This window comes from Eleutherodactylus coqui, chromosome 6, assembly GCF_035609145.1.
Source record: "Eleutherodactylus coqui strain aEleCoq1 chromosome 6, aEleCoq1.hap1, whole genome shotgun sequence".
NCBI classification, from domain to species: domain Eukaryota; kingdom Metazoa; phylum Chordata; class Amphibia; order Anura; family Eleutherodactylidae; genus Eleutherodactylus; species Eleutherodactylus coqui.
In genome coordinates this window covers 152,379,882-152,524,060 of record NC_089842.1, presented here as the reverse complement: position 1 = coordinate 152,524,060, position 144,179 = coordinate 152,379,882, and the positions used below count along the sequence as shown (strand labels likewise).

Here is a 144,179-nt window from a genome sequence, read left to right as displayed (position 1 = left end):
CCGGGAATATGCCCTTTGAGAACCCAGCCTTAAGATGTTGTAATTTTAGCAAAGAAAGAATTGAAAACCATACAAGGGATGGACAAAAATATGGAAACACAGTACGAAATGCATGTCTTAAAATCAGTCTCTACATGTCTTATTGAAATATGATTTATACTCCCATGTAACTTAAGTGGAGGTACTATGACACAGATGCTTCCGGGCACAAGTGAACATCTGCTCAAGCAACGAGGTTCCATTGGTCAGGGGTTTGAGCCACTCAGCTGCTGTTAAACCAACTGGTTCCCTAAACCACCCAGAGCAGATAAGGTAAATACAAATTTGGTAGGAAAGCTCTCAGCCAAGCAGGGGTAAAAAGGACAGCTCAGTGCTAATGGTTAAAATCCCATGCATTTTGTATGGCATTTCCATATTTTTGTCCACCCGCTGTACTTCCGTCATGGACATGTAATTGAAGCACTAGGACTTTTAGTTACAGCTGGGGTTAGCAGAGTGATGGTTGTGTCAAGCAACACCTGATAAAGCCCAAATTTTTAGCTTTGCTACAAGGCCCTTTGTCCTGTAAATTTATAGACCGTTAATTGAATTGTTACTCGATACTGAGTCTGTTGGTTATATGGGCATCCAATGGATGAGTTCTGTAAACTGAAGTTTATGTATACATCGAGTCCTCAGACTGGACATATGAATGTGAGAATGCAAGAACATACGCAGAAAAGCTTCAAATCCCAGCTCAAGCATCATTTGTAGAAGGCACATTATCCATTTAGGCTAGGGCTACATGCCAACATGGGCCAAGGCAGGGGTCGCATGGCCAGGGATCCCGTTGCAGACCTGCAACTTCACACTCGTGATAACATGATCTCATTGGCTCCAGTGAGGTTGGATTTTATTTTTGCGATCTGTGGGTCACATTCACACCAACTTGGGAGTCGCACAGTGACCCCAATGTCTTCAACGAAGGCACGAGGCTGCAGGGCTGCACAGCGATCTTTAGTTGTGCAAACCCTGTTGCAACCGAAATCACACATATAGTCCTAGCCTAAGCTGAGCCTTAGAGACAAGAGGTGCAAACAAAAGATAAGAGCATGCCCTATTACAACCATCCCTAAAGAAATTAGTGTGTGACGGTATGTGTGGGGTATGCTCCATCTCCCCTCTAACCACTACGCTGGCATCTTTTGACTACCTGCCTTAAATATCCTCAATTGCGGGGCCAAGGTTTAATCAATAGTTACTATTCTGACCTAGGTTATGGATTCATTACTTCTTTATTAACAATCACGTTTGCATACTTTGCTTGCTTGCCTATGGGTCTGTATTGCTGCTACCTTGGTCCTAGCTGACAGCTACATTTTATATATATAATAATCATATATTTGATTGCTTATTACTTATTTACACCCAATGTCTCTTATTTGTGTACTGTTTTAAATGCTTTGTATACATTTTGAAATTAGTATGTCAGTAAACGTTTGTTATATTATACTGTACATCTACAGTTTTCAAGTTTCTTTGTTTTTATGCACTTTTGCCTCTTGTTGTATTGCACTGAGATCACCATTGTTCTGTGGACTGCAAAAAAGTGACGCTATTACCAGTCAGGGCACAATATGGGCACTGTTTGGCATAATTATTTCTAGGGGAACTGACACTTATTTTCAGGGGTACTGTCTGTATGGCAATATTTTTCGGTGGGCAATTGTAACTATAAAAACATTATTTCTAAAGCACAGGCACAAAATCAGGATCAGGGTAGTAGCAGGGTGAAGAGTTTGAGTAGGATGGGAAAAGTTTGGTGGGATGCTTAAAAAAAACAAAACAAAAAAAAACAAAAAACTGAGGACTAAAGATGTCTGGGCAGCAAACTCTGCATAGACAAGTCATGGCTGAAAGAAGTCATCATGGTGGTCTGTACAAGATGAAAAAAGACAGGAAAAGTGAACACCACCATTCAGAGAGGTCGTCACCTGTGAGCCACTGGATTTAACTGTAATTACTTATATAGTCTGTAGAATGCCTGTGTAGAACTGTTATCTAATACTATGGAGTAGTAATATTGGTCTTTGTATAAGCACTATGATTAGGATGCACCTCTGCAGTTGTAAACATGCATTACCCAAGTGGGGTCTCGCTTGAGCCTCAAATGTCTTTCTCCCAAACCAACACCCCACCTATATTGAATCACTATTTACACCTCTGTATTTGAAGGAATTGTCCAATGAAAATATTGTTTATAGTTAAATCCAGCCCATAATTCTAGACATTTTTGTATTTACACTTATTAAAAAAATGTTTATATCCCCATATATTCGAGGACTAATATTAGAATAGCGCCACCTGCTGTCTGTATTGTGTCTACCTCAGTACATATGCCATCTGCTCAGTGTTGCTCTTCTCTCTGCTCCACTGGATATTTGTGGAGAGATCCCTAGTGTGGCAAGCGGCTGCTTCTCTGATGGCAGAAAAGATGTCGAGCAAGTGATAAGAGACAGCTTTACTGAGGCGATATGAGCACCTTGGAACACTTACGCTGCCTTCACACATTGCAAAATGCCGCAGTGGCTAAATCCTCACCTAAATGGTGCCGATTTGACTGCGTTTTTACTTGCAGATCAGCTGCAAAAATTATCCTCTTCTATGTTAAGGGCTCCTGCACACGGGGCGAATTTGCACTTGTTTTTGCATGCACAAAAACACAGACAACAGAACCCATTGATTTCAATGGCTTCCCTCACATTTCGTGTTTTTGTGTGCAGATCTCAGTCGTGAAAAAAAAAATATGCGACATGTTCGATTTTTGTGTGCATTCGCGCACCTGAGGCTCAATAGCAGTCTATGGGGTTGCGCAAACGCACACCCTGTCCGCATGAAATCACACGTGTATCTGCACGATTTTGCAGTGTTAATTGCGGAGATGGTTCAAAACCAGCGCAGGTATGTCCTGCACCGATGTGAAAAGGCCTGTCGGCGCAAAAAATAAAAAAGTACACGCTCACAAGAACACGTGAGCGCTCCATTCAGAGCGCAATCACGTCATGCTCTCGCGAGCGTGAAAACATCCCGCCTGCAAGCAGAAGCTGTAAGAGTCGAATTCCACAGTATAAACAGGCATGCTGCGGATTTAGGATCTGCCACGTTTCTTTTTTAAGCGCTGCAGATTAATTGCAGAAAATTTCTGCACCATGTGAAGATTTTTTAAAACGTTCTTCGCAAGGCTTGTACTGTAAATGCTGCAGAATTTCCACAGCAACTCTGCAGCGTTTACTGGATGTCTGAAGGCAGCCTTTGGATATAGTCACATGTAACTAATTTGCTGCAGATTTTGCTTACCTTTAGTGCCTCCATCACATTATTATTTCTGCATGCCATAAAAATAAAGTAAAAAAAACGAAAAAAAACAAAATGGCAGAATTTTCGCCAATTTCAAAAAACATTAATAAAAGTTATCAAATACTCGTACATTATATGTACCCAAAGGTTTTGCCATAGAAAAGCCCTCATTGACGGGAAATTTAAAAAGCTACAGCTCTAAGAATACGACAACGAAAAAAAAAAAATGAAAAATCGGTTGGTCATTAAGACCTAAAATGGGCCAGTCATTTGATTGGGCCCTGTGCCACTGCCCAAAGCCAGACTCATACATGTTTACCCAAGTTCTGTGTGCACATTTGTAAGGACTGCTGTGGTTGGTATAAAAGATCATCCCATTTAGGGTCCTTTTATGGTGCTTATTGGTAAGTCCTAGAGGTCAGACCCCTACTAAACAAACATTGATGATGACCCATCCTAGTGATAGAACCCCTTTAATTCTATCCCAAAATGATCACAGGACTGGAATTTCATGCTTGAATTTTATTCATTTATATATATATCAAAATGCACTGATCTACCCATACCATGTACTCCATAAGCGCATTTGTCTTTATTGAACTACTGTAAGAAAACTCAGTGCAAACATTCTAAATGCTGAAATCTTCTACGACTATCCCAAAAAAATAAGAAAAGGGAAAAATAATGTTATTAATATCATCAAGCAGTAAGTCACCCCAATTAATAACACAGCAATGATACAATGTGTAAACCTCTTTAACACCACGCAATAAATACCTGTTTGTGATAGATATGAACCTGCCAGTTACCCAGAGTAGATCTTTGGTGAAATGATATAGCATGAAAAACATATATGGGAAGGTAATACCATTCAGCCCAACCAAACATGCTAAACGGACATTTTTTTTTATTTTTCCAGGAATGGCACCACTCCTGTCCATGTGGTTGTGACTAATATTGCAGCCCATTTAAGTGAATACAGACTAAAATTATTTTTACTTTTATCTAATGTTTATTATTTCTAACTTCTGGTCACTTGTCATCTATTCCTCACTAAATGGTCATAAGAAAGGAATCTGCAGGGGATCTTTAAAGGATCGTCTGTTTAGAAAATGCATTGTCAAATAGCACTTTAAAAAGAATCTATCATCACTTTTGCCCCCTTCCCCCAAACATCGCTATATAGGTGAAACGGTAAGCAGGTTAAACATACCTATGTTGCCAATCTACGCATCCTATGACAAAAGGGACCACTTGAGTGGCCACTCAAAAGCAAAGTGGAGAGGAGGGGGAAGGGGGGATGTGGAAGCATTTACAGCTGAGTATCCAGGACAGTTGAATGCCCATTGGACATTAAGCATCTAATTGGCATGCGATGTGTGAAGTATTGAAACTTTTTTTTCTCAGCTATGCTCCCACGTAAATCAGCAACACAGGCATATTTCATCTGCTTACTGCAACACCTATATAGTGGTGCTAGTGGTTTGGGGGACCAACAAAAGATGACAGATTCTCTTTAGTATAGAAGGTACTTCATCTATTACAAATAGATGGAAACAAAAAAAAAAATAAAACAGCTTACCACCACAGGATTGAATCACTCCTCATGTGGATTAGGAGGTGCAGGGAAAAACAAACACGCATTCGGGCGGCAAACCAACAGATCACAGGAAAAGCAGGACTTACAGCACGCTCATAAATAAAACGTAGCATTTATTGTATCTTCTAAAAGGCAACGCAGTGGGAAGCAGAGGATAAAAACAGGAACGCTTACATGTTTCAAGCCATGTATAAGTAATCCTGGTTCTTAGTCATAGCCTAGAAGATGCAATAAAAACTAGCTCATCTATTAGGCAGCTCAAACAGTGTCACTCACTCAGCAGACATGCATTACATGGACAGCTGATTCACGTCATTGGCAACCGTAAAATCTTTCATTTTTCCTACAGAGGCACTGTAGGGAAACTGAACACTTGCCTGTGTGTTCTGCAGCGATTTAGCTGATCACTGGGGATCCCAGCAGCAGGACAGTCTATGATCTTGCTTATAGTTGGGGGACCCTTCTAAACAAAAGGATTTTTGTTTGTTCTGTGCATGCATACATACAAATTTGGCACCACATAAACAGTATGCATTAAATATACTGTATATTATCCACCCTTGTACTTTTCTCGATTTTAGTTATACAAATGAAGATAAGCCATATTTAGATAGGAAAAGGTTTGCCCAAAATTAAAGGACACCAAAGTTACAGAAAACTCTTCAAAAGTGAGAAATCAATGGGGGCATCCACCTCAAACCCACGAATGTTATCTTTATAGGACATCTCAGAATTTAGGTGGAATTCCCCTTCAAGGAGCATTCCTAGTTATTGATATCCAAATTGGCAGAACAAAAATAACATAGAAAAATTATAAAACAAAAACTTCAGACTATTCTTTGTATCCAAATATATTTTCTTTGTATCTGTAGAAAAAGAAAGATGTAATTGTCTATAAAATGAATCTGGAGAAACGTCCGTATTATCAATATATTGGCGCAAAACAGAACAGTAGAGCAGAGTGGATGTAGTTAGATTCATGTCCTCCATTGATTGGGACAGATTTCTCTTTGGCATCTGTTGTACAGTGTCGTTCGGTGGCCGGGATTCATGTGCTATTTATGAGGAATTTCTCTTCAATTCTGGGAAATCTAAAAAGAAAAAGACAAGTCAATATAAAGTTACAAAAACTTTTAAACTGCCACATATATTAACCCCTTCCATCCCCATGATGTAAGGGTACGTCATGGGAGCAGGGTACTTCCCGCAAAATGACGTACCCTTACGTCATAGGGATAGCGTGAGATCATGACAGATCTCGCACTATCCGGCAGCAAGAGCCAGCTGTCACTGATAACCGACCTCCCGCTGTTAACCCCTTCCTTGCCGCGATCTAAGTAGATCGCGGCAGGGAAAGGGTTCACAGAGGGAGCGCGCTCCCTCTGTGACCTCAGCCGGCTCTCACGATGTTATCGCAAAGAGCCCGGCTGGTTGCCATGGCAACAGGATGCCAGATACCCGCGGCCCTTATTGCCATTGCCTATGATCGCAAGTGATAAGGCATTGCGGGAGAGAAGTCCTGCAATGCCTTATCACAGCGATCATCGGTGGTATGGTGTAAGTCCCCCAGAGGGACACAAATAGTGTAAAAAAAAATAAAAAATCAAAGTAATGTACAAAAAATAAAAATGTAAAAAAAAAGGTAAACACCCTTTTTATGCTTTTTCCCATATTAGCATAAAGAACATTTTTTAAAAATCCCACATATTTGGTATTGTTGTGTCTGTAAAGACCCATACAATAAATCGAACACGCTTTTTATCCTGCACAGCAAAAAGCTTTAAAAAAAATGCTAAAAAAACTGAGGCAAAATGCTAATTTATTGCATTTTTTGGGGGGGAAAAAAGGAATTTAAAAAAACGCATGTACCCCAAAATGGTACCAATAAAAGCTACAGCTCGTCTCACAAAAAATAAGCACTCACAGAGCTCAGTCCATGGAAAAATAAAGTTATAGGACTTGAAATGCAGCGATTTAGAAAAAAAAAAAAAATTAAAAAAAAAGGGTTTTTATTGCAGAAAAGTGGAAAAACCTAAAAAAAAAATATATAAGAATTTTGGTATCGTTGTAATCGTACCGGCCTGCAAAAAATCTATGGCACAATTGATCTCCCTGTTATCATAAAAAAAAAAAATAAAATTATAAAGGTTGTACAATATAGTCAATGTAACCAAAAATGGCACCAATAAAAACTACAGTTCGCCACGCAAAAAACAAGCCCTTATACGGCCGCGTCGACAGAAAAATAAAAAAGTTGAAAAATGAAGATAAAAATCTACCAAAAATCGTTTGGTCCTCAACGCCAAAATAGGCCATGTCATTAAGGGGTTAAATATGGGCAGTTCACAATGCAATGCCTGGGCTTTAGAAAGTGGAAATTCACCAATGATTAAAAATATTGATCCACCGAATAATCTAGCATCTTTCTAACTTCTCAGTTTCAAAGAAAAATCTCCTGTTAAAATCTTGGAAAAAAATTAACAAACTGATGCAGAAAGATTGTATTTGGCCGCCTGCAGACAGCCGGGTTGGAGAATTCTCGCAGCGGGACCCGACCGAAGCCCCTGCAGGGACCAGCGTGGCGCTCACCTCTCCTGTGGCTCCGCCTCTTTGATGTGACGGCTGCCGCCCAGCTGGCGCATGCGCAGAGCGGATCCGTGGGCTGGGAGTGACATATTTTTGTGTGGGCCTCTGCGAGACCCGCACAGAAATAGAACCTGCCGCGATTTGTTTTCCACGTGAGATTTCATGCAGACAAATCGCGGCCGTCTGCCTAGGATTGCGTTTTCTAACGCAATCCTATGGCAGAGTCCACGGGCGGAAATTCTGCGAGAAATACCGCCACGAAATTTCTGCCCGTGTGCAGGGGGCCCAAGTCTTAGAATTCACACCTAACATTGAGGCGCTCTGGGCATTTTAGGAGAGTCCACACATCGTGGTTATATCAATATTTTTGCCGATCTTTTTGTTAGTTTGTGAGCAAAAAAAAAAAGTAAATGTGTGCATTCACCCTTATGAGGTAATGAAATCAACTGTTAAGTAGTTTTTGGACTTTAAGGCTGGGGTCACGCATGTTGTATTCTCGAGTGAAAACTCGTGGCTTCGCCGCAGCAAAAGAAATCGCTAGATTTCCGCCGGAAAAGCGCACTTAGCCACAGGTTTTGGAGCGGCTTCGCCGCATGCTTTTTCTGTAGCTGCTGGCTCTCCCATTGAGGGAATCCGCACCGCAGTCCCGGCTTCACAGCGATGGATTCGCCGCCCTGTGTGGACAAGATTTTTGGCAAATTCCATGGCAAACCCGCCCCGTGTGAATCCAGGCTTAGATGCAAAAAAATTTTGCCAAAAAGTCCAACGTCAGACATTCCTGACTGCTTTTTTAATGATCCGGCAGGGCGTTCATAAAGCACTCTACCTGACCACTTAGTTGCTTGCCAGTAAACTGGTCTGATTATATGAGTGGCTGTAGGAAGCTGGACACATCCACTCCGATGTCCTGGCAGCCTCCTCTGCACTGTCTGCTGACCTGTGTAATCGCACATAGTTTGCAGGGAGGATTATCTTGTCTGTCAGCTTTCACTGCTTTTCCAGGCTGATTTATTGCATGGCAGGGTCACCCGTGCACGGCGTGTGGCCCCATACATTGATAATTCCCTACCTGCAGCTCAGAAGACCCTCCCTTGATAACGCCAGACACAGGCAAACAAATGTGGTGCCTGATATCCATCTACTTAAGGCTAGTTTCACACGGCCAAGCACAATATCAGGCCATGAAATTCTGCTCATGTACAGGTGATGTCCCCCGTGGATGCAAGGCGTTGTGTCAAAAACGCCTCACATTGCTTCAGCACGGTTGTGAAAGCCGTGCCAGAGGAAAGGCAAGTGTTTCCCATTGCTTTCAATGGGAAGCCTCACATCAAATGAAGTACAATGTGTTTTTTCGCCCCCATTGGAAACAATGAGCAAGGCATTCCAAGGGAACACCCAAAGATAGAACATGCCGCGATTTTTTCCCGCACTGCGATGTGTGTGTGAAGAATGGAGTTATTTATTCGAGATTTGTTTGTCTCGCAATGCACGAATCTCGCACGATTTTCACAGCCGTGTGAAAGTGGTCTAAGACTTATGGCCCTTTTACACCAAAGGAGAGCCTCACAATTCTCATTTGCCCGAGCGAAGGAGCAGCCTGTGTAGAGAGGCAAATTATTATTGGGAATCATGAACTTCTTGATCAGCGTTTCACATTTCTATGTGAAACGCTGAACGATCGGTGTTTTAACGCAATAAGCCGACGATGATTTTGATGCCAGCTGATACTGAATGACGAATGAGAAGGGCACGATTCTCGTTCGTCGTTCAGTCATTAGCTCGCATTTATACTGAACAATTATCGTTCACTTTCGTTTATTTGAGCAATTTTTGAAATAATTGTTCTGTCTAAACGCACCAAAATCAGAGATTATCAGAACATTATCACCAACACCAGAGAGGATCAAGACCCAGCTCCTCCTATCTACTACATGTATGTATGTGCCCCCTTGTCTGCTATGTGAGGTTGGCATTTGAAGGCAGGTTATGGGCACATATCCTCCTTCTGCATTTCTTAACTTTCATGTAATATTTTGATGAGTAACTAATAAGTACAAAGGCAATCTAGATCATCTTACACAAGGTAATCACATCAGACCACCAGGAAAGTTTTAATTGGTAGGAATTTTTTTACTACTTTTCTGTTGTTCAAACCTGGGGTGCAGCCTATAGTCGGGTGTGTCCTATAGTCCGAAAAAGCCCCACAGTATTTTAGGTGTTAATTAGAGGTGTAAGGGGTTAAAACCGGACTTATTGGCTCTCATATGTGGTCGTATAATCCAGAGGAGCTGTCGCCTCTCATGCATGAGACATGTCTGTATTAATGAATACTTGTGTAGTATCCCAGAATGTCATGCTGGTGCCCTCCATAATTGTCATACACGTATTGTCTTTTGTGGATGCACTGTGCAAAGCTGTCATGTCTATTTTCTTTAGGTGTGTTGCACAGCTGCAGCGTCTGAAGGGTTAATTCCCTTAAAATCATTGCCTGTCAGCTCTGTCTGTATGCTGAATGTATCTATCCTACTGTGTCATGTGGTACAAGTGAGGATATAAAAAGAGAGTGTCTGAGAGCGGGAGTGGTTGTTAATAAAGATGAGCGAGCATACTCGGTAAGGCGATATACTCGAAAGAGCATCGCCTTTTTCGAGTACCTGCTGGCTCGTCCCTGAAGATTCGGGGGGCCGCAGGGGTTAGGGGCGGTGCGGGGCAGGGAGGAGAGAGAGAGATCCCTCTCTCTCTCCCTCCCGATACGCTCTGCAACCCCTGCCCCCGAATCTTCAGGGACGAGCCAGCAGGTACTCGAAAAAGGCGATGCTCTCTCGAGTATATCACCTTACCAAGTATGCTCGCTCATCTCTAGTTGTTAATGATCTTCCATCCACATATGCTGTTGCAGGATCCACAGTGATACAGGGAAGCACCTTCAGCTTCCCTGTATTGAAAATAGAGAAGAAGGAGAGGCTCCCTATGAGGAGCTGAGGATCTTCCCCCTTCCCTGATCTGCTGGAGAAACCGCAGGGGCGCAGGGAGACATCTCTGGTTTCCTTGCGTCCAATATGGAGGAGACGGAGAGACAGCCTAACTGTATGTGAAGTGCATGAGAGAACGAGCGAGTCACTAAAAGTCCATTACTAAGTGCACAACCCTTAACATCCTACTTCACACAAACCAGGTACCCGTTCACACTACAGGCATTATTTTTCCTGTGTGGCCATCCGCCAATAGGATCCCCACACAAAAGGTACGTGATTTTGACACCCACGCAAAGAATGTGTGGGGTGCATCAAGGCTAAGCCTTCTTCTAAGTAATTTTGTCTTGCAAGAGAGTATGTGAAGAGATTCCTGTCTGTTTACCTCCTCAGGAGTATATATAATGTCCAGGACCGGTGACATATAGATAACGTGGACTATTGTTCCTGTGTATTTTTCCTCCCAACCTCTGAGCTTTTGCCTGTAACTGCTGCTGTGAATCTACCTGTAATTACCTGCTTGCAACGTTTATTCAAGTAAAGTTTTGCCGGGCCTCAACCGATCCTGAGGACCCGTGGTACGATACACTTGTCAGTGTTTATTACTCGGCCGCATAGGATAACGGTGTGGGAACGGTGGCGTCACGACGTGATATACATATAGACTTCCATAAATACTTCCCCGTTTTACCACTCGGTTACACCGTGATAAGGACTACCCCTCCACAACATTTATATTCTCTATAGAATAAAAATTCTGGAGTACCTTTTCTTCGAACTCTATGTCATTCCTATTGTCATGCAAATATAAGAATACACTAGCAACTGGACATTACTATTAACTTTATCAATGGTGTGCCTATATACTATGACTCCTTCAGCAGTGATTGTACAGGGTGAGAGCGTCATAAGATAAGAAAGCTTTAGAGTCTCCAACTACTGTATCACCTTCAGTTCCAACAAACCACACCATGTGTACATATAGGTAGAATACACTCTCAACATATTTCAGCATAGAACAGCACACATTATCCTACAAGCAAAATACTTACTAGGTGGGTTTCTGGGGTATGGAGGCAGCCACTCAAACAGACAGCTTCATGGATATGAGCCTGGGTTAGGGTACGATCCAGGTGCTCCAGAAAAGGGAGCAGATGGCCCCCACTGACCAGGGGGCACAGTACCCCATGGTACAGATGATGCAGCACCAGGAGTTGAGAATGGACTGGAGCCTGGATATGGCAGATTTGGGTTTGTTGGATACTGGCCACCCTGCGATCCCCATGGATTAGAAGCCCAAGGACCACCCTGTCCAGGGCCTGACTGACCATACGGAGCAGGATAAGGTCCACCTGGTGAGGGACCTTGTCCTGGAGCACTTGGATATGGTTGACTCGGAGCTCCAGAAGGGTTAGGATAGGATCCTGGCATTCCAGAAGGCCCTGAAGGATAGTGGGCCGCAGGGTACTGCCCAGGTGCATTAGGATAAGGCCCAGTAGGTGCCCCTGGTTGTGGCCCAGTAGGAGCCCCTGCATAAGGCCCAGCAGGTTGTGAAGGGAATGGAGCATTGGGGGCCACAGGTTTCTGCCCTGCAGGAGCTCCTGGATATGGCCCTGAAGAGTATGGGGCATTTGGTTGTTGTCCACCAGGCGCTCCTGGATAGGGTCCAGTAGATCCTGCAGGGTATGGGGCATTTGGTGCACAAGGCTGTTGTCCAGGTGCAGCTCCTGGGTAAGATCCTGCAGGACCTGAGGGTGCACTTGGTGCTCCTGGCTGAGGCCCAGATGGATATGGCTGTGATGGTGCTCCTGGCTGAGGTCCAGAAGGATATGGATGCGATGGTGCTCCCGGCTGAGGCCCAGATGGATATGGATGTGATGGTGCTCCCGGCTGAGGCCCAGATGGATATGGCTGTGATGGTGCTCCTGGTTGAGGCCCAGATGGATATGGCTGTGAAGGTGCTCCTGGCTGAGGCCCAGATGGATATGGCTGTGATGGTGCAGCAGAAGGCTGAGATCCTCCACTAGGATATGATCCTCCTCCTTGGCCTTGTCCATAAGGGGTGAATCCAGGGGCAGAAGGAGCACTTGGATTTGTGCCCCAAGGGTTTGATGCAGGCCAGCTACCTGGTTTCTGGTTATCTTTTGGGTTGCTTACATTCTGAGATTTGGCTGGAGTTGTATCTGATAAGGCATCCGCCAGCTATCAAGAAAAAGTTGCAAGAGTTACATAAAGGGAACATCAAGTACACCATTACTACAGTCAACAGCTTCTCTGGTTGGCTATGGGTTTTCCTCTGGCCCTGTACCCAACACCAGCCCTCTCATTTTGGGCACAACTTGCAGACTCCCCACCAATTTTAATAGAATTGCTTTTAAAACAGCACACATTTTTTAAATTATTTTTGGGTTTGCGAAGATCATAACACAAAGCCAACTAATGTCTAGGTATATTTGTTCTACCAATGCCGCCAATTATTAGTATTTGCTGCAAAAACAAAACATCACTTACTGAAAATTCATCCGCTCCAGCCATTGTACTGAAAGACAAATAAAAAGTTGGTTAAAACCTATTTTTTTTTTATATTATTTTGGATATACAGTAGGGAATGAATGGAAAGATCTGACAATACAAACATGGAAAAATGTAACATAATGAAAAGAAAACCCCACTAAAAATAAGATGCGGATATAGAGCTTGAGCAATTTCTTCTAATGCTTAAGACAGAGTGCTTCCGGTTGTTATACCAGTACGACAGGGCACCCACGATGGATATCCATAGCACCCATCATTCACCAGGACTGTTCCATCCTTCCTTCTGAGATGTGGTAAACAAGGTTCTATAGCAGAGCAGTAGAATCTCTTGAATAGCTAAACATCCTCCAATTAGGCCTAATGCCCATGGCCGGGTCGCATTCCGACTGCGAAATATCGCAGTGGAATCAGACCCGGCGCCCCCCAGAGTCCCCCAAGTGTCTTAGCCGGCGTAGTGCAGGGCATTACGCGCCAGCGCTGGGCTGTGACGTGGACTCCGGCGATCCGCTGTGAGCACTGCAGGAGTAAGTATCGCAGAACGGAATAATAGAACATGCTGCGATTCTCCGCTGCGAGCGGAAAATTGCAGTTGATTTCCGCTCGTGGGCAGGGGAGAATCGTTTAACATAGCATGTCTATGGACAGACATTGCCGCGGAATTCGCGGTGGGTATCTGGCCGCGAATTCCGCAGCGATAATCCATCCGTGAGCATTTGGCCTTAATTTGATAATGTGTCAACAAAGATGACAACCCTCTGGGCAAGACAGATGCGCCTTATACCTAGGGCAGGACCTAAGGGGTTGTGAATAACAGAAACTCTCTCTTTCCCATTGTCCACTCAGCCCATGCTCTGGACATAACAAAATGTGATTGTTCTCAGTAAGAGAAACCAAGTAATCTTGTAGATATGATACCTTTTAATGGCTAACAAAAATACATGATGTTATAGTGAGCTTTTGAACCTACGAAGGGTTCTTCATCAGGCTATTGGATCACATTTTGCTCTACTGGCTAATAGGGTACTAAAATGTTCGCTTTACCTACTTGAAATAATAGTTACATTCCTTTAAGAATTTTTTTGCTTCTAGGCAGTATAAGCAACATTTTTTTTTTTAAAGATTCAATGTCTAAACTGACATTTGGGATAATATGGTATGTGCCTCAATGACACTAAACCCTTGTGCAGACTACTAGCATTTTCTCCTTGGCTTACATCATTTTTCCTACCACCTCATCTGTGCCCAGCCCAAAAAAGTTCCCTCTTTCATCAGCTGTTTGCAATCGTGAGTAATTGTTGACAGGTTTGGGTGAAGTTCTGTAAAATATATACTATTCAGAAGTCTGTACAAATGATCTAATTATAAACGCAGTGATGTCAAAAACAGAAAGCATTTATTATATCGGACTAAGCATGTGGAAGCTACTTTTTTGGTAGGCACTATAGCTTGAAGCTCCTGGGTCCCAATGCAAACTCTTTAAAAGATCCATATTCCTGTTTGCCTCTCACATGCCAGAGAGGCCTTTGGGTCCCTCAGGCACCAGGCTAAGAGTGCAACTGCTAGCCCCGCACCTCCTATAGCTACATTCCTGGGTGGTACATTTCGGGGGGTGGTCACAGCGCTTAGCCAATCAAAGGCAGCGCTTCAGGAGGCGGGGATTTTCAATTCCCAGCCAGAAGAAGAGCAGAAGAAGAGTGCCAGGACCTGCAAGCAGACGCGCCAGAGATGACAGCGCTGCTAAGGTGATTTATTCTACATTTTTATTTTTCTAGTTATTGATTATTTTCAGGAGAAGGGGGCTTATATTTCAAGCCTCCGCCTCACCCCACCCCATCCCCGAAAATCCTTGTCACAATCCTCACTCATTTACTTCAATGGGGCTGGCGCTGCTGCTGCCGGCCCCATCGGAAACAATTATATGCAATGAATATATGCAAGTGTGAATGGATTAATGAAAATCTATGTACTTTGACTCCATTCATTGCGTATTATGTGCGAGTAGTATGCAATTAAATTTTGGCCGTGGGTGCCAGGCCCAAAAGAGTGAAAATGTGATGGTGGCTCAGTGTAGAGCAGGGGTCCCCAACTCCAGTCCTCAGGGACCACCAACAGGTCATGTTTTCAGTATATCCTAAGGTAAGAACACCTGTGCAATGTCTGAGGCACCGACAATAATTACATCACCTGTGCAATACTGAGGAAATCCTGAAAACATGACCTGTTGGCGGTCCCTGAGGACTGGAGTTGGGGAACACTGGTGTAGAGCACTGTTGCCTTGCAGCACTGGGGTTCAAATTCAACCAAGGACAACATCTGTAAGGAGTTAGTATGTTTTCCCAGTGTTTACGTTGGTTTCAGTCCACACTCCAAAAACATACAGATAGGGGACTATAGATTGTAAGCCCCAATGGGGACACAACCCATCAAGTGATAAGGTGCTGCATAATATGTATGTGCTATATAAAATGTTAAGACCTTTATATAGCACATACATATTATAATTTGTTGCATGACCTCTGACCCATGATTGTGGGAAAATTTGAATAGATCATTATATTGTGATATCTATATGCACAACTGAGAAAAAATCTGGTACAGATTTAAAACATGCCGCGGAAACTCTATAACCAATAAAAGGTTATCTAACTTAAAAGCTCATTAAGGCGATTTCTATTAGGACCTACAAGAGATTGTACTCCATTTTAAGGCCCATTTAGACACAACGTTTATTGCTCAAAATTCGCTCAAAGTCGGCTTTTGAGTGATAACAGTTGCGTCCAAATGCGCGGACATTGTGCAGTTTTCGTGCACAATTCGTTCCTCGCTCAATTCTAGTTTTCTTGAATTGAGCGATGAACTCTTATCAGCGGTGCAAGCTATTATCACAGTCGGCAGCGCTGATAAGATTCTTTCAGCTCGTGTCCCGCTGGTAGTTCACAGCAGGATGCGAGCTGTAAGCGCGGAGAACAATACAGCTGTTTGCCTATGCAGAACAGCTGTATTGTTCACCGAAGTGATAGCGGCGGTGTCCCGCTCCGCCTGCATAGCTCTTTAGTAGCTTCTATAGACTATGCAAAGATGATCGCTCAAAACTTCACTTAAACTATCGTTTGAGCGATCACCTGTCAGTGTAAAATGGGTCTTAGCAGTAGGCACTCAACAGGTTATATTAATCAATATAAGTGGCCGATATCAAGTCATGATAATCCGAATACAACCGGTATCACTAGTGGGAGGCACTGAGCAAATACTGTCAATAGGATGCTATGAAATATTGATTAGTGTGGTTCTGACTGTTGGGACCCCCACTGATCCACTTCCAGAGATTGGACCTACATCGACTAGCAGGTGAGCTGGGTCTAACAGATATTTAGGTGGACGGTAGCCTATATAATATCACATTTGACTCTCCCTGTATTATCTACAAACAGCAAGTGGTCATAATATATAACAACCTTGTAATTATAGCACAGGCGTCTGCAAACATTTGTCTCTCTAAGCAAAGCATACATGCAAATCCAACAAAACATTGCCTTATTATTAAACCAACAGTAGAACTCTCAGCTGAGCAATTATATTACTGAGAGTACTTACTCTCCCAAGTAGATTGTAAGGGGCCATTTACATTGTTCTGTGTATGGCCCCCGGTTTAATCTGAATCCATGAAGACAGGATTCAGACAAAACCAAAACCTTAGCAGATCACATTATTCTCTCTGGCACAAATGACAGAAACAAATGCAAATCTTATAGGTTGCCCTTTGAGCAATGAAAGGCTATGATCCCTTCCCGGAATCCCCTGAAAATGGGATTCAGATGGAACCCAAGAAAGTACACAGACAACATGTCAACATAAAGCCAATGGGACATTTAGGAACAGGAGCCACATGGGATCTGGGCTTTAAATGGTTAATATGGTTGTTTTTTTTCATCTAATAAGAGGGTGCCTGTGTAACTCACCTATGATGAGAGGTCATTTCAGAATCTGCGGGGGAATCCTTGAGTGCTTAAACAGAACATCTGGAAAATCAGGTGACAGCGCTAGATTGGCTGTCCAGCAGCTGGCGGGAAGATCTGGAGCCCATAAGAAGGGGAGAAGCAGGACCCCAACATACAAAGGTGGATTGAAGACCGAATGTGTCTCACTGCAAAGGAGGACCTCCTCAGGCAGCTGATCATCCACGCTGAAGAAGCTGGTAGAGAATAGCTGAAGCGGTGCCTGGCGGCTCCTCACTTCCCTTTGGCATCTGCTGCGGTGCTTTACTGCAGACAGTACGGGGACGTCGGTAACCCTGGACAGGATGACCTCTGCACCAGATGTGCCAGAAAGAGAGCCAGGAGGGAACTGAGGCGCCACTCCCCAACCACCGTTGCCCACAAGAAGCAAAGTGGATCACATGAGGGAGCCGCTCCCATAAACAACGCAGGGACAAATGCTGCGGCAGCAGGAACGGGTGAAGACCCCAAGGATGGCGAGATCCCCGGCGGTCAGAGTCAAGTCTCTGTCCGCTAGCAATGCAATTTCTTCCCCTGTACCTAGTAATAGTCACCTGGATATTGCAGATTTGTACAGTGTTTTATTAACCCTTTCTAGCCTGCTGCAAGGTAATGCAGAGAGTGGGGCTAGGTAATCAGCCAGTACATATACTGACTCTGGGCTGTCAGCCTGGGAGACGGTTTCTATTAGACCCAGTTTAGAGACGGTGCAGTTGTTGGTCAGGTGTGTATGAAGGAGGCGCTGACGTGTGAGCTGTCCCCTCTGAGTGTTCATCTCCCTCAGAGTTTACAGGAAAAGATATGGGGAGGTGAATTTGTGGAACTGCTGGACTTATTGCCGTCAGCAAAAGAGTTTAAAACAAAGTCCAATAGAAAAGTTAATGACAATGAGGACGAGCGGAGGAGAGCTCCTGTGAAAGGTTTTAATCACCCACTACAGGCCTTTTGTATATTTGCTGTTTTGTTGGAACGTTCACAAGTCAGCGCTTCTGGGTTATTTCGACATAATTTTAGAAGCTTATCATATTTTGGCGGTCTTTCTTGGTATTCGTATGATCAATTGTTTTGCCAAAAATCAGCAGTTTATCCTAACGTGTTACTGCCCCCTTTTGCCAATTTTAGACCATCTCCACTGGGGGTTGTCCCCCAAAAAAGATACAAATAGTTTTCCTATTCTTCATCATTTTTCCTACCCCACAAATTTGTCACTCAGTGATGATAGATACTAATTTATCATCAGATGAATATACTTCTTTTGATTCAGCATTGGTTTTGTTAGGGCGCTCAGGTCAGAATGCCTTATTAGCCAAAGCTGATATCAGATCCGCTTTTCACCTTTTACTGGTGTGTCCTTCTGGCTATAAATTCTTTAAGTTTCCAGTGTGAAGGGAGGTTTTACTTTGATACCTGCCTCCGGCCAATTTCACATGGCCAAGAAACTTGTGTGAGATTTGTGTGTTGCAAGATTCACAAATCTCACGCGATACAAACCCCATTTGTTGACTACATGAGCAATGTTGTGGCATGTCCTGTCTTTTTGCGTTCCTCGGAAGCATCATCCATTGTTTTAAGTTAGGCAGTAAGACGCATTGCACGGCATTGAAAACAATGGGAAACACTTGCTGATCCTTTAACGTGCCTGAAAGCTGCAGTGGAGAATCGCTACTTCACAGAAGTACAAAACACCTTGTATCGGCATGAAAACGCCCGTTGGCATCATGAACTATTTGTCTGAATTTTTGGTTATTGGTCATCCAGATACTGCTAAAGTGTAAAATGGCCCTTGCTGGTTGCTCTAAGATTAGAGGCTCTTGTCACACAGCTATAATGGAGGAGATGACAGTTCATCCTCTCTGACTGTATAACTATGGAATGATCCAATAAAACGCTTGATGGCTGCTGAGAATTCAAAGACACCGTCATTGCAGTGTAGGTCCATATACTGCATGTCTAGGGAGCAGCAGACACAAATTGCTGTGAATTCGCTCTATGTTCCCTTCTTTAATACAGGATCACAGTTCTGATAAGTGAAGTGCATTAGAAGGGTTGTCCTACAATGACAATCCCTTTTCCATATTGCACAATTCAGGCATGTGTCCCAATGCTCTATAAGCGCAGCTCTAGGCCTACCGATACAATACAGAGTTAGTCGAGAGCTTCCCTAGTGACAGCTGACCACCAGGAGAGACAATAATCTGCTGATTGACTGAATGGATTTGTGAGTCAATCCTGTTAAGAAATTACCATTTAAGCAATTTCCTAGGCCATTACAATAGGGTTAACAAAGATGAAGCGTCAGTCAACTCAATATTTTAAATGGGGAGATGGAACAATATCTCTACAGTCAATTTCAGACCTTGTAACAATGACTGGAAATATAACCAGAAGCCAAAGTCTTCTCCAAAGAAAAAGGTAACCATATACAGACAGCTGTTTCGGGGTATTTGCCCCTTATCAGTGTACAGTAGGTTGCTGGCTGGGCTAGGTGGGAAGTTTATGAAGAAGGTTGGGAAGAGTATAGTTTTTCCTTAGGTAGAACACCCAGTTAAAGGAAATCTGTCACTAGCGGTAGTACAGGCTCACACAAGCGTAAGTTTACCACATATTAGACAATGAATGGAGTCAATGAAAATACAGTGATTTTCATTGACTAACTTAGACTTAATTTTTTTTTAAACTGTGTATAAGACGTGCTTTAAAAAAAAAAAGCGTAGCTTGTTACTATTTTACAGCGTATTACGCACGATAGAGCTATAGTGCTCTATATGGGAGCGTAATAAATGCTGTACATGCGCAATTACACTGCGTATGTGTGGTGTTTATACATAACACCGCTAAGAGACAGAGCGGGAGATTTTAAAAAAAAGGAACAAGTCCCACTGCGTGAGATACACTGTCATAAGCAATGCAAAAATCGCTGCCCTATGCAGCAATGGATTGCACACCGCCAGCTCGCAAAGTTGCAATACGCTGAGTTATATGCACAGCATTTACGCATACACCCATGTGAGCCGGCCCTTATGCATTTTAAACTGGCCCAACAGTGCTCCCTACCTAATTACATGAGTGCTGCACATATGTTTATTACAACAAGCAGATATTCTATTTTTGCAACAAATCACTTTCAATAACTTCTGCGGTATATGCAAATCAGCCTGTCTCGAGGCAGGCCGCTAGAGCCCCGCTATCTAGCCTTTCATCATGCCCCTTCACCATTACGGTGCCTCCCCTTGCTACTGACATTGTTTATCTTTTCCGTTTGGAGAGGACTCTGACTTTGACTGCCTGTACATGGCGGGTCAGATTCCCCATGTGGGATCCCGCAGCGGAATCCGACCCTGTGCCCGGCAGGTGACCCCGCCTACTTATCCGGAACCTTCTTTATCTGTACTGCAGATGGTCCGGCTGGTGCGCATGCGCACTTGATTTTGCCGTGCTGTTGCTAGGACATGACACGTATCCTGCAAAGTTTCGCAACGATGGTTGCGGAAGGACTGCGGGTCAGACAGCTTCCATTGACTTCAATGAAAGTGGTCTGCAATGAATTCGCCTAAAAATAGAGCACGCTTCGATTTTTTTTTCTCCGCGAGCTGAAAAAAAATATTGCGGTTGATTTCCGCTCGTGTGCAGGAAAAGCAAAAAAAATATGGTTTTCCATTGCATGCTCTGGGCGGCATTTGCTGTGTAATCCGGAGGGGGCGTCCGCTCCGGATTCCACAATGCAAATCCGCACGTGTGCAGGCGGCGTTAGGGTTATATTCCCAATCATTGTTACAAGGCTTGTTAAAATGTACGACACTGACTTGCAGGAATGCTGCCTTCCAATTAGGTGGCGCTGTAGAGGAATTGTACCATCTCTCTATTTGCATAAATTTCCCAGAGGAGCATGTGTGGCCTTATTAGTCTACACACACCTATTAGAAGCTCTCCGTAAGGAGAAACCATACTTTTCCTGACCTCAATATTCCAAGCACAGCAAAGTCAGAGGCATGACAAATTCTAGGGGAAGTTTACTGTATGTTCTCAGGGCTTTTCAAATCTTATACCTCAGGTTGGGGATAGGCGCAGCTACATGAGCTGAATGTGAAAGTATTACTGTAATACAGGCCAACAGGTTCAACCAGACCTGCCTGCTTCTAATCTGTGTTGTCACAACACTTCTTAACCCTTTCAACCCCCAGTATTACAAAAAGGTGGTCAATCTTAAAAGGTCCACAAATCAACTAAGTGACTGCAATTATCACACTCATGTTCTATTGCAGTGGGATATCAAGCCCAATGTAGTCATAGTCTAAATCAATGATTTTCAACATGTGCTTCTCCAACAGATGACAAACTACAATTCACAGCATCCGATTGAGGGAAAATAGAGCCCTTCAAGCCATAACTACTCAACATGACCGGATACCTGGTCACTCTGCCTCTCTATGGCCCTAACTCTACCAGCCATTCTGTTCGTCAAGAATAAAACCTAACCCAATCAGCTGTCAGTACATGCTGGGAGTTGTAGTTCTGCAACAGCCACAAACTAGGAAGTCAATGCCAGATACAACTATTTTACTACACACTAATACTGCCCACACAAGCAATGACCATGACAGAGAGGTACCAGGGTAAGTCTAGTACCTTGACTTGCCTTCCATCATCCAAATCTGTCTCTCCGGCTGATAGACAGTAGATATCAGTATCCAACTGTACGGCCAATAAAGTCATTAAAAGTCATTATTACTGGTAATAGTTACAATGTGAAAGGTTTCTCCATAAGTCATCGCTCTAATCAATAGGTGTGAACAGGAGTACTATTCACAGATTACTTATTGGTAAACACTTTTAGTAACTCACTGTCCCTTCAAGAAATATATAATCTTCCTATAGAGATTGCTTATACAATCTATTTAGGAAAGCCCTACATGTATGTATACAGCCCCACCAACCCTGGGGGGGTTGTGTAATAATTAAGGAATAAGTACTATTATGTTATGTAAGGCAGCAGCCCCATGTAAGCACAAGGACAGGCTGAAGACATTGTAACCTGCGATCACAGGACAGAGTGTACAAGTGGCTAGAATACCTCTAGGACAAGCAGGGTCTCCTGTGTTCTGCAGTGGAGTCTCAGCGCAGAAAGTTGAGAGGGTCCTCCCAGGAACAGGAAGCTGCTCTCATCACCCAGCCCAGGTTCAAAGGCTGAAAGTGTGTCACACCCAACACCCTCTAGTGGATCTGTGCTGAGAGGGGAAAGGCTTAGGATCCTGCTGACAACGCTGCTGCTGCAGCAGCTCCACAGCCACTATAGAATAGGACAGATTTACGCACAAAAGATTGTTTTTTCTTCAGTTGAAACCCTTAAAGAATGTTGCATCAGTCTGTTTATACGCATCACTTGCAGCCCTTCTCTAATAAGGGTCTTTTCACACATCACAGATCCTTACCGTCACTTTTAACCCCTTATTCACATTGCCTATTTTAGACCTAAAAACACAGCGATTTTTTGGGGGGATTTTCATAAGCCGTAACTTTTTAATTTTTCCAGTGACATGGCCATATAAGGGCAAGATCTAGTTATTAGTACTATTTTGGGGTACGTATAATGTATTCTTTAATTTTTTATTTTAAGAGGACAGGGAGAAAAAAAAGCATCAGTTCTGCTATTGTTTTGCTGCCCGAATGTAATGTCACCCATACACAATGTATTGTGTATGGACAGCATTGCATACGCTACCCATAGAGAACAATAGGGCTGTTACAAGTGTGATATGCAGTGAAATAGAGAATGCTGCAATCCATTTCATGCACGTATCTACATGCAATATACATACACTAATGTGAATGGATCCATGATAATCAGTGTACTTTCATTGACTCCATTCACCACGTATCCTTAGGCGTGCATTGTGGTGAAATCACGGTCATGCAAATAAGAGATTAGGGCAGGCTCACACGAAAGTAGTTTCATTGCACATTACACGTGCAAATGGAGTCAATGAATGTACATTGAGTTGTATTGATCCATTCACATTTGCGTATAAGAAGGAAACATGTTTTATTTTACCGCATATTACACGCAATAGAGTTCTATTGTTCTCTATGAGTGTGTAATAAACGCTGTACATAGGCAATTACATTGTGTACGTGCAGCGTTTATACACAACGTCGCTAAGTGTCTTTAAATAAAATGAAACACGTCAGACTGCGCATTACAGCGTGTGTGAGATACGCTGCCATATGCAGCAATACGTCAGCTCACACCGCAGTAAAACCACACATTCTTGGGAGCCTGGCTGGTAATGGCTCACATTAATGTGGTTGGTGCCTAAAAAACTGCACTACATCTAGAACTGGGTACCCCGGTTTTCACCTATTAGGCTGGGTTCACACAGGGCAGATTTGCTGCGGTTTTGCCGCGGATTGCCGTTGCATATCCGCACTGCGGCAAAACCGCTGTGTTTGCAGTGCAATGCAGCACAAATGAGATTTGCCAAAAAGCTGTTCTCATTCTTTGGTCTTTTCCGCAGCGATTTTTTTGTCCATAGACCTCTATGGACGCAGCCAAAACCGCACCATATACGCGACAAAAAGTTGAAAAGCGCTGCGGAAAAAAACGCACGCGGATTTTTCCGCACGGAAATCCGCAGCAAAATCCGCAACCCCAAATTAACCTTTGAAGCGGTTTTGCCGCAGAAGCAGTTCTTCTCCGGCAAAACCGCGGCAAATCTGCCCTGTGTGAACCCAGCCTTACACTTTAAAGTGGGATTTGGTCTTCGCTGCGGGGTCCCCAAGCCGTTACTCACAAAAGTAGTCTCAATTGTGTGGCAGCTGACACTAACATAAGACCAAGGTATTAACGCTATACTCACCTCAGATGAAGCCTGTTGCAAAAAAAGGATTACATTGTGAGCCAGTACTATGCTGTATATAAGCAACATGCATTACAATTACGTAGAGTTTGTAACTTCAATCTACTGGCCAACTATGCAGAATTTCCAACAAGGCCTTTAATTAAAGGGGTTGTCCCGCGCCGAAACGGGTTTTGTTTTTTTTTCAATAGGCCCCCCGTTCGGCGCGAGACAAACCCAATGCATGTGTTAAAAAAAAAAAAACGTTTAGTACTTACCCGAATCCCCGCGCTGCGGCGACTTCTTCCTTACCTTAGCAAGATGGCCGCCGGGATCTTCACCCACGATGCACCGCGGGTCTTCTCCCATGGTGCACTGTGGGCTCTGTGCGGTCCATTGCCGATTCCAGCCTCCTGATTGGCTGGAATCGGCACACGTGACAGGGCGGAGCTACGAGGACCAGCTCTCCGGCACGAGCGGCCCCATTCACCAGGGAGAAGACCGGACTGCGCAAGCGCGTCTAATCGGGCGATTAGACGCTGAAATTAGACGGCACCATGGAGACGAGGACGCCAGCAACGGAACAGGTAAGTGAATAACTTCTGTATGGCTCATATTTAATGCACGATGTACATTACAAAGTGCATTAATATGGCCATACAGAAGTGTATAACCCCACTTGCTTTCGCGGGACAACCCCTTTAAGGCTCCTTCCTTGGTCCCCTCCTCTTCTCTATCTACACAGCACCAATAGGACAAACCATCTGCTCATTTGGCCTCCTACATCACCTCTACGCTGATTACACCCAGTTATACACCTTCTCCTGTGACATCTCAGCACTATTCCTCTGAAACAAATAAAGACTTATTATTATCAATTTTAATTCTTTATCTAAACTGCTGGTCTGTTCGACACTATATCGCTCCCCATTGTGTGAACTACAAACATTCTGCTGTCTGTATAGAAATATACATCCCATTCCTCATCCCGCTAATACAAACTCCATTGAAATCCAAAAAAATTGCCAATCACGCGCCCCTCACTCAACTCTAGTTTCCATAGAGTCTGCGGCTTTTGGCGCTCCCTTGATTTCCCTTCTTGGTGCTAGGCCCCCCTCCCCGCCGACACATGCTCTCCCAAGGCTTCAAATTTCGGTCCAAATCTGGAACCAATTGGTTTCTTCAGCTTCCGTGAAGGTCCCAACCGTAGTCCTTCCGTTGAGATTTCTCTCCTCTATACTTGCAGATTTTGATTTTGGAATATGGGAGCCCTATTAAAAACATTGGTGATTTATGTAAAGATGGGGTCGTGATGGATTTCCCGACATTGAGTCAGCAATTTAAGTTTCCAAGCAGGTTAGGTTTTGCCCATCTGAGACTGCGATATGCCCTACAATCCTTGGATATACACAGGCCGGTGTTTCTTAATGGCAGCTTTCATATTTTTCTCCCTTCCACTGAATGTCTCCGGGGTTATTACCACATTCTATGACAATACCTTCTCTCAGGACACCTAGAGTAAGTCCGCACACATGACAATGTGGTAGATAGATCTTAAGGGACAATTCAGTTTGAAAGAGTGGAGGCGTGCCCTCTCCTGGACCAAGATGGTATTACATGTAGAGATGAGCGAGCATGCTCGTTCGAGTATTGAGGTGTTCGAGATACTCGTTACTCGAGACGAGCACCACGCGTTACTCAAGTCAATTACATTTCCTTCCCTGAAAGTTTTGTGCCATTTTCTGGCCAATAGACATGCAGGGAAGGCATTACAACTTCCTCCTGTGACGTTCCAGCCCTATCCCACCCCCCTGCAGTCAGTGGCTGGCGAGATCAAGAGACCGCCGAGTATTTAAAGCTTTCCAGCCCGCTGCTCGCCTCAGACACATGCTGGCAGAGATTAGGGAGGGTGCTGCTGCTATAGTTAGAGTGTTGGCGTCTTCAAGAACCCCAACGGTCCTTCTTAGGGCCACATCTGACTGTGTGCATTACTGTTGTGGCTGCTGGGAGCAGTTTTGCTATTTTTTTTTGTTTTCATCTTGGACTCTGCAGACTATTGCCTTCTCAGTCTGCAGCCAATTATACAGAGTATAGGGGCAGTATTGGTGAGGCAGGGACAGTGCTACTGTAGAATCCTGTCAACAAGTACCCCAAAAAAGCTCCTGTTTAGGGCTGTGACCGTGTGCATTACTGTTGTGGCTGCTAGGAGCAGTTTTGCACCAATTTTTTTTTTCATCTTGGGCTCTGCAGACTATTGCGTTCTCAGTCTGCAGCCAATTATACAGAGTATAGGGGAAGTATTGGTGAGGCAGGGACAGTGCTACTGTAGAATCCTGTCAACAAGTACCCCAAAAAAGCTCCTGTTTAGGGCTACCTGTGACCGTGTGCATTTAACTCCGTGGCTGCTGGCAGTTGTAGTACCTCACTATTGCACAGCTAGGCCTGCTTGCAGGCTTCTGTATTATTTTTTTCCTGGGTGCAGTTTGCGTAACATAAGCGCTGTTTCCCTCCAACTGCACGCCGATAATTCAAAATTTTTTTACACCGCTGTGTGTCTGCCGTCAACTGCACACACAGCGGACGGTGACAGCCCCCGATAGAGGGAAACTCAGATAGACGCTATATAGCCTGCATTGTATTTCCCAAAAATTAAAAAAAAAAGAAAAATACTTCTTACGGCTAGCTGTGACTGTCTGCATTTCACTGCATGGGTGCTGTCAGTTCAGGTGTATCACTATTGCATATTGCACAGCTAGGCCTGCTTGCAGGCTTCCGTATAATTTTTTCCTGGCTGCAGTTTGCGTTACATAAGCGCTGTCTCCCTCCAACTGCACACCAATAATTCAATAAAATTTTTTACACCATTCTGTGTCTGCTCTATTCGTAATCCACCATGCTGAGGGGTAGGGGTAGGGCTAGAGGACATGGACGTGGACGCGGGCGAGGATGCGGAGTTCCAAGTGAGGGTGTAGGCATAGGCCGAGTTCCTGGTCCAGGTGAATCACAGCCGCCTGCTGCAGGATTAGGAGAGAGGAAAGTTTCTGGGGTCCCCAGCTTCATATCACACTTTTGTTCTGTGGCTCCACTGTTGTCCATTAGCTGTTATTCGCATCTGAAGGTTTGATTTTGCCCATGGAGGCAAAATTCACGGTGGAGGGGCGGAACGCAGCCTGAACCTGGGCTCGCTAACGTGCTTCCCACACAGACTATAGCGGGTCCTGGTCATGCTGTCTTGGCCTTGTAATGCCACCTCCTGTAAACCCTCCCCCTCCTCCTCCTCCAACAATGAAAACATTCTTGGCAAATGGTTAAGCTTTGGTCCCTCTTGCGGCGGTCCAAGAATTTCACCTAAACCGGCACAATAGGAATGCACCCCCATCCTCCGTCCCTCTTAATCCTGGCCACAGTTCCGAAAAACAAATAAATACAACCGGTGTCGTATTCGATTATCCCTAGCTGAAGCATTCTGCCGACCGGTAGAGCAATTGCAGCTTCCATCTTGTTGGTGCAGATAATAATTACATATTGTTGTGTACAGCTGAGGTAGGAATAGAGCCGACTATAGAACACAGCATCCCTGCATGGCTGTATACAGAGTAGCACCAGGCACATATCCTTGGCGGAAGCAGGCCAGCTGAGATCCACATACTCCCGGACTGATTTTGGACTGATTGATGAGGCCTTTACTTGTGATCATCTTTGGTAATTCCTGACAAAGATGAGTGGTATAGCCAGAAACGTGCATTGCTAACACTTTGCAATGGTCAACAGAAAACATATGAATGAAGCCTTTCCATATTTCTGATTGAGATGAGGAGGAGTTCCGACTTTTAGTTCCCAGAATATCCTTTTCATTGCTATCAAATGCCCCTCTTGTCTCAGAAAATACTAGCTTTTCCACATAGCTGTTGTCGCTTCCACTTTTGTTCTGTGGCTTCACTGTTGTCCATTGGCTCTTATTCGCATCTGAAGGTTTGATTTTGCCCATGGAGGCAACATTCAAGGTGGAGGCACGGAACCGAGCCTGACCCTGGGCCCGCTAACGTGCTTCCCGCACAGACTATAGTGGGTCCTGGTCATGGTGTCTTGGCCTTGTAATACCACCTCCTCCTCCCGCTTGGGGTCAGGGGATCAGCAATGCGCATCATGTATTTTCTCTCGTGTTACCACAGTTATCGGAGAAACTTGTTTGGGCCAAAGGAGAGGAGAGTAACTGCATTAACGTTACAGGGGTCTGCCTATACTTCAGCTGCAGAAATATTACAAGGGTCTGCCAATACCGCAGCTACATAAATGTTTCTGGGTTCTGCGTATACTTCTGCAACTAAAATATTACTGGGGTCTGTCTATACTGTTACTACAGAAATGTACCTAACACTGGGCTCTGCCTATACTGTTGTAACGGAAATGTTACTGGGGTCTGTCTATAGTGTTACTACTGAAATGTTACTAATACTGGGCTCTGCCTATACTGCTGCTGCGGAAATGTTACTGGGCTCTGCCTATACTGCTGCTATGGAAATGTTACTGGGGTCTGTCTATACTGTAACTACAGAAATGTTACTGGGGTCTACCTAGACTTCTGCAACATAACTGTTAGTGGGGTCAGCTTATACCTTTGCTACAGGAATACTACAGGGGTCTGTGCATAGTATGGCTGCACTAGGTTTTCACATCTCGGTGTTCTACGTATCTGGCCCCCCCAAAAAACCCAGTATGACTAGGGCATGCAGTGTGGGCCGAAGCCCACCTGTATTTTATCTGCCGTTAGCTCAGCTGTCCAGGGCACTGCAATGGGATTTATTAATGTACCATCGGTGGTTTCCTGGGACCCACCCATGCTGTGGGTCCACACAGACTTCCCTAAGCGGAGTTGTACCTGCCTGTGACTATTAATTAAAAAAAAACAGTCTGACTGGGGCATGCAGTGTTGGCCAAAGCCCACCTGTATTTTATCTGACGTTAGCTCTGCTGTCCAGGGCACTGCAATGGGATTTATTTATGTACCGTCGGTGGGTTCCAGGGAGCCACCCATGCTGTGGGTGCACACAGACTTCCCATAGCGGAGTTGTACCTGCCTGTGACTATTAATTAAAAAACCCCAGTCTGACTGGGGCAGGCAGTGTGGGCCGAAGCCCACCTGTATTTTATCTGACGTTAGCTCAGCTGTGCGGGGCACTGCAATGGGATTTATTAATGTACCGTCGGTGGGTTCCAGGGAGCCACCCATGCTATGGGTGCACACAGAATTCCCATAGCGGAGTTGTACCTGCCTGTGACTATTAATAAAAAAAAACAGTCTGACTAGGGCATGCAGTGTTGGCCAAAGCCCACCTGTACTTTATCTGACGTTACCTCAGCTATCCAGGGGACGGCAATGGAATTTATTTATGTACCGTCTGTGGCTTCCTGGGACCCACCCATTCTGTGGGTCCACACAGACTTCCCATTGAGGAGTTGTACCTGCCTGTGACTATTAATTTTAAAAAAACAGTCTGACTCGGGCATGCAGTGTGGGCGGAAGCCCACCTGTATTTTATCTGCCGTTAGCTCAGCTGTCCGGGGCACTGCAATGGGATTTATGTACCGCCGGTGGGTTCCAGGGACCCACCCATGCTGTGGGTTCACACAGAATTCCCATAGCAGAGTTGTACCTGCCTGTGACTATTAATTGAAAAAAAAAAACAGTCTGACTAGGGCATGCAGTGTTGGCCGAAGCCCACCTGTACTTTATCTGATGTTACCTCAGCTATCCGGGGGACTGCAATGGGATTTATTTATGTACCGTCGGTGGGTTCCAGGGAGCCACCCATGCTGTGGGTGCACACAGAATTCCCATAGGGGAGTTGTACCTGCCTGTGACTATTAATTTTAAAAAACCCAGTCTGACTAGGGCATGCAGTGTTGGCTGAAGCCCACCTGTACTTTATCTCACGTTAGCTCAGCTATCCGGGGGACTGCAATGGGATTTATTAATGTACAGTTGGTGGCTTCCTGGGACCCACCCATGCTGTGGGTCCACAAAGACTTCCCATTGCGGAGTTGTACCTGCCTGTGACTATTAATTAAAAAACCCCAGTCTGACTCGGGCATGCAGTGTGGGCCGAAGCCCACCTGTATTTTATCTGACGTTAGCTCAGCTGTGCGGGGCACTGCAGTGGGATTTATTAATGTACCATCGGTGGCTTCCTGGGACCCACCCATGCTGTGGGTCCACACAGACTTCCCAGAGGGGAGTTGTACCTGCCTGTGACTATTAATTAAAAAAACCCAGTCTGACTCGGGCATGCAGTGTGGGCCGAAGCCCACCTGTACTTTATGTCACGTTAGCTCAGCTATCCGGGAGACTGCAATGGGATTTATTTATGTACCGTTGGTGGCTTCCTGGGACCCACCCATGCTGTGGGTCCACACAGACTTCCCATAGCGGAGTTGTACCTGCCTGTGACTATGCAAAAAGGCCAGACTGACTAGGGCATGGAGTGTGGGCCGAAGCCAACCTGTACTTTATCTCACGTTAGCTCAGCTATCGGGGGCACTGCATTGGGACAAACTACAGGAGCAATACAGCGCTAATGAGACGTTCACAGCTACGCTAGCATTGGAGTCAGCTGTAGGCCCGCAATTGCTGAGGGTTTGTGTAGAGGCCTATGTCCTGGGTGTAGTGAAAGTCCGCTTCCTGCCTACGATTGCTGAAGCTGTGGGCCAAGGCCTATGTCGTCAGCGCGGTGCAAGTCTGCCATGTTTGGCCGCTCTGATTTATTTATTGTTCATGTCTTGGGTTTCCTAGGACCCACCTATGCTGTTGGTGCAAACTTAGTTCCCATCGCGGTGTTTGACCTGTCTGGCACAAAGACACTGACTGACTTGGGTAGGGGGCAGAGTGCAGATGGCTTTCCCCTAGCGGTGTCGATTGAGCTATACGACACCTAGACAGAATGAATACTGTGTGGGCACATGGATTCCTCATAGCTATGTAACTCATGCCCACGTTTGCAGCTCCTGACGGAGGTGGCACAGGATTGGAATGTAGATCGAACGTCAATTTCTCATTGATTCTCTACAGCATTGTGGGCTATCGTCCACACTTTCAAAGAGGGTCGCTGCCTGGCCCTGCCAGCCCTCTGCAGTGTGTGCCTCCGGTTCCTCCTCATGGCAGACGCACTTAAATAAATAGACATGAGGGTGGTGTGGCTATGCGGCCAGCGTGTGGCATAAGGGCAGCTGAAGGCTGCGCAGGGACACTTTTGTGTGTGCTGCGGACGCAGGGTCGTGCGGGGGGGGGGGGGGTTGGGCAGCATGTAACCTAGGAGAAGAGGCAGCGGTGTGTCCCGCAGGCAGTGCTTGTGCTTGGTTGGAGGTAGTGTGGTGCTTAGCTAAGGTGTGCCTTGCTAATAAGGGTTTGTCCGAAGTAAAAATTGTAATGGGGGGGGGCTCACTCTTGCCGCTATTGTGGCTTAATAGTGGGACCTGGGAACCTAAGATGCAGCCCAGCATGTAGCCCCTCGCCTGCCCTATCCGTATCTGTGTCATTTCCATCACTTTCGTAGGTTTTGAAGATTTGCACAAATGAAAACCTTAGCGAGCATCGGCGATATACAAAAATGCTTGAGTCGCCCATTGACTTCAATGGGGTTCGTTACTCGAAACGAACCCTCGAGCATCGCGGAAAGCTCGACTCGAGCAATGAGCACCCGAGCATTTTGGTGCTCGCTCATCTCTAATTACATGGCATCGCCCACTGGGAATATTCTCAGAAGATGGGGAAGTGTCTAAATATGTCTGACGATGTCCACTATTATAACACTTAGGAGTCCTTTCTCCCATGACCATGCAAACTTGAAGCCTGTTATGTACTCTTTATACTAACTTGATTTTGATTGGTGTATCCGATGTTGGAATTGTACCTCTTTTTGTTCAAGTATAATCTCTTTGTAAGAAAAAAAAATTTCTTTAATAAAAATACAACTATTGAAAAGAAAAAACAAAACACAATGCTAGAATTGCGTTTTTTTGGTCACCAAGAAACAATTTTATAAAAGTAGATAAAATAGTTCATATGGGGCAGTGAGTTTTTACATAACATTAGCCAAATATACAATAAGTAATTATTCTCCCAATGTAGACCTTTATGTCAGGAATATTGTTAGGTGCACTGTTCAGAAACAATCTTTTTCTTTAGTGTCTGGCGGAAATGGGCGTCGTCCCATTTTCCCTGAGCTTATTTATTCTCATTCAGCACTCCTAGGGTTAACCCATTCCAATCCACTGTCTGACGTCTTAAGACATTAGGATTTAAGGCTGTACAGCTCCGATGTTGGAAGACGTCCGTCGGGGTTCTCTTACTGTATATTGCCATCCTCTCTGCTGTCGGAGCCTATCCAACGTGTCACCTCATGCAGTACTGGCTTTAGCCAGCATATAGCGCTGTTGTATAATGACAGAAAAAGAGTAAGCCTCCTAGGAAAACCAGGATAGAAATTGGACTAGAAAGGGTTAATGGTTTCTGGGTCTTTTGCTCAGCTGATGCACATTTTCTAATCACTGCTCTATATAGCCGCTCTGGGCCTTTCAGAACTTGCTGCAGTGTTGATATGACTTTAGTTTCCTTCACGTTCAGCCGCTACTTTTGCAGTTACATTGCTACCTGCTCGTGTTCTGTGTTCTTCATTCGTGTATCCAGCTGTCTGTCACACTTGTGAGTCTGCCTCTCTGTTCATTCCTGTCAGTTTGTACCTCCTTTGCTCCTGTTCGTTCCGTTTTTTTCTGTCGTTTATTTTATAAGTTCTCTGTCCCTGTTTAGTGGTAATATAATGAATAGGCATGAAACGAGGGACGGGTTCTGAACTTCTGATCAATCACTCCCTGTCTGTGAGTCTGCAGTTTCAGACTTCCTCCACTTTTTGGCTCTATCTTCGGAGCTGAACAATAAAAATACTGGAACTGCCGAATCCAACACGTTGCACCAAACAGACCCCATTGACTATAATGGGGTCCATCCAGCTCTCGGCATTCTGATCAGACTAAAAAGTGTAGCGTGATTCACTCTTTCATTTGGGATTTTCTGCTGGATCTGTGCCGGAGACTGCCAACGAAGCCTCTGATGCAGATGTGAATGGGGCCTTAGGGACCATTTAGACGCAATGATTATCGCTCACAAGCCATCTTTTGAGCGATAATCGTTGTGTGTAAATGTGTGCCCATCGTACACTTTTCGTGCAGCGGGATACTGCTGATAGTATTCTTTCAGCTGGCATCCCACTCGGACTTCTCAGCGGGATACCTCTGACAGCTACGAGAACAAAGCAACTGTTTGCAGATAACAGCGCTCCTGCTGTCCTCTGCATACAGCAGGAGCCTTCATTGTTCAAAACTGTCACTCAAAGTGACGTTTAACCCCTTAATGACATGGCCTATTTTGGCGTTGAGGACCAAACAATTTTTGGTATTTTTCATCTCCATTTTTCAACAGCCATAACTTTTTTATTTTTCCATTGACGCGGCTGTATAACGGCTTGTTGTTTGCATGGTGAACTGTAGTTTTTATTGGTACCATTTTTGGGTACATAGACTATATTGTAAAACTTTTATTTTTTTTTATGTTCGTAGGGAGAGAAAACGCATCAATTCTGCCATAGATTTTTTGCTTTTATTTTTATAGGGTTAATTATGCAGCATAAATGACAATACATTTTTTTTCTGCGGGATGGTACGGTTACAACGATACCAAAATTCTTATATTTTTTTTAGGTTTTTCCACAAGAAAAGCCCTTTTTTGGAAATTATTTTTTTTCTAAACTCATTGCATTCAAAGTCCTATTATTTTTTATTTTTCCATGGACGGAGCTCTGTGAGGGCTTATTTTTTGTGAGATGAGCTGTAGTTTTTATTGGTACCATTTTGGGGTACATACGTTTCTTTTGGTCACTTTTATTGCGTTTTTTGGGAGGCAAAATGCTAAAAATTAACATTTTGCCTCAGTTTTTAAGCGTTTTTTTAAAACGTTTTTTGCCGTGCAGGATAAAAAGCATGTTCAATTTATTGTACACATCGTTACGAACGCGTCAATACCAAATATGTGGGATTTTTTTAATGCTAATATAAGAAAAACCATTTAAAAAGGGTTTTTTAATGTTTTTTTTACATTTTTATTTTTTGTACTTTATTTTTCTCTTCTTTTTACACAATTTGTGTCCCTCTGAGCGACTTACACTGCAGGACTGAAGATCGCTACAATAAGGCATGGCAGGACTTCTCTCCTGCCATGCCTTATTGCTTACTATAGCGATCTTAGGCAATCGCAATACAGGACGCCGGTATCTGTCTCCTGTTGCCATAGCAACCAGCCAGGCTCTCGTGAGAATGGCTGGAGTCACAGAGGGAGCGCGGTGGTGGGTGTCACCATTACTACTGGGGGCAGGGGTGGGGTGGATGTCACTATCACTAATGGGGGCAGTGGGGGTGTCACTATCACTACTGGGAGCAGTCTCGGGGGGCGGGTGTCACCATTACCACTGGGGGCAGTGTCCGGGTGGGGGGGTGTCATTATCACTAGAGAGGCAGTGAGGGGTGTCACTATCACTACTGAGGGCAGTGTTAGGGTGAGGGGGCGTCACTATCTCTGCTAGTCTTGTTAGTTATTGTTTTAAGTGCAAATTAGATGTCTGTGCATTTTTGTGTGTTCATTTGTACATATATGTGCCTCATCCAGATCTATTTCATTATGCCTCAGAAAGAATCCTGAGAGGTCCGAAAGCTTTCAACAACATCATGTATTTTTGTTAGCCAATAAAAGGTATCATATCTATAAAATTACTTGGTTTCTCTTGCTGGGAACAATCACATTTGGCTCTACTAGCTAACATGGTACCAAACCTTTTTTTCAGGCCTCAGTTTGACGCATGTAATAACTATGTGTAAACTATGTATGGTTATTGTATCTCTACTGTAAGAACATCAAGCCCTAGGGGCAAAAACAAGTGGGTGTATACGCTAATTTGCTCGCCGCTGCAGAGCGTTGTTGTGCATAAACTGGGATTTTTTTTGGACCATTCAAAAAGCAGGAAAATAGGTCTTGCCCGATCTCTCCAGAACATAGTATTAGCTACATGCGAGAAGGATAGGGCAAGTCCTATCTTTTCTTGCACATATTGATGCACGAGAATACCGCTAGTGAAAACGAAACCATTGAAATCAATGGTTTCGTCCGATTATGCGGCCATAATTTTCACGGTCACATAATGGGGCTGAATCATGCCCATCTGTTTAAGCCCAAAGGCCCAGTGTGTTAAGCCCCATTTACACACAACGATTATTGCTCAAAATGTGCTCAATGTCTTTTGAGTGATAATTGTTGCGTGTAAATGCTACCATCGTTTGCTTTTCGTCCAAATGATCTTTTTTAGTTGAGTTTAAAATCCATTGTTTGGCCTAGCAGCTAATAACATTGTATTCACCTGCAGTCCCAAGGCAGAACAAATGGGCTGCATGCAGATAACAGACCACCTTCTGTTATTTGCATACAGCACATGGAGACTCATTTACATGCAAATTAAGCTAATAAGCTTGTAATGGGCATTAGTGCCAATTAGCAGTTTATGCAAAATGATCAGTCAAACTGTAATTCATTGAGGAAGGCTACTACGGCCGAAAAGTCTCTGTCTATGTGATGGGGCAATAAAAGTCTTTGTGCTATTCACATCCATGCATGCTGCCGGCTATTTCTTTTATTGGATTATATAGAGGATCTGTCAGCTCTCCAGACGTGTGTTTTAATGCCTAATTTAGACACGATTATCACTCAAAAGTCGCTCAAGACATCTTTTGAGCGATAATCGTTGTGTGCATTTACACGGCAATATGATCGCTCAAAATTCACTCAAACGGCAGTTTAAGTGACAGTTTTGAGCGCTCACTTTGCATAAGTGTGCAAATGAAGGCTCACGCTGTATGCAGAAGGCAAGTGGGACCAATATCTTCTGCATACAGCTGTTGTCTTCTTAGAACGCACAGCTGGCATACAGCTGAGTGCTCCGAGCAGGGTATGCAGAACACAGGCAACCCTGCAGTGATTTTTGGGGAACGGCTTTAAATATAAGCCCTTCCTTGAAAATCATCCATAGCATGTGTAAAAAATAAAAAAATATATACTCACCTCTCTGCCACAGGGTGAGGGGATGTCATTATCACTATTGGGGGCAGTGTTGTGGGGGGAGGGATGGGGGGGTGTTACCATTACTAGTGGGGGCAGTGTCAGGGTGGGGGGCGTCACTATCACTACTGGGGGCAGTGTCAGGGTGGGGGGCGTCACTATCACTACTGGGGGCAGTGTCGGGGTGGGGGGTGTCACTATCACTACTGGGGGCGGTGGGGGGTGTCACTATCACTACTGGGGGCAGTGGGGGGTGTCACTATCTCTATTGGGAGCAGTGTTGGGGGGCGGGTGTCACCATTACTACTGGGGGCAGTGTCTGGGTGGGGTTGTATCATTTGACTACCGGGGGCAGTGAGGGGTGTCACTATTGATCTGGATTATGGTTTTCTCCAGCAGGTTTCGGGGTATTTTGTAGCTTCCAAATTGTATAGTGTGCACACATCATCGAGCAGATCAGACACAAGCTATCAATCTCATATCCAAAATGGCTCTCTGGTCAGAAACACCCAGACAGCCCCTTTTATTGTAAAAACATACAATGGGCGTGCAACAGATTACATCAGTAACATATAGGATTCTCATTTGTCGGATCATATAGAATCCCCCCTCCTTCCTGCCCACCTTTTCACAAGTCCAATGTATAAGCAAGTCTTTGTCTTACAAACATGTGCTCGAACCTGAAACTGAAAGTAGATATCTCTTTGTTGAAGAAGATTCTGTGTGGGGGATGGGGAGGAATGGGAAAACACTCAGTATTGAATACAAGCAATAACATAACACTGTGATTTAACTCTTTCCTTATGCAGCAGAGTTCCACATTAGGCTGAAGTCACAAAACACACATAATACGTCTAGTTTAGTACAAATCGATAGACATTTTATACTAACTAATCATCATGTCTATCACACTATCACTACTGAAAGCAGTGTTGGGGTGAGAGGGTATCACTATCACTACTGGGGGCAGTTTTCGTGGGGAGGTGGTATTACCATTACTACTGGACTCATTGCCAGTTGTTTAGATGAACAACGTAGCAAACGAGTCAAGAAATGATTGTGTAATATTCTCCCCTATCATGCTCTAGAGTGTACTTACTCAAATCACCAAATACACCAATATCTACATCCTGAATACTGGCTAATATGTATGAACACGGTTGTATTTGGTAATTTGACCTCAGGACACAGCAAAGGCTGGCACTGCAAAAGGTATCGAAATAGGAGTGTTGCATTTGAATCAAGACCAGAAGTACAATATGTGATGAAAGTGATGCATAATACATTTGCACACTCCCAAATTTTATTGTTAACGACACCAATAACTCAGAAAAAATATTATATCAAAAACATTTAAAATCCCCATGACATATTAAAGACTCTAGATTATACTAGGAGGCTTAACACAGCACATAATGTCCATAATTTGACAATATAAATCATGTATGCCAATAGATGAATAAAAATAAAAAAGGGCAGATGACACAGAGTAAAGTGCAAAAAGTGCCTTAAAATAAGCATAACCCTTTGCTTGAGGCTGACTTGAAGAGGCGGAAACCCCTTACTCTCTCATGGTTTGGTAGGATTAATGTCCTGAAAATGGATTCCCTTCCTAAGTTCCTTTACCTGTTTCAAACTCTCCCGCTCAAAATGCCTAGATCTTAATTGTCCCGTATTCGTAGACTATCCCTGAATTTCGTATGGGAGTGGGGGCTCCAGGCCACGTTTGTAATACAGCGTACTAACTTGTCATAAAGAAGAGGGGGAGGGGGTTTACCAAACTTCTCCCTATATCACAAAGCATCTCTATGCAAATGCTTATTAGACATTTTTCACAGCCGCTCTTCCAAATTGTGGATGGAATTAGAACAAAACTGCACCTTTCCTGGCGCACAGTATCATTTGGCTCCCGCAAGGTGTTGGCCGTTGAGGTCTTGAAGCCTCACCTTTCCTGGGAGCTTCTTTGACATATGGAATGGCTTTGCTACTTGTCAAGAGACTGATTTTGAGACCTGGCCCCTTCACTCCCCTTGTAGGGAACCCTATTCTTCTGGCCTTGTTTGATGGATCTTCTCTACTGGTTAGGTTAGAAATTCCCTTTACCACGTGTAGGGGGATGTGATATCTAGCTCCGGCATACATCCGTTGCGAGAGCTGCTGAGGAGGGGATGTCCATTGACCAGGGTGTGGTTTCAATGCTTGCAAATTTGTCACTAGATATGCTCCCTTGGTCCCACCTCTAAATTATTATTCCCACTATCCCAATTCGAAAAACTAAGTGTGTCACCTATAAATCCAACAGTCGGAGTCTCCTTGATGTACCGTATGTTAATGGCAGAGGATGCAAGGCACGACATAGTGCCTTTCAAGAGGGGTTGGGAGAGAGAACTGGAAAGATGCTTCTCAGAGGAGTCCTGGGCTAAGGCTTTTACTTTTGCACATAAACTCTCAATTTCCTGTAAATTTCAAGAACTCAATTACAGGCTGCTGTCCCAATGATACAGAACACCTGTACGACTAGCTAGGTTATACCACCAAGTCTCCATATTTGGTGGTTATGTCCGTTCGCTTCCACCCTTTGGATGAAAATAAATATCCTACTTAACTCACTGTGCAAAGTGACAATCTACTCCCCAGAAATGGCCCATCTATGATCCCGAGTTCTGTTTCTACGATTAAAAATGGCCTACTGAGAGTCATTCTCCATTTTCCCCCACGAGATGGTTGTGGTTGGAGACCATAGAAAATATAATACATATGAAAGAACTTTTTTGTCAACCAGGACAACAAATACTCTAGCTTCTATTCTACCTGGGCTTCTTGGATTCTGTTTTGTTCCTCCCTGTGCCTAAACACTTGGCTCCTTAGTGGTGTATCTTCATAACTATTTTACATTATCAGGCTTCATGGTATGGGCTGATTTGCCACTGGGACTTCCCGGCTGTCATGCACACCTGAAATATCTCCACTTCTCCTCTGCCTAACTTTCTCCCCCTCCTCCCCATACCTTTTTATTTTCTTTCTTTTCTTTCCTCATAACCACTTAGTGACCAAGCCTGTTTGCGCGTTAATGACCAAGCCAAATTTAGGAAATCTGACAAGTGTTACTTTAATAACTGGAAAATGGCAACATGGTCCCTTTTCCTGGAGACGACAGAGTTCCAAGAGTTCTTGGAGTAGGCGAGCCAATATGGACACGAACCTAGGAGCGGGTGGGCGTCTTCCTTTGCAGGTATCTGCAGACATTCCCGTCATTCCTCGTATAGTGATATTATTTAGTCATGGTATGGGGGTGTTATCCAATCACAGCATGATAACATTATTTTATCACAGTATGGTGATATTAATTAGCCATGGTTTGGTGGAATTATCCAGTCACAGTATGATTGTATTATAAAGTCATGGTATGGCAGAGTCATCCAGTCATAATATAGTGATATGGTGACTCTATAGAGTCACATTATGATGGTATTATCCAGTCACACTATGGTAATATTATTTAGTCAGAGTATAGGAGTAGTATCCAGTCACATTATGATGATATTATTTAGTCATGGTATGGGGATGGTATCCGGTCAAAGTATTGTGGTATTATTTAGTCACGGCATAGCGGTGTTATCCAGTGATAATATGGCGATACTACACAGTATGGTGGTTTTATTTAATAACAGTATGCTGGTCTTATGCAGTCATAGTATACTCATATTTATTTGATGGTATGGTGCTGTGCCAAGAATGCTGATCTTTTGCACCAGTGCCCATGAACTTTTATCTACACCCCAGCCTCTTGATTTCCTCTAGCTAGGCTTTTTTACACCAGTTTAGAAACTCCCGGCGCCCACTGTTTCAGGCCTCATGTAAATGTTCCTCCATCCTTCTTCTCTCCCCCCTCCTTCCCCTCTTCTTTCTTAATATTTTTCTCTTTCATCTTTCTTTTCTACTTCTCCTTTCATATACAGACAGGCCATTATTAAATATATTACGTGTCGATTTTAGCCAATGTAGTTGCATATGGGCTGCAGGTATATCCGCGTCCATGGAGCACAATAGTCTCTATGTTGTGGATATCCGCGGTAAAATAATGTTCTGTTTTCTGCTAGTGGATTACGTCATGCCGAACCGCTATTGTGAGCGGAATTGGGTAATCCAATGCATTTGATTGATCCGCATATTGAAAGATCAAATGCTTGCGGAATCCACAATTCCTAGCTGGTCGTGTGAGACCGGTCTAAGGCCTCCTGTCCACGGCCGAGGCGGAATATCACTAGCGATATTCCGCTGCGGGGGAGGGGGGGGAGGAGGGAGCACTGACAGGTCTCCGAGATGAGCCTATTTAATAGATAGGCTCACGTTAGGTATGTAATTTCATCTCCCCTCACGGATACGATCCGTAAGGGGAGATGAAACTTTAACTTTTTAAACTTTTTTTTTAATACTTCTTAACTTTACATAATTACTGTTATCCAATGAATAATGGTGATCATGTCCCCGGTGACATTTCCCTGCACTCGGCTATCTCTGACAGAATGGAATTTGCTGGGATTTCCAGCCTTCTGTGGATGCATGCCACATCGGCGCATGCGCAGCAGCTCCGGGGAGGACGGACGAGAGTATTTTCAGCTACCCTCATGGATCCGATCCATGAGGGTAGCTGAAACAAACTTTTTTTGAATTTTTTTTCACTTTTCCGTGATCGTCGTTATCCATTGGATAGCGCGATCACTGGCACAGGGATTGGTCATCACGGTCCCTGGTGATATTTCCAGCCTCCCATCAACAGGAAATTTGAAAATTCCCAGGCCTCACGGCCTTCTGCACATGCAGCTGACGTAATGCCATCTGGCGCGCATGCGCAGAAGACCGGCGTCAAGACTGGAGGACCAGATCGCCGCGGGACATGGGGGGGAATATTTTCAGCTGGAGAGCTGAAAATTTAACTTTTTAAACTTTTTAATTTACATTCATGCAATCAGCGTAATCCATTGGATAGCGCCAATCGCGTGAGCAAGGGGGGGGCTTCCTGTGCTCCCCCCCTTGACAGATGCAGGATGTCGGCTACCTCCGGGAACCGACAGCATGGAGCGGTCATGTCCACAGCCTGTAGGGCTTTAATCCCCAGAGGAAACATGTTTTTAGAGCCCTGGGGAATAAAGCCCAGCAAAGCAGGACATAAAAACACTATATGGTGTTCACTAAGGGGTTAATCTTTTTTCCATACAAGTTTTGTGTCCTGTACCACTGGTTCATGGTGGGGGACCCTTTTTCTGGTTTTATATACAATGTATAAAAATATCAATGTGATATACAGATGCAAAATGTTGGTGGAATGTTAACATAAACTCCTACTTTCACAATATTTATTTGCTCATTACTGAATATGTATGTCACGTTTGTGCTCCTGGGACCTGTGGTTCTCTAGGTTTACAGGAGTACACTACTGCAGGTATGATTTCAATAGCTGAGGGCATGGAGTACTCCAGCCACCCAGTCACCACTGACCTATAAATACCAGCCCCTTTTTCTAGAGGGTGCTGGTCATTTACCCCTTTTGCTATTTTTTGCATTCCCTCACAAAAAAACTGGTGTTTGGAGCCATACATGTTCTGTTGGGGTGTTGCTTGCTTGCATGAGGTTCTGGGTGGGATTTCCTGTTTGTTGGTGTGAACAATGACATCTTCAGTGTCTGTGTAGGTGACCAGACATGAGGGCTGAACTGTTCTGCTCAGTTTCTGTGTTGTTTTTACCTTGTCTTGTGTTTCTGCCAGTTTCCATCTAGGATGAGCCAGGCCCCTAGGTTCCAGTGTTGGGTCATCCCTCTTGGGATAATCATCCCACTTGTAGGCAAGACTCCTGGGGTTACATTGTCTTGTTAGCACCCCAAAAAGTGCAAAAAACTGCTAGGAAAACCCTATTAAAAAATTACAGTACTGGTCTCCTCGTGGAGATGTAGCAAGGTTTAGCTTAACACCTAACGCATTAGGAAAATTAAATGTGCCACAGTTTATGTGCCCTTTTTATAGCTTTTCTTTCACTTTTTGTTTTTTGGCCACGTTTTCAGCTGAAAAAAACCAAAGAATACTCACCTAGCTGGTGTTGTCTGGGTCCCTCTGGAGCTCCAGGCAGGCTGCTGGGCACTTGTCATGGCCGACAAAGCATCTACTGTTAGTGACAGGGATTAAAATCCCCTCTGGAGAGCAGCGGCAGGGACCCAGACAACACCAGCTAGGTGAGTATTAATTTTTTTTCTGGTAGTGCAGCTAGCGCTTGCATTTAGCGCTGCCAAAAACATGGTACCAAGTTGTGCCACATTTTTAGCAGTGCTGAAACCGCTGCCCGTTCATTTCAATGGGCGACGAACAGCTGAAAACAGCCAAAGATAGAACATGCATTAGTTTCAAACCACAGCGTTTGGATGCTTGTGTGAACAGCTCCATTGAAATGAATGGGAGCATTGTATAGCGTTTAGTGCAGCGCTTAAAAGGCAGCGCTAAGCGCTGTACAAAAACTTCTCTGTGAGGGAGGCCTTAGGGCACTTGGAAAAAAATTATTTTATAAAATGTCAGAAAGATCTTAAAATTGTCCCACCCATGTAGTCCAGTAACACCTGAGAACAGGTAGAAACATATTTTAACTTGGAATTGCATAACTCTTAGCAAGAAGGAATTAACAGCGTAAACATGTAAACACCTCCTCTGTCCATCAGGGGTGCAATATTCTGGCTCCATCCAGTATACATGAAAAAAATTATTCCATAATGTTACTTTTTAGGATGATAAATTTGTATTTTGTAATAATTTTGTATCCATTATAATGACCCAACCTGCTGTATTTTTTGCTAATGATCTAACATATCTATATTATCACTGCCTGGAACCAAATTACAGCACATTCCTACTATTACAGACAGGACTGACATAAAGCATAATTAGTCCAGTCTCCTCAGCTGACAGAGGAAACATGGCTACATTTACCGCAGAAAGGTCTCCAAAGGTTGCGGTTTCCCAGGAAGGAAATTGTCATTGCATTACTTGATCCATAAAGATGATTACAATGGTAGCAAGTCAGGAAGCCGATAATCTAATTTATCATCTTAATGGAAGCACTTCATAAATAAGTAATCATGTAGGTTATTTATCTTCCTGTAAAATAATTGAAAGGGGGAAGAAAATATTCCTCAAAATTCCAGATTTACATAAAACAGACCGCAGGCTCTACTGTATGCCAGACATGAATCCTGACAACTGCCCGTGAGCTACTCAGTCTGACTTTATACAGCAAAATTCCACTGATCCGACATGTATTAGCATTGTCATGTACCTCTTTAGTCAAATCTGAATTAACCCCTTGAGTGGCAGGTTTCCCACCACCCTGTCGTGCCCACCAGGGCAGGTTTTTTAAAATGGTCTAATCATTGAATTTCAACTAGTTTTGCAGTTGCGTCTCAAGAGCCATAACTTTTTCATTTTTCCATTGACATGGCCATATAAGGGCTTGTTTTTTGCGGGACAAGTTGTGATTTTTTAAACCGGGGGGAGGAAAAAAAGAAATGGGGAAAAAAGAAAAAAGGGGCCATGTCATTAAGGGGTTAAATAATGTATTAACTTCCTTCTCTGGGTCATTACGACGCACATGGATACCACATGTGTGATTGTATTTTTGATTTTTTACAAAGTAAAGGGAGACAAGTGTTTTTTTAATTTTTTTAATAATTTTTTTACTTTTTTTTTTTTATTTTTTTAAAAATTTTTATTTTTTTTTGTCCCTTTAGGGGACTTCCACAGGGACCCATCAGGACCCCTGATCACATTCCAGGGGTCCGATGGTGACAGCCCTTTACATGCTGCAGTGACAGCCCTTTACATGCTGCAGTCACATAGACTGCAGCATGTAAAGGGTTAACACAGCAGAGATCGGAGGTTTTCTCTGATCTCTGCTGTAAGAGCAGGTACCTAGCTGTCCTCTGACAGCTAACAACCAGCTCTCCCTGCCACAGAGACCATCGGCTTGCTTCTGACAAGCCGATGGTCTCTATGGCAACCTGTAAACAAAGCAGGACATTGCCGACATGTCGGCAATATCTTCTGCTGGTTTTTCAAAGCCCTTGCTTTGATCTCTGAGGGTCTGTGCAGGCAGAGCACACTGTCACAGCTTGTGGCATTGTGCTCTGCAGCTCCCATAGTGATACATAGCCCGGAAATCTTCCGGGCTATGTTGCTATGAGCAGTGGAGCTCGTCACGGAACTTTTCCGGGCGTGCCACTCAAGGGGTTAATGGTGGGGATTGGACACTTGGTCATGATGCTCACGTTTTGGCCAGAGTGTAGAGCGGCTACAAAGAGTGTCTGTCACTTTGGAGGACCTATCCTGTTCTGCGTTGCACAGACAAATTAATGATATGAATGGGTACTGTTGTAATACTTAATTTTACCTGTGGTGGCACTGCAGGGGAATTGAACACTTTCTGTCAGCAAGGGGACACTGTGTGATCTGCATAATGCCAAGGGACCCTTTTAAGAAGTAGGGATAGTGCAAAGCAGAGAACGCATTAAAGTAATTTGTTGACCACAGTTTTTTGAGGTGCTGCTTTCTATAGGCTGGGTCGTAGTTAATACTGCGGCCCTATTGCTATGTGGATGGGCAATTAATTTCTTAATCAAAGGGGAAGATTCTGCCAACTAAGGAACGTTACTTTAAATCGCTGATGGAGAGTGCAAGAACTACATTTCCCACAATACCCCACTGCCAGTTACTGACTAGGATGCATTTACGATTATACAAACTGTCGTCGATACAGAATATGAAGGCACTGAGCATGTCTGACCAGTAACACAGCGGAGCCTACAGGTCCTAACCATTGGATACCAATGGAGAACCAAGCAGGGGGAAGACCACAGGGAAAGCAATATCTTTGCAGCTTTGTAAAACACGTCATAAATAATATTATGCTGTAAAATGACATGCTATCACCTTAATAAGCATATAACTTTTACTTTGAATCGCCAGAAAACCCTTTAAGGGCAGTTTCACATGGCCGAGAAAATCGGGTGAGATTTGTTCATTGCGAGACATACAAGTCGAATATGAACCCCCATTCTTTTGAATGGAGTCATAGTCATGAGCAATAAATCACTCACTTGTCAGGGTCGTCTGGTTTTTAGCTGAACTAAAAACCAAGTGACTATTGGTCCGTGTAAACAAGCAGTCCATGAATGACTGCCTGTTTGCATTGAATGGAGGTAGGCAGCTTGAGGAGATCTCCGGACCACTCCGCCTCCAGTTACAGAATGTCTATTACTCCTGTGTAAAGCACAGGAGCGATAACTCGTTTGGACAGTTGTTGGGCGCTTCTGTGCCTGACAGTTGTCAAGTCTAAACCCAGCTTACAGCTTGACGCGACTGATGCTGCCAACTACCAACCCATCTCTAATCTCCCCTTCATCTCCAAATTCCTAGAATGCCTGGTATAGTCCCGCCTTGTAAGCTACCTATCAGAGAACTCTCTTCTCGACCCCCTACAGTCCGGCTTCCGACCCCTACACTTGACAGAAACTGCCCTTACAAGGGTGTCAAACGACCTCCTGACAGCCAAATCGAGGGGTGATTACTCCCTACTGATCCTCCTCGACCTCTCCGCAGCATTCGATACTGTTGACCACAAACAACTCCTCAGTATGCTTCGCTCCATCGGCCTAAAGGACGCTGCTCTCTCCTGATTCTCCTCCTACCTATCTGACCACTCCTTCAGTGTCTTCTTTGCTGACTCTACCTCCCCTCCTCTTCCCCTTGCTATTGGGGTCCCCCAGGGATCGGTCCTCGGCTCCCTCCTTTTCTCTATCTACACAGCCCCTATTGGACAAACCAACAGGAGATTTGACCTCCAATACCACCTCTACGCTGATGACACCCAGTTATACAACTCTTCCCATGACATCTTTGAACTATTCCTCCAAAACATCACCAACTTTCTGTCTGCTGTCTCTAACACCATGCCCTCTTTCTACCTAAAACTAAACCTCTCTAAAACTGACCTACTGGTGTTCCCACCCTCCACTACCCGACCTCATCCTGACATCTCCATCTCAGTGTGTAGCACCATCATAATTCCCAGACAGTATGCCCGCTGCCTTGGGGTCATATTCGACGCCGATCTCTCCTTTACCCCCTACATCCAATCTCTAGACCGAACATGTCAGCTGCACCTCAAGAACATCGCAAGAATCCGCTCTTTTCTTACCGTGGACACGCTAAAAACGCTCACTGTTGCCCTCAACCAGTTCCGCCTCGATTATTGCAACTCGTTGCTGATCGGCCTCCCCCACGCCAGACTCTACCCCCTCTAATCCATCTTGAATGCGGCAACCAGGCTCATCTTCCTGTCCGTCCGCTACTCGGACACCTCTGCCCTGTCCCGGTCACTGCACTGGCTGCCCGTTAAATACAGAATTTAATTTAAATTGACTACCTTCATCCATAAAGCCCTCCACAGCACCACCCAACATTGCCTCCCTCATCTCAATCCATCACCCAGCCCGAGCTCTCCGCTCTGCTAACGAAACCAGACTGAGTGTCCCTTTAATTCGAACCTCTCATTCCCGCCTCCAAGACTTCTCCAGAGCAGCACCAGTCCTCTGGAACGCACTACCAAAGGCTATCTGGGCAATCCAGGACTTACAAAACTTCAGGCGTGCTATAAAAACGTACCTCTTCAGAAAGGCATACCATATCCCCTAAACCAAACCCCTCTGTACTCCGCCTGATAACATGCGCCCTGACCTATTGGCTGCAATCCCTGCTAGCCACCATCAATCGTCTGACCATTGTCTATGTGTACAGCATTCCACACTCTCCACCTCGCCATACTGTGCACATCTCCAGCCCCTTTACCTTCTGTATCACGGTCATCCCATTATTTGTAGTATGTAAGCTCGTTGGAGCAGGACCCTCACCCGTATTGTTTCCATTAATTGATTACTATGTAACCGTGGTTCCGTAATTTTTGTACTTTTGTCTTTCTGTATTCCCCCTGTCTATGTAAGCGCTGCGGAATATGTTGGTGCTATACAAATTAAGATTATTACCCACACACGGCCGAGGACGTTAACTAGCTGTGAAACCCGGCCCGATATACACTCGCGAACGTGCGATGTCCCCGTGGATGAGAGGCATTTTTCTGTCCAAAACACCTCCCATCACTTCTATGAGGCTGCAATCCTCCGGCACGGCAAGTATATCCCATGTTTACAATGGGAAACCTCGCACCGCACTCACGTGCACATTGCATGCCATGTGATGTGTTTTCCTGTCCCATTGAAAATAATGAGCGATGTGTTCTGAGGAACACACAAAGACAGAGCATTCAAAAGAATGGGGTTCATATTCACACAAGATTTGTGCAGTGTGAGAGTTTTCTGGGGTGCAACGTAGTTTTTCGCTAAAAATGACACTCACGATCCTGTGAATGGGCGAGAAAACGCTGGCTGTGATCATGGACAAAGGTCCATTCATGTCAATAAACAGCGTGGACGAGAAAACATAAAAACGCCTACGCTCGTGTGAAAGAGCACTTAGAGATCAATTAAGTGTGATCGGCTGACACTCCCTCTCCAAGCATCGAGGCCTGGGTATGTCTTCTACCTCTATACCCCACATAGCTGCAGGACATAGCCCCAAAAAGTAGTATACATAATCAAGTGTCCATGGCACTAATGAGCAAGGGTGGAAACTCATACCAACCATTTTTGATTATCTCATTTCACTGCTATAAGCTGAAATATGGTTGGTTCTATGATCACAGTATGTCACAACCTCTTGCATCATACTTCACTTGAATACATTCTTTCCTAGAAATACGCCAGGGATAATCCAGTCTCGTCTTCCCAGATAGGATGTCAGACAGAAATCAGATTTCCTGTATTGGACACAATCACTTAAATGTTCTAACAAAAGCCAACTTCTTAAAAGCCACAATAGTTGGGGTATAAATGAAGGAAATACTATTGAATTGTCCGCAGTCAATAAGTCCATTCCCTGAAAGCTTCCTCTCCACCTCCCCCAGGAAATTGTATTTGTAATGTTGATATTCCAGGATCGGGTTGTAGGAAATTCCCAGAACGTCTCTTGCATCTGTGTCACAACCTCTGCATTGAGCAATTTAGCATGTGAGACACTTGGCATGTAGACTGTCTGCATTTGTCACTGGAGGTCAAGGTAAATCCCACATTAGGCTCCGTTCACATATACGAATAGTGGGGTAGCAGGAGGATGTATAAACCTGCAGCAAAAAATGCTTTGACATATACATGATTTTGCAGTATTAGAATTGCCATTTGTGCATTGAAATCAATGGGAGACAATGTTGGATAACTTGCAAAAAAAATCCTAGTCGGAACGATGTGCTGTGGTGGCCAACAACAACCACCATAGTGTAAAAGTCACGATGAGCAAGTAGGATTTCAAAAATTCCCATTAACACCTTAAGGACATTGACTAGTTCGGGACTTACGGACGCAGTAATTTTTATTTACTTTTCTCCTCTGCAATAAGTTTTACATTTTTCTATCAAGGACTTGTGTTTGACGGGATGAGTTGTATTTTTAATGGCAAAATTTGGGGGTACATATCAAGTATGGTGTAACTTTTTGGGTAGACAGGATGAAAACATGGCAATTAAATAGTTTTTTGGTTCACTGTGCAGTATAAATCACATAATAGATTTATATTGCGGGTTGTTACAAGTAGACCAACATTCTCAGGAGGTTTTCTTTTAATAGACTTTTTCTACTTTTGAACAATAAATTGTAGGCTGTGGTGTAATATAGTCGCAAATTAGGGGCACTCCATATTTCCGCAATAAAATGGGACCTTTTTTTTTCACATTTTTGTGTTTTTCTCACAATTTTGGTAAAGTAGTATAAAATTAAGTAGCCTGAGGACTTTTCCACACGTCCGTATATTGGCCAGGTTTTCACGCCCAGATGATATACGATGTCCCTTTCTGCAGAGAAAGGAGGCGGTCTGGGAGCAGTGCACTGAGCTCACGCCCCCTCTTCACTGTTTGCAATGGGAGGGGTGGAACGGGGGCGGAGCTAAGTTCCACCCCTTCCAATTGCAAACAGTGGCGAGGGGCGGGGAGGGGGCGGGAGCTTAGTGCACTGCTCCTGGCCCCTCCCACTTCCTGCCCCTGCAGAGAGGGACAGCGTATATCGGCCAGGTGTGAAAACCTGGCCAATATACAGACGTCTGAATGAGCTCTTAGGTTTTATTTAGATGGCTGTAATTTTGGGCTGTGTGCTGTCCATGCATTCCACAGACAGCGCACTGGCCCCATTATAGCCTATGTCTGAGCGGTCCCATTGAAAACAAGGGGAGCGTTATGTCGTGGTAAAAAACGTGTGTGAGGGAGGCCTTAGACTAGAAGCTGGCAGACTCAAGTTGTCCATATATTACATGTGCTATCTGAACGGCCACCACGTAAGATTAACTATCTAGGCAGAAAAGTAAAAATCAGAGGTGACCTACGACAATCTCAATAGAGTGGTCTGTTTTCCACTGTATTTACTTGTATTCGGCTGATCATTGTCACTTCTACATGAATGTTCATAGCAGATAATTTAGATGCATAAAAAGGCTTTTAAAGGTTAAAGAAAAAACAAGCACAAACTTGTAGACGGCCTCACTGGAAAGACATTTGTGATGCGTCATATATGACATCCAGGACCAGGGTCTCATGGGTCATTCAACTCGGTCTATATTATTGGGTCACAGCTTCTAACACTTAGCAAAGCCGATGAGTCAGGAATGATTGCTCATAAGTGGAATTTGTGACCCTCACTAAAAAGGTCATTTCCTCCAGTTGAGGTCATAATGAAACAAAACAGCAGTGTAGACAATGAAACGGACTGTGGTGATCGGGCTTTGGGCTGCAAAAATACCTTAAAAGAATCCAGTATTTAAATGTCTTACTATAATAGATTTATTTCCAATCCTTACACATTACATTTAGGCCACATGCACACGGCCAAGTTGGATTCCAGATGCGGGATCCCGCACCAGAATCCAACCCAGAGCCCCAGCGGCGACCCCTGCGTACCTGTCATTTTTTCTCTTTATCTTTGCTACGGCTATGCTGGCCATTGCGCTGTTGCACATGCGCAGTACAGAGTAACCCACACCGTTGCGGATCCCATGACCCTTTTGCAGTGCTCACTGCGGAAGGGCTGCAGGACGGACGTCTTCCATTGACTTTAATGGAATATGTGCGTGCGAGGCCTGCACTAGAATAGAGCATGCTGCGATTGATCGCATTTGATTTCCGCTTGTGGGCAGGGAAAAGCGATTTTGCAGAGTATGCTATGGCAGGTATCTGCTGCGGAATCCAGGGGCGGATTCTGCACTGCAAATAGAGCCGTGTGCAGTGAGCCTTATATTGACCCAGAGGGTTGTTGTCTCCCCTTTCTGTCTTGGTTTAATATTCCCATTTATTGTTTTACAGACTTGCTAAAAAGTCATACATTGAGTTGAAGGAATGCTGACATCCAATAGGAGATGCTGCAGAGGTATTGTTCCATCTTCCTTATTTGCATTGATATTGAGCAAACACATCATCTACAGTGTGCCCATCTAGTGTGGTGGCCTCCCAACACCAGATGTCAGAGCAGTAGTGAAGGATTGGGTAGGTGGATTTCAGTATGCCTGATCCTTTTGTTCTCCTTGGAAGATAAACCACTGCCAGAGGTGTTTGGCAGCGTCTTACTCCCCCCCTCAGAACACATACACTCAGCTGAGCGTGTATGGGTCAGTCGGGAGGAATAGCCGTCTGCCAAATAACTATTTAATGATATAAACCATTATAACCACTGTGCTTACTTAACAGAGACATCTGGATGTGGTAAAGTGAAAAACAAAGATTTTCATCGATTTTAACATTTTAAAGGAATCTGATAAGTGAACAACCCCCCGCCCCCTGTATTCAGATCTTGAGTGTCCAACCGCTCGAGCACTATCAGTGTAGTCCAGTCACAAAGGCATTCTTCTGGGTATAAGGGGCGAACCTGGGTTCCTATGCTGGACTGAGGGCGTTATTATTTTTGTAAATTTTTTTTAGCCTATTCCCTGCCGCGTATTTTTTTCCAGTCTTTTAAACACCTTAAAAACATTAATTCAGTCTTGTAGCCCCTCTTCTTTTGGCATTGTACTATTGCTGAACAGGGTTGACCAGTCTTCTATAAATAAAATAAAATCATTGTATAATGATAGAAATGGTACAATGTAAGGGCTTATTCACACGTCCATATATCAGCCGGGTTTTCACACCCGGCCGATATACAGTGTCACTTTCTGCAGGAAGGGGGGAAAGGAGGTAGGCTGGGAGCAGTGCACTGAGCTACCGCACCCTGCCACTGTTTGCAATGGGAGGGGCGGGACAGAGGCGGAGCCAAGTTCCACCCCCGTTGTGCACCCTCCCATTGCAAATAGTTGTGTGGGGCGGAGAGGGGGCAGGAGCTCAGTGCGCTGCTCCCGGCCCGCTTCCTCCCCCTGCAAAAAGGGACACCGTATATCGGCCGGGCGTGAGAACCCGGCTGATATATTTACATGTGAATAAGCCCTAAAAGCCGTACTGGGTCTGAGTACAGTGAGCACAAAGCCTTAAGGGCTCATGCGCACGGGCGGATGGGGGCTGTGTATTACACATGTATTTTTCATGCGTTAATATGCACTACACACAGCAAATAAACATATGCATGCACATTTGCTGCATATGTTAAATCCCCATAGCCTATATTGGTGTGTATTGCACACATAATACACACCAAAATAGGACATGCTGCATTTTTTTATCACAAGCATATTATGCACATGAAAAAAATGCACGTGTGAGTGACCCTTTAGAAATTGGGCTTTAAGCACCACATATTACATGTGTGAAAAATACACGCGTGATAGGCAGACACATATGCCTATGTGAGTGAGCCCCTACAATGTGCAGATAAGGAAAACGTATAAAAACTTAGAGCTTATTCACACTAGCATTAACCCCTGTTAGGGATCTCCGTTACGCTGTTCCACTTTTGGAGCAGAGAAATGGAATTAAAGGGGGGTTATCCAGTTATAAACCAATGATGGCTTATCCTCAGGATAGGCTGTCAATAGATGGGTAGTAGTCTGTCATTTGGGAGCCTTGTCATTCAGCAGTTCTCTGGGCTGCTGTGCAGGAAACAGACAGCACCATTCTCACTGCAGTGGCCAGACTTTGTATTGTAGGCCATTCACGTCAACGGGACCCAGAGAGCAACTGATTGGTGGAGGTCCCAGGCAAAAAAAACCTAATATATTTACTATTGATGATCTTGAGGACTGGCTATCAATTGTTTGCAACTGGACAAGCCCTTTAAACATTTAGTTTCTTTTTTCTATTCATTTCAATGGGTTTTAAAAAAATAAAATAAAAATGGAATGGTTTGTTTGGATATGTTCCATTTTTAAAATTGAACAAAGAGTGCTACAAGACAGTACTTTCTTCCATTTGTTTTTGAAAGTCCATTGAAATCAGTGGGGAAAAAAAACAGAAACCTTTTTATTCAATCCTTATTTATGTTTTTCTGTTCCAAAAACAGAGGCGAGAGACAGAAATCCCTCGCGGGGCTTAACCCGCTGGTGTGAATGAGCTCTTAGTGCTAGGCAATTCTTCATTCTACCTGGAGTGTAGACTACAAATGATCACTGCAGAGGCGTAACTATAGAGGGTGCAGGGAATGCGGTTGCACTCGGGCCCAGGAGCCTTAGGGGGCCCATAAGGCCTCTCTTCTCCATATAGGGAGCCCAATACTATGAATAAAGCATTACAGTTGGGGGCCCTGTTACAGGTTTTGCATTGGGGCCCAGAAGCTTCAAGTTACACCTCTGGATCACTGTATTAGAGACTGGACATATGTCAGGCATTAGACACAATTGATAGTTATAGATCGTTCTATAGTCAAGCATCAGATTACCATAAACATTATTTATTTTGATCAGTTTCAAAAAACTACATATTATACACAAGTCTGTGTTAATGCAACAATGGAGCTCATGAACAAAAGACCAAAGTCAGCATTGACCCTAGGGTTTCCTGTAAGATACCAAGGTATCCGGGCACATACCAGGGCATTGTGGCCCTTATATTTCAGGCATCTGTGGCAACCCCAGCTCGTGGATCATACCAATGTTATCTTCAGCCATGTGTCCCTCACCATGACAGGTCACAAGTTTTATTTTGTCAGTGAATGTCCCTTTATCTTAGTGCTGGCTAGTGGCAGAAAAAGTGTAAACTTTGTATAAAGAAGCTGATGTGAGATTAGTGGCATTAGTTGCAGAGAATTATGGGAAGACTATAGGGTAATATAAAAAGGCATCTTTTGAGGGGAATCCACACTCTAGATGTTCCATAGACACAAAGTTACCAATTCAGTTATTGCTGGGAGTTATAGTCCATTGCACCAGCATTGGCTTACCTGACAATCCAGCCTAAAATGTGCTATTATTATTAAGAGGAGTTGTATAATTCATCCCCATCTTGCAAGATAACATGTAAAGTAGTTCACACTATTAGAATTGCTAGATTAGAGGAGTTTCACTGTATAAAAGAGAAATTGGAAATATGATAAAGGGAGTACTACTAAGGATATCAGCTGTTAATGGGGCCCAGCAGAAGTGGATCCCTACCTATTCTTAGGGCTCATGCCCATGAGCGTCGCAGGATACACCCGCGGATTTATGCCGCGTGAGTTTCACGATTAAAAACAAAAAAGTGCCTGCTTGTGATCACGGATTTCAGCGGTCTCCATCAATGCTATATTAACGGAGACCTCCCGCAGCATAAATCAGCAGCAAATAGAACATGATGCAAGTTAGAATAGGGTAGAATTTCGTATGTGAGCATTGGCAGGCAGAAAGCTATTAGGTTCAATAGAACCCAATAGCTGCGGATTTCTACAGCGGGAAACGCGGTAGAAATCCGTCCGTGGGCATTCACCCTTAAAGGACCAGTCACTGTGTATTCAGTAGATGTGGTTATCAGTAGAAGCTACCAAATACATAAACCTTTTCAAAAATCACTACTAAATGCTATTTCTTAGTGGTGTAGCTACGGGGGTGGAAAGGTTGCAGTTCTACACAGGCCCTGGTGCCTAAGATGCCAATATTAATATAAAGCATATGACAGTTTGGAGCCCCTGGTGACGAGAACATTGGGCCTTATTTGTTACAACTGTCCAAAAAAACCTGTTTTTGTTGCCCATAACAACCAAATCAGAGCTTAGTTTTATTTCTCAAGCTGCGCTATGGGCGACAAAGACAGCATTTCTTTTAAATAGTTTTGCCTCATAGTTTACATTTTTATCGACAAGGTGCTATGTGCATATAGAAAGGGGCGCTCCAGGAGTATAAAAATGTCACTGAAATACCTGAGCATGCTATCGTGCTTGTATGAAAGTGGGTACCCAATTGAAGATGCTAGGTGGGATAGGGGGTATCCAGATGTAACAACCATGGACAACCGATAGATTAATGGGACCAATCTCATTCTTTGCCCACCTTTCCCCCAGTCATGGTCCAACTGATGTGTAACAGACATATTATTAGGAAAATTAGTGCATGTTTATCCCATTATGGATTACACAGAAGTATTCCTTTTAATATGGCTTAATGACTCGGGTAGGTGATGGATTATCAGATGGTTAGGTGAAGTCTATAAAAAAATTCACAATCAAACATTTATAAAATTCGTGCAAAATCTGCATTGTATTGCAGTTTTTTTATAGGATTAGGAGAATTCTTAGGTTAATAAATGCAGAATTAAAGGAATTTCACTGTATATCAGATGTATATTTACACACACCTGGGACAGATTGCTCCCCATTGTGATCTTTCAGCTGTTGAAAAACTACAACTAATAGTATGCCGACAGCTGCAGTTTAGCAACAGTTGGAGGGTCATCTTGTAGACCCTAGCTGCTCTAAGAAAACCCCTTTATTTATAGACCTTTTGAAAAAGAGAGACCACAATGGTCACTATACCTACCTGTATGCATACAGCTGTACGCCAATACCCTGTGATACTGCCAAACAGGTAGATGCAAGGCCATAGGCATCAATTATCACCAAATCCCTCAGCACTGAGCTTGCATTAGCAAACAGAAGAGTATGTCATTAATTACATTTATGTGGAAATTCACTAATGTGGCATGTCAATAAATTAATAGAATACTGTAACTGCAAAAGGTTTAGGCGCAGTCAATTTAGAGAGCAGCATTAGACCCTTTATTGACCAATAGGTTAAAAAAAATGAGCTCTGAACTAAAAAATGCTGCAAAAAGTGGCAGAAATCTAAACCTGCTTTTTGCCACAGTTTATTTCATTTTCTGGATTTTGGAGAGCCAAAGATGCGCCAATTTAGTAAAAGGTGTACGGTTCTTAATGTAGTGCATTTTACTCTGATGCACTTTAGTTTAAGACTGGCCTGTGAAAGTTCAATCTTAATAAGTACCCCCCCCCCCTTCCAAAGTTAAAAGGGAGCCTCACACTTTTTAAACTTACCCAGTGTCCATTTATTGAGTCACCTCTGGAAATCAACGCTCCGCCTGTAAGCATGATTCTTTTCTTCATTCAGTATACACACACTCCCATAGAGAAGTAAGTGTGCAGGCATTGACTGAAAAGAGTCACGCTCCGAGACCAAAGCACAGACTTCCAGGGGTGACAGCAAGTCAATGGGGAGCCAGGTAAGTATGTCAGCTTAGATTATAGTGCTTATTGGACATGGCAAGTTCCTTTTAAATGATAAAAATCTGTCTGCCTTCAGCTGCCACAAGGGGGAGCTTAGGAGCTTACACGGCATATAGTTTTATTACTAAATTCAATGTATAAATGAATGCGTAAGCTCCCTCTAATGGTAAAGTTATAAATCTAACTCTATGGCTATGCAAAAGGTTTGGAGCTGCATATCAGAAAAATAAAGCACTAACCTCTATAAATATAACTTGTAATCCATTAGAATAATTTGGAAGCTAATGCCACATTAGTGACTCTCATCCCTGAAATACTAAAGCTTTGTGGCTAAGGAAGTGTTAAGACAGGTCACAAACTTTTTTGGGCACGTGAAATAGCAAAAAAACAAACAAAAAAACCCAATATTAATACATCCAGTTATCACTTATGATGCCTTTCTGGTATGTCAACCCGGCGGACACGCACTTTAGATTTGTAATGATATTCCTTTAGGTAAAGTTTCATGGAAGATGGAACTGGGAGGGCATCAATGCCATCGTAGTTTGTGGAGCTGCAAATAACAGTTCTCGATATGTGCTGGAGGGAAAAGGGGAATGTCCTGTGCAAAGGGCTGGAGAGAAGGGGTTCGAAGAACATACAGGAACTAGGGTCTTTGTAATGCTCCAACAAACATGTGATATTGGGTGCGTGGAACACGCATGGATCATGGGCATCGAAGCTAAAGTTATGATTCCACTGCTCAATCCTGGCATGGAGGGAACGGCTATAACGTCTGAAACTTACAGAAAACAAGTAATCTTCCTGTGCAGAGTCCCGTAGTAAAAATGTCCCTTCCGGCTTTCCTTCTAATAGGGCCTCTGCTGCATATCTATCCATAACTCCCCAGTAGCATGAGTTATTATTGATTTGGAACAAGTCTGGAACGAGACAATGGACATAATCTATCTGGGTGTGATATTTAGGTGGGGTTGCGGCCAGAAATATCTCATCATCTGGCTCCCATTTGGGTTTGTTCCTCTTTCGAGAACTTGCACAAATTGTGAGGACTTCATCGTCTGAGTCAATATCGCTGTCCTCTTTATTGCTCCTTAAGGCTTTGGTGGTGACTGATTCGACTGTGCCTATATTTACCTCACAAGACAGGACCTGTTCCTCAGACATACTGTCCTCCTCCCCATCAGCCATGGCAAGAAGTTCTACCTTAGGAGAGTCTTTAACCACATACTGAGTGTGTGGTTGGCTTACAGGAACAGTGTGTCGTTTAATAAAATGCCACCTGTAGGCCAGGTCCGATTTGGGAGGGAAGGGGCACTTGTCCAGCATCAATTCGCTTATGTGAATTTTCCTTTTGGAAGACAATACAGATTGGTGACGGCTGCTACACATCTTTATAGGAAAGCATTGACCTACAGCGTCTTGTAGCTTCTGCTTCAAAGACCGACCTAAGAGCTTTTGTCCACATGAGCGGTCTAGATCAAGTTCAATGGAGGAACAACTGTGTTTTATTTCTTGGCTCCTTGAGGATCCCTCTGCCTTGTCTGTATCACACACAGCGTCCCCATCAGCTAAGTGGCCGCTTTTATTTGACCAGGAAAGCTTCTTCCCACTCCAAACGTATCCATCTTTCCGGTCTGCACTGCGACTACGACTACTCTTTGGCCTGACATCAAGATCACCAAGCTTCTCCTCAATGTTTTCAGCCATGGTTCACGCCTGGAAGCTAGGGATGGTCACTCCGTTTCTGGATTCCAATAGAATCTGCATATTGAATAAAACAACATTTCTATAAGACCAGAAAATAACATTTTATTAGCATTTTTTTCTTATATAGTTTGTTATATAGTTCCTCGCCATTTTCAAGATCTTTGCTTACTATCAGTAAATTAACATTCTCATATACACTCAGAGGCAGCAAACCCATATATTCTTTTGAGCTGAGAAGTAGATATGATGGTATCCAGCCTAGACAATGCTGTGTGAGCTGAACACATCAGCAGCCACTGTACAAAGATCTCTGGATGTTTGCTACAATGTTCAGTCTGGAATCCAGGTTGTTACTTCACAGCCCATTGCCTAGACTGGATGCAACTGTATCCACTTTTCAGCTGACAAGACTAGAGGTGTTCAGTATTGCAGGGTTGAAGGTAAGCAAGAGAATTCTCACTCACCAAGAGCATACAGGGATCTTGAAAATAGCAAGGAATTGAAACACAGTATATTATGTTTTATAACTTATTTATACGTTTTTTTATTAACCTAAAATTGGGGAAAAAAACCTTTAAAATGGGCATTCTGAAAGTATTTAATTTTTTTCTATTGATTACAGAAACATCATCAATAGATGATCGGTGGGGACCTGGATCACCTTATTCCATGAGTTGTTGTCACTGCAATCAGCACAAGAAGCAGAAAGAGCTAACCATAGCTCTGTATCCCAGGTTGGTATAGCAGCTCCCACTGAATTCAAAGCAATACCAACATGGGACACTTTCAGCTTCCTATGCTGACCACTTTGACAGCGGCCCCAGGAATCAGCGGGTATCCAAGTGCGCAGGACCCCACCAATTATCTATTGATGACCTGTCTGTCATCATAAAAGAAAAAAAAAAGCCCAGAATACTCATTTCATTGTGCCAATAAACCATATCCCTTGTCAGGACAGTCACTCAAGAAAGACCCAGCAGAAGGACAGACATGGATATTAAGATTTTATATTTATATACAAATAACATTTATTAATTAGTATATACATCACTATAATAGTACCAATAGCATTTTGGCTAGGGCTACCTGTGCCTTGGGAGGCCTAAATGAGCTTACGTTCTTCTAAAACCTGCTCCAGGAGTCTGGATAAAAGGTTTTCCAGAAGACACATAGGGATGAGAAGCCTGATAGATAAACCCATTCTAGATCTCTGGGTTAATGTGTCTATAAAGGATCATGCACCCTTACAATCCAGTAAGGTTGACGATTGATCCTCTGTGATTTTTAAGCACTCTTTGGGTCATCAGGTAGGGAAAATTTTGCATGCTGGATTGTAATACTACTCAATGCATAGAAGGGGCACCCAACCACTTATAGAGGATGCCCTTAAACCAGTTCTACCCAATGTCTATTGTCCATAACCAATGATGTGCCCCGGGAGATATACCTTCATGATGGTGGTATCTCTGGCCTGTTATATTAGTAATAGCAATCAGCGAGGAAGCGTCTGTGCTAAAAGCGAACCACTAAATGATTCCACTCGGCACTTGCCCAGCTCCCAAACCTCCAGCATCCTTGCGGAAATGACTCACTGGTTATCCCATGGAGAAAGAACATTTTGTAAATTGAGTTTTATAGTTTTCCAACAATGTTTTGCATCATATAGGCTCCAGCACTAAAACAGACTGAGCACGTACAAAAACATTTGCAAACAAAAATTTGCATCTCACCTTAGAAAAGCTGCAATATGATAAATCAACCAAGTTACTGCACTAGTTAGGGACCGTTCACATATCACGTTGATTTAGTGAACGAATGCAGCATGTAAATAGCCTCTTATTCTCTGCATAACGTATCATACATGAGGATGATGTGTATATATTTTGGCTGTAATTTTTTCCCTGTTGCTAATGTACTTTAATTGTTATTCTTAGACCCAAGCTACTAAGCCCATCTAAGTCCTTTAATTGGTTGTGACATCAACAACCAGGACAGAGTAGATGGCAAGAATGGTTAGGAGATTTTGGACACAGACGTGACAGATGCCCCATCTCCCTCACGAAAAGAAGCGAATAGAGAAATATATATATAGGTGCAATGTCCCAGGTCACTTATATAGGAGTGTGCTTGTCGTAACATTGTTCCAAATTATATTAAAAGCAGCAGTTAAAGGGCCACTCTGGCAAACACACATTTTTCCATGTCTGCCCCGGTATTAGTGTCTAATGTCTCCACCGAAAGTATTAGTGGAAACATGGGTTGGCAGGGGTGAGTTCCAAGGAACACCCACAGCAGCTAATTGGCTGGCCAGACACACACCTTCACGTGTCCGCAGCATCCTGAGCGCTCTACTACTTTTGCTCCCCGCTTACTTAGCCCCTGTGAGGAGGAGGACATGTATCCGGTATTAGTTTAACTTAGTATTAGTCTCCATCGGAATTACGAGTGGAGACATGGGTTGGCCGGGCTGAGAGAAAGGGACCACTCCCTGCTGCTGATTGGCTGCCGGAGAAACACCTTCAGAGATCCCCGTCAGGCTGCCCTACATACACTGTAGAAGCCCGTATACTGTATCTCTGCACTGACAGTCCGCACGGCTCCGCTATTTCCTGCACTGCGCTGGGCTGGCTGTGGCGATCACTGTTTGCAGCGCTCGCCCACCCAGGCACACAGCCCCCGATGCCGCAGCCCGCACTCACCACTCCGTATCTCATTACCGCCGCTCTGCCACGTCCTACCACCCCGACGGCAGGGGGAGGGCAAGCTGGCGGCAACAAGGGGAACAAGATACAGAGAGGCCTGAGCGTGGTCCCAGGGGGCATGTATGCCGGGGTGCCAGTGCTGGAAACAGCTAGCGCCACAGATAGGCCGCCACGGTGCAGGGAATAGCAGAGCCACTGCCATACAGTGCAACCTCCCCTCCCATCTGATACTTATCAAGATGGTGAAATTCTTCACATTTATCCCATGATGCATCAGCACAGCATTAGCTAAGGCTATACCATTTTTGCCTGCAGGAGGGACAGTTTAGTTATCATCACCTTCTATATTCACCTAAATAAGCTACAGACCATAAGTCTACAGTCAGAAGGATGAGCTGTGATCTCCTCTATTAGAACTGTATGATCATCATCAACTGTGATAGGAGTGCCTGTGTCCCCTTCTAGACAGTTTTCTTGGTAGGGATCCATTAATGGCATCAGACAAACTGAGAATTATCTATTGGTAGTCATCTGTCTTACAAGTCCAGACAAGTACAAGCGAGACAAAAGAGAGGGGAAAAGGGCAGTGGAAAGAAGGGGGCAATGTTAAACACATTCTAATATATATAAGGCTTTATTTATTGACTTTTGCAATAAAACATGTAACAAACAAACGTGTTGGATAACAAAAAAGACCAATGTCAATCATAAATAAAGTGAACATGCTAGAAAAGTAGGGTATATAACACAGCTGATCACAAGAGAACTCTCTATACATCTGATGGTCAGACTTAATCGTATCCATGAATACTATCTAATTACACAAATACAACAGATAAAGCAGACGAGAAAAGAAGAAAAAAAACCCAAAAAAACTATGGTCGCCAGCAGCACCCCGCCCAACCCCATCTCACATTAACATGTACAGGTTTAGAATCCTCTTTTATGAGTTTATAACCAGGCTGACAAAACCTTTTTTGAATTTATCAGGGCATTTTCATGACATGTTGAGGATGTTGTAAAACGACAAAATTCTTATTGACCAGACATAGTCAATAGGATAATAACGGGGACCGGGGTGATTTCCAGTTTATTATGACTATCTTACCAGCGCAAGAAAGAGTAGCATGTCTGAGACATCCATTTTCTTTAATCCTCCAGGGGTCAAACAGACCCTATGAAGAAATGTGTATTGTCTAAGGACATCTGAACTCACCACGGATTGTAGGAAAGAGTCTGTTACTTCTTTCCAGAGATCATCGTTAAGGTCAGGTACATCTTCTTTCCACCTAGAAAAGACCCTATCGGAAGGTCTAAGCTCACTAGAGTGTAATATGTTATACATATGGGTCAGAAGTTTAGCTAGGTTTGGAGACCTGGAAAAGGTCTTCTAATCTGGAGGCATCTGGTGGTTTTCGGGGAAAACCAAAATTGTACTATAACTGCATGTCATACCTGCAGAAACTAAAAAAGGGTCATGTTAGAAAACCCAAAATGTGGACTGTAGCGACACAATAGGAGGGAAAAACTACAGAATCTGTAAGGAATTGTCCCAGGCACTTCAAGGCCCTATCAGTCCAGAACTTACATAACTACAGAGCGATTAACCCTTTCCAATCCACTGTCTGACGTCTGAAGACATTCTGATTGAAGGCTGTACATCTCCAATGTCGGAAGACGTCCGGCAGGGTTTTCTTACTGTAGATTACTGGCCGCTCTGTTGTCGGGTGCCTCTCCAGCATGTCCTATACCGCAGTACTGGCTCTAGCCAGCAGATGGTGCCATTGTATAATGGCAGAAAGAGAAAGACCCCTAGGAAACCCTGAATCCAAAATTGGATTGCAAAGGGTTAAAGACATGAGGCAAGTTATGGTGGTTGTGCTATAATGGAGTATGAGGAGAATAACTAAGAGCATCTGACCCCTAGTAAAGGGTTTGCAATTGACCGCAAATGAGCCACCACTCCAAAAGAAGAAAGAAAAACAAACAAAAAAACAACAACAACCAGATGCTGTTTGGAAAGGGGTTTTAAAACAGTTGAGAAAATTAGTCAAAATCTAACCACCAGTAGCATAGACCAGTTGGGCTGCTAAAAAGTAAGGCCGCCTGCACACGGGCGGATTTGCATTGTGGAATCCGGAGCGTGTGCCCCCCTCTGGATTCCGCAGCAAATGCTGCCCATAACATGCTATTAGAAAATGCAATTTTCGTCTACACGAAATTTCAATTGTGATTTTCCACTCGGGGAGGGAAGAAAAAGAAATTTATTAAATCGCAGCATGTTCTATTTTTGCACGGATTCTACGCAGACGGCTTCCATTGAAGTCAATGGAAGCCATCTAATCCGCAGCCCTTCCGCAATGTGATTGGTCGCAGATTCCACATCATTGGTTTGCGACGAAGCTGGAAAAGATAGAGTTTAAAAAAAAAAAAATTCTAAAAAATCTGTACTGTGCATGTCTAACGGCGAGTCGTGCGGACCATCCACAGTACAGATGAAGAAAAGAGAAAACAGGAATGCGCGGACACCACTACTGCCAGGGCCGGATTCCACATGGTGAATCCGCCTCGCCCCTTTGCGCAGGCGGCCTTAAATCTCAAATTAAGTGCAGCAAAGCTACCCATTTCTATGGGTGCTTGTAGGGTAGATGGACATAATCGTTGTAGCTTTCCTTGCAGATAAAAAGGAGCAAAGAAAGTTATAAACAAGAAAAATATGAAAGAGGTATAAGAATTTGACAAATATATAATCTTAAATATATTAAAGGGGTTGTCTGATTATTGGACAAACCCCTTTCAATTGCACTAACTGCATTAAAGCAAACTGAAGTATACTTATCTCTTCTCGCCTGCCAGGATCCAGTGCTGCAGCCAGCTGCAGTCCCGGTGATTGTATTTGTGACAGATGGTGTCAGAAGAAATCAGGTGACTGTTGCAGCGTCACGTTCCAGAACTCCTGGCATCATGGCACTCAGGTTGTGAGCACTGATGCGAGAAGAACGAGCAGTGATGCTGCAGCCTCTCATTGTCTGAAGTGATCACATGATTTCCTGGACAACCCCTTTAATTCTCATCAATAAGCTTTGTCTCTGTGGCAATTAATATAGGGTCCAAATTACACAGAGAAAATCCCTCCAAATATTAGGAAACTTGAACCCCCCCCAAAATTTAAATTGACTGATACACTGTAGGTCTACATTGAAGGGGAGCAAGACAGCATGGGGGTCTAGTAATGGGAATAAAACAGTTCATCCTTAAGCTGGAGAAAGAACCAAACCCAGCATTAAGTTCTAGTAGAGATACCAGAGAAGGACCGAGTCAACCAAATAAACTAATGTGTCGTCCGCATAAAGGGATATTTTTTTTCTAAAATGGAACCCCTGAGAATACCTTTAAGAAGTAGTGACTGACACATGGCTACTGCCAATGGCTGTATTACAAGAGCAAAAAGTAGAATAGATAACAGGCAATCCTGTCTAGTGCCACGTAAAGGAATGGAAAGTGATATATATCTGCATTAGTGCGCACCTTGAGAGGATAGGCATCATATAACAGCCTTACAAGCACATTCTAAAATTAACGATTTCCCGTACGTTTGCACCAATGAAGTCCCGAGACGAGCTGACAAAACACATTTTCTTGAATGGAGAGCAGTTTATGAATAACTTCCATTCATAAAACGTTCTTCTGCAGCAGTGGACATTATCTCTGATCCAGTCACGTATTTAATTCATCTTTTTGCTGATTTCATGCAAGAAAGAATGTGCAGGGAATGTCAATGAAGCTGCCTGATGAATGACGGGGTATGTGAATGTATGGATTTCTACATGATGTGGATTTATGGCTACAGTATATCTGGATTTATAGATTGTCTGCTTTTACAAGGCTTTCTTTGCTGATACATTTTCCAAAAATGAGCTAATCACTGGAGGCTATTCTGCGGTGCCTATCACAGACACCAGCGATTATTGGGTGGGGAAACTGGTGAAGGAGTCTTCATTTGCTGCAAAGAAGTTAACAATTACATGCTGTCCATTGAAGTGAATGTGCGACTGTGTAGTACAAGAATGAGCCAGGACTAGAGACAAGCAAGCACGCTCGTTTAAGGCTGATGCTCGAGCGAGCATCGGTTTTTTCGAGTAACTGATTACTCCTTCGAGCACCATGCGGGTGGGGGTGTGGAAGAGTGAGTAATCAATTACTCGAAAAAACCGATGCTCACTCGAGCATCAGCCTTAAACGAGCGTGCTCGCTCATCTCTAGCCAGGACCTATTCAAGAGACACTCTCTAAAGCCCCTGTAATACATATAGAAAGCGTTGCTCAGAGCGAACAAGATACCCACTGACAACGGATTTGCTGACATTCTGTAGGTACAGACATGGCAGATTGTTTTCTGCTGTAAATTAGGCAGTGGATTTTGCAACAAATCTACAGCTAAATCTACATGTGAAACGTGGATGTGGTACGGATTTTGTCCTTTAACATCGTAAAGAGTGAAATGTGCTGGGGACATACTGTTGACTTTAAAATCTGCAATCGCAGATCAATTTCCGTCTGAAAAATGGGTGCACCACGTGGATGAGATTCGTTCAGATTTCATCCACATGGTCTATACAGTAATCTGCTGTGCATTTTCTGTGCACAAATCTGCAGTAATTCTGCTACATGTGCATTTCCTCTTTTAGGGTATTTATAGGCACGCTTTTTGTTGTGGGTTTGACACAAATATGAAAAACCCTGCGGTGAAAACAACTCAAGGAAGCTCTATGCATGCTACACAAATAGTATACACCACATGTAGACATGAGCGAGTATACTTGCTAAGGCACATTACTCGAGCGAGTAGTGCCTTAGCCGAGTATCTCCCCGCTCGTCTGTAAAGATTCGGGGGCTGGCGCGGGTGACAGGTGAGTTGCGGCGGGGAGCGGGGGGAGAGATAGATCTCCCCCCGAATCTTTAGAGATGAGCGGGGAGATATACGGCTAAGGCACTACTCGCTCGAGTAATGTGCCTTAGCAAGTATACTCGCTCATCTCTAACCACATGCATGCCTCCTGAGATATAGTACTGTGTGACATAGAAATTCATAGAACACTCAATCACTTCAAAAATAAATGTACAAGTGATACCTTGGGGTGCGAGTGCCTCCGCTTGCGAGCTTTTTGACTTGCGAGCAATCTCTCTCCCAAATTTTTGACTTGATTTAAAGGCAAACACTTGGGTTACGAGCCTGCTTCCGCATTACAGCATTACTTTAATGGGGCCACCCATTAAATGCAATGGGCTGCCAGCAATCCCTGCAGTAATTTTCGGGGAAGTGCTTTAAATATAAGCCCTTCCCTGAAAATCATCCCGAGCTGTAGTAAAAAACAAACAAACAAAAAAAACCCCATATACTCACCTGTCCGCCGCTGCCGTGGCCCAGGCGCGTCTAGCCACCGCTTGTTTTCCCTGCACTGCTCTGAAGCTTTTCAGCAGACGGGGATATAAAATCCCCGCTTGCTAAAAGGGCTGCGTCTGATTGGCTGAGCGCTAAGCCAATCACAGGCAGCGCTCAGACATTCATTGAATGGCAGAATGAATTGAGCCGCGGACAGGTGAGTATATATTCTTTTTATTTTTTACTACAGCTAGGGATGATTTTTCAGGGAAAGGCTTATATTTAAAGCCCTTCCCCGAAAATCACTGCAGGGGTTGCCGGAAGCCAATTGCATTCAATGGGACAGCGGCATGCCCGAGAGCTTGCGATCCGGAACGGATTAATGGCTTTTCAATTATTATTATTATTAAACTCTTAACCCAAGGCACCACTGTACCACATAGTATACTTTTTTGTATATAGTTACTTTATTCAATAGTGAAGAAAAATAAAAGTAAGACAATGTTTACTGTCTGAATGCAAGCCAAATGACAAACTATCAGCACATATTAATCCCATTATGTGTCACCCTTCACCACAAACATAGTGTTCATGCATCCTAGTGTCTCTGGTAGATTGCCAAAACAGTCACTACTGGAAGAGAAGGATCTGAATGTCTGGATTTCAAACTGTCAGATAAACAATTAGGCACATGATTGATTGTCTAGCAGCCAATTATCTTCACATTCTAGTAAAATAACATGTTTGGTAAAACTGAATGTGTATGTTGTCAGTAAAACTTTAATTTGGGATAGCAGTGCAGGAGCAAGGCCTATAGAACACAGCTTTACAATTGCAAGAGCCAATTCATGAGTCACAGCCATGTACAGAAATGTTTTACATGTTCTTATACAACACATTCTAAAGACAGGAAGTCATGAACCATTGAATTCTGTGAGATGGCTTGGTTAAAGGGGTTCTCCGAGTTAAAGGGGTTGTCTCGTGGCAGCAAGTGGGGTTATGCACTTATGTATGGCCATATTAATGCACTTTGTAATATACATCGTGCATTAAATATGAGCCATACAGAAGTTATTCACTTACCTGCTCCGTTGCTAGCGTCCCCGTTGCCATGGTTCCGTCTAACTTCGGTGTCTTCTTGCTTTTTTTTAGACGCGCTTGCGCAGATGCATCTTCTCCCTTCGGCTGGTCTTGGAAGCATCGGCGTTTTGGCTCCGCCCCCTTTTCGCGTCATCGCGTAGCCCCGCCCCATGACGTGTGCCGGTTCCAGCCTCCTGATTGGCTGGAATCGGCACATGACGGGGGCGGAGCTACGCGATGACGCGAAAAGGGGGCGGAGCCAAAACGCCGATGCTTCCAAGACCAGCCGAAGGGAGGAGATGCATCTGCGCAAGCGCGTCTAAAAAAGCAAGAAGACACCGAAGTTAGACGGAACCATGGCAACGGGGACGCTAGCAACGGAGCAGGTAAGTGAATAACTTCTGTATGGCTCATATTTAATGCACGATGTATATTACAAAGTGCATTAATATGGCCATACAGAAGTGTATAGACCCATTTGCTTTCGCGAGACAACCCCTTTAAGGGAAACTCAAGTCAACCAGTTTGGCATTTTACTCACCTCTTCCCACTGCCCCACCGCAATGCCATTGCGGGAAAGTTGCGAATTCCGTGTCATCGCTAGGCCAGGATGCAGGGAAAGCAGAGGTTAAAATTTATTTTTTTAAATCTGTACTTCGCATTTCCGATGGCTTGCCATGCAGGCCATCCACAGTACAGAGAAGATGAAAGAAAAGCAGGCACATGCGGTTGCCGGCTGGGCACAGGGTCGGATTCTGCATGCGGAATCTGACCTGCCCGTGTGCAGGCGGTCTTACACTACTGGTCTCCTTATATGTTGAAGAGAGACCTTATGGGCCCTCTAGGGCCGGGTGCAAGCACACCCTCTGCACCCATTATGGTTATGCCTATGACTGAGGTCACTGCTGCGGAAAGTGAATGGCAGCAGTGGTCCCATCTTGGGTTGACACTTCAGTGGAGCCGGATTAACAAAGGCCAGCAGGGAACCCAGAAAGTGTTAGCATGGGAGTATCAAGATACCTTTACATGGGACAACTGTTGGGCATATACGTAGGCGACAGACAGTAATTCCAATGACCATCACTCCTGTGCGCACAGGAGCGATAGTCATTCAGTGAATGGAGGTGGAGCCCACTGGAGATCTCTTCCAACTGCCCACCTCCATGCACTGCAAACAGGCAGCTGTTCAAAGATGAAAACTCCTGTTTACACCGAAACATTCAGGCAATATTCAATCCGACTAACTTTTTACCCCTTTTGTTATTTTATAGCATTGTAAACAGTTGGTAAAAAAATTATGGCAATGGACAGCCCCTTTAAGTTAAAAAGTAGAGATGAGCGAGCACCCAAATGCTCGGGTCCGCGTTATTCGAGTCGAGCTTTTCGTAAAATTCGAGATCTCTACTCGAGTAACGAATTCTATTGGCTACAATGGGAGACTTGAGCATTTTTTGTATGTGGGATGCCGGGGTCCCAAGTTTTTTCTAGGGGTCTCTCTCTCTCTCGACGCGTTTCAAAAGACATTGCCTCTGTATGTCAATAATTTTTAATTCCGTATTTGCCTCCGTATTTTTTATTATGTTCTATTATGCAAATATTTATCTGTATATGGTAGAAAATACAAATACGGAAAAAACATAGCCTTCTAGATTCATATGAGGTCTGTATTCTAGTCCCCTCAACATGAACCGGATATGGAGAAAAAAATTTGCTAGTCTGAAAGCGGCCTTACCCTGCATCAGTGATGCCCCCAGCCATCTGCTGCCCTGAGAACCACAGTAACTTCAATAGAGCCTTGTTGTTCTTCCTTGCACAGGAGGTGTTTGGAAGTGCCATAGGCAGGATCCTTCGTCTTGTGAGTCGGAGGTCAGAATAAATCACCAATCAGAATGTCATAGTGTATGTTTGCAATACGCCACAACATTTTAAAATGGTATGATCCCTTTAAAGATGAACGTTATGATCATTTATACATATGAGAACATTTGTCCGAGGCCTCAAAAACCACAGCTGTGTAACGGATCCGTATTGTAAATGGACCTTAACATTCCAGGAAGCCTACGCAGTGCTCGTACAAATGTATATATTTTCGCTTTTGGCTCCAGTTTGATAACACTGAATTATTTATCAGTGACTTCCGCTGCCATTGCTGGTAAATGGCATAAAACCCTGCATCTGTAGTTCCTCAAGTGAACATTTAGTGGTCAATGCTTCCGTTCGGAGCTCAAAATAATCAAGTTTTATTTGCAAGGTTGTGCAGCCACTTTCATGTTCACTGCTAATAACAGAAGTCATACAGGAGGCAAATTCTAGCCGAGGCACGTCAAAGACCCCGCAGAGCCCCAAGAATAAATACCCCATACTTGCTGAATTACACAGGTTTACCGGGTGTTTGCATTAAAATTAAAACAGAAAAAAAAAAGGAGGGCACAATGACTGATGGTCATTTCTACATCAGATTATTTTATTTCATATGCATGCATGAAAAAAAAAGCTACTATCTGCACCAGCAGCAGTTAAAGGTCTGGTAAGATAAACCTGCAGTCAGTTTGGAAGAGAATACAGTATAAGACGCTTCAAAAGTCACTTTTAATTGTAAAACCTGACACATAGATGAACGGTATAATGATACTACATGAAAGAGTTAGCATTGCTGCTAATTCTAACCCAGAAAATCATCATTATTAACTAGGAATCATATTTAGAGTTTATTTTTATAGTAAATTAAAAGAAATAAATAATAAAAAAAAAAACATAATAAAAATTCAACATCACCTACACAAAAAAAAAAAAATTACAATAGGTAGTGTTTATTAATGAGGTAATCATAACAACCTAAAAAATATATACAATGTGTGCATTTCTAACTATGGTGGAAAGTTTAAAAGTTATACCACATATAAGAAGTATCTAAAATGGGACAAATCCAAATTAATTCTACATAAATTGATGGTATTGATTAGGACTATTATAAAAATAATTACCAGTAGATACTAAACGGAATTAAAAATCTTGCATTAAATGACCAGTCTATATAGGATATACATTGTACATGCAGGATGCAGGTTACATGTATGTAGAGTACAGTTCGGATCGGTCTGTACACATATTAGTTCAGTTCATATGTCCAGCCACAAGCAGGCACAAATCATCTGTAGTATACCATAATGTACAGTCCATTATACAGAACTAGAGCAGGCAGACCAGGGAACACACCTATGGTGTAAGAAGCAGCTTGCTACATTGTAGCATCCGTAGATCAGACCCTGTCCCCCTCCCCTTACCTTATATCTGGGCCCCAGCACTTAATCCAAGCTGTTACTATGTAGCCAGAAGAACAAAGGAATGGATATTTTTGCAACCAGACAGGGAGATAAAGCCACAGTTCACAGCCCAAGCAGCCATTTCCTGTACTCACAACTACATTACCCAGACTCAGGCAGCCCACAGCTCCCAGCATGCAATGCGACATGGGGCTTTCTTTTTAACCCTTTACTTCCTCATTTTTGCAACCGACTTTTTTGTGTGTTTTATTGTTTTTTTTGTGTTGGTTTATTATTAGACTTAAGTGATTAGATAGATAGATAGATAGATAGATAGATAGATAGATAGATAGATAGATAGATAGATAGATAGATAGATAGATAGATAGATAGATAGATAGATAGATAGATAGATAGATGGATTAGATTTATGAAAAAGAGGGTGGTTTCATGTATGGTGGAAATTTATCCACACATTTGTGCTAGAAAGTTGGTGGAAAAAATTACAAATTCTACCCCAAACTACATTTGTACAACACATTTGTAGCTTTTTACATCTTTCTCACTAGTTTTGTTAAAAATTGAGTGTATAGTAGCTTAGCAGGAGTTTGGCTTCTTATGACCCAACTCATTCACTATAACTTGTGCCAGAACCTGCCGGAAATTCTAGCGCAAATTTATGCAATCTCATAGCTATCATAGGTTTGCCTGGTATTAGTGTATCTTGACGCCACCGGAAGCTAGGGGTTTGACAGGAGCGTTCGTGGTGGAGTCAAGAAACACTAATACCCGACTGATGGAAAGATAGAGCAAAAATGGAAAGCTATATTATTAGATAGATAATTATGGAAGTGAAGCAGAGAAATTAAATTGTAAGCCCCCTATTGAGGACAGGAACTGATGTGAATGGTGACAGTTTCTGCACAGTGATGCAGAATATGTTATCGCTATAAAAGAGAAGGGAAATGAATTAACATGAATAGACATAAGATGGAAATATAGATGATGTACACTTTACAAAAGGTTTTGTCATCCAGCTTTCTCAGACACTTGAACAGATAATTTCCCTAGTTATGCAGTATATGGGAACAGCGATGCATCACTGCATGAGTAAACAGATTTGTCACTCAGAATTCTGGGAAAGCTGAGTGAGGGGCGCTGTAATGATGGCCATACTGGTTCTATTATAACTGGAGGGAAGAATCTATTGTTCCATTACTGGTTTTTATCTATTCCCTTTGGAAAATGGTAAATTTGAAAGAATGTTAAAAATCAGTGAATCATACTTTATGGAAAACTACCAGACTGTTTCACAATAACAAGGCTGCAGCTCCTGGTCTATGGCTTCCCTATTTCATATTTGCGGAACTGAGTAAGGCAATGTAATTGATTTAGCTCATATCACACGGCCATACAGAACCCTCGTAATATGCGGTAAGTATATGAATGTGTGAATTAGCACTAAGGCTGGTTTGACATGAGCGATGCGTATTTGCAGAATGAACGTTATATAAAATGTGTGTGATGTTGGGACAAGAAACTGGGCCCAATATTGCACTCATGAACCTGCGATTTACCCGCGGATGCGAGGCAATTTTTAGGCAAAAACGCCTTGCATCTGTGAAATTCTGATCCTCTTTGGTGAGTTTCACACGCGATAGAGGATTGAAGGATAGAGGATGGGAAACCCCGCATCGCACTCGCATGCACATCACACGGCATGCGAGAGCCATTCGATGCATTAAGGCCTCATGTCCACGGGGAAAATCAGGCCCGCTACGGATTCTCCATGGAGAATCCGTAGCGGGTCCCTCCTGCCCCGCGGACATGAGCGCTTAAAATAAGAATTAACTTACCCGCAGCGGACCGGGCAGATCTTCTCTTCTTCACGGCCGGATCTTCTTTCTTCAGCCGGCGGATGTGCTCGGCACGCCGGCTGCGTGCCGCGCATGCGCCGTGCACATCCGCCTGGCCGAAGAAAGAAGATCCGGCCGTGAAGAAGAGAAGAACTGCCCGGTCCGCTGCGGGTAAGTTATTCTTATTTTAGGTTTCCGGCGGATCCGGTCGGCTTCCATAGGCTTCAATAGAAGCCTGCGGGAGCCGTCCCCGTGGGAGACCCGCACGAAAATGGAGCATGTCACGTTTTTTTTCATGCTCCATTTTTTAAAAATTCCCTTTTATTGACCATCCGCAGGTATTTATCTACCTGCGGGTGGTCAATGCATCCCTATGGGGTGCGGATCCACATGCAGGTGATCCGCTGCGGATTTTAAATCCTATTTTGCCCGTGGACATGAGGCCTATTGAATTCAATGGACGATGCGTTCCGGGGAAGGCGAAGAGATAGAACATGCCACGATTTTTGTCCTGCACCGCATCGCTTGGGTGTTTATGACTACATTCAAAAGAATGGGGTTCATATTCGTGCAAGATTTCTGTGTCTCACAACACGCAAATCACGCGCAAGTTTCTCGGCCGTGTGAAAACGGCCTTAATCTAATGAGTTCAAGATGTGTTCTTTTTCCTTCACAATTACGTCGTGTTTCACAGATCTAGCGTATTGCACATGCATTTGTGCATCCCCATTAACTTCTATTGGGGCTTTTAATGCGCAGAAAAGCAGAGCCATTTTTCGATGGTGAATTGCACTGTGTGAACATACCCCAGCGCTGATGTGAACATACCCCAGCGCTGATGTGAACATGCCCCAGCGCTGATGTGAACAAGCCCTATGTTTCATTGCTCAGTAGACATGATTATGATATCAGTAGGACTGGACAGTATGGATGAGGATGTCCTGACCCTCCTCATGTCAAGGAAAGAAGGATCAGACATGTTGGATTTCAACATGCCCAATCCTTTGTTCGCTACTGAAAAGACATGTCCTCTTGGGCGAACAAAGTGAGTCTGTGCATGCAGGAGTTGGGATGAATGAGCACTAGATGCGATTGAGTGGTTTATACACAGCTCTACAGAGTATATCATACATGAAAGGCTTAGATACAGGATCAGCGGCTCACTGACCCCAGAAATTATTGTAGAGTTACATCGGGTAACAGAACATGATGGGAATTGAAGTGCCGGGTGTTTCTGTGTGACTGTATCACACATGACATACTTAGTTACATTGGCAACAAACTGTCTCTGGAAAGGACTGTGCAATGTTGGCCACATCGCAGCGGGTCAGATTCTGTGCATTCCCCTTCGTATCTGTTGGAATTTTTATAGACTTCTGAAGTGTTAGGGATTTTTTCCTGTAGGTTTCATATGGCTATAATCCAAGACTGGACTGATAATATCTGCAGCAAATTTTGCCAAACTACAACATTGCACCAAAATTTTGTGAGAATTGCAGAAAAAATAAGCTGAATTTAACAAATGAATGTACCCTATATGCTCCTTCCCTCTCTCCCCATCTATATGGTGTCAGTCTTCACTACAGCTGTGGCATTTTATTCAGAATTAGGACTCCTTCACATGAGCGTGTGCGTTTTTACAGTCGCCCGCATGAGGCATTTAATTGTGTGAATGAAGAGAAGATGCGATCAAGTCCCAAGCTTAATTTGCGTTTTCTCGTCGATTTACAAGGCCAGATGTGACGTTTCAGCGAAAAAATAAGCAGCAGCCCAGAAATCCCTCGCTCGGCATAAATCCTCGGAATGACTTCTAATGCCTAAATAGAGGCAGCTATTATCTTTTCCCAGCGTAAACTCCCTCCCCCTCCCTTTTTTTGCAGCTCCCATAGGAGTCTATGGGAGCTGCCAGCGTATATCGGTCGAAAGATAGAGCAATACCTAGCTTTTCCAACAGCATGTAATTTCGGTCACCGATTTTGGTCGCGTATGTGTTATTTTTTCCGGTGCAACATTTTTACACGACTACTAATCGGTCATCTGAACAATTACATTGGAAGCCAATGCTTCAGATGGTCGCAATTTTCGGCTGACGTAAAAACGCAGCTAAATAACCGAGTAAAAACGCTGGTGTGAATAAAGCCTCAGCTGTATATATCTATGTAAAATCAGTCTACTTGACTGCCTAGGTCCAGTCTGACTGTGAAAGGAAAGCCATGTGAGTAATTGTTAAATATCACCGGGTTTGAGTCAGCCCTCATGACTTTAATTGTGAAGAATTATGAGAAATAATGCAAAACGGATTCATGTGCTTCTTCATGTGGTCTAGTAAAGTGACAGCAGATGGGGCAGATCTACATCCGCTGGCTTTTTTTAAATGTCCTTTCAGGCTAAAACTTTTTTATTATGTATTCTACATGTATTTATACTCAAAAGTGTAGAGTTAATGGGGTTATCCGGGCAGAAAAACAAATTCTAAGGCAGCTCAGAGTGGTAGAGCAACCAACAGAAAAGAAATCATACTCACCTCATCCAATCTCCACCACTTCACCAGTGCCTGGACTGCATTTTACTTCTGGCTGCAGCAACAATGACATCCTGACAATGGGACATTGCAAAATTACCCCCTCAGGAAGCATGAGCGAAACGTGGGGCGGGTGCTGCTTCCTGCCCTGGGTAGTACATTTATACTCTGGGTGAAAGGAGCTCCCGTGAATGCACGCACAATTATGTCCCATGAATGGCGCGAGCTAAGAAGCTGAGCCTGTGCCATCCGCTGCACGAGCCCACTATGACTGACAGCTGGCCTGCCAATGCAACAGTTGGGATCGGTGTTCTCAGCAATCCTTGCTCTTAACCTCTTATATGCCGTGAACTATATTGATCATTTGGCTTATATAGCTATGTCAATGGAAAAATTAGTTCCAAAATAGGCCGCGTCATAAGGGGGTTAATATGCAGCCCTACGTAAGATCAGCTTATTACAACTACAGGATCGTACTATTGCTTGGCAAAATAGCACAAAAACATTTAGCTACTAAGAGCAAAGAATACCCCAGACACATGGGATAGATTTATGAAACGGACTAAAAGAAAAACTGTCTTCATTGCCCATAACAACTGATCATGGCGCACCTTTTATTTTGAAAATTGTGGCGCACCGTATTAGAAAATTGTGCAGATTTTCTGCAGTAGAAAATCTCCATCAAAACTGTGACAAAAATGGTGATGCTTCAATTAAAAGGGTGAAATTTGCTGAGGATCTACATCAAGAATCGCGTCAAACTCCGCACCGATGGTCAGATTCTGATGTGCTTTTTGTTTTTCCGCTGTGTAAAATCTGCAGTATTTGCCGCTATGCATGGCTGTAGCCTCAGGGCCGCCTGCAGACGGCCGGGTCGGATCCCACTGTGAAAATTCTCGCAGCGGGACTTGACCCGCGCCCCTGCAGGGAGCAGTGCGGCTCTCACCTTCTCCTGCGGCTCTGGCTATGTGATGTGCCGTCTGCCGCCCAGCTGGCGCATGCGCAAAGCAGACATGGGGAGCTGGGAGTGACATTTTTGTGCGGGGCTCTGTGAGATTTGTTTTCCGCGCGTGATTTCACGTGGACAAACCGCGGCCGTCTGCATAGGACTGCGTTTTATAATGCAATCCTATGCAGGTGTGCACGGGCGGAAATTCTGCAGGACACCCTGCCGCGGAGTTTCCGCCCGTGTGTAGGGGGCCTAAGAAATGAAAATTCTGCTGTGACAGGTTAAAGGGCATTTTTTAATTTTGTTCTTTATCAAAATATCCCCCCCAGTTCATGAGAGTGGTATATTTATGAGGAGAGCGCCCCTGTCCCTGAGCGCAGTGATCGCCAGCCTGCTATGTACACAGCCTGTCAGCCACCTTCCTGAGGGGTGGGCAGCAGGGGGCGCTCCCCTCACAAAAATAACACTCTCATAAACTACTTCACATGGCAGGTGGATTTATTCTGCTCTCCTAGTAGCCAAACAGCACATTTTGGCTAGCAGAAGTGTGCCCCCCCCCCCCATAATACGCCGCTCTTACATAGGACACCATATTAATCTCTATACAGTACCTGTATATACTGTCCCCGACCGTTTGTTGTACTGCTGTCCTCATATGTGGCAGATGGGCCTCCTCACTCATATATACCCTACCATTTGTTCCGGACTACTGCCTGAGTGTTTTTTCACACGATCGTACTTCCGCATTTTTGTGTGTGCGTAAAATACACATGCAAAACACAGATAGAACTCATTGATGTCATCGGATTCGTTCTCATGAGCGTTTTTTGTGCGCACATTTCAGATGTGTGGAAGAAATAGGACCTGCTCTATCTTTTTGCATATTGCGCAGCAAATGCCACCATACAAGTCAATGGGAGTTGCGCAAATACGCAAGCGGATGCCTGAAACCGCAAAGAAAAGAACACATCTGGACTTCATTAGGCTGAATAGCCTTTTAATCCATGGCCGAGCGTAAAAACTACAGTAAGAGGCGCAGACGCACAAGGCAATCAACCTCGTTTATGTGCAAACGCGTTGCACTGAGGTGAGCATTTCTGTACATACGCTCATGTGGATGCCGCCCCAAGGCTGCATCCACACAGCATAAACCACCGCTCTTCGTTTTTCTACCTCGGCGTTCCGTCGGAATTGCCAAAAGCAGAACGCCAAACTGAACCACTGACTTTATTTAGGCAAAACGGAAACCAGACTTGCAAATTCTGACAGTTTTCGTGTTTCCATTCTGACACAATAACATAGTCAGCTTACGGAAACAGTGCAGCACTGTCGCTCAGCTGTTTCCATACTTTCGGCGGCCATGTACACAGCAGTATTGCTATCTTGGCCATGGCTGGTGAAGAAAGGAATACCTCTTTAAGGAGGACTGGTTGCAAAAGTTGTTTTCATTTTCCTTTTAGATACATGAAAACAAAAAAAAAATGTATTCTGATTTCATGCAAAATTGCAAAAAAAACTGCAATGAATTTACGACAAAATATATTGCAATGGCTATTTCTGTATGTCATAACACCGCCATAGTATTAAAAACTCCATATACAACATAAAGGCTATTTCCGAGTCAAAACTAAGCAAATCGAGAGAAATCTTGAAGAAAAGCGACGGACATCGCCTCCAGAAATCTATAAACGAAAGTGTCCAGGCATAAAATGGTTAATACAGCACAGGAACTCACTCCCATTACATCACCTTTGGAACCCTTACGATGACGTTTAGTGGGCGTGCTTTCTGAAAGCGAGGTTTGAAACGCATCCACAGCAACACCGTGGAACGCATTTCCGCTTCCGGTTTTCTGGCAGAGGTTCCCGCCAACAGGTGCAGCTTCACCCGCGAAAGTTGAAAACGCGCAGAGGAGCCGGAGGCGGCGGGGACGGTGATGTATGGCGCTGTTCTTAGCAGATTTGCAATGTTTTGTGTGACACATGCCGCTTATATGTGTTATGTAGCTAATCTGTAGCAGCTCCTCGCGGCTCTGCTCACCGGTATGTGCTGGGCTGTCAGTCCCGGCTATTCCTCATGAGTTTCTTTGTGAAGGAATATATAGTGTGTGTGTATATATATATATATATATAACTCTTTAGTTGTAACTATTAGAAATGTCAGAAAACACATATGGGGTCTCATGAGTTTCTTAAAAGGGTTGCCTGTATTATGTAAAGGGCAGCTGAAGGGGTCCTCCATGGTGTGAAATAACAAAGTACCTGATCATCTCCGCTCGTCCCCCGCCGGCGGCTCCCTGCTAGCGTCCCCTTTTTTTTTTCTTACTGCAGTCAGCCTGAGCCGTCTGCAAACAAGCTGCAGCAGCGATAATCGCTGCCGTTGGCTGCAGTAGCAGGCTTACAGGATGTTACAAGCATAGGCCGTTCTCACATGAACGGATCGCCGCCCGCACGTATGATACACGGTGATACGCAGGCACTAACATGCGCTGACTTTCTCCGGTTCGCTCACACTTGCGGGTAGGAGTTTTGGATTCCACAAGCAGAAAAAAACTGTCAGCATGCTATGTTTTACCGCAGTTTCTGTGCCTATGAGCTCCATTGATCTCTATGGATGCAAGCGATTCGCAGTGCATACGCAATTAACATTCGTACGCACGTTGCTAGGAGACCATGGAATAAAGAAAGCAGATATCTGTGGGCAGACAATGCAAGACGGAGTCTAAGGAGCAACACTCCCATCCCGACTGTTGTCTGCAACCTCCACCTATTCCTCCGCAAGAAGGGTTTGTTTTTAAAGGTTTGTACTACTTCCAGAATAAGTAGTATAAACCAGCCAAGCCTGGAGAGCAGCATCCCGTTCTGAAGGCTCTCAGAACATCTCCTACTACGACCGCACAAGGGAATGTCACCTGAGCGATGGAAGGGGATTTCAGGGGTTGAGCTACTTTCAGTTGTCAGTCCTCGCATGCGGTCCTTCCACATGGACGATATGCTGTCCTTAAATGTACATCCATGTGTAAAACTGTACGTATACACCATTAGTTTCCGCCAACATACGCAGGTTTTTCACTGCGGATATCCGCATGCAGAATCCAACCCGTTCGTGTGAGCCTGGGCTTAATGCAGCCTGTAAACACAGAAGAGCCGCCGTCGGGGGACGAGCAGAGAGATGTATCCGCTGATTTATTTTACACCATGGAGGACCCCTTAGGCCTCCTTCCCACGAACGGATTTCCGCCGCGTAATTCGCGGCGAAAATCCGCTGCGTGGCCCCCTGCTATTAGGTTCTATTGAACCTAATAGCACAATGCTCACGATGCGTAATTCCAGCGCGGAATTACGCACCGCGATTTCTCCCGTCCTCACCCGCAGCATGCTCTATTTTCTGCGGGTGAGGACGGGCTGTACGCACTGACGGCTTCCATTGCAGTCAATGGAAGCCGTCCGTTCACGCTATCTCCCGCTGTAACCAGCGGGAGATAGCGTGAAAAAACGCTTTCCCGCCCACCGCCGCGCGTCATCTGACGCCAAATGACGCGGCCGGCCGCGTCACGTGACACGGCCGGCCGCGTCACGTGACACGCTCGGTGACGCGGCGGTGGTGGGCGGTGACGGGCGGTGACGCGGCGGTGGTGGGCGGGGAAGCGATTTCACGCTATCTCCCGCAGGTAAGTATAGGGGCTCTGGGGGGCGCCGTGACGGGCTTCACTGCGTAATATTACGCGGCGGACCCCGTCACGCTCGTGGGAAGGAGGCCTTAAGCTTCCCTTTACATAACTTGGACAACCCCTTTAAGACTTTGCTGCACAGTCGCTCATGGTAACAATCAGTTTGTGTTTTCTTTTTCCAAAGTGCATTGGAAGAATGAGGCGTTTTGATTGGTTGTTATGGGCAACTGCTTCGGATCTGTCAGTGGGACACATCACAACAGCCATTGATGTTGGGCGATATCGGCCTCTAAAGTTATACAGTCTATTCCTCCCCCATCAGTCTTCTTACCACATCTTCTCCTCACCGATCTTCTCCTGGTTCCTCCAGTCCCCAGGGTCATGTCACCTCCAGCCGGCTGGCTCTTCTTCTTCTGGTGACGTTACCTACATTTACGGCATTCTCCTTCCTGTAGGGCAATATACGCTACACCACTAGTGACGTGCCGAGCTATTGCAGAGACTGCGCATGCGTGCGGTCTCTCTGCAATAGTATATGAACACTAGCAGCGAGACAGTGTGCATGCGCAGTCTCAGCAATAGCTCGGCATTCCTTCCTGGGCTGTGAGTGTTACGTCACCAGTGATGTAACCCACACTGACCTGCAGGAAGAAGAATGCAGAGAATGGAAGCATCATATCAAGAAGAGGAGGATCCGGCCGACTTGCGGTGGGGTGACCCGGGGGACTGGAGAAGATCAGCGAGGAGAAGAGGAATAGGTTAGCATTGATTTTTTTTTTCTCTCTCTTAAATGACAAAGCCTCTTTAACCCCTTAGTGGCGGCCCCATAATGTTTTTACATCCTGCAACTGCAGGATGTGTATGGAGGGAGGGAGGGGGACGATCTCCCTCCATACATCGTGGGTGTCAGCTGTTTCTTACAGCTGACACCCGCGCACAACCGACCCGGGGCTGTTAACCCTTTCAATGCCGCTGTCAATTCTGACAGTGGTATTGAAATCCCGTACAGCCCCCCTCACGATGAGATCTCAGGGAGCCGTGCGGGTGTCATAGTTCTGGGGCCCTTCTTGGCAGTATGCCTATCAAGCCATCCCCATTGAGTGGCCTGAAAGACTCTGCCTGTCAGATCGCAGCATGATGTAATGCTATGGCATTACATCATACTGCAGGAGCGATCAAAGCATTGCAAGTTTTTGTCCCCTTGAAGGACTAAAAGAAAATGTAAAAATAAGAGCAATAAAGTTTTACTTTTTTTTTTTTTCTTTAATAGTAATAAAAGTTAAAAAATATATTCCCCCTTTTGCCATATTTACAATAAAAGAATCTAAATAATAAAACAAAAATACATATTTGAAATTGCAGCGTCTGTAAAAGTCTGATCTATCAAAGTAATACCTTATTTGCTTCGCACGGTAAATGTAAGAAAAAAATAACGCCAGAAATGCGCTTTCTTTGGTCACCGTGTTTCCAAGAAATAATGTAATAAAAAACTATCAAAATTCGTTTAATTCCCCCTGTTATCCCCTCCCCAATACTTTAAACCAAGAGTAAAAGACTATACTGTATTGCAAACCAACGTGTACTAGAATGCTGAATATAAGCCCCCTGCGTGGGGAAACAAAGATGTACATACTTGTTACACTCTTGGAAAAAAAACCCTTAATAAAAACCGTTGAAACTAAAAAACGATCAAAAAATCATATTCAAAAATTGAACCAATAAAACTACAGGACATCCTGCAAAAAATGAGCCCTCGCACAAGTATGTTGACAGAGAAATAAAAACTTTATTTTGCATAGAACATGAAGACAGGAAATAATGTTAAAAAATTAAATAACTTAAAAAAAAAAAAGAAGTAGTACAGCAAAAAAAAAACTACAAAAGTTTGGTATCGTAGTAATCATACTGACCCATAGAATAAAGATATCAGGTCATTTTTGTTGCAGCTTGTGCGCTGTAAAAACAAGATGCACCGAAAGATGGCGGAATTTTTATTTATTTTTTTCATGTTACTCTACTTAGAACTTTTTAAAAGTTTTTCAGTACATCACAGGGTACAATAAATAGCACCATTTGAAAAATACAACTTGTCCCGCAAAAAACAAGCATTCTCCACCTAAACGAACACCCAAAAGGAGGGGAATATGTCTTCCTAGGTTGTTTTTTTCAGTCACAATTAGATGATATGTATTTCGTGGTTCAATGCGTTTCACTGGCGATATGACAGCTCATCAGGAAAAAAAACACCCTAGGAAGACGTATTCCCCTGTTTTTGGGTGTTCGTTTAATTCATTCTAAAGTCTTTTGTAGTATAACAATTACTGGGAAATTAAAAGTAGGGGTACGATATCTCCCACATCATAGGGGATATTCCAAGTCCCAGGAATCCCCTTCTTTTCCCAATTATCGCCACACTTCATTAATATGGTAATGTGACGATTTGTTGTGTGTGTGTGTCTTGAGCCCTATCATTTTAATTGAATAAAATAAACGTTTTAGCTACGTCTACTCTATGAAGGGTTCTAAATTATGGTAGATTGGTCTGCCTCTGTGAAATAACTCCTTGTTTATCACATAGCAGGGACCTGCGATTTTCATGTGACCTGATACATTTTTAACATTGGAAACTTCTATTAACTTTCTCGCAAGGAAATTGTGAGTAGGTGCGATGCCAGATTTTTCGCAAGAAGAAGCATCACTGACACAACAAAATCACGTGTACAAAGTTGCGATATCGCAGCGATTTTGTAGCGGCGTTATTGCTGCCATCCGTGTAAAAGAGGCTTAAGTCTGTTGATGTTTATAGAAAAAAAAGTGGTGTAATTGACTCCTAAATTCTGCAGGACGTAGGCCTCATGTCCACAGGTAAATTAATATTTAAAATCTGGAGCGTTTTTCCTGCACGTGGATCCGCGCCCCATAGGGATGCATTGGACACTTGCAGGCAGTTAAATACCTGCGGATGTCATTTTTCTCTTCAGGCGCGGATCCGCGAGCGGGAAAAAATCCGGACATGCTCCATTTTAGTGCGGTTCTCCCGCGGGGACGGCTCCCACAGGCTTCTATTGAAGCCTATGGAAGCCGTCCGGATCTGCGGAACACCCGTACCATAATTAAAACTCACCTGTCCTGGACGCTGGACAGGTACGCAGGGTCCTCGGCTATAGGCAGGGTTGCACTATGCAGCGGACTCCCGCATGCGGAATCCAACCTGCTCTTTGGCATGAGGCCTTAGTGTAAGAGGGCAGAGCCACCTATGAGCTGGCAGATTTACTATAGCTCAGACCTACATTACAGTGCAAAGCTACACTAGTACTCCTGATTTATTAGGAGGCACGTGCTTCGTAAAACTTTGTCACATCTTTCTCCTTCAAGCACTGTGTGGTAAGACTGGCTTATGCAATGTTACCTTTAGTACATGTTCCCCCATATACTTGAGGTCTAGGAGGCCAATAATGTTATGTTTATGGCCTACATTATAGCTGTATTCGTGTGTCTGTGTGGTACAAAATGCTTACGCTGACTTGTAGTTTTGCTTGTGTTGCGCCCGTGTACCTCTGCTTCATGCCCTGTCATTACAGTTTGTATACTAGAATAGTTTTAGACTGATGTTTTACATTTGTCTTGTAGAATATGCCTGCAGAAAAGAAGCCCATGCGATATGCACACCTTGAAGGACAAACCGATGTCTGCTTCAATGAAACTGGAAGGTAAAGATCTTTAGTCATTGCTGAAGGGGTTGTCTGAGTTATATAAAACGCCTCTTACCACGTCCGCTATACTGTGAAACAGTAAAGCAACGGATACTCGCCGCTCGTCCCCTGACCCCGGCTCCGCTCTCCCTGCTGACATCAGTCTGAGCCATCTACAAGCAACAGCGGGTTTACAGGATGTCACAGGCAGCCTGTAAACAAACCACGGAGACCGGAGTTGGTGGCGGTGCATGAGCTGGGAGCTAGCGAGGTGAGTAGGCATAGCTTTATCTTACAGCATGGGGGACTCTAAGACACATTTTATGTAACTCGGAAAGGCCCTTAAAATAAGTTCTCCACCTAATTGTATTTTTAGAAGAATCTCTAGTTTTATGAACATCGTCACTCGGGGTTCCGGTTTCCTGCTCTGTTTGGAGGTTCGTACAATGGAACCTCCTGGCTGAAGGGATTTATCTGAACAGATCGGCACCGAATGGACCCCATTGATTATAAATAGTGTAGCATGCTGAGCTATTTTATCCTGTTTTTAAACAATCCAGCGGTACAGATTCCAAATGGAACATCTGACGCTGACGTGGACGAGCTCTTACTTAGCAGCCAAGATGACGAACAGCTGCCATGTTAATTTATCCCTTCATTGCTGATAGCACCGTGCCAGGCCAGATTTACATTACACAGCTCAGTCATGTTTGACATAATTTCTAAAAAGGGGAGTTTGTATATTTCTCCATATTTGCCCTTTTATTCCTTTTCTAGGCTGTTGCCTTTGTTTCCCATAGCGCACGCTTACGTAGTTATTTCTGGTGTTCTGTGATTGGCCGCAGCTGTCTGACGTTCTTTACATAGACTGATTGCAGTGTATAACGGGCCTGGCAGAGAGAACAGAGGCATTTTTCTTAGGATGGGGACTTGCGATCACTTCTGCAGGTCCAGCGATCACTTGGATCGGTTCCTGTCACCACGACCATGCGTCGGATGGTCTGTTTTCACTTACAGTGCCTGCACCACTCTAATCGGCTCCCCATGCCCTTTTGTTCCAGCTTGCTCCTTTCTGCCTGCACCCCTGTGCTTCTCGCACTCTTTTGGTCGCCGTACCACTTCCGGCCTGTCATCCTACTCAATCAAGGTGAAAGAGTCTGCCTGTCGCATTTGTGAGGGAGAATGCACTGCTGATAGTTGCTCATATTCAGCCAGCCTACGATTGATTGCGACGGGCTTCCTGGAGTGGGATTTCCGCTACTAATAAGTGGTCCCATCTCCGATTTCCTGCACCTGTCATATCAATCATATAAGATGTATTTTTTATGATATTAGAAAGGGATACGGTGCTAGTTGTATTGAAAATTTGTCGCCAAGAGTACGATTTTGGGAGGGGAACAACCTCATTCCCACCCTCATCTATGAGGTTGGGTAGGGGTATACGGTAGATCTGATTTGGCTATAGAGAAGAGAAATAAACATTTTTCATCTGAAAGCAGTGCAACAGGCAAGTTCAAAAGAGGTTATTGCTAGATTTGAATATAGGAGAGGGTTGTAGTAGATATTTCAGTCTTCTCTTACTTGTGCACTGGATGCTTTTATGCCATTTATATTTATGCTTCTCAGCTGTCTAGTAACCTGCGGCAGTGATGGAGACATTCGGATCTGGGAAAATATAGATGATGATGACCCCAAGTCCATTAATGTTGGAGAAAAGGCATATTCGTTTGCTTTAATGGTAAGCACACCTTTAGTTTTGTGTTTTCGGTGCAACATTTAATTTACTCTCATGTCCGAGTCTCTAATTAAATCATTTGTGACCCCTCCTTGTCGTGCATGTTTTCCAAAAGTCATTTTACATTGCTGGGAATACGAATTATAGCCTCCTCCCGCTGTTATCGCAACTAGTCCTGACACTGGGACTTCATGGAGACAATTGAGCTCCATTCATACGACATTTAGCTCATAGCCCTTCGCAGTATAGACGTCTTAAAAATAATAACCATCATTCAATTTATATTAAAATCAGGGCTGTAAGACACAATGTCAGTCTCAATAACAAGAAGTACTGACATGTGGGTAAATAAACACACAACTGGAACACTAACAAGTAAACCTGGGGGGATCCCCAATCATAAGTACCCCAGATATTACTCCGATCCAGAATCCTAAATTAATATGAGAGGATAGGGGTCTGATCAATAGTCTTAGATAGGCCGTGTTGAAGTGATTGGATGGATCCACTAGATTAGTATGAGTATTTCCCTTCAATGATGGTGTAACTTTTGGGATATCGTCCTATCTCACAGGTAAGTAAATCCTGCCCCTTTTATTTTTGCATATATTTTAAGCACAAGAGTCACATCGATTTGTGATTCTAATACTCATGCAATTGTTGCTAGAAGAATAAATGACTTCAGGATTTTGGTTCTGGCGGGGTTCGACACGTAGAATCTGGGAGGCATCTAAACAAATTCTGTATTATTCATCTTGTCAGATTTTTTTTTATTTTTATTTTTTTACCAGAATGGAAAAGTGGTCACTGCATCTTCCAACAATGCAATTCAGATGCACACATTTCCAAATGGGGACCCGGATGGAATTCTGACACGCTTCACCACCAATGCTAATCACGTGGTCTTTAATTCTAATGGCACAAAAATTGCTGCTGGTTCAGGGTAAGGAGTGATAATTTATATATATATATATATATATATATATATAATATATGCTGTTTTGTCTGTTGTTGCAATTTCAACTTTTATATGATTTTAAAGCTAAATACGGATGTATTCTTAATGGGGTTGTACCAAATTTGCAAGTAATCCCCTATACACAGGGATCGGTGGTGGTCTCACTACTGAGCCCCCCTCCCAACCCACACCACCTGTTGATTTCCAAAATGGGACTCTTGTCTCCCACTCTGTCAATGTAGGGGACCCTTTTCCCCCCACAGTGATGTCACTATGAATGGAATACAAGTCAAGTATGCGCAGTCAGTGCTCCATTCATTTCTAACAGAAATATCCGAGCGGGGGTCACTTGGGTATCTTGACAGCCCCATTGACAGTGAATTGAGCTCTAGCGCACTTGCGCAGCCAGCGCTCCATTCAGTCTCCTCTTCACTGCAGGGGGTGCAGTAACCCTGCAGTGAGGGGGGGGGGGTGCAGGAACCCCGATCTCAAGATCACCAGAGGTTTTAGTGATAAGACCCCCACCAATAAGCAAGTTATTACCTATTCTGTGGATACATATTTTACTCTGCGGTTCCTCTAAAGTAACCACAACTTCATAACATTTTTCGTGTGAACAACCGTTAAACACCTGATCAAATTAACTCAGGCAAAGCCAGGTATATCAACTAGTATATGTTATATACATTGATAACTGCTTTATTAATGGTATATACTGCAATACTTTTAGTCAGATTTGCAAGATTTTGCGGCTCTAGGGCTACTGTGGGGGGGGGGGTTGTCACTATTACTTCTAGGGCTACTGTGGGGGTCACTATTACTACTGGTGCTACTGTGGGGGGGGGGTCACTATTACTACTCGTGCTACTGTGGGGGGGGGTCACTATTACTACTGGGGATACTGTGGGGGGGTCACTATTACTACTGGGGATACTGTGGGGGGGTCACTATTACTACTGGGGCTACTGTGGGGGGGTCACTATTACTACTGGGGCTACTGTGGGGGGGGGGGTCACTTTTACTACTGGGGCTACTGTGGGGGGGTCACTTTTACTACTGGGGCTACTGTGGGGGGGGGTCACTTTTACTACTGGGGCTACTGTGGGGGGGGGTCACTTTTACTACTGGGGCTACTGTGGGGGGGGGGGTCACTTTTACTACTGGGGCTACTGTGGGGGGGGGTCACTTTTACTACTGGGGCTGCTGGGAGGGGGGAGGTCACTATTACTACTAGAGCTACTGTGGGAGGGGGGGCACTATTACTACTCAAGCTAGTGTGGGGGTCACTATTACTACTGGGGCTACTGTGGGGTGTCACTATTACCACTGGGGCTCTTGTGGGGGGGGGGCACTATTACTGCTGGGGCTATTGTGGGGGGGGGGGTGTTCACTATTACTACTGGGGCTACTGTGGGGGGGGGTCACTATTACTAGTGGGGCTACTGTGGGGGTCACTATCACTACTGAGGCCACTGTGGGGTGGTCACTATTACTACTGGGGCCACTGTGGGGCGGTCACTATTACTACTGGGGCCACTGTGGGGCGGTCACTATTACTACTGGGGCCACTGTGGGGCGGTCACTATTACTACTGGGGCCACTGTGGGGCGGTCACTATTACTACTGGGGCCACTGTGGGGCGGTCACTATTACTACTGGGGCCACTGTGGGGCGGTCACTATTACTACTGGGGCCACTGTGGGGCGGTCACTATTACTGCTGGGGCCACTGTGGGGCACGTGGCAGCATGCCTCAAGCTGACTTGGGGTATGTTTACATGTGGTGGAAATGCTGCGGAATGTCTGCAGCGGAAATCTCTATGGCAAATTACCTAGTATTTCCGCATCCAAAAAACAGTAAAAAATTTAGACCAGTCGGAAGTCCGAAGCCTGGAAATACTGGCAGCAGGAAGCCTTTGGACGAGGTGAGGGGGAGCGCCACATAGTATGAAATCAGCTGCCGATACGTCAGATTTACAAACTTTCAGCTGTTTGTTAAAAGCAATCAAATAAAAACCATTTAAATAATTCTACACAATCCATATTAAAGTGGTTTCTCCAAATTGAGCACAAAATGCCTCTTTTAATAACTACTGCAGTCTGAGAAGTATTCAACCCCTCCGTGACAAGCGTATTAAGGCTGTATTTACGCCAGCAATAATAATATGGGAGTTCTATTTTTTTGTGTGGTGCACGGAACTTGCATATTTAAAGATCCTATTTTTTTTTCATTGGATTCATTCTCATGAGCCATGTTTCGCTCCTAACAATACAGGGAGAGTGAAGAATTGCAGTTTCTCCTATTTTTGGGTGATTCGTCTGCAAGGATCACCCACTATTCTGTAGGGGAGACAAAAATACTGCATCACACTCGCATGCAAGTTTGATGTGTTCTTTCAATTTTAACTATTCAAGGCACATGCAATTTTTTTTCATAGGTGAAAAACACATGTTCAGCGATGCAAATTGCACGTTATTAAATGGGAAGCGCGTTGCAGAATCCTGAAAATCTCAGATTTACGAGTGCGATATAGGTCTGATTTATTACATTTGCCTGTGTAAATACAACCTTATGGCCCATTTACATGGGACAACTGTCAGCTAAACGATCTTCGCGAGCATGTGACATCACCATTAGTTGTTCACGCTCGTTCAGACAGGCAGATCATCGCTGAGAAGCGCTGACCACTTGCTCTGGGCTTCACATTCCATGGGAAACACTTAGAGGGGAGCGTTTAGATGCGGCGATAAGTAAGCAAATCAGCAAAATTTTTATGCTGGTTGAAACTGAGCAAAAAACGAAAAGTAAATAAATAGTGCATGATGACTTTGCATTTAAGCATGGCGATCATTGCACATTTTCTTTCGTTTTAATTAACTTTGTACGATGAACGGCTTGTGAAAATGAAGCATTAGTACTTAGAGCACCGTTTGGCTTCCAGCTGTATCTCCAGGAGCCTTTGGTGCCTTGTTATCTTTTTGCATCCCTTTCCTTGTTTATACAAGGCCCTTCTTTTAGGGCTAATTGCCACGGATGGATTTATGCGTCAGGAATTCCACAACGTCAAAGAAATTGTGGCATGTTCTATTTGCCGCGGAAAAACGCGCGGCTGGCTTCCATTGTAGTCAATGGAAGCCGTCTGTCACGCCATACTTCCGCTGTGAGCACAGCGGAAGTATCGTGTGATTATGCGCCTGTGCGTCATGCACTGCACTGCGCAGGCTCGCCGGATGGGACTATCGCGGCGGATTCGGAGAGGTGAGTATGGGGTCTTTGTGGGGCACCGTGTTGGACTTCGCTGCAATATTCTGCTGGCGGAGTCTGACACGGCTGTGGGCAGGAGGCCTTAGGCCTGGCTCACACGGGCAGATTTGATTTGTGCAACCCGTGGGAGCTCCGCAAATCAAGCTGCGGCTTTTTTCCTGGCACTGCAAAGCAGGGAATTAAAAAAACAAAAGACGCCGCATGCGCTGGGCATGTCGGCCGGCGTGCCTGAACGCATACATCGTGCTGAAGAAAGAGGATCCGGCTGCGATGGAGGAGACCTGCGCTGGATCCAGAGAGGTAAGTAGCTGCCTTTTAATGTCTATTTTTGCGGATACACACAGATTCAGCTGCGGGATTCAGCAGCCAAAACGGTGCGTGCCCGTGTGAGCCAGGTCTTACAGGGGTTTTCCAGGGAAACACTATTGAAGTTCAGGTGAACGTACCTCCTTTCGTTACTTCCTGCCCTCACACTCTTTCAGTGTCTCGAACAACCCCTCTAAAATACCTAGTTTTATCCCTGTAAAAGATCCTCTTTAACTCCTTCCCGCTGCAGGGTGTACATGTATTTACTGTTTGTTACAGCTGACACCCTTGCGCAACAACTGCAATCAGCTGCGAGGCTGATCAGTGCTATTAACCCTTTAAATGTCACTTTCAATTCTGACTGTTTGTGGATCTCGTACGCCCCCTCATTCTCCCGCACGATGAGATTGCAGGGAGCCATGCTGAAAGGCCCCAGAGCTGTCTTAGCAGTATGCCTATGAAGCCGTCCCTGTTGAGTGATCGCAGTATGATGTAATGCTATGATACTGCAGGAGCGATCAAAGCATCGCTAGTTGTGGTTCCCTATGGAGTAAAAATAATAAAGTTTTAGTTTTTTTAAAAAAGTAATAAAAGTTCAACCCCCCCCCCTTTGCCATATTTACAATAAATGAATCTAAGCAACAAAACAAAAATACATATTTGGTATCGCTGCGTCCGTAAAAGTCCGATCTATCAAAGTAACGCATTATTTACCCCGTACAGTTAATGTCGACTGTAATAAAATAAAAATAAAGCCAGAAATGCGTTTTATTGGTCACCCTGTCGCCTAGAAAAAATGCTATAAAAAGTGAATGAAAAGTTGTATGTATTCCAAAATGATAGCAACGGAAACTACAGGCCGTACCTTTTTTGTAGTTTTTTTTTTTTTCCATTTTACTCCACATCGAATTTTTCTAAAATTTTAAAAGTTTTTCAGTACATTATATCGTACATTAATTAATAGTACCAATTAAGAATACAACTCGTCCCGCAAAAATCAAGCCCTCATATAGCTATGTCAAGGGATAAATAAAGGAATTAAGATTTTTTAAAAGGGGGGAGGAAAAACCGAAAATGGGGGACATGTCCTTAAGAGGTTAAAAACAAGTCATCAATGCATTTTTTTTTTTTTTTTTTTTAATGCCGGCATCTGTAGAAATCTACTTAGTAAATCACATGCCTATAGAGATTAATGGTATTCTGTTTTTATTCTAGTGATTTCTTGGTGAAGGTTATGCAGGTGGAAGACAGTAGTGAACAGAAGACTCTTCGTGGACACAGCGCTCCCGTACTAAGCGTTGCATTTGATCCCAAGGATGAGTATTTGGTATGTTCTTTCAATTGTTCTACATTATAAATCCTTGGTCTACAACTTGGTAGTCTCCAGCTGTTGTGAAACTGCGCAGATGACTATTAGGTCTTACTAGGAGTAGTAATTTCACAACAGTCTTTGACTGTAGGTAGCACATTACTGTGTTTTTAATGAGTGAGTTCTCTTGATATTATAATTTTGAGAAAATAATGTATCCATATACATTGTAAAGATATAATTGTATGACTATATCTGATTGATTAGAACATTGCTATATGACTACTTAAGATTGTTTGCATCTTACAAATGATAGCTTGTATGGCATGTTTGCACTACATGATGCTTCATGCCTTCCTATATTAAAAACAATCACAGAAAAATGGCCGTTACTTACTTCCACTATGTGTGGGAGTATACACCAAGCATCCACCCCCCTCATTATCAGGAGGCAGTGTGAGTGGCTGTCTTATCGGTGCCTGCACAGGTGTTATTGGCTCCTCCATTTGGTAGTCAGCTACCTGCATGGTGAGAGGAGGATGCATCTATATGCACTCCTCAGTCAGTAAGTAACGGCCATTTTCTGTGATTGTTTTTAAATCTTGATTTCCCCTTCTGTGATGCATGCCTTCCTATATTAAGGCAACATCTAGCTTTACAGCCATTTTGGATGTATTTGTTTCCCTCAAGTCCCTTCTCTCTATGCATGAGTAGTTTCCTGTCCTGGAGGGAAAACCTGCAGTCCCTGGTCACGAGGGTGAAGAGAAAAAAGTTTGTTTTTCTTTGCTGATAGTTGTCAGCATTACCTCTTGGGAAATGTTGCTTCAGACTCATAGGTATTACCTGGGCTGTAAGTAGATTCCCGGTCCTCTGCCATCACTGCTGCCCTTTGGTTGGATGTGGCAGTGGTGATGGCAGATTCCTCTCCTGCGGATTCCGGTAGTAAGCGGTTGCTAACTTTACCTGTGAAGCATCTGTGTCCTCCACTGGACTCAATCACGGTGGTGGCGGGCATCTCTCGTTAGCCTCGTTATAGGATTACGGAGGTGCCTTACAGATGTGGGGTGTACGTCACTTCTGGTGCATCTGATGTCAGCGGGGTTTCAACCAGAAGTGATAGAGATCGCTTCCTGTGTGAGCTTATATCAATATATATTAACCCCTTGCCACTATAGGACGTACATTTATGTCCGCTCTTCATACAGCGCAGGCATTAGCTGTTTATTACTGCTGATACCCGCAGGCAATAATTGCAATCAGCTCTATTAACCCTTTAAATGCAGATGTCCGTTCTGACACGGCATTTAAATCCCGATCCCGATTCCCTGTGATGAGATTGTAGGGAGCCGTGCAAGTGTCATGGCAGCTCGGGCCTTCTGAAAGGCCCCAGAGCTGTCTTAGCAGTATGCCTATCAAACTGTTCCCGTGGGGTGGCTTGTTAGACTGCCTGCACGACCGCAGTATGATGTAATGCTATGGCATTACATCTTATTGCAGGAGCGATCAAGGCATCGCTAGTTGTGGTTCCCTATGGGGGCTAAAAAAAAGTAAAAATAAGATTTTAAAAGTTTTACTAATTATTTTTTTAAAAACTAATAAAAGTTTAAAAAAACACCCCTTTTGTCATATTTAGAATAAAAGAATATAATAAAACAAAAATACATATTTAGTATCGCTGCTAAAAGTCCGATCTATCAAAGTAATGCATTATTTACCGTGTACGGTGAACATCGTCCATGGAAAAAAAACTCACCAGAAATGTGCTTTTTTTGGTTACCCTGTCTCACAGAAAAAATGCGATAAAAAGCGATCAAAACATCCTATGTATTCTAAAATGGTACCACCGCAAACTACAGGACGTACTGCCCAAAGTGAGCCCTCACACAACTATGTCGATGGCAAAATAAAAGTTATTGCGTCCAGAAGATGACGGCAAATAATAATTTAAAATAAATTTTATGTTTTTGAAAAAAATAAAAGCCGTACAGCAAAAAAACCTAAACAAGCTATAAGTTTGATTATTGTAGTAATCGTACCAACCCAAGGAATAGTCATAATGTCCTTTTTGTTGTCTTTTTTTGTGTGTCGTAGAAACAAGACAAATGACAAAGAAAGATGGCAGAATGCCATTTTTTTTTCATTTTACTCTATTTAAAAGTTTTTTTCAGTACATTATATGGTACATCTAAATAGTGTTAATGCAGAATACAACTTGTCCCGCCCCCCCAAAAAACAAGCCCTCATATAGCTACGTCGATGGATAAATAAAGGAATTACAATTTTTTTTAAAGGGGGGAAGCAAAAGACGAAAAAGAAAGAGCCATGTCTTTAAGGGGTTAAAGGGGAAGGTCTTCCAGTCTCAGAAAGCGCTTTTGCTTCCGGGGGATACGTTCTGTGTCAGAAGATGCCACAGATTCAGCGTAGAATGCATATATATATTTGACCCGCTATTGATTTTCTGGTGGGTCAATGTGTAGCTTCCCAATTGGCCTTAAAGGGGTTGTCCGGCCATAAACATTAGGTCTCATTACTTCTGTTAGCCCATTTCCATGCACTTTGTAATATACATTGTGCATGGAAAATGAAGCAAACAGAAGTTTTGGACTTACCTGAAGGGATGCCCCCCCTGTGTTGCTCCTCCGTCGTCCCTGGTTACCACAAGAATCTTCTCTTCTTGTCGGGCCGCAGCAGCTCTTGTCGGTGCGGGAACGAGCCCCTTCTCATCCGCACATGCGCAGTTCTTCTCTCTGCAGCCGGGACCGATATACGATCTTCTTGTGTGTAGGGGGGGGGAGGATGGAAGAGCCTCAGAGCAGGAACTGAGCTCCCGCCCCCTCTCTGCCTCCTCTCCGCCCCTCTGCACTATTTGCAATGGGGAGAGCCGAGACGGCAGCGGGGCTAATTCTCGGCCCTTAGCCCCGCCCCCGTCCCGCCTCTCCTCATTGAAAATAGTGCAGAGGGGGCGGGAGCTTAGTTCCTGCTCTGAGGCTCTTCCATCCTCCCCCCCTGCACACAAGAAGATCGTATATCGGTCCCGGCTGCAGAGAGAAGAACTGCGCATGCGCGGATGAGAAGGGGCTCGTTCCCGCGCCGACAAGAGCTGCTGCGGCCCGACAAGAAGAAAAGATTCTTGTGGTAACCAGGGACGACGGAGGAGCAACACGGGGGGGGCATCCCTTCAGGTAAGTCCAAAACTTCTGTTTGCTTCATTTTCTATGCACAATGTATATTACAAAGTGCATGGAAATGGGCTAACAGAAGTAATGAGACCTAATGTTTATGGCCGGACAACCCCTTTAAGCTATGGAAGATTTGGTTCAGATGACTGGTGATGGGAAAGATCCAGTCCCTCCTCTAATTCCCTTCTTCAGCGGAAACTACATGCAGGTATTAGTGCCACCTTAGAAAGTATTACTCATATACTTTTTTTTTTTGGTTTGTTTGTAGGAGAAACCTAGGAAAGCTTTAGAAAGGACTGAAAATAATGTGCTTAAGGCCTCCTGCACACAAGCGGGTTGGATCCCACATGCGGGGATTCCCACAGCGGAGTTTGACCCGGTGACCCCAGATTACATTTCCGCCGGCCTTCTCATCTGCTGTAAATTTGCCGGGTTGGAGAGTCGGCGCACATGCACAGTACAGAGGATGCCGCGCTATCGCTAAGCCGATGACGCGGCTCCCGCGACTATTCTGCAATGATGATTACAGAATGGCTGGTGGACAGACAGCTTCCATTGACTTCAATGAAAGCTGGCTGTGCATATCCCGCACAAAATTGCAGCATGCTGTGATTTCTCCCCCGCGAGCGGGAAAATCGCAATCGATTTCCGCTCACGGGCAGGAAATCGCATCTGTCATAGCATGCTATTGGCTGGATTTACTGCAGAATCCAGAGGTGCATATCTGCCCATGTGCAGGAGGCCTTATGCATAGAGAAGTTGTGTGCCTTTTATAAGAAGAAAGCATGTGTTAAATGCATCCCGCAGACTGTTCCTGAAGAATCTTCTGCTTTGTTTACATGGATAAAATCACTTATTAGAGCTGAGCTGCAAAATTCCCTCAAACAATGGCCCAGTACTTCTGATGATAATTTTGGTACTAAAGGAAACAAAATAGGGCAGTAAAACCGCCACATGGGTAAAATCCCTAAAAAGTGTCTGGTCCACAAGGGGTTAAAGAAGAGGTTGCTGCTAACTAGGATAAGGCGCGTAAAATAGAACTAAATCTAACGTGTCTAAAAAGTCAACTTTACCCTTTGATGATATAGGGTTAATGAAGGATCCCTTGGATAGGAAATCTGAAAACTTTCTAAAAAGGGCCTGGGAACCTGGAGCTGCAGCCTTTTAGCCCAATATCGTAGCAACATCTACAGCAAGATCACAAATTGTCTGGTTAGACCAATTGGAATCTCATATTAACGATAAAGGTTCCTATGATCAGATGGTAGGGGACTTCAAAGCCGAGCAGGGAGATGACAGCGGGAAGAATTCTCAAGAATCTTGCTGCACTGCCGGGGAGACCATCACGTGGGGACACAGACGCCGCCTGGGAGGTGAGTATTGCTTTTTTTTTTTTTTTTAACCTAGAATATACTCGAGTATAGCTAGCCTTTTACTCGAGTCAGTAAGTTTTACAAGTTTTTTGTGGTAAAACCTATTGACTCGGCTTATACTCGGGTCAGCTAATACTCCAGTATATACGGTACATAATTGAGAAAACCTCAGATAAGAAAAAAAGGTCCCCTGGTGCTTCCTTCTCACCCTTCAGGAAGCCTTTTTGTTCCTCTAGAAGATTTAGACAGGAAAAATCTATCAGAGGGAAAAACAGTAGATGGAAGACTTCCAGAGGTAAAGTATTTGTTTGACTCCTTTTCTGAGCAAAATGGAAAACCTAGCCAACAATGACCTAAGATGTTGGGAAGGAAGATTATGCAGTTTTCTCTGCTGGGAATAAATTTCCACAAGCTCCTGGATAAGAGACACTATCCTATAGTATCAGGCTTTTCCCTTTGGCCTGTCCGTGGCTCTTCGTTACCAAAGTTATGACAGCACTAGGGATGAGCGAGTATACTCGCTAAGGCACTACTCGCTCGAGTAATGTGCCTTAGCCGAGTATCTCCCCACTCGTCCCGAAAGATTCGGGTGCCGGCATGGAGCGGGGAGCTGCGGGGGAGAGCAGGGAGGAACGGAGGGGAGATCTCTCTCTCCCTTTCTCCTGCCCGCTCCCCGCCGCAACTCACCTGTCAGCTGCGGCGGCCCCCGAATCTTTAGGGATGAGCGGGGAGATACTCGGCTAAGGCACATTACTCGAGCGAGTAGTGCCTTAGCGAGTATACTCGCTCATCTCTAGTCAGCACACATTAGAGAAAAGGACATCAAATTCATTCCTTTTTCGTATGACTTCCTTGTGATAAGGAAAACAAAGTTAGAATGTCAAAAAGCGGTAGTCCATGTCACTTCAGTCCTTCTAAAAGTAGAATGGGTAATAAATCAAGAAACATTCTGACCTATTTTAGTCAAAGCGGCAGCAGTTTCTTGCGGTTATTGTAGACCCAGATCTGCAAAGTTGTTTTTTGCCACAGGAAAAGATTATACAAATTCAGTCTCCATTTTTTCAGTTAGTTCAAAATCCAAGGATAATTTTCAGGAAGACATTGTCTGTCCTAGGTTTATTGACAGCCTGCGTACAGTTGGGCTCAAACCCACACACTGACTCTGCAGTGGGAAGTCCTGAATTATCTCCACAAGTTTTTTTTCTGGACAGAAAGATCGTTATTTTGACAGAAACATTAAAAGATTTTTCATGGTGGATGATGAGAGAAAATCTTGCCCGAGGAGTTCCTTGGGTGATTCCTTCTTCCAAGATATTAGTTACAGATGTAAGTCCTTGGGGTTGGGGGACCCATTTAGAAGATAATGTTTCAGGGTCAATAGAACCACTTCCGGAGGAAGCGTTAACTGTGGTGAGAATTGCTTTAGTGGCAGCAAATCAGGATTTGTGAGAGTACTACGGTATCCGACAATTAAACGGCACTGTCTTATATCAGCAATCAAGGAGGGGCAAAATCGGTGTCCCTAATGAGAAATTTTGATTGCAGCAGAGGAGAAGTTCACATATCAAAGGGAAGGAGAACTTCACAGCAGATTTTCTCACTTGCAATTAACTGAAACAGGGAGAATGGGTCCTGAACAATTTTATATTTCCGATAACATTTATAGGGGAGCCGGAGATAGATCTGTTTGCCACAAAGGAAAACAAGAAAGCCCATCTATTTTCCCTCTAAACCCCAGGGAACATCCAGCAGACATAGATGCTCTAGCCCAGAGTTGGAAGTTCAATCTTCCATATGTGTTTCCACCAATAGCCCCCATTCAAGCTGTCCTGGGGAAATTAAGAGAAGAAAGGGCAAGAGTTGGTCTTCCTTGCCCCCTTTTGGCCGCTGGAGGTTTTGGTTCAGTTGGCTAAGAATCATCTCGATGGCAGACCCTTGGATCCTATTGGAGGTTCCAGGCCTTCTCCATCAAGCTCCAGTTTTCTTTCAAAATCTGTTTATTGATTTTCCACTCTGCATATCACATCTGTATATATTAAGTATAAACAAGTGCAGAACATATTTTTATGTAGAAAAATAAGAATTGCTGACTCGGCAGGAACATTGATCCAAGTAAGAAGAGAGGAAAAGAGGAGGGAAGGGGAAGCAGAGGGAGGGGGAATTGAGCTTTCACCTGTGTCTGAACAAGGGGTTGCTGGTTGGGGCGAAGTAGGCTAGGGTGACGGGCTTCAGCCCCTCACGGCTCTCGTCCTGTTTATTCGTCGCTTTCTACACGGATCCGTCGATAAGCCACCTAAGGAAAGATGGTGAGCTCCGGAAGTCCACCCAGGGCGCCCATGTGTGCCTTGTACCCCGGTTAGGCTCGGACTCAGAACTCCGGAGGTTCTCCATGTATTTAATGTGGTCTACTGCCTCCACCCATTTCGTCCTCGGGATCGCATCAAGCTCCAGTTTTACACCCTCGGGTGATGAATCTACATCTCACTGCTTGGATTTTAAGAGAGAGCTTTTAGTCAACAAGGGTTTTTCAGAGTCCACTTAACTCTACAGTAGTAAAGAAGTGACCAGATTATTTATACTAGAATTTGGAAGAAATGTTTGAGTTTCTCCATTAGATTTTCAGACTTCAGTACTGTTTCATTAAGACATTCGGAATTTCTTTCAAAGGGTTTAGAAAAAGGCCTGGCCACTATTACCCTTAAAGTTTAAGTTGCAGCTTTTTGGTGTTTACTTTCATTACAAACTGGTTGAAGATCCTTGAATTATGAGGTTCATAAGAGCATCCTTTAAATTCAGGCCTGTTGAAAGAAATAGAATCTCACCGTGGGACCTAAATGTTGTTTAAACTGTCATTTGAGCTGATTGAATCTACTGCTATCAAAATTCTTAGATTTAAGTCGTCCCTTTTAATAGCCCTCGCATCGGCTAGAAGAATTCATGAACTTCAGGCTGTTTCAGTTAATCCACCTTTCACTTCTTTTCAGGATGATGGGGTTGTAATAACACCTGATCCCGCTTTTTTATCCAAGATTGCTTCTAGTTTTCCATCGTTGTCATTTTAATGTATGCCATAACAGGGAGCCTGCAGTTATCTTTCCTGTTATGACATACATTAAAATGGCTCATTCGCGTATATACATGTATGTATGTGTGTGTGTGTATGTATATGTATATATATAAATATATATATATGCATATGCTGTAAAGGAAATCGAGTTGTAGCATTCTATTTGAGCAGATGGCTAAATACAGCCCTGCCCTATTTATAATTTTTTTGAATTATTTTCTTTGTTTTCATGATGTACTTGTTTGGATTAAATCACTTCTTCATAATCTTCTCTTAAAGGCCTCTGCAGGATGTGATGGAACAGTGAGAATTTGGAACATTGAAGAACAGGTCAGCTTAATGTGCACAGAAATTATTTATTTATGGTGGTTGAAAAGGAAAACATTGCAATAAAGTTTTTTGGTTTTTTTTTTTAAATAAAGGTTTGTGAAGTAAATCTGTCCCTTCTGCCAAAATGTAGTGATGTAATCAGTGCGAAGTCTATTTGCCGCCTGTCTTGGCAACCTAAGAATGGAAAGGTGAGCTGATTGATAAGTGTATACTTGTTTAATCTGAATATTCATTTTAATATGGCAGTATTTATGGTTAAAGGGCTTGTCTAAGAAATAAGATAAGCTGCAGGAAATGCTCTAAAATAAAAAAACAAAACAATCATTGGTCACTAGTTAAGTCCCCTGCAGCTCTAACATGGATGCTTCTTTGGTCCCCAATGGTCTTTGTGTATTTTCTTTTAGAAGTGCTGTACATCCAGGTGAGCACTGCAATCAATCACTGGTCTCAGCGGGGACGCTGGCATGTATGGACGTTGGCTGCTGAGACCATTAGTCACCTGGAGGTATGGCACGTCACTGCTGCAGGAAAATGAAAATCAAGCGGAGCATCAGTGCTGGGGCGATAGGGAACGGTAACAGATGAGACATACTTATTTTTTTATTTTATATGATTTCCTGCAGCTAATGGAACTTATTTAAACTTTTGGAAGTCTCTTAAAGTGCTGTAAGAACATAATATATATTGTTCCTTGTCAGCATATAAATTCTTAGTAAATTGTAGACTTAGAGGTCATCACTAAGAAGTGACAGTTTTTCATGTGGTTGATTTTACTTCTGTGTATTTAGTACTATATTACTCAGTGCTTCTGACACGTATTCATTCATATAACTATCTCCACAGTTACTTGCTGTTCCAGTTGATAAAACAATTCAGTTTTATGAGAGGGATGCTTGGATGAAGTCTTTTACCTTATCCGATGACTTCATAACTCAGGTAAATCTGTTAGCGGAGCTCACTCATTCTACATAGACCTCCATCACACAGTTGTGCCGTACTGTGGAGGAGCAGAGACTCTGTGCCATGTTACCTTGCTATGTTATGCGCTATAGGCAGGAGATGTCTGCTCTTGAAGACAGTCCTCTAGAAGAGAATGTATATGTAGAATGACATGTGATGGGGCATATCCCAATATTTATTTCCAGAAATCTAAGGCATAGCGAGGTACAGTCAGGGGCGTAACTATAGGGGATGTGGCTGCATCTGGCTCAGGAGCCTTAGGGGGCCCCTTAAAGCCTCTCTCCTCCATATAGGGAGCCCAGTACTATAAATAAAGCATTATAGTTGGAGGCCCTGTGACAGGTTTTGCATTGGGGCCCAGGAGCTTCAAGTTACGCCTCTGCTACAGTAATATGGTTATGTACATGAAGTCTTTACCTATATGAACAGTGAAGGTGTACGCACATTCACTTTTCTGCTAGAGATAGGCCCTCCCGTTCTTGAGATTTGAGGAGTCATAGGTTCCAGCAGTCAGATCAGTTATATGACATATTTAGTTGATATTTAATAGAAGAGTTGATATTTAATAGAAGTGAATTTTGGGAAAGACCCTTTCTTTGATAACCAATCAACGTTTATTCCGTTTACAAAGCAAATACAAAATTTTGGAGGCATGCTTGTAAAAAGACTTAAAAAAAAAAAAGCAAACAACAAAATGTAAACAAGCCAACAAAAAATAACCATGGACTACAGATATTGGTACAAGCTGTAAAGCACAATACATGTACAACGGCATATAGTTCAATACAATGATAATTTCAGTATCACATGTTCAACAACTCAACATATGTGACTAGTGTATGTAAATACAAATGACAGATAGCGATCTCTCTCCAATCACTTAATTCATAGAGGATAATATATGCTCACTCATGTACTGCAACATCCTAAAGGTTTAATGGCTTGGAGGAAGAGAGGTCAACACCACATTGATCCCTGCTAGATTGTAAGGGGCTTCTCAAGAATTCATATGTGTAACATCTAGACAGAGTATAGGTGGATTGTATCCAACGGTCCAGCTTTGTAAAATCTTGTCTTTTCAGGGGTAGAGATCGACCAATCTTGTAGTGTTGGAGTCCCCGTAGCTAGACAATACTTGGCAATTCTACTTTAATCAGGGTTTCATTTATATATATTCTATCTGTATTCCTACAATAAATATCAGTATCCATTAGAGATGAGCGAGTATACTCGCTAAGGCACATTACCCGAGCGAGTAGTGCCTTAGCCGAGTATCTCCCCGCTCGTCTCTAAAGATTCGGGGGCCGGCGCGAGTGACAGGTGAGATGCGAGGGAGAGAGAGATCTCCCCTCCGTTCCGTTCCTCTCCGCTCTCCCCCGCCGGCACCTGAATCTTTAGAAACGTGCGGGGAGATACTCGGCTAAGGCACTACTCGCTCGAGTAATGTGCCTTAGCGAGTATACTCGCTCATCTCTAGTATCCATGAATAGTCTGCACAATTTGGGGTCATCCGTAACCAATGATCCCAGAATTTTATCGCCTGCTCCTGATATAGAAAATAACAAATCGGCTTATACTCATCTTGGCTCTCTGCATCTCCCACGCTGACAGCTGTGGGTCTCCTCCATAATTTAATGTTTACAGGTTGCAGTCAGCATATATACAGGACGTCACAGGGTTCTGCAGCCAACCATGGACATTAATGCTTGTGCTGCAGTTGCAGAGCGCTGAGGTCTGTGATTGGCTGCAATGTTTCTATTGCGTAGCACATGGATGGGACTCCAATGTAGGAAGGGATGGATTAATCCACAGACATGTGTATGGATCGAAACCCACCTAATAGCGTAGTGCTCTACATGCTGACTATCACAAGAATTTTCCTGAGGGTGGGATACTTACATGGGTCAGGTTTTCTACCGGTATAGTAGCTCAACTTAAAAGGAGAATGGTGGGATGCCCATACGCTGTGGAGCATGGTTTCTCAAGCATCTCCATCATCCTGACTTGCTCTCAATCATTACCGCAGGGTATATGAGACATCCATGCAGCCTGATAGTATAACTAGAGGTCGGGAAGCACCAGCTCCCCCTTCCTGCCATAGTCTATGTAGAGTTCTAAGGCATATCTTTTCTTTGAGTATATAAAAGAAGCAATGCTAACTGTGTAACTGTTCAAAGTACCAGGAGTGGATATACACTGGGGCGTGTAGAACTATAGAGAGAATTTGCCTTGACGTACCATCTTAACAAGTCTGACACTGACTGGCACAGAGAGGGTCACTCCAAACCATGTGCCTGTCTTGGTTCTCAGTTTAGTTGTAGTTTAATTATAAATGTGAAACGGTAATATAGGTGATAAAAGGGAATGGTGGGAACAGCCTGACCCTTTGGTGGAAGGATCAGCTGTAGTCCTGGCAGGCATGTAGATAACCTCTTATACCAGGAGAGCTGCAGGAGGGTCCAAAACTCTAGGCAGGGTTTGGTATGGATGAAGAGACCATAAGTAAAAAAAAAACAAAAACTGTGGTCAAATAAATTTACTGTTGGAAATCCACTTGCTTGGGGGAGGAGGTGGTGTGTGGTATAACAAACCCCCTCCCAAAAAAACCCTATATATTCTGACCGACTGGACTTTCCTTGGGAGGGGGTTTGTTATACCACACACCACCTCCTCCCCAACAGTAAATTTATCCCTCTTATGAGCGCAGAAGGATTTTTTCACTTATCTCACAAATCCTGCAATGACTTAGACATCCGTATCCTCAAATATATGAGTCTGTCCAATGCTAAAGCTGAGACAGCCAAGCTAGAAGGTACGCCAATGTGCTGGGTAGTGTATTTGCTACACTTAATTTTCACACCAGCGAATGCTCTGAATCTAGTGAGGTATATGTAGGACTTTTTCCCAGGATTCCGCAGAATTAGCTCAATTCATCTGCGTACGGACTAATTTTTTCAACCAGTGCGTTTTTGTAGCCCATGGATTTCCCCTTCATTCTTTATTGTACGCCAGTAGCTCTGTAGCAATGGCATACAACCCTGGGGAAAAGGGGACATCATTGCCAGGTGTCGGGAATTCTCTCTATTATTGGAAAGCTGAATCTGTGGTAGGGTGGAGTAAAGCATTTTATACAATGCTCCAAACTCCTGAGATACAAATTGGGGATCTGTAATTAAATGAGCACCGGAATTCTGCCATTTTTTGTTTTTCCTTTGATATTTGAGTGTTGGATTAATAACGTGGTGTGGCTGGGACTGTTACTGATGCGGTGATGCCAATTATGGTTTTTCTACAGACTAGGAAAAGGGTCTCTGAGCCTTTTAGTATTTGTGTCTCAAATCGATTTGAAAATTGTTATCTTTTCTTAGCCTCACTAGGGGATTTTACCTTGTGATACCCTAGATAATACACTGCAATGCTTAATATTGCAATGTATGATTTCTGTCAACTTTCCTCTATGAAACGCCTTAAGAGGAATACTAGATTAGTAGACCTGAGGGGCCACCTTTTATGTTCTCGGCTGCCATAACAAGCCATCTGCACTTTGTGACTGTCTCTCGTCAGCGGCCTGATTGATTGGTGATGGAAGGAGAGGAGGGAGCAATTCTCCCTTATGTATGTCTGGATAATAATCAAGATCTTTTTATTTCTCTAAACTTACAAGTTTTATTGAATTTTTAAAGGGTTTTCAACAGCTACCACCATGTATATTGGAAGAACATATCACAAACCTATCAATATTTAAACACCACATCTGCGGACCAGGCCTTTGATTCGGCCCGACAGTAACCAAACTCATAAAAAGTTCAAAGGGAAATAAGCCTAGGAATAGTTGGTTCGCAGGTATACAGCACACCGTTTTGAAATCACCTAACGGCAACATCTCTGAGTGTAGTTTGTCAGCCTGAGATTATATTTAGTGAAAAAGGGAAATGGCACCAAAAAAATATTTGACAATACTTCTATGTTTTTACTTAAATATTGCTGTATTAAAGGGGTTGTCTCGCGGCAAACATCAACATTTTACATTACCCTATTCCCCCTGGCATAAAATAGCAATTTAAAGTGGTTTTTAAGCCGCTGGCTGCTCACCGATCCGACGAAATATGAACTTTAAAAAATCTTCTGCCTAAGATGGCCGCCGGTCCTTTCCCAGGGATGCACTGCTGTTTTCTCCCATGGTGCACCATGGGCTCTGTGCGTTCCATTGCCGATTCCAGCCTCCTGATTGGCTGGAATCAGCACACGTGACGGGGCGGGGCTACGCGATGACGCGTAGAAAGGGGCGGAGCCAGAACGCTGCTCGTGCTGGACCGAAGAGAAGCCAGAAGACCCTTCTGCGCAAGCGCGTCTAAAAACGCCAGAAGACAGCAGAATTAGACGGATCCATGGAGACGGGAACGCCAGCAACGGAGCAGGTAAGTGAATAACTTCTGTATGGCTCATATTTAATGCACGATGTATATTACAAAGTGCATTAATATGGCCATACAGAAGTGTATAACCCCACTTGCTGCCGCGAGACAACCCCTTTAAGCATGCTTTTCTTTTTTTTAAACTCGTTTTATTGAAAACTCTGTATTTTGTGCAATAAATGAATAAAGAACTTTGATTACATCATAGGCTCATTACAGTCATGTTAGTAATACTTTAATACGTTACATTGACACATACAGTTGTTGAATACTTTATGACAATGTAGTTTCTCGTAGTGCCAGTAAAGGGTATGGTTCTTTGTTAGTTTTACTGGGCGTTTCTAGGTGTAAATGTCCTTAGCAGGTTTTGGAACTGATCCTGTGTGAACACTGTACTCGTCGACCCACACCATCTTTCCCACACCTTGTTAAATTTTTCAGGCCATTTTCTATTTTTGTAGACAATTTTTTCATATGGCAGAATGGCATTAATAATCTGCCATTTTGAAAGTGTCGGGGGGCGTCTATCCATCCAACGCAGGGCTATTGCTTTGCGGGCATAAAATAATACTTTAGTAAGAAATATCCTGTCGTGGTACTGCCATTGTTCTTCGTCTAGAATACCCAGCAGGCATACTGCTGGGTCGTGTGGTACCGGTATCCCTAGTATTTGTGTTAAGAACTCTATGACCTCTCCCCAGTATGCTTGAATGTCTGCACAATTCCATTCTAGGTGGTTGAAGTTTGCATTAGGTGCTCTGCACCGGTGACAGTGGTTGGTGGTTTTCCGATTCATTTTATGGAGTCTGGTCGGCGTTAAGTAGCACTGGTGTAGGATGTATAGTTGTGTTAGTTTGTTGTTTGCCGCCGGTGATACTGTGGTGTATGTGGACATCGCGGTTTCCCAGTCCTCAGTAGTGAGGGTGGGAATGAGTTCTCTCCATCTCTGCACTACTGTCATTGGCGTATCGGGGATTTTAGCTTGCAGTAGATGGGTGTACAGCACCGATATCAGACCTTTAGGTCCTTGAGTTCGCAGTATGCCTATTAGTGGATATTGGGAGAATGTTTGTCTAGGCCCTGGGAATTGTGCAGTCAGCGCGTGTTGGAGTTGTAAATATCTAAAGAAGCCCGCTCTTGGGATTTGGTATAGTCGCTGTAGTTGTTCAAAGGAGACCAGTGTTTGGTCGACGTATATATGCTCTAGTGTGGTGATTCCTAAGTTTATCCAGAATTGCTTGTCCGGTAGGTTCATCAAATGTGGTAATGCCCTGTTGTCCCACAGGGGAGTCTCCAGAGGGGTGTCATCCTGTCCAGTTAGTGATTTGCATGTCTGCCACACATTTACTGCGAGTCTGTGGATGGGTAGCATTTGTTTAGTCATCAGTCCTGGTTTTTCCAGGAGGATCCAGAGCGATGTTTCCATGAGGAAATACATCAGGTAGTGCTCGGAGTTAGGGAGAGGCGCGCACGATAACCAATGGCGGAGATACCTGACCTGTCCCGCCAAGTAATAGAGTTTAAAATCTGGTAGCGTCATTCCCGCCATCTCCTTAGGGCACTGTAGGGTGTCTAAGCGTAGCTTGGCTCTAGAGTTGCCCCATATGAATGATGTTATTAAGGAGTTAGTTTTTTTGAAGAATTTCTGTGGTATAGTTATTTCTGTGTGCTCTAGGCAATATAGATATTTGGGGAGTATTATCATGTTTATGAGGTTTTTCCTGCCCGCTACAGATAATGGCAGGGAGCTCCAGCCTTTTAATTTTTGCTGCAGGGTTGTCAGTAGGGGAGTAATGTTTAACTCGAGGCTCTGGGTATGGTCCCTGGTGATGTGTATTCCAAGATATTTGAATCCGGGGGTGATTTGTAGCTTACAGAATACGTCCCCCATCTGCCATCCCTCTGGTCTTAGGCCTCATGTCCACGGGGAAAATCAGATCCGCTGCAGATTCTCCATGTAGAATCTGCAGCGGGTCCCTCCTGCCCCGCGGACATGAGCGCTGAAAATAAGAATTTAAAAGCATTTACCTATCCGTAGCGGGCGGGGAAAGCCTTCTCTTCCTCACGGCCGGATCTTCTTTTCCGGCCGACGGATGAATTCGTCACGCCGGCGGCACGTCGCCGGCACGTCTCCGACGTGCCGCGCGCATGCGTCGGGCACATCCGCCGAGCCGAAGCAAGAAAGATCCGGCCGTTAGGAAGAGAAGGCTTTCCCCGCCCGCTCCGGTTGAGTAATTCTTTTAAATTCCTATTTTAGGTCTCCCGCGGATCCGGACGGCTTCCATAGGCTTCAACAGAAGCCCGCGGGAGACCCGCATGAAAATGGAGCATGGTCCGGATTTTTTCATGCTCCATTTTTAAAAAAATCCCTTTTATTGACCATCCGCGGGTATTTATCTACCCCGCGGGTGGTCAATGCATCCCTATGGGGTGCGGATCCGCGGGCAGAAGAAGAGTTAAAATCCGCTGCGGATTTTAATTCTTATTTTGCCCGTGGACATGAGGCCTTAGAGGCATAAAAGCGGATTTCTGCCAGTTGATACATAGGCCTGAGAAATTTCCAAATTTATTTATTAGAGAAATGGCTAGCGGTAGGGTATTTCTAGGGTCTGACATATATAATATTATGTCGTCTGCGTATAGGCCTATTCTGTCCTCTCTGGGCCTTATCTCGACGCCTTTATATGAGGTGTGCTGTCAGATTCTCAGGGCTAGGGGTTCAATTGCAATTGCAAATAGAAGGGGGGAAAGTGGGCATCCCTGTCGGGTCCCCCTGTGAAGTGGAAAGGAGGAAGCGTGCTTTTCTAAGTGTATGATCAGACGAATCCAGCACAGATTTTTCAATGTGGATTCCATCTCTTCCAACTGTAGCAGAAATACGCTGGTGAGCTGCAGATTTCTGTCGTGGCTCTATGTACCCGCGTATGAATTGAATTCTTTTCAGTGGGCAAATAGGTTTCGAAGATTTGGCACTGAAAAGCGTCTAGTTTGACAAGTTACTTATTTTTTCTGCACGTGGATTTGAAATCCTCTTGCAGAACAAATCTACCCTGTAATGGATTTAACACATAATCAGTGGATTTTGCATTTAAAAATCTGCCATTTGAACCTATCCGAAGACAGATATTTATTACTTAAAGGATCAGACTTTATCATCAGTAGAATAATAATAATGCTCTTAGGAGTGTTCATTTAACACATCACTACACTGAGAGGCTTAATTTAGGTTGTTTTATCATATTTGACCCTGAGAACTGTCATTAAAGGGGTTTTCTGGGCACAAAAGGAAAATTATGAAAATGCTGGAATCTTAGGAGTACAGCTAAGTATTGGCAACCTGAACCTTTTATCTGTCGCTCTTGAGCCTCTTCTTCGTCCCATGCAGCCGCTGATCTGCCGCTTTGTTTACATGCATCACTTCCGCAGTAAACGCAGCAGACTGTTAGGCCTCATGTCCACTCGAAAAATACAATCCGCTGCGTGGATTTGCTTTAAATGGTATTTTTTTGCATGCAGATATCCACACACATTGCTATCAATGTGATAGCAATGTTGCTGATCCGCGGCAGAATAGAGCATGCCGCGTTTTTTCTCCCGTGCGTGAAAATTCTTTTAAAATGCCATCCGTGGGTGCAAAAATCAATTTAATGGACCGCGGATGGCCAATGATTCCCTATGGGCAAAATCCGCTGCAGATTCCGCGGCAGAAATCCGCTGCGGAATCCGCAATTCCATTTAGCTAGTGGACATGAGGCCTTACCTACAACTTACCGCATGCACAGACCTTGTTTACCGGCCAGCACTGTAGCTCCGCCCTCAGCTCACAGGTCCTACAACTTACCAGCACCAACCTCCCTCTCAGACAGACAGGAGCTTCCAGCACCCTGAACTACACATGAGCAATACAGTACAGTGCTTCCAAACCTGTCCTCCCATCATGCACTGCTCACAGGATGTTGGAGGCTATGGACAGGGAAGGAGCAAATGGGAATAAGACATCAGAGGAAGTGGAGATATTTTCTGGTGGCGGATCACATGACATAGTAAGAAAAGGAAGAAAGTAGCCAGACCAGGCACAGTGATCCCTATTACAGAATGACTTATGTGATGATGTACAATAGATTATAAAATGTTAGTCTGTGCCCAGAATACCCCTTTAGCTTGGAAGTAATAAGATGTTATTAAACATCTTAGCTGTTCAGTCAGCTAAAATACAACAAGCTTTTGTTTTTCATAATGGATTTGGTGACCTTTTTGTGCAACATTTTAAATCAATGTTTTATGTTCAGAGCAGAATTTGCTGTGTGTGAGCTGCTGATTCTATTATGTTTGATTTGATTTAATCATTTTCTACATCTCAGCCTCTTAATGTGGTGACCTGGTCTCCGTGTGGAAAGTTCATTGTAGGTGGAAGTATAGACGGCCGTATCGTGGCTTGGAATGTGCTGAGCAAAGTCTGCTTGGAAAGGTATCTTTGGTGCAATACCTAAAGAACTAATATATTATCCTGTAATAAAAGGCTAAACTTATTCTGAGCTCATTCTAATACAATATTGAAGCAAACGCCCGTTTCCATCCTGTGAATAAAAGGGCCACAGTGCTGCGGACCTTTCATAGTTTGTTTTTCCCTGCATAATGACACTGCGGCTGGTCCCATTCACTGGACTCAATCTGCTGTAGTTAGCATACAGAGCCAGGGACTAGGCCCTATCATACTGGGAAAGACTGAGAAACAGCCATAGTGCTTCATTCTCAGTGTCGATGGGTGCCCCACAGACCATAAAGCAATGATTCTAGTGATATGCCATCCATCTATGGGATGGTAATAACTTTAACTATTAACATTTGTCACCTGTTAAGGCCCATTTACACGGGGCGAATGTTGGGCAAACGATGCCCGTCGCTCTTCCCCGTATGTACTCGCTCTCGTGCTGCACAGGAGCTAGTGTTCCTGGCTCACAGCGGGGCGGCTGGAGGAGATTTCACTCCTCGCTCTCCCGCCCCTCTCTATTGACTTAACATAGTGGCCGTTCAATACTGAACGACTGCTATTTACACTGAATGCTCATCGTTCAGCTCGTTGTCCATCATATTATGCTGCATGGACAATGAGCTGATCGTTCAGTGTAAATAGCAGCCGCTCAGTATTGAATTGCCACTATGTTAAGTCAATGGGAGAGGGGCGGGGGAGAGTGAGAAGTGAATCTCCTGCAGCCTCCTTGCCCCCTCTGCCGGCTGCTCTGTGAGCGAGTCAGCAATACTAGCTCCTGTGCAACAGCGCGGGAGCGAGTGTATGCAGGGACGAGTGTTGGGCATCGTTTGCCCAATATTCGTCCCGTCTAAATGGGCCTTTACCCTGTACTTCACAGTAAAATCTAGATTTGTGGGCTAGTTTTGTTTTTACCTTTGTATTTCCATCCTACTTTGTAGGTGGTAGACAATGAGACTGTTAAACCAGTGCAGATTATTTGTAGGGACTATATATTAAGGCCTCTTGTGCGCTAGGCTTGACGGATGCACAGAGTCCTCTGTGGTGCTGTACTTTGCTGTACAATTGAGAATATTCTAGCCCAATAGCAATCCCTTCAAGCTACATCATCTCCATAATACCCCAAACCCCTTAATTGGCAGATTCATGCAGATTCAACAGAAAAAATACCTGAATGAGGCATGAGGCCTAAATCTGTGGATAAATGGTAAGGTAGACTTCCTGTCTTAACGATATCTTTGTTTCACCAGGGTACAACATGACAAAGGGTTTACAATCTGTTGTCTTGCATGGCACCCAAAGCTGGCTCAAGTTGCCTACACTGACAATGAGGGCAATCTAGGAGTCCTTGAGAATGTCTGCCAAGGGAGTGTCGTATCAGCAGGCACCAAGGTAAGTTGTGCTGTGTCTCAAGGTTTAGCTCTGATGTATTGACATATACTGTTTTCTTTTAGTGACTAACCTGCGACTTTAGTGTGAAGGAAACTATTTTCACTTCTCGGATTAGAATGTAAAACACATACAGCACTGAACGGTACTAGGTGCTAATAAATCCCTTAATGACTGCAGATATGGCTTTTTAAAAAAGTCACACTGCGCATGTCTGTGCATGTAGTACACTTGCATCCACATGTGGTCTCTGCTAGCTCTCTGCCGGAAGACCTGCTGGTTACAAAATCGGTAAAACGCCACCGGCAGACTCTAAGTGTTTTACCGATACGTCCGTGGACGTGAGGGTTTACTCTAAGGCAGTGTTCCCCAACTCCAGTCCTCAGGGACCGCCAACAGGTCATGTTTTCAGGATTTCCTCAGTGTTGCACAGGTGATGTAATTATCGTCAGTGCCTCAGACATTGCCACAGGTGTTCTTACCATAGGACATCCTGAAAATATGACCTGTTGGTGGTCCCTGAGGACTGGAGTTGGGGACCCCTGCTCTAAGGCACTGTGATTATACAAGGCTGTAGAGAAACAGCTGCATGGAAGATCATGGAGCCATAGGTTGGGTGTCTTGCTGTTCGAGACAAATAGGCACCCACATCAAAAGGCAAAAAAGGTTATTTTACGGTTCCCGCTTTCCCAATCTTTCTATACAAAGTGCTCATGTGAGCGCTGTATTTGCAACGGAGGAAGAAGTGTTGCTCGTTTCTATTGATGCCAACAATTATGTGCTGAGTGACAGGTCACATTCTTTAGGGGTATATGTGGATCTAGATAGTACAGCTCTGATGAGGTCTGCTGTCACCTATTAAGGCTGTTTTCCCCAGTACAGGGGGGCTGCTTTGGCAACTCCAGTTATAGGGAAAATTAATTTTATAAGAAAATCTATAAATCAGTCAAGTTCCCAAAATGTTTCTTCTAACCTTACGAGAGACAAAAAAAAAAGTTTAAAATCATAATAAAAATAAGCAAACAATCATATCCACAACCCTTCCACCAATGCAATGGTCCTGATATATTAAAGTGACTGTCAAAAAATACATTTTTATTCTATGGTTTTATTTTGCCTCATTTGGAAAATTAGTTTGAAAATGAAAAAAACAAGTTCTATTTCACACAATAAATACAAAAAAAAAAAAATCACTTTATTAACCTAAAAAAAAACCCCAAATGGTTTCTTCTTTTCACCAGTATATGGAATTAATAGAAAAGCTTGTTTCAGTGAGTAAGGCTCAAAACACAGCAGATATTAACCCTTTCCAATCCACTGTCTGACGTCTAAAGACATTCTGATTAAAGCCTGTACAGCTCTGATGTCGGAAGACGGCCGGCAGGGTATTCTTACTGTATATTACTGGCCGCTCTGTTGTCGGGGGCCTCTCCAGCATGTCCCATACTGCAGTACTGGCTCTAGCCAGCAGATGGCGCCATTGTATAATGGCAGAAAGAGAAAGTCCCCTAGGAAACCCTGAATCCAAAATTGGATTGCAAAGGGTTAAATGGTTAAACTATGCAAAGTGTTTGCCATTTTAATTTGACTCCTTTCTATAGGTGTCAAGTGCTGCAAAAAAAGACTATGATGAGCTCTTTGATGGAGATGACGACGATGAAGACTTCTTAAATGGAGATATGATCGATCACGAGGCCTCTGTTGTAAATGAAGATGATGATGATAACGTCACACCTATTTCTGGTCATGCAAAAAAGCGAGCCATCTTCGATGACGACGACAACCTTTTAGGTGAAGTATTTAAATCTGAAAAGCTTCTCTGAAGAATTATAATGGGAGACTTCAGTTGTAGCTCCGTGTCTTCTTAGATTGAGATGATTTAGAACATGTTATAATTTGCATAAACTATTCCTCAGACTTTCCTTTGCTCTGGTAGAATGGAGCTTCCACTATTGGTTTGTAGGTATTCAGGTAAAGATTAAGAAGCTACTTAGTCACACATTATTCTGCTTGTTTTCAGATGTTCCATCCTTGAAAGCCAATGATATTGAGAAGCCAGATGGGGAAGAGGATGATCTGTCCACAAAGGCACAAGCTATTCCTTATACTTCGAAACCTTATAGTGGGCCAATGCCAACTCCCCCTCAAAAGGCTTTCCAGGCAGGCTCTACCCCCTCGCATCTTTCACACCGTTTCATGGTTAGTTTCAATAGGGACCAGCAGAATGAAATATTCAGAAAATAGAGCAGCTTCTGTAATATTTACAGCAAAGTAGAAACACGTATGTTCTCAAGAAGGCAACTTATTTTCAGATTAAAAGGAGAAATGTAATATCATATGCGGTCATGCAGATGAATGGCATACCATGTAATATGTTTATGTCTCAAGGGACACCCATGTGCCATAATTGGGCCTATGAACAGGGCCTGACATTGTGACATGACTCTTTTTAAAAGTCTTTATCATATGCTTTCTGTTGTCTTTCTAAACCCTTTGTTCTTTTCCCTTTTAGATGTGGAATTCTGTTGGCGTCATACGCTGCTACAATGATGAGCAAGACAATGCCATTGATATAGAGTTTCACGACACATCCATACACCACGCAATGCACTTGACTAATACGCTCAACCACGCTATAGCAGACCTGTCCCAAGAAGCTGTACTGCTGGCTTGTGAAGGTACTGAAGAACTGGCAAGGTGAGAGTTAATGTGGGGAAACTCTTAGTAAGGCTAGGTGCACACTAGTATAACTGAGAGTCGCACCTTGTGAGATTTGGATGCAGTCCGCATAAGACAGTACACGGACACCAGTCTGTGTATTGTCTAATATACACAGACACAGCACATGTCCTATTTCTCCTCCATGAAATGTACTGGATTAGTGTGTGCTATAATGGGTCCGTGTGAAAAAACGACTGTGTTTAGCTTTATAGGCTATATTGAGGCCGTATGCTGTCCAAGGAATTACACACGCGGCCCAAAAATCTGCTAGTGTGCCCCTAGCCTAAAGGGATATACAATACATACATGGCAGATTTATTGCTGACATTTTTGTAAAAGAAAATCCATTTCTTTCATCTGAGTGGGGTTGGTTTGGCAGTGAGCACATAGATATCGTATTTAGGTGAAAGGTAGAGTTGTACAAAGGTCTGCAACAAATGTAGCACATCTGAAGTCACCCTAATAGATCATCTTGATATTGATTTTTAGCATGGGTTGAAAATAATGAGATTTTCTTACAAAGCTTTCCTTTTCCACATGCATCATGCAACAAGATAGAAATAATGTAACAACTAGGTGATTAGTTGTTACAACTAGGTCCTAAATGATGACACTTTGTAGTGATTTTGGGCACATAGCAGTTTGAAGGCATTAAAGGGGTTGTCCGCGCCGAAACGGGGTTTTTTTTTTTCCCCAACCCCCCCCCCCCCCCCCCCCCCCCCCCCCCCCCCCCCCCGGTCGGCGCGAGACAACCCCGATGCAGGGAGGTAAAGAAAGCTTACCGGAGCGCTTACCTTAATCCCCCGCGCTCCGGTGACTTCAATACTTACCGCTGAAGATGGCCGCCGGGATCCTCTGTCTCCGTGGACTGCAGCTCTTCTGTGCGGTCCATTGCCGATTCCAGCCTCCTGATTGGCTGGAATCGGCACGTGACGGGGCGGAGCTACACGGAGCCTGCATTCTGCACGAGCGGCTCCATAGAAGACTGCAGAAGACCCGGACTGCGCAAGCGCGGCTAATTTGGCCATCGGAGGGCGAAAATTAGTCGGCACCATGGAAACGAGGACGCCAGCAACGGAGCAGGTAAGTATAAAAACTTTTTATAACTTCTGTATGGCTCATAATTAATGCACAATGTATATTACAAAGTGCATTATTATGGCCATACAGAAGTGTATAGACCCACTTGCTGCCGCGGGACAACCCCTTTAACTTTACTGGGCTAACAAACTCCTTTTTGTACCACTTTTTGGTGACACAGAGCTGTTTGATACTGCTTTTCAAGATTTATTTTTTAGTTAGTGATAAAGCATACAAAAAGTAAAAAATATATATTTTTTTCAATGTATAGTTCTCCAAATTTTCAAAGTGACACTTAACCCTTTGCAATCCCAATGTTAGATTCAGGGTTTCCTAGGAGGTTTTCTCTTTCTGCCATTATACAATGGCGCCATCTGCTGGCTAGAGCCAGTACTACGGTATGTGGACATGCTGGAGAGGCTTCCCACAACAGAGCGACCAGTAATATACAGTAAGAATACCCTGCCGGACGTCTTCTGACATCAGAGCTGTACAGCCTACAATCAGAATGTCTTCAGACGTCAGACAGTGGATTGGAAAGGGTTAAATAAATGCCCTATTTTTGTCATTTTGGTACACATACGGGGTGGTCCAAAAATGTATACACACTACTGGTTATTAGAGATGAGCGAACTTACTCGGCCATGCCCCTTTTTCGCCCGAGCGCCGCAATTTTCGAGTACTTCTGTACTCAGGTGAAAAGATTCAGGGGGGCCGTGGGTGAGTGGGGGGTTGCAGTGGGGGGGGGGGGGGGGGGGGAGAGAGGGGGCTCCCCCCTGTTCCCCGCTCCGCCACGCCTTCCTCCTGCCCCGGTGCCCCCGAATCTTTCACCCGAGTACGGAAGTACTCGAAAATCGCGGTGCTCGATCGAGTAATTACTCGAAACGAGTATATTCGCTTATCTCTACTGGTTATCTTTGTCCTTTTTTTAAAATTCTGAAATGAATTGTGGCAGCAATATGTATGTATCTTGTCTTTAAAGATGTTCGTAGTTGCAGAAGCCACAATGTGGCCCTCAGCAGAGTCAAATACATAAATGGTGGAGGCATGCAGAACAATAGTGGAATATGCTAGTTACAGTTAGGGACAGAAATATTTGGACAGTAACACAATTTTCGCGAGTTGGGCTCTGCATGCCACCGCATTGGATTTGAAATGAAGCCTCTACAACAGAATTCAAGTGCAGATTGTAACGTTTAATTTAAAGGGTTGAACAAAAATATCTGATAGAAAATGTAGGAATTGTACACATTTCTTTACAAACACTCCACATTTTAGGAGCTCAAAAGTAATTGGACAAATAAACATAACCCAAACAAAATATTTTTTTTTCAATATTTTGTTGCGAATCCTTTGGAGGCAATCACTGCCTTAAGTCTGGAACCCATGGACATCACCAAACGCTGGGTTTCCTCCTTCTTAATGCTTTGCCAGGCCTTTACAGCCGCAGCCTTCAGGTCTTGCTTGTTTGTGGGTCTTTCCGTCTGAAGTCTGGATTTGAGCAAGTGAAATGCATGCTCAATTGGGTTAAGATCTGATGATTGACTTGGCCATTGCAGAATGTTCCACTTTTTTGCACTCATGAACTCCTGGGTAGCTTTGGCTGTATGCTTGGGGTCATTGTCCATCTGTACTGTGAAGCGCCGTCCCGATCAACTTTGCAGCATTTGGCTGAATCTGGGCTGAAAGTATATCCCGGTACACTTCAGAATTCATCCGGCTACTCTTGTCTGCTGTTATGTCATCAATAAACACAAGTGACCCAGTGCCATTGAAAGCCATGCATGCCCATGCCATCACGTTGCCTCCACCATGTTTTACAGAGGATGTGGTGTGCCTTGGATCATGTGCCGCTCCCTTTCTTCTCCAAACTTTTTTCTTCCCATCATTCTGGTACAGGTTGATCTTTGTCTCATCTGTCCATAGAATACTTTTCCAGAACTGGGCTGGCTTCTTGAGGTGTTTTTCGGCAAATTTAACTCTGGCCTGTCTATTTTTGGAATTGATGAATGGTTTGCATCTAGATGTGAACCCTTTGTATTTACTTTCATGGAGTCTTCTCTTTACTGTTGACTTAGAGACAGATACACCTACTTCCCTGAGAGTGTTCTGGACTTCAGTTGATGTTGTGAACGGGTTCTTCTTCACCAAAGAAAGTATGCGGCGATCATCCACCACCGTTGTCTTCCGTGGATGCCAGGCCTTTTTGAGTTCCCAAGCTCACCAGTGAATTCCTTTTTTCTCAGAATGTACCCGACTGTTGATTTTGCTACTCCAAGCATGTCTGCTATCTCTCTGATGGATTTTTTCTTTTTTTTCAGCCTCAGGATGTTCTGCTTCACCTCAATTGAGAGTTCCTTTGACCGCATGTTGTCTGGTCACAGCAACAGCTTCCAAATCCAAAACCACACACCTGGAATCAACCCCAGACCTTTTAACTACTTAATTGATTACAGGTTAACGAGGGAGATGCCTTCTGAGTTAATTGCAGCCCTTAGAGTCCATTGTCCAATTACTTTTGGTCCCTTGAAAAAGAGGAGGCTATGCATTACAGAGCTATGATTCCTAAACCCTTTCTCCGATTTGGATGTGGAAACTCTCATACTGCAGCTGGGAGTGTGCACTTTCAGCCCATATTATATATATAATTGTATTTCTGAACATGTTTTTGTAAACAGCTAAAATAACAAAACTTGTGTCACTGTCCAAATATTTCTGGCCCTAACTGTATATACGACCGATGTCTGTGATGAGACAAACCTTAACTAAACAATATTTTATTTAATCTTAAGTATACTAACTTTGAGTCCTCCAATTTCTTTACTTGCACAGCAAACTTCAGTGCCTCCACTTCAGTTCGTGGGACAACAATAAAGAATGGATGGTGGATATGCCCAAAGGAGAGGATATCCAAGCAGTGTGCCTTGGCCAGGGATGGGTGGCCTGTGCTACAAATGCCTTTTTAGTTCGCATCTTCACTGTAGGTGGAGCTCAAAAAGAGATCTTCAGCCTTCTCGGGCCAGTTGTGTGCATGGCAGGTCATGGAGAACAGCTTCTTATTGTTTATCACAGAGGTTGGTTCATTATCTATGGAGGAACTATATCATTGTGTGTAATAGCATTTCTTGTTGTTGTCTGCCTCTTTATCATGAAGGTGATGTGCCAGGTCTGTCATTGCTTCTCTAGGTTTTACTAACACATCTAGTTTAAAAAATAAAGTAGTAAAACCATCTTGTTGCTGTTACAGGAACCGGGTTTGATGGAGACCAGTGCCTTGGAGTACAGCTTCTTGAGATTGGTAAACGAAAGAGGCAGGTTTTACATGGAGACCCTCTTCCCATGTCTAGGAAGTGTTTCCTCTCCTGGCTTGGATTTAGCGCTGAAGGTATGAACAGGTTCTCTCCGGAGCATTAGACGTTCTTGTTCAGTGTCATTCATCACGATGTCGTCTGCAGTAAGACATATAGCTAACATTTCTAAGAACATGGGCACTGATGACATTAGTAAATTAACTTTGTATGCATCTCTTCTGCCTTAGTAATAATGAACACTTATGGTAACTGTAGTTCTGCAGTTGGTCACAAGGTGGCACAAAGCTCCACAGTTGACAAGGCATACAGCATTTTTTGCATTAGTTCTGTTTTGTATACTTAACCTCTGCAATTAATTAAGCACTTGACATAAAATTACAAATGATTATGTATTTCCACGAAAAGCCACAGTTGTGCAATAACAGCACAAGACGCTATGGATTAGTTTGCAGTTTTGTCTGTTTGCATTTTTACAACAAAGTTGCATTTGTCGTCTTTGTGTTTAGTCCGACGTGGATCAGTTATACAGTATAGCAATATGTGCAGCTCTGCCTGGTCTTTTAGCCAAATATTGACTACACAATAGCGAGCAGCCGCAGTGAATAGGAAGAACATGTCGATCTTTTAGATCCATTATACATGTGTCTTCCGGGGGGGTATGTGATTTTTTGTGTGTGTGTGTTTTTGCTGTAAGGCGCAGGAAAAGGCAGTCACATAAGATGCCATCCCCTTAATAAATAAGACAGCAGTGTTCTGCCACCAGGAAGACGGTGACATCTGATGGTTCAACCTATATTTGTATATCTATGATTAGAAAAACATTGCTTTCTCTCCAAAAAAAAAGTGTCCCCATGTCACAGGTTCTGGCAGGTATTCTAGCTCAGCTCCATTGCCATGAACAAGAGTGACCTGCAATACCACACACAGCCTACGGACAATTGTGGCAATGTTTTGGGAAGAGAACAGCCTTTTTTTTTTTAAATATTTGTCTTGTACATCTCCTATAATCGTTAACCTTGGTGAATGTATTATATTAAGATGAGACCTCATGGCTCTCAAATCTGTTAAATGGATGGATTCTCTGTGACATTAAAGCAACCCTGCGATGCTGAACAGGCAACGATGGCTGCTCCCCCTGTTCGTACTACTTTATGCACACTGTGGATGAGTATTCATCATTAGTCTAAGACACTGCATGCTGCTTTGATTGCCTTGTGCTGTCCATGTTAGCAGTCAGTCAGAGCAGCATGTAGTATCTTAGACGGCATTGTGCATCAGCTATTCAGGAGTGGTGCGGCCATCTTTGTTCAGCAAAATGAGCAGCACCTAAACTTGTCTGATTTGCTTATAATTTCACCTAACTGCAGTTCAGCACCCTAAATATGGGGGGGGAGGGGTTAAATTTTACACGGTTAAAATTGTAACCAGATGTTGTAGACCAACGTTATAGTGAGAATGGTTGGAACTTGTGTGTTTTCTTATCAGGGAGCCCCTGTTATGTGGATTCGGAGGGTGTTGTGCGGCTGCTGAACAGATCCCTTGGATATACCTGGACCCCTGTGTGCCTTACTAGGGAACATTGCAAAGGGAAGTCAGATCACTATTGGGTGGTTGGTGTCCATGAGAACCCCCAGCAGTTAAGGTTAGTAACAGTTTATCTTCTTTGCCCTACCTTGTTGCTTTATTTGCTAAGTTAAAGGGCCACCCCAGTGATTTTTTTCTTAAACTCATTATGTAGCTACGCCCCCAGTATTTATCAGTTGGCTACAGTTACCATGGTTAGTTTTTATCTGAAATTCTTGGCCTTTCTTCCTCAGATGGTCATGTGATCTAAATTCTGACCATTTGAGATTTACTTGGGGTTTTGTATTGATTTTCTAGTCAGTTTCACAGTCCATGTTATGCTCTTATATGGAAACTCTGACAGAGACTGCATCCAGAGGAAAATGGTCAATCCTATCATTCACATGTACTTTGGTACATAAAATATACAGTGTTTTCATGGACCACAACTGTGCGTATTGAATGTGCTTTGCTTTTTTTCCCCCACGTGTTCTCATTGCATTTTTCACACGCAGGAAAAAAAAAAGCAAGACATTCCTCATTGATTCCACCCGTAAATATGTATATGTCGTGTGTATTCACTGCGTATTTATGCAATCTCATTGACTCTAATGGGCTATTTTGGTCTGTATATATGCATGTGAAAAACGTACGTCTAAAAACCCCAATGCAAATGGATGGCGTTTACCACTACGTGTTATGCTCATACGATATTTGCAGCACAATTACTTCCATGTGATTGAGCCCTTAATAATGATGATCACACAGCTCCTGTCACACAGTTGTAACATACGTGATCCCAGTCCATCCTCCAAATTGTATACTTATGGCCTGTAACTTATTTAGGCAAATATAATGTAAAACGATTCCCCAGCAGGCAGAAATAGTACAACCTGTAACTAATGCTGTCTTGATGCATCATGGAACTGATTGAAAGTAAGAAAATCTCTCACTCAAGGTGGTGTCTGATAAGTATCAGACAAAGGGGCTGCACTGCAGGGAAGTGGCTATAATACATGCAGTACACCTCCAGAGTGTTATAGCAATCAGGTGAGGGGCAGGGATGGAAAAATGTGTTTTTACCAGAGTGGCTCTTTAACTTTAAGCTTTTTATAAAATGTAGCATTATCTGTATCTTTATGCCTCTGTAATGTTGATCTTTAGGTAAAGAAAATGATTAATTGGAACAATGCTCAAGAGATAGAAGTCTTTTGTTTTTTGGAAATGTTGGTGATCCGGGGATTATTCCGATTGCCAGATTAAAGTCGGGAAGGAATTTTCCCCCCTTTTAAATGGGGAAAATCGGCTTCTACCTCATTGAGCTTTTTTGGCCTTCTTCTGGATCAACATTTGTGGGGTAATAGGCTGAACTGGATGCACATATGTCTTATCTTGGCCTTATGTAAGATGTTACTTTCCAGAATGGGCTGAAGAATTGGTTTACTTGATTGTCAAAGGTTTATGCTGATGAGGTCCAATGTGTAATCCTCAGGTGTATCCCCTGTAAAGGTTCAAGGTTTCCGCCAACACTACCGCGCCCCGCTATGGCTATTTTGCCCTTCAAACTTCCATATTGCCAAATCACAACAGAGAAAGGACAGATGGAGGTAAGAAACTAATTAAGACATTACAATCCAAGTACTGCAAGGTGGGGTACAGAAGTCTGTAGGGGTGTAGCAGGATTGGTGTGGATAGCCAGTGTACTAATGTCAAGGAAGGAAGGAAGATTTTGGTCCCGGATATTCCATGTAATATGTATTGGCTGTCCTCTCATAGAGTCGCCATCAATACAAAGGTAAACTGTCTCTGCTAACAATACACTTATGTCTATTTAATGATAAATTCCAATTATCTACATACAGGCAGGATTTTCCTAATTTTATTCTAATTTGATCTCTGCTTAATTGTACATTCAATGCATATTTTGTGCTGTGGATTTTGCATTAACATCCATACCATTTGATGCAGTTTTTGCTGCAGATCCACAGCGGATCTCACTCTTTCAATTGAACTGGTTACTTTTAACCCCATAGTGACGGCACTATCGTCTTTCCGCGTCCTGCTGTCGCAGGACGTGTATGGAGGGAGATAGCGCAGCTATCTCCCTCCATACAGCGTGGGCGTCAGCTGTTTATTATAGCTGACACCCGCGGGCAATAGCCGCGTTCGGGCGATCGCGGCTATTAACTTTTTAAATGCCGCTGTCACTTCTGACAGCGGCATTTAAATCCCGCCTAATGAAAGGCCCCAGGGCTGCCTTAACAGACGGGGTGGCTTCATAGGCTGCCTGTGAAATAGCAGTATGACGTAATGCTATAGCACAGTGGTGGCGAACCTATGGCACGCGTGCCAGAGGCGGCACGCAGAGCCCTCCCTGCTGGCACGCGCCGCCATCGGCTGCTCACCACATTAGTGAATGCCTGCAGGGGCCGCGGCCCCTCTGCTGATATTCACTCAGCGCTGCTATCTGTGCTGATCCCGGTGCACACTGTGAGTCAGTGTGCAGCTAGGATCCTTCTCCCCCCTCTTCCGACGTCTCCTACTTTGGTTCCGCAAGAGCAGGGGGAGAAGGCATCCAACAGCAGCACACTGCCTTCAGTATGCACCTGGGATCAGGCAGGAGAGGAGCGGCGCTCCCGCGAGGAGGAGGGGTAAGTATGTTAAGCTGGGGGTGGGCATTCTGACAGCTGGGAGAATCGCTGTGGGGGGGGGGGGGGGCAGGGGAGGCATTCTGACTGCTGGGAGAATCGCTGGGGGGGGGGGAGGCATTCTGACCACTGGGAAAATCGCTGGGGGGGGGGGGGGGGGGGGAGGGGAGGCATTCTGACTGCTGGGAAAATCTCTGGGGGGGAGGCATTCTGACTGCTGGGAAAATCGCTGGGGGGGGGCATTCTGACTGCTGGGAAAATCGCTTGGGGGGGGCATTCTGACTGCTGGGAAAATCGCTGGGGGGGGGCATTCTGACTGCTGGGAAAATCGCTGGGGGGGAGGGGAAGCATTATGACTGCTGGGAAAATCGCTGGGGGGGAGGGGAAGCATTATGACTGCTGTAGAGATGAGCGAACGTACTCGTTTCGAGTACTTACGCACCCGAGTACCGCCATTTTCGAGTACTTCAGTACTCGGGTGAAAAGATTCGGGGGGCGGGGAGAGGCGTGGCGTTGCGGGGGGTAGCAGTGGGGAACAGGGGGGAGCCCTCTCTCTCTCCCCCCCCACTCCCCACTGCTACCCCCCGTACGGAAGTACTCGGAAATCGCGGTATTCGGGCGAAAAAGGGGTGTGGCCGAGCACGTTCGCTCATCTCTAGACTGCTGGGAAAATCGCTGGGGGGGAGGGGAAGCATTATGACTGCTGGGAGAATCGCTGGGGGGGGGGGGGGAGAGGCATGACTGCTGGGAGAATCACTGTGGGGGGGGGAGTGGAGGCATTATGACTGCTGGGGGGGGGGGGGGGAGCGGGCATTATTACTGCTGGGGGACCGCTGGGGTATGTCACTATTACCACTGGGGGGGGGGGGGGGTCACTATTATCGCTAGGAGGGCCACTATTACCACTGGGGTATGTTTACATGTGGCGGAAATGGGTAGGGCTGTTTCAAAATAGACAGGGTGCAGATTTTGACAACTTTTTGGATGCGAAAATGCTGCAGAATTTTCCACATCCAAAAAGCAGTCAGAATCTGTACCCTGTCTATTTTGAAGCAGCCCTGTCCTTTTTAGAACGACGGGGGTAAAATCATACGTCGTGATAAGCCCCGCCCCCTGACGTGTTGGCACTTTGCGATACATAAGTTGGTTTTGGGTTGCAGTTTGGGCACTCGGTCTCTAAAAGGTTCGCCATCACTGCTATAGCATTACGTCATACTGCAGGAGCGATCAAAGTATTGCATGTTAAAGCCCCCCAGGGGGACTTCAAAGTAAAGTAAAAAAAAAAAAAAATCAATAAAGTTTTTTTTAATGGTAAAAAAAAAAAAAAGTCATAAAAGTTTAAATCACCCCCCTTTTGCCATATCTATTATTTAAAAATCTAAATCAAAAAATAAAAATATGTATTTGGTATCACCGCGTCCGTAAAAGTTTGATCTATCAAAGTAACGCATTATTTTTCCTGCACGGTGAACGTCGTCCGAAAAAAAAACAAAACGCCAGAAATACACTTTTTTGGTCACCCTGTCTCCCAGAAAAAACGCAATAAAAAGCAATCAAAAAGTCGTATGTATTCCATATTGATACTATCGGAAACTACAGGACATCCCACAAAAAATGAGCCCTTGCTCAACTACGTCGACGAAAAAATAAAAAAGTTATCGCGCGCACAAAATGACCGCAGAAAATAATTGAAAAAAATTAAATATCTTTAAAAAAAAAAAAATGCAAGTACTACAGCAAAAACAATACTATACAAGTTTGGTATCGTAGTAATCGTACTGACCCATAGAATAAAAATATCAGGTCGTTTTTGTTAGTTTGTGCTCCGTAGAAACAGGACGCACCGAAAGATGGTGGAATGTCGTTTTTTTCCCCCATTTCTCTCCGCTTAGAATTTTTAAAAAGTTTTTCAGTACATTATATGGTACAATAAATAGTGCTATTGAAAAATACAACTCGTCCCGCAAAAAACAAGCCCTCATACAGCGACTTCGATGGATAAATAAAGGAGCTACGATTTTTTAAAAGGGAGGAGGAAAAAACAAAAATGGAAAAAAGCTCAGTCACTAAGGGGTTAATGGGTTTTTTGACGTGGATTTAAGTGCGGGTTTTCCGCCCCATTTCCACTTTGTGTGAACGGTACGAAGTTGTTAAAGGTCCTGTTACCTATTGTGTAGTTAAGATGGTATTATGCTTTACCAAATTCACTTGTGCGTTTATTTAAGCCAATGTCTAATGTTTAATTGTGTTTTCGTTCCCAGGAACAATACTGGAGGTCGCATATTTTCACCAATCATGTTGATTATTTGGCTAAGAACGGTTATGAATGTGATGAAAATGTCAAAACGGAAGCTGAGAAGGAGCAGCAGGAACTGCTAATGAAGATGTTTGCTGTGAGTATATAGCATATGTGTTTAATGGATACGATGGTTTTCTTATAACATGTACATATACCTAGCTAGTGTTTCTGGTTTTTGTTTTACTTGTGCAGTTGTCTTGCAAACTGGAGCGTGAATTCCGCTGCATGGAATTGGCTGAGCTCATGACTCAGAACGTGATGAACCTGGCTATTAAGTATGCCTCACGCTCCAAGAGGCTAATTCTGGCCCAGCGGCTCAGTGAAATGGCTCTAGAGAAAGCAGCAGAATTGGCATCAGCCGAACAGCAGGAAGACGAGGGGGAGGAAGAGGAAGATTTCCGGAGCAGGCTGAATGCCGGGTAAATCTTGTAGGGTTTACAAACTCGACACCAGTAAAAGAACCTTAAAATGTCATGTAACGGTTTTACTGTTTCTATGCTATGCTCGATGCAGTCTTGTGACTAAAAAGGGTCCTTGTGTCAAAATATAAGTGACCTTGTTGTCCATAGCAGCCAATCAGCTCATAGTAGTGTTTAAGATTTGAGGACTGAGCTGTGCTATAGCCTGTAAATATAATGTCTTAATTCGTTCTGTTTTGCCATCTGTCTGGGTGACAATTAGGATACCGTTACAATGTCCATAGGGGTTGTCACACATCTTTCCAACATTGCTATATTATTGCATAACGAAGCAGATTTTATTTATTTTTAGGGGCTGTGTAGAGTTTTGGGTTCTGAAAATGTACCGCAAAATTAAAACGGCATGCTCCAATATATTTGTATATTCCCCAAGTTATAGTGTGTTTCTCTCATGGGTTATGTTCCTGTAAATCTCTAGGTTTATAATGTGTTCTGCAAAAATCCAGAGATCTGGTTGATAAGATTAGGCTAGTAGACTAACCCCTCTTAAATCTACGAACAAGAAAAGTATTGTAACACTTAACATTACATGCAAGCGTCATGGTCCTGCTTTCAGGAGATTGAGGATTAGTAGTAATCTGTACTTGCATGTCAATGCTGGCCATTTAAATGATGCCTAATCAGAGCAATGGTTTCTTTATACTCTACAATATGGAACTCTTGTCCCGTATTTACAAGTGTTTTTTTTTTGGTGTGGAGAAATAACAGTATCGATGCAAAGAAAATGACATGTCCTCATCCAGCTGTTATTGTAATATGTAGTTATAGAATATCCGGACTGTGACCAGTAAGAGACAGCGGTAACGTCTTCGTCAGTCTTAGGCTATACTGTAGGCAGCTCTTCACGTCCACAAGTAGCTGGAGTCAGCGTACGTACATTCATGGCGAACTATCAGAATCTAGAATATTTGTATGCAATTTCTGTAAATTGAAGGCCTTAAAGGGGTTGTCCCGCGGCAGCAAGTGGGTCTATACACTTCTGTATGGCCATATTAATGCACTTTGTAATATACATTGTGCATTAATTATGAGCCATACAGAAGTTATAAAAAGTTTTATACTTACCTGCTCCGTTGCTGGCGTCCTCGTCTCCATGGTGCCGACTAATTTTCGCCCTCCGATGGCCAAATTAGCCGCGCTTGCGCAGTCCGGGTCTTCTGCTTTCTTCTATGGAGCCTTTCGTGCAGGATGCCGGCTCCATGTAGCTCCGCCCCGTCACGTGCCGATTCCAGCCAATCAGGAGGCTGGAATCGGCAATGGACCGCACAGAAGAGCTGCGGTCCACGGAGGAAGAGGATTCCGGCGGCCATCTTCACAGGTAAGTATAGAAGTCACCGGAGCGCGGGGATTAAGGTAAGCGCTCCGGTAAGCTTTCTGTACGTCCCTGCATCGGGGTTGTCTCGCGCCGAACGGGGGGGGGGGGGGGTTGGAAAAAAAAAAAACCCGTTTCGGCGCGGGACAACCCCTTTAAATGCTGCTGACATTTTTGTCCTAAAGCTTCCATATACAAGGCATCTTGGGACTTTATAATGTCCTGCACATTTTCTGTTGCAGTTTGCCTTGAAAATTACAGTATTACTCTCCACATAGGAAAGACAAAGCCCTTTTAAGTAAACCACTGCACGAGCGCTGATGTCACTGCTAAGGTCGTCAGCACCCGTGCGGAGTGTTTACACTGACAGACTTCACCGCTGGATCGTGGGCTTCTCGCTCAGCAGTGAAGTGCTGAGCGGGGAGCGTTTACACACAGCGACAAGCCAGCAATGGTTTTTAAGCTGACTGAAAAGTGAGCTTAAGGCCTCTTTCACGCGGGCGATGGCGAAATCGCGACTTTGTAGCGCTCTTTTGCAAGGATTTTCAAGGGAGCTTGAAATATAAGCCATACCCCAAAAATGAGCCCTGGCTGCATTAAAAAAACAGAACACACAATACATCACCTAACAGGCGCTGTCCGGCTTCACTGCATGTCTCCTCTGCAGCTCCGGCAGACTTGCTTGTAGTTTTCACCTAGCGCTTCCTGGTCAGGAGTTCAAAAACCCCACCTCCAGGAAGCGCTGACTCTGATTGGCTGAGTCGCGGCTCTTGAGAACCAATCACAGATCCTTCAATGCAATGCCACAATCTTTTTTTCTTGCAATGTAGCAGCCTACAAAACATTGCTAATGTGAAGGAACCCATTGGGAAGTGTGGGCTTCACATACATGCGTTTTCTAGCACTGTCGTATCACTAGAAGATCGCGCGTTCTTGTCGCCGGTGTGAAAGCAGCCTAAAAATCTGTAAATGAATATTGAGCGATTTCTGTGCATTTAAACTGCACAATTATCGCTCAAATTCATTAGTTTGAACAAATTTTGAGCGATAATCGTCCCGTGTAAATGGTCCAATGAGCTGTCCTTATTTTATATAGGATCACCTTCACCAGGCGGGCTATTAGCATTGGGCCTGCAGAGGCAAATTTCTATATTAGAATGCAGCACCCATGTCGAGGAGATTTATACATTTTGAGGGGCAATCTGAAATAGTTGAAGTTGTTATAAGACAGGAAGACACGTATCACTTCCAGGCAATTCTTGTTGCAATAAGATACATCACAGCATTGAAGGAAAAATCCTGCAAGCCATCAATTCACTCCAGTGGGGACAATTATGGCAACCAAATCCATCCCTCCACGGCTCCATTTGGTTATGTTTTAACACTGGCATATCTGTAATCTATAAATGATAGGATAAATAACTGTAAACAATTAGATATGCTAATAGGCCCACTTTATTAAGCCATATGATGTGTGCTTTGTTTCAGATACAGCAGGACTGCCACAGAATGGGGGAGGCCAAGTGTAAAAACAGCAGCACACGAACAGGACGTAGAAATGAATTGTGACGATGAGGAATCGGAGGTTGTTCAGCAACCTGAAACTCCCAACCTAAATAAAAAGACTGGTCAGTTCCCCCACATTGACTTAAACGCTTTTGCTGCCAGAGTAGTAAAATGTTACAATGTTCTTTTTACTTTTTTTCTTAGTCCTCAGAGGGAACAACAACTTGTGATATGCTTTGATCACTCCTGCAGTATGATGTAATGCCATAGAATTACATCATACTGCGATCGGACAGCCATTCTATCAAGCCACCCCACAGAAAGACCCTGGCTGCCATGACACCCACATGGCTCCCTGTGATCTTATCACGGGGGGGCCATACGGGACTAAGAATATCGTGCCGGGGGATTTAAATGCCGCTGTCGGAATTCATTGGCATTTTAAAGGGTTAATAGCTCCGATGAGCTGCGCGGCTTATCGAAGCTGTTGCTGGCGAGTGTCAGCTGTAGAAAACACCCGGCGCCTACATTGTATAGAGGGATATCGCAGCGCAATCTCCCTTCATACGTACCCCGACACTGCAGGATGTAAATGTACGCCCTGCAGCGTTAAGGGGTTAATATATAGCATCAACCTCTTAATATTTCAGCAGCAGAGGGGAGATCTTCTCCTGGATTTGTATGGTCACTTGACACGTTTAAAGCCTTTGATTCCATTGAATGGAAATACTTTTGAATGAGCTTCACCCTGCATATCCTGGCCTGGGTGACGCTGTTATATGAATCTCCCAGTGCCATACTAATTTTGATGTCTCGGGCTCCTTCCATCTTGGAAGCGGTATGAGGTAGGGTTGCACTTTGTCTTCGTTTCTGTTTGCACTGGCTAATGAGCCATTGGAGGTGGCATTTCGACAGGCCTTATTGATTAGGGACTTGTTTAGAGGCACAATGGAGAAAATGTCACTATATACAGATGACTTCCTAGTTTATTTGCTGGATGTTGTTCCTTCTCTGGCTTCTTCCCTTGGTTTGATTGAGAGCTAGGGAGCTTTCTTGGGCCTACTGGTCAATTGGTCTAAATCTGTCAGGTTTCCCTCGGCTCCTAGCTTTTGTCCTACATCTGTACCACCAGTGTCTATACTAATAGTCAACCAATTTAAATACTTGGGATGGTGATCCCTCAAGAAGCCCAAACGCAAATGTATTGTGTATGGACAGCTTTGCATACGCTACCCATAGAAAAGTATAGAGGTGTCCCTGCATGAAACACACTGAAATAGAACATGCTGCGATTGTTACACGCAAATGTGAATGGATTAATGAAAATCCATGTACTTTCATTGACTTCATCGTATATCACGCGGCCATTCATCGCATGCATAATAAGTGGTGAAATCACGGTCATGCAAATGAGCCCTATGTTAAGAGTTTTAATAGTCAGTAAAAATGTTTCTTGTCCCTATTTTGTTACATTTCCTTGTGACATATTTAATGGTCCAATATTCGTCCCTTTCACAGCCACAAATCCTTTTAGCAGAAGTAGCACTCCAGCTGAACAGCCAATCTCCGGTAAGCACTGTTTCTTTGTAACTTTAGAGAACATTCCAGCAGCATTTTTTTACTAGGCTGTGGGATTCTGTCTATGGGTTCTGAACAAAATACCGAAAATGATCTTGAGATCCCCTAATGTATTTATAAAGGCTGATTTAGACAACGTTTTTTGCTCAAAAATCGTTCAAAGACGTCTTTTGAGCGATAATCCTTGTGTGTAACTGCACTGACATTGTGCAGTTTTCGTTAAGGAATCGCTGATCATTCTTTCAGCATGCTCAAAGACAACGATGAGCCTTATCAGGAATTCACAGCGGGATACAGGTGATACTATTGTTTCAGCTGTATCCCGCTCCCTGAACACACGGCGGGGTATGAAGATCACTGCAGTCCATCTGTGTTCTGCATACCCTGCTTTGAGCGCTCAGCTGTATAACAGCCGAGCGCTCCAAGCAGAGAACAGCTGAATGCAGAAGACAAGCGGCCTCCCCCACTTGTCTTCTGCATCCCCCGCTCGGAGCGCAAAGTGATTGCTCAACGTTTGAGGGATCACCCTGCGCTGTGAAGGCACACAACGATTATTGTTCAAAAGACATCTTTTGAGCGATTATCATTGTCTAAACCAGGCTTTAGTGAAACAGACGCCACTTCATTCTGTACTGCAAATAAACAAAACAGAATACTTGGGAAATGGACACCAAAGTAGTGTCCATATGATTAATGGAAGTGGTTCAGTGGTGTCACCTCCACACAGTGGCTCCATCTTGACATGGAATCCCACTATGTGATCAGAAATGCTGTGGAGATCCCTTAGTGTTAACATTGAGATGTTGTTCCCTTTTGAGAAGGTTTTCTACATATAGCCTTTATTAATGTATATGGGTAATCTGTAGCGGTCTGACAACTGAGATCTTTTCTGAAAAGGAGAGGTACTGCTTCCTCTTTTTTGGTGGTCATGCATGAACAGTCAGTGAAATAAATACAGTTGAGTGCAGTCTGTCACCGCTGACCTAATTAGCATGTCCTAATTGAACTGACATAGAATCCCTAATCCATTTTGATTACATCATATATCAATTTTATCTTTGTTTTTTCTTTGTAAAAGGTACAATTGTGTCTAGCAACCAAGGCAGAGTTAACCCTTTTAAGGTATGACCTTTTGTGTATATGAAACTTATTGCAGGATGCCTTACTTGTATCATTTTAAACTGACATTTTGAGGGGGTTAACGTAATTAAATACTACACCCTGAATGTTCCTGTGATATCGCACATTGTTTTCAATGGGGCCGGCCGCAGAGCTAGCCCCATTGAAAACAATGGGAGAACTCCTCTGCCGCAGCTGTGACAGCTGCGGCAGAGGATTCCCCACATCCCCGAAGTGATGCACGGCTTTTTTCACATAAAAACACTTCGCATCACTGGGGCTTTCACGCGGATGGTGAGGGCGATATCGGGCCGTGAATCAAGGCCCAATATCCTCCTCGCCCGTGTAAACTGGCCTTAGGGTCTATTCACACATAACAGAAATTGCTGAAATTGTCCCATTCATCTTTATGGGGCTTTCAGGTATCTATGCATGTTGCAGAAACCACCCCATTCACATGTATAGAATACACGCTTGGGTCACAAAACTTTTTGCAGCATATCTGCCACATGTGAATATACCCCTAAGGTGGAGTTCTCAGCTGTAGATGATGATAAAAAATCCAGGCATTATAGATAAGTCAATACAAACAAAAAACCAAGATGCATATGGTCTTGTAGAATGTAACAATGAGAGAAGAGGACAGATCGTCCAGATATTTTGAACTTTGTACACAAATCCAGAAGCTAAAGGAATAACGTCTCATGTTATTAGCTTAGATAATGTCAGAGGAAGGATGAGTCACGCTATCATGCTAAAGAAATCTCATATTGAAGCTTTCAAATACGTCATTCTGCTGGTCAGGAAGGTGTAGAAAATGTCTGAGGACTTCTTTGGTTTTAGTTCTGAAGCCATGTATTACTGTAGGATTTATTTTTTAATATTCTGAACATTTTCTTCCTACTTTGTGCAGATCTGAAAATAACAATGTGGGATTGTTAAAATGATTTCTTTGTTAAAAAGGTATCTGCAAGTCAGAAGAGCCCGGCCCTAGCAGGCAGCTCATCCCGCATCCTCGATAACATGAGTAAATTAGCAAAGAAAACACCCCCTGCTGCAAGCAAGTCTGATTCTCTGGTCATAAAGCCTCTTGTTCCAAGGGCAAAACCTAAGCAGGTATATTAGAAAACATTAATTAATTTCCAGGTTTCCATTCCAAGAAATATACTGTACGCTGTATGATGGTATTGTACGTTGGGTTTAGTTCCATTGCGATTTTGTCTTATTTTCTTGGTTTCTTGCCAAACCTCTGTTACCCTTCCTGGAAAAAATGGGTGACAAGAGTGCCAAAGTTTTGGTTTTCTACTCCATAGCTTTGGTGTGCAGTCTTTGATAGTGTGCACCAAGGTCTAGTTTGAGAATTTGGGGATGTTGTTCTTTCTTCACTTGGAGGGAATTACTTGGTGTACCTAAACTTTTTTAAAATATTTTTTCCCATAATTCCCTATGCTTTATCTGACAGCATCCTCCCACATGACTGTTAAACCCCACCCACTACAGACATGCTCATCCTGCTTTCCACCTCGATTCTACTGTAGTTTATGATAGTAATGACAGCTGCAGTTCTGATTGCAGTATGTTTCTATATTAAGATGAAAGCTGTGAAACCATATGGGGTGTTATCTCTATCTGGCACTCCCTTCTCATGCTCAGACCTGCTCTGAAAACAGACATTAGGAGGTTCCTGGTGGTAGATGTATATCCCTGGCACAACAAAGGTAATATTCAAACAGTAGAGTGGTTGCTAGTCAAACAGTTGCCTATAGCATTATCTAAAGGAAGTATATCTGTAATGTGAGTTTGTATTTCCAAAAGGCTGAGCGGTTGAATTTTGGCACGACCATTCTTTAGGGCCTAAATAGTAAAGGGGTCACAACTTACTTTTGCAATTAGCATTGAATAATCAAGTGCACCCCTATGTAATGTAGCTAATCTAATTCTCTAACTTCCCGGTGTTGTACAAACATGAAATTTGGCAGGAGCATTCTTTTAGTCCTAAATAGGAAAAGTAAAGTAGTCACGGGGGCTGTTGTGGCTGAAGCGCGTTCAGCGCAGACCTGTGAGCTGTATGCTTTTTATTTAATAAAGTATAAAAAATTTTTAGCGGTGGCAGCTCCTCTCCACTTCTATTTTTTTTCATGTAAAGTAGTCACAACTTGATTATTCAATTCTAAACATGAAAGTAAGTGACCCCCTACGTAATATAACTAATAACACAAATCTGTACCGCACAAACTTGAAATTTGGCATGGCCATTCCTTACGTTCTAAATAGAAAACGTAAAGGCGTTGTAACTTGAATATTTAATTTTAGGCGTGAAAAACTGTGAACATTTGTGATACATGAGTTATTTTCTCAGAAATCATAAAGCCTAGGGAAATGATTTAAATACTGAGGAGAATCTACCTCGCCTCTATGTGTGTATATATACTTAGGAGAATCTACCTCACCCCTTCTTATGTGTATATACTGAGGAGAATCTAACTGTCCTCTCTGTGTGTATACTGAAAGGCTGTAAAGTACATAAGGAAGCATCCATGGACTGCAGGGATGGAGCATGCCTTTAAGGCTAAGAAGGGGCTGCAACCTCCAGTCTGGTGGTAAATTTGAATAAAAAGGGGCATTACCTTTAAGGATAACAAGTGAGAGGAATGGTACATGCAGTCTGAGGAGAATCTAACGCTCCTTTATGTGTATACATATTTTATTCCTCTGAAGTAACAATGGCTTTATAAGATTTTCCGGGCGAGCAGCAGGTAAACACCTGTACCGAATTGTGTGACTGGCACGTGCTCAATGTGTAAGAAATGCAAAATTATATGGCAGCTACTTTTCACTTGAATTTGTACCACCTTAGCAGTTGAGTGGTTGCCACTTGATCAATTGCCTATTGCATAATCTAAAATCTAAGTAGTCATAACAAGAATTTGCATCTAAAAAGGCAACTGCTCAACATTTTTGAAATGCAAATATGTGTAATGGATACTTATATTTTAAACCTTGCTATAGACAATTGCTTGAGAATCGCTTGATTGTCAACCACTCTGATCCCAATTTTGGAAAGAGCAAATCACCTGACCATCAACTGCTCACGTGCCAATTTCAGAGAGGGAATCGCTTGACAGTCAACCGCTCAAATACCAATTTTTGGAGAGACACAATTGCTTGACTGTCAAATGCTCATATTGCCAATTTCAGTCAGAAAAAACAATCACTTGTCAACCTCTTGCATGCCAATTTCAGAGAGACAATCATTAGACCGGCAAACGACCAAAAGCCTGTTTCAGGGGTAAGACAGAGTCAGTTTCTTAACCATTACTGTTCAAAAGCCAATGTCGGGGAAAGGTTTTTTTTCTCTCCAGAATCTAAAGATCGGGAATTTATGGCCTTTTTACACAGGCCAACAGTCGAATAAACGACTGCACGAGTGCTGATGCCGCCACTCAGGTCGTTAGCACTCCTGCAGAGCTTTTACACTAACAGACTTCACCGCTGGAATGCGGGCTTCTTCCTCAGTGCTTCACCCTCTATGGGGAGTGTTTACACAGGACAACAGGCCCGCGATCCAGAGATGGTTTTTAAACTTACTGAAAGTTGGCAATAAAAACCTGTGAATGAATAGTCAGCGATTCTTGTGCATTTACACTGTATGGTTATTGCTCAAATTTGTTCCCCATGGGCACATCATCTATCAGAAAACAAGCATTTCTCCGTGTAGGTGTTGTCTGATGATGAGTTTCAGTAAGCCTGCACAGTTCCTACTAATGGAGGACACGCTGCACATGGTCCACACAGCTGTCTAATTCTGGGCCTGTCTGCTGACACATTGCGTCAAGGACAGAAGCGGAAGGCCAGAGCATGGATGTGTCATCGGCAGAGGAGCTGGCAGTCTGGAGACATAACTGTCGCTTCTTCCATACAAATATGGACGCTTGCAATGGAAAGCATGAACACTACATATAATAAAGCTGCCTTTTTAAAATTCGCTTATTTGAAAATTCCCGGAATACCCTCTTAAGCATCGGTATTCCACATTGGTCCAGAAGTAAAGCATAGGCTGCAGTGCTTCTTAGTTTAGATGCAATCAAACTTGGCAACTTGTATTTTTCAGGGTCAGACTGCGCTATTCTCAAATATCCAACCTAAATGCACTGCAAAGAAAACACAAGAAAAAGAAAATCCAACACCACCGCCTCCTACTCCTGTTGTAGAGAAAACGGAATCGAAAAAGTAAGTTGTTTTTTGTTTAACAGTTTTCACTTTTAAGTATTATCCATTACCTATACCCGCTCTAATCCTTATCTATTCAGTGAAATGACAGCTATTGGACTCTTCATCCTGCTTGTTACGTATATGTGCAATCACAAGTGAAGTTTGCCTTTGAACAATTACTTGGAAGCAGTAGGACATGAATGCTGCATTCCCATTAGCTAAAAAAACAAAACCCTTACAGCGCTGCCCCTCATGACCGTTGTGTGTGTTAGGTCTCTCTCACACTGACGTAAGGTAACTGTATTACACCAATTTCCCTTACACTACCATGTTGTCTCTTACACATATCACAACAAAAATCGTGACATGCGTGTATTACGTGCGCATAAACAGCAAGATAGCGTATGGGGATTAGCAGCAAGTACGCATGTCATTGTGTGCTTGCTGCATGCTTATGCGAGAGAGATACGCTCACTGCACACAGCAACTTAAGCCCGTCTGAGAGAGGCCTTAAAGGGTGTGATCGCTAAGCATCTGCATTTGCTACAGTACATTACATAATGCAATTATATACAGGGTATCCCAAAAAATATATGCACACTTCAACGTGAAAAATATCTGCATAGAAGCTTTATTACTATACTTCTATAGACATCACAGGATAGCTGTAAGTCGTGTCTGACTTCTGCACTCACATTAGGTGCTCAAAGTGGTCACCATTAATATCCAGACACTATTTCAGCAAACTACTGCACAAACAACATTGGTTACATTGTCTACATTGACTATACAGTGTGCCTCTGCCACTTTACTTGACTCTCCTTAGGTCCACATAGTGGCTTTAGCTAACTTGTGATTACTGACATGTTTAGAGAAAACATACTACATATTGCTGCCATAATTAAACTTGAACAATATGGATCTTCCCTGTGCTATTAAAAAAATAAAACAATGCAAGCTATCTATAAGCAGAGAGATGGTGAGGGAACACTTGGCTAACTTTAATGAATTCAAGTCTCCAGGTCCAGACTGATTATATTCTAAGATACTGAAGAAAACAGCAGAGAAAATTGCTGAACCACTCATCAGAATCTTTGAGAATTCATAGAGCACAGAAGTCCTAGAAGATTGTAACAGGGCAACTGTTGTCACTTTCTTCAAAAAAGGGAGGAAGGTGGATCCAGAAAACTACAGGCCTGTGAGCCTGACTTCTATACCGTGAAAGATCTTTTAGCAAATTATTAAACCACATGTATGCAAGTACTTGGATGAGAATGGAGTAATTAACCAAAGCCAGCATGGATTTGTAACAAACAAGTCATGCCAAACGAATCTAATTTCCTTCTATGACAGAATCACTGACAGGGTTTATCAGGGAAATGCGGTGGATATAGTATATCTTGACTTTAGTAAAGCATTTGACCAAGTATCTCATACTATACTTATTGAAAAAAAGGCCAAATATGGTATTGACAAGGCAACGGTTAGGTGGATTCACAACTGGTTGAGTGACTGTACTCAAAGTGGTCATAAATGGCTGCACATCCAACATGGAAGAATGTAACAAGTGGGGTACCACAAGGCTCTGTCCTAGGCCCAGTGTTGTTCAACATTTTTTATAAATGATCTGGAGGAGGGAATTGAGGGGAAACTGATTGATTGGCACAAAGCTAGGAGGGACAGCTAACGCCAGAGAAGAGAGAGAATTAAAAAAAGATCTAGCATAGGCTGACAGTGGGCTGCAACTACCAGAATGGTATTTAACAGGAAGATATGTAAAGTCCTACGTCTGGGCAAATAAAAAAGCATAAGTAGTATGAGATGAATTGGGCTAAGCAGCAGCACATGTGAAAAAGACTTAGGTATACTAATAGATCATAGACTGAACATGAGTGAATAATGTGATGCAGCAGCATAAAAGGCAAACACAATTCTGGGATGTATTAAGAGAAGCATAGATTCTAGATCACATGAGGTAATTATCCCCCTCTACTCTTCCTTAGTCAGACCTTATCTGGAATACTGAGTCGACAAAAAGCACTCGACAAACTAGAGCAAGTGCATAGAAAATCTACCAGAATGGTGAGCGGTCTGCAAATCATGTCCTATAAGGAACGGTTAAAGGATATGGGAATGTTTCGTTTCCAGAAAAGAAGGCTGAGAGGAGACTGAATAGCGGTCTACAAATATCTGAAGGGCTGTCACAGTGCAGAGGGATCAGCCCTATTCTCATTTGTACAAGGAAAGACTAGAAGCAATGGGATGAAACTGAAAGGGAGGAGACACAAATTAGATATTAGACAGTGAGGGGGATCAATGAGTGGAACAGGTTACCACGGAAGGTGGTGAGTTCTCCTTCAATGGCAGTGTTCAAACAAAGGCTGGACAAATATCTGTCTGGGATGATTTAGTGAATCCTGCACTGAGCAGCGTGTGGACGATGACCCTCCCAACTATGCTATGATTTCAATTTGGATTTTTAAAAAAGTGCATAGATAAGCATTATTGAAGTGTTTATATATTTTTTTGGACACCCTATATTTTTATATAAGCTGATTGCTGCATTCACACCTTTTATTTTGTGTAGATCTGCAGCAGATTTCACATTTTCAATTGAATTTAAATTGAGAGTGCAATCTGCTGCAGGTCCACAACTAAATCCACTGGTTTTCCAACATTTTTTTCTCTCTCAAAGTACTTGCACTTTCTCTTCCGAATGCCCCTGCTCCGATGGCCATTTTTTTTCTCCTTCCTGCAGCTGCAGACGGCCCCTACATAGCATAGTTCTAAATGGGGGCCATCTTCAGCTGCTGGAAAATGACCAACGGAGCAGGAGCGCTCTGAAGTGAAAGTACACATACTCTTTAACCATTTATTGCAAAATTGTAAACTAATAATGTTTACATTTATTACATTGGTGATTTATCCTTCTAAAGCTTTTTACTTGTGGTCATGTATTAATTGTTGGAGCCTGGAAAACACCTTTCATTATGTCTTACTGTTTGATCAATACGAAAAACGCCTGTATCCATCCTTCCATAGGTTAATCACAGTGACCACAGTCGTTCGCTTTCCCTCCGCCCGTGAAGCTTTTCAAGTGCCTGCAGGCTCCTGGTCTTCACTTTCTTCCTGAGTTTGTTAAAAATGCATCTACCTCAAACTCCAGACTTCTGCTTCTCTTCGTAAGCAGGACAATTGTATCTAGTGTAACGAGGAGCAGATTCCTGGCATCTAATAAATGTATATAATTAGAACAAGCTGGAGAATGACATTAACATTTGACTAAACGGAAACATCAAAGACAAAAGGGAGAAGAATGTTTGCGTGTTGCATCAGCAGGAGTGTAGCATGCAGCTCTTCCATATCTGTAGCAGACTGTGGGGGATTCTATACATTTTGTTCTTGTGTATACAGTATGTGGTTTTATAATCCATATTGGTTTTTAAAAAATGACATTGATTGGTTGGAAATGACTAGATTTAGATGTACACTATCCAGTAATGCTCAGAAGTAGTCTTTTTTTTTCCCCAGCACCTTTATGTAGCATCTAGTACAACTCAGCAGTGGCATTTACATCAGGTTATGTGTCTAGATACAATGGTCATGATCTTCTATTTCTTTGCAGATCTAAAACTGGCTTCCAGCTATGGTTGGAGGAGAATCGTCAGAGTATCTTGTCTGAGACTTCTGAACTTGATGAGTCTGAAATTATTAAGGAGGGCATGAGCCGTTTCAGGGCACTGACTAATGAAGAGAGGATGGTAAGTAAAATCTAGGTCCACGACGGCTAGTGAAGGTACAGTCGGCACTACAGCTGGTTTATCATGTAGAGGTACATGCTCTACTGCTGTAAACATTACATCTTTGACAATGCATTGCATTGAAGTGCATTATGGAAGCTCAGCTGGTAAAAGGGTCTGTCTTCCAGTGTTGAGCAAGTACAAAAAGGTAACCAGATTTTTTTAAACCCTTAAATGACCAGCACAGTTTTTTCCCCCTCTTTTGAATCTCTGCATTTAACAGCCATCATTTGTTTTTCACTGACCTGCCTGTACAAGGCCTTGTTTTATATGGGAAGTTATTCTGGTGGTGTTTGGGAGTACATCTACATTATTTTTATATCTAATCATTTTTTTCAGAGGAGTTAGAGAAACCATTTTACACCGAATAACCTGTTTTAAATAAATTCTTCTAGTTATGTCATGTAGATGCCTTAGAAATGTATATATGCGTATAAATCATCAGTTTAAGGAAATTTTTTCCCACGATGTACAAGTATATTCCCACATGATACATTACCATCAGGGTCACTATGATAGGCGGCTGTTTGGGAAACACTAGGTGTGCCCTATCGGCAGGCTTATTATACAGACAAGCATGGGCCCAACTGCACAGGAGTCATCAGACACCCGTGCATAGTTTATTCTACAGCATCATAAAGACATAGTAGAATACGGCACCTTAACAGCAGTCCTAAAAAGGTTTGTTGTTGGTCATTGAATGTTTAAAGCCTTTCTGGAACTAGGTGATGTAGTTGACTACACTGTTCTTCCTGGCCAAAATGTTGGAATCAGCGTTGTCTCTGTTTCACAAATAGCGGCCTGTGGAGCCGACTAGATTTCTGTCCGGTTTTGTTTTCAACATGTCAGAGGGAAGCCTGGAGAGCGGACATAGCACAGTATGAATGTAGCCTAAGGGCTTTTACCCACTAGCGTTTTTTTTAATGCTGCAATATCGCTGCGTTTTTTTAATGCAAGTGTCAATGGGACTTTCTAATGTTAATACTGCATCGCACAAACCTGCGATTTTTGTGCAATGCAATTTTAACATTAGAAAGTCCCATTGAAAAAAATTGCAGCGATTAAAAAAAAAACAAAAAAACGCTAGTGGGTAAAAGCCCTTAACAGACATTTTCATTTACTCAGCATTAGTGCTTGGCTCATGTAGATACATATTTTCTTCTGTACCTACACATTCCACAACGCTTTACAAAGATTGTCATCGCTCCTCTGTCTCCAAGTTGCTCTCTCACCATAACTTACAGTTGACCCATCAGTGTTTTGGGGGAGGACATCTCTTTAAACACGCAGACAACATACAAACTCCATGTAGATTTTGGACTACAACAAAGTAACAGTGCTAAACGCTGTATTCCCTGTAATGTCAGACAATATTGAACCTTGACACGCGGGTCAGAGTCATATAACCACTTTTCTTCTAACATATCACCATGACTTTGCGTTTTGCTGCAGCCAGATGTTCTCTATATGTGCTTTGTAGTTTATTTTATGAGTTTTTGAAAAACCTATTTGCCGTTTTCAGTGCTGCAGCTTTGTGCCACAGTCTCCTGTTTACCAATTAAATAGTAGCCGTCGTGAATGGTCATTGTTAGCAGTTCCTACAGGAACAGCCAGTACGTCTAATTATGCACTGAGCACTACTGAACCGCCTTTATAATTTTCTCTTATTAGATGTGGACAGAAAAAGCTAAAGGAGACGATTCTGCTGATCAAAAAAAGAGGAAACGAGAACAACAAGAGAATTGTGACTCTCAAGAAAGTCCAGAGGGAGATACACAGGATCACAGCAGCACCGTGAAAAAACGTAAACCTTTTGACCAGTCAACAACTAATAAGCTGTCAGCATTTGCCTTTAAGAAAGACTGAGGTCACCATCACGGCCGTTCTGTTCCCAAAGTGGAAATAGCTGCTGGACCTTCTGCGTCCATTTACACCTTCCCAGGAGTCTGGTAAAAGTTTTGTTGTGAAGCTATCCTTTATAGCCAAAGAGTGTGCCTGCAGTCTTTCTACATCCGTGGTAGATATGCCACAGTTGCCCATGTAAAGTGTGGGTACGCATCTGCTTCCTTTCCCATGGAGCACTTCTATGGACGAGAATGCAGTATGGTTAATAAATGCATTTTTCACCCCCAGATATGGACGATGCAGCAGATACAGGAGCATCAGTATCCAAGGCCCAACTCATCAGCTGGCACAATAGAGATTTAGAGGTTTTAGTACGTTTACTGCAAGAAGAATTCCTTAAGACTGGGTTCATACGGGACGGATTTCTAGGGGAATTCTCGCGGATTAGCCACACCGAAAATCCGCTGGAAAAACGCAGCTGCGGGTTTTGGCGCAACTTCGCTGCCTGCATTTCTGCTGCGGAAAAAAAATGGACATGCTGCGTCTTTAATTTCCCCGCCGCATGGCCGTTTCCGTACCGTTTTTCTGCAACGCATTGGCCGCAGCACGTGGACGAGATTTTTGCAAAATCTCGTCCACTTTGCTGGCTAATCCCGAGATTAGGAGCCGCATGCGGACAATCTGCAGCAAATCCGTCCCGTGTGAACCCAACCTTAAAGTTACACACTCAAGTTGTTGTCTTTTATCAGTAGAACCAGATTGTCTGTACAAAGTTCAGTTATGTTATACATGTTCTCTGTGAACTGGTTTGTTTTATTCATGTATTTTATACCTCAGTTTGAATGCGTTGTAAATAAAGATTTGTACATCTACCATTTACTCAGCTGCTACACTTTTATATAAGCTAAACCAGTTGTTTTAAGACTAGAGATGAGCGAACGTACTCGGTAAGGCCGATTTCGCAATCGAGCACCGCGATTTTCGAGTACTTCACTACTCGGGTGAAAAGATTTGGGGGTCGCCGGGGGGCGGGGCGTGGTGGAGCGGGGGGTAGCAGCGGGGAACAGGTGGGAGCTCTCTCTCTCTCCCTCCCCCCCCCCCTACTCCCCTCTGCAACCACCCGCCCCACAGCGCCCCCCGAATCTTTTCACCCGAGTAGTGAAGTACTCGAAAATCGCGGTGCTCGATTGCGAAATCGGCCTTACCGAGTACGTTCGCTCATCTCTATTTAAGACCTTCACCTCAAAAATAAGTAGATGCCTCTACACTGATGGGTGGAGTTATTTTACAGACATGGAGCAAGCTAGGACAGCTGGAGACAGCCCAGTGCTTGAACTTGGCCATCTCTGGCGGCCCCACTGAAGTAAATGGACTGGAGGTGCCCTCTACTTACTGCCCACACTTCGGGATGCACTGAGGTTGCATTCCTAATATCTGCTTTTGTGAGACAGACTAATTACTGGCTGTTGCTGTGCCAGTGGAGTGTCTTTGGTGTGGGTCTCTCTCACTGTAAGGACCCCCGTACACTAACGTTTTTGGGGCCATGTGTTGTCCGTGTTATTTCATAGACAGCAAATGGCTCTATTACAGAGCTATGACATTTTTCACATGGACAGATGGTCCACATGAAATAAAACTCATTACATGTCCTATTACTGTCTGTGTCGCACATGAGAAATAAGACATGCTCATGTATGTCGATGTGCTACTGTGCGTAAATCGGACGGCACACAGACAAGTGTCTGTGAGCTGCACCAAAGCCATTCATGTGCAACTTGCACACATGGGAAGTGTTTTGCCAGTGATCGATAAAGCAACTTTTAGGCTGGGTGCACAACTTCCTGCACTGTGAGAGTACGATCGGGGAGGAGTGATAATTATATTAACTGCACACCCATTAATTTTTAGGTATTGAGTGACATAACGCTTTTAATCCCTTAGTGACCAAGTCTGTTTTCATCTTAATAACCAGGCCAAATTTTGGAAATCTGACATGTCACTTTACGTTTGGCGCGCACGCGCAGAAGATTGCGTCAGGTGCTGAAAGGACCAGAACGCGGCAGAACATCGCAGAGGACAGTGGCGAATAGTTTAAGCTCCCCTCATGGATCTAATCTGTGAGGGGAGCTGAAACTTTAACTTTTTCCCCTTTTTATTTATTTTCATGCAATTGCCATTATCGCATGACCGGGGGTCACATCGCGGCCCTTCCCCCCCCCCCCCCATGACAGCTTCAGGTTGTCAGCTACCTCCGGCAGCCGACAGTAGGGAGCTGTCACGTCCACAAACCCCAGGGCGAGTGTGTTTTTACAGCCCTGGGGATAAAAGCCCACAGAGCCAGGATGTAAGAAGACTATGGGCTGGTCACTAAGGGGTTAAAGAGGTTTTACCATGACTTAAAATTGTTTCACCACCACTTTGTACTTCCTGGTTGCTGCTGACCAGGACATGTGACTTCTGCAGCCAATCACTAGGCACAGCACTGACCACCTATAACCACTAATTGGCTGCAGCAAACACATGTCCTGGTCAGCAGGATGCAAACTAGTGGTGCAGCAATTTTAATCAGCATTTCCAAATCTGCATCATTTTAGATGTTGCAAAATTAGAATTCCCAGCATCCCCCGACTGTCTGCGCCTGTCACTACGAGAGCAGATGTGGTTTTGCTATAGGTTGTGGAATACTGCTTTAAATGAATGCAATGGGATACATTTATTACCTCGTATGTCTAAATCAACCCAAAAAAAATGTTTTGAAAGCAGTAAAAAAAAAATCTGGTCCTGAAAGGGTTAAACTACATTAACTCCTTAGTGACCACCCCATCGTGTTTTTACATCCTGGCCTGCTGGACTTTAATCCCCAGGGACGTAAAAAACATGCTTCCTCTGGGGATTAAAACCCTGCAGGCTGTGGACGTGACAGCTCATTGCTGTCGGTTACCGGAGGCAGCAGACATCCTGGAGCTGTCATCCTGGACTGTTCCAGGATTTTCATGTGAACTATAGAAAAAAATCCTGTCTCAAATGACATATTTGCAAAAATATGAAATTTTATATTTTTCTCCTCTAAACTGCATTAATTTCTAAAAAAGAAACTTTGGGGTCAAAATACTCCTGACCCCCCTCAGTGAATATATCAAGGGTGTAGTTTTTTAAATGGGGTCATTTGTGGGGGTAACTATCATTCTGACACCTATGAGCCTTTGCAATCTTGGCTTGGGAGAGGAAAATGAAGTGTTCCTCAAACTGTTAATAATTAATGTTAAATTTGTACGTCTCAAATGGTTAAAAAAACAAACGTTTTTCCAATATGTGTCCAGAATAAAGTAAATAGATGGAAATAAGATACAAAATGTCTATATTATGTTTGCATGTATTTGAGATATTGCAGTTGAAAATGTGGAAAAAAAATTACTTAAATTTTCCCAATTTTAGCGCTTTTAATAAAAAAACACAAATTCTATCAGTCTATTTTTACCACCTAAATGAAGTACAACATGTGGCGAACAAACAATGTCACAATTAATTGGATATGCAAAACCTTTACAGAGTTATTCTATGTTAAAGTGACACGTCAGATTTCCAAAATTTGGCTCAGTCACTAAGGTGCAAACAGGCTTGGTCACTAAGGGGTTAAAAGTAAACATTTTAACGATAAAACAAAAATGCAATTCAACCCAGTGTGTTTTATGTTAATGCACTCTGCAGGACATAAAACGGCATAGAGTTAAAGGGGTTGTCCCGCGGCAGCAAGTGGGTCTATACACTTCTGTATGGCCATATTAATGCACTTTGTAATGTACATTGTGCATTAATTATGAGCCATACAGAAGTTATAAAAAGTTTTATACTTACCTGCTCCGTTGCTAGCGTCCTCGTTCCCATGGAGCCGACTAATTTTCGCCCTCCGATGGCCAAATTAGCCGCGCTTGCGCAGTCCGGGTCTTCTGCTCTCTTCAATGGAGCCGCTCGTGCAGAATGCCGGCTCCGTGTAGCTCCGCCCCGTCACGTGCCGATTCCAGCCAATCAGGAGGCTGGAATCGGCAATGGACCGCACAGAAGAGCTGCGGTCCACGGAGGAAGCAGACCCCGGCGGCCATCTTCAGCAGGTAAGTATGAAGACGCCGGACCGCTGGGATTCAGGTAAGCGCTGAGCGGTTTGTTTTTTTAACCCCTGCATCGGGGTTGTCTCGCGCCGAACGGGGGGGGGGGGGGGGGGGAGGGTTAAAAAAAAACAAAAACCCGTTTCGGCGCGGGACAACCCCTTTAACACACATAATTCCAGTGTGGCGGAGGAAAGAATAATTGTTCAGAAGCCTGAATTTACCAGAATGCAGTAAAACTGTAGGTTTTTTGGAAAATCTTACACAGAATTAAAGGGGTTGTTAGTTTTTTTTTTCTCCCAAAACATGTTCCCCATGCAACAACATAAACAGTCATATATTTCCGGCTCCTTGCAACTCCCGCACCACTGCTCGGTCCTCTGTGCCCAGTGTTTACAGGCTTGTATCCTACTTTCCCAGGTATGCAAAAAGGGTAAGAACCATTCTTTCCCATATGCCTGGTATTAGTGTTAGGACCCATCGAAAAGCATGGTCACCTGGACATTGGTGGAGAGGCCAATATACTTTCATCAAACGATATACTAAGAACCTTGCATTTCCTCATGTGGTTAGTGAATACATTATTTTTCAGCTTTTTCTCTTCACAGGCTGCAGCAGCCTGTGTATGGGATGTCACAGGCTGCTGCAGCAGCCAAAGACAGAGCTCAGTGATGGAGTGTTGAGCTTTGCCATTGTCTGCAGCAACCTGTAACCATGGGGAAGTGGGGGACCGGGAGCAGCAGTGCTGGACAGAGCAGGGAGCCAGGAGAGGCGAGTATATGAGCGTTTGTTATAAGGGGTGAGGGGTGGAACCTCAGACAGCCCTTTAATTTCTGATACAATTTGTGCTGTCAACAGGCCCCCGCTAGAGGAAGCTTATTGCATCCTGATTAGAGATGAGCGAGTATACTTGCTAAGGCACATTACGCAAGCGAGTAGTGCCTTAGCCGAGTATCCCCCCGCTCGTCTCTAAAGATTCGGGGGGCGGGGGAGAGCGGGGAGGAACGGAGGGGAGATCTCCCTCTCTCCCCCCTGCTCCCCGCCGCAACTCACCTGTCACCCGCGCCGGCACCCGAATCTTTACAGATGAGCGGGAGGATACTCTGCTAAGGCACTACTCGCTCGAGTAATGTGCCCTAGCAAGTATACTCGCTCATCTCTAATCCTGATCTATCATTGAGTTCATTGTATGAACAGGATGCACTAAGCTCCCCTTAATGGTGACTACAGATTGAATTTA

General features: G+C 43.7%; 3 protein-coding genes across 8 annotated transcripts; 1 reads left to right on the top strand and 2 right to left on the bottom strand.

The window, feature by feature from the left end:
- Nucleotides 1–3,843: 3,843 nt before the first annotated feature.
- MAPK1IP1L (mitogen-activated protein kinase 1 interacting protein 1 like) lies at nucleotides 3,844–22,231 on the bottom strand. Its single transcript, XM_066608009.1, has 4 exons — nucleotides 22,096–22,231; nucleotides 13,006–13,033; nucleotides 11,547–12,696; nucleotides 3,844–6,027 (listed from the first exon to the last, which is right to left on the bottom strand). The coding sequence occupies exons 2-3, from the start codon at nucleotides 13,027–13,029 to the stop codon at nucleotides 11,593–11,595; spliced, it is 1,128 nt and encodes a 375-aa protein (XP_066464106.1). The 5' UTR covers nucleotides 13,030–13,033; nucleotides 22,096–22,231; the 3' UTR covers nucleotides 3,844–6,027; nucleotides 11,547–11,592.
- A 30,755-nt stretch (nucleotides 22,232–52,986) lies between these two features.
- On the bottom strand, nucleotides 52,987–77,002 carry SOCS4 (suppressor of cytokine signaling 4). Of its 3 annotated transcripts, none has more exons than XM_066608008.1 (2): nucleotides 76,977–77,002; nucleotides 52,987–57,528 (listed from the first exon to the last, which is right to left on the bottom strand). In XM_066608008.1, the coding sequence occupies exon 2, from the start codon at nucleotides 57,472–57,474 to the stop codon at nucleotides 56,191–56,193; it is 1,284 nt and encodes a 427-aa protein (XP_066464105.1). In that variant the 5' UTR covers nucleotides 57,475–57,528; nucleotides 76,977–77,002; the 3' UTR covers nucleotides 52,987–56,190. The 3 variants fall into 3 exon arrangements, with proteins under 3 accessions (XP_066464105.1, XP_066464104.1, XP_066464103.1); XM_066608007.1 differs by lacking the exon at nucleotides 76,977–77,002 and adding an exon at nucleotides 74,282–74,355; XM_066608006.1 differs by lacking the exon at nucleotides 76,977–77,002 and adding an exon at nucleotides 69,923–70,070.
- Nucleotides 71,249–139,726, top strand: WDHD1 (WD repeat and HMG-box DNA binding protein 1). 4 transcript variants are annotated; one of them, XM_066608004.1, is made up of 26 exons: nucleotides 71,249–71,335; nucleotides 82,528–82,607; nucleotides 84,216–84,327; nucleotides 85,116–85,267; nucleotides 90,068–90,179; nucleotides 98,060–98,110; nucleotides 98,203–98,298; nucleotides 98,954–99,046; nucleotides 107,847–107,953; nucleotides 109,225–109,366; nucleotides 110,965–111,154; nucleotides 111,384–111,562; nucleotides 111,876–112,060; nucleotides 115,997–116,238; nucleotides 116,412–116,549; nucleotides 117,961–118,117; nucleotides 119,531–119,645; nucleotides 122,948–123,079; nucleotides 123,178–123,404; nucleotides 126,265–126,404; nucleotides 127,801–127,851; nucleotides 128,939–128,982; nucleotides 129,943–130,095; nucleotides 133,091–133,209; nucleotides 136,817–136,952; nucleotides 138,663–139,726. In XM_066608004.1, the coding sequence occupies exons 2-26, from the start codon at nucleotides 82,531–82,533 to the stop codon at nucleotides 138,855–138,857; spliced, it is 3,345 nt and encodes a 1,114-aa protein (XP_066464101.1). In that variant the 5' UTR covers nucleotides 71,249–71,335; nucleotides 82,528–82,530; the 3' UTR covers nucleotides 138,858–139,726. The 4 variants fall into 4 exon arrangements, with proteins under 4 accessions (XP_066464101.1, XP_066464100.1, XP_066464102.1 ...); XM_066608003.1 differs by lacking the exon at nucleotides 71,249–71,335 and adding an exon at nucleotides 77,080–77,165; XM_066608005.1 differs by lacking the exon at nucleotides 71,249–71,335 and adding an exon at nucleotides 77,118–77,160.
- The last annotated feature ends 4,453 nt before the right edge of the window (nucleotides 139,727–144,179 follow it).

Excerpts from the sequence above, each read along its gene's own strand:
- MAPK1IP1L (XM_066608009.1), bottom strand. The coding sequence starts at position 13,029 with ATGGCTGGAGCGGATGAATTTTCA. Across the intron at positions 12,697-13,005 it reads CTGGAGCGGATGAATTTTCA|CTGGCGGATGCCTTATCAGA; the intron begins GTAAGTGATGTT and ends TTTTCTTGATAG.
- SOCS4 (XM_066608008.1), bottom strand. The coding sequence starts at position 57,474 with ATGGCTGAAAACATTGAGGAGAAGCTTGGTGATCTTGATGTCAGGCCA.
- WDHD1 (XM_066608002.1), top strand. Across the intron at positions 133,210-136,816 it reads GAGAAAACGGAATCGAAAAA|ATCTAAAACTGGCTTCCAGC; the intron begins GTAAGTTGTTTT and ends ATTTCTTTGCAG. Across the intron at positions 136,953-138,662 it reads TGACTAATGAAGAGAGGATG|ATGTGGACAGAAAAAGCTAA; the intron begins GTAAGTAAAATC and ends TTCTCTTATTAG.